This window comes from Perca fluviatilis, chromosome 7, assembly GCF_010015445.1.
Source record: "Perca fluviatilis chromosome 7, GENO_Pfluv_1.0, whole genome shotgun sequence".
Lineage (NCBI taxonomy): Eukaryota > Metazoa > Chordata > Actinopteri > Perciformes > Percidae > Perca > Perca fluviatilis.
Genome location: NC_053118.1, coordinates 26,602,945 through 26,707,104, shown reverse-complemented (window position 1 = coordinate 26,707,104; position 104,160 = coordinate 26,602,945). Strand labels below are relative to the sequence as shown.

The 104,160-nt window shown below is 40.8% G+C and overlaps 6 protein-coding genes across 9 annotated transcripts; all 6 read right to left on the bottom strand.

Annotated features, from left to right (window-relative positions):
• Positions 1-31,612: 31,612 nt before the first annotated feature.
• stk40 (serine/threonine kinase 40) lies at positions 31,613-50,152 on the bottom strand. The gene is made up of 12 exons (XM_039805976.1): positions 49,923-50,152; positions 46,348-46,474; positions 45,775-45,860; positions 44,633-44,776; positions 42,960-43,184; positions 42,587-42,639; positions 38,654-38,765; positions 37,750-37,753; positions 36,657-36,801; positions 36,261-36,380; positions 35,901-35,985; positions 31,613-35,686 (listed from the first exon to the last, which is right to left on the bottom strand). Exons 2-12 carry the CDS (start codon positions 46,463-46,465, stop codon positions 35,468-35,470), a joined length of 1,311 nt encoding a protein of 436 aa, XP_039661910.1. The 5' UTR covers positions 46,466-46,474; positions 49,923-50,152; the 3' UTR covers positions 31,613-35,467.
• Positions 50,153-52,005: 1,853 nt separating this feature from the next.
• Positions 52,006-58,893, bottom strand: oscp1b (organic solute carrier partner 1b). 3 transcript variants are annotated; one of them, XM_039806861.1, is made up of 11 exons: positions 58,647-58,893; positions 57,549-57,578; positions 57,058-57,212; positions 56,440-56,607; positions 55,988-56,068; positions 55,761-55,864; positions 55,114-55,242; positions 54,686-54,755; positions 54,264-54,403; positions 54,111-54,133; positions 52,006-53,143 (listed from the first exon to the last, which is right to left on the bottom strand). In XM_039806861.1, exons 1-11 carry the CDS (start codon positions 58,756-58,758, stop codon positions 53,061-53,063), a joined length of 1,095 nt encoding a protein of 364 aa, XP_039662795.1. In that variant the 5' UTR covers positions 58,759-58,893; the 3' UTR covers positions 52,006-53,060. The 3 variants fall into 3 exon arrangements, with proteins under 3 accessions (XP_039662795.1, XP_039662793.1, XP_039662794.1); XM_039806859.1 differs by having other exon boundaries at positions 54,070-54,133; positions 58,647-58,892; XM_039806860.1 differs by lacking the exon at positions 57,549-57,578 and having other exon boundaries at positions 54,070-54,133; positions 58,647-58,891.
• Positions 58,894-59,489: 596 nt separating this feature from the next.
• LOC120562432 (cornifelin-like) lies at positions 59,490-60,838 on the bottom strand. Its single transcript, XM_039806146.1, has 4 exons — positions 60,825-60,838; positions 60,586-60,734; positions 60,329-60,465; positions 59,490-60,075 (listed from the first exon to the last, which is right to left on the bottom strand). The coding sequence occupies exons 1-4, from the start codon at positions 60,836-60,838 to the stop codon at positions 59,971-59,973; spliced, it is 405 nt and encodes a 134-aa protein (XP_039662080.1). The 3' UTR covers positions 59,490-59,970.
• A 2,039-nt stretch (positions 60,839-62,877) lies between these two features.
• Positions 62,878-71,428, bottom strand: mrps15 (mitochondrial ribosomal protein S15). The gene is made up of 8 exons (XM_039807000.1): positions 71,164-71,428; positions 65,971-66,039; positions 65,818-65,893; positions 65,632-65,680; positions 65,388-65,472; positions 64,126-64,184; positions 63,468-63,659; positions 62,878-63,195 (listed from the first exon to the last, which is right to left on the bottom strand). Exons 1-8 carry the CDS (start codon positions 71,300-71,302, stop codon positions 63,094-63,096), a joined length of 771 nt encoding a protein of 256 aa, XP_039662934.1. The 5' UTR covers positions 71,303-71,428; the 3' UTR covers positions 62,878-63,093.
• Positions 71,429-72,804: 1,376 nt separating this feature from the next.
• csf3r (colony stimulating factor 3 receptor (granulocyte)) lies at positions 72,805-84,758 on the bottom strand. 2 transcript variants are annotated; one of them, XM_039806905.1, is made up of 17 exons: positions 84,622-84,757; positions 82,189-82,291; positions 80,269-80,343; positions 79,780-80,076; positions 78,716-78,848; positions 78,386-78,552; positions 77,296-77,465; positions 76,986-77,136; positions 76,610-76,692; positions 76,271-76,478; positions 75,971-76,159; positions 75,638-75,739; positions 75,200-75,346; positions 74,978-75,118; positions 74,773-74,869; positions 74,615-74,693; positions 72,805-73,571 (listed from the first exon to the last, which is right to left on the bottom strand). In XM_039806905.1, exons 3-17 carry the CDS (start codon positions 80,330-80,332, stop codon positions 73,089-73,091), a joined length of 2,511 nt encoding a protein of 836 aa, XP_039662839.1. In that variant the 5' UTR covers positions 80,333-80,343; positions 82,189-82,291; positions 84,622-84,757; the 3' UTR covers positions 72,805-73,088. The 2 variants fall into 2 exon arrangements, with proteins under 2 accessions (XP_039662839.1, XP_039662840.1); XM_039806906.1 differs by lacking the exon at positions 75,638-75,739 and having other exon boundaries at positions 84,622-84,758.
• An 8,964-nt stretch (positions 84,759-93,722) lies between these two features.
• LOC120562650 lies at positions 93,723-95,119 on the bottom strand. The gene is made up of 3 exons (XM_039806477.1): positions 94,988-95,119; positions 94,848-94,906; positions 93,723-94,708 (listed from the first exon to the last, which is right to left on the bottom strand). Exons 1-3 carry the CDS (start codon positions 95,026-95,028, stop codon positions 94,086-94,088), a joined length of 723 nt encoding a protein of 240 aa, XP_039662411.1. The 5' UTR covers positions 95,029-95,119; the 3' UTR covers positions 93,723-94,085.
• Between the last annotated feature and the right edge of the window lie 9,041 nt (positions 95,120-104,160).

Here is a 104,160-nt window from a genome sequence, read left to right as displayed (position 1 = left end):
GAAACATGTCAAGAAAAAGGGTGTAATACCTCACTTCCGGCACACCCATGCAGTGTGCTGAATAGAAAGGAGAGTGAGGGAGAGGTCTGTTTGGTATTAGGCGGGAAGCCTGGGACAGGAAATGGTCGAAGGTTTCACAGAGGCGGCCCATCCACAGAGCAGGCAGTGGTCACACCCCCATGATGGCCAGGATAAGGCGCTAGTGTTCACCCTCGCCCCCACCCCGCTCTCTGTCACTCGACACAGAGGTTGACAGAGATTAAATGAGTGGAGGAGGAACGGAGGGAATTCAAAAGTTGAGAAGTTAAGGGGTGAGATTATATAAACATCTCGACACCTTGGCAACTCTTCGTGGCTATCCCTGCCTCCTCAGTTAAATAGTTTCTTTTCCTGCCTACCTCCTCTCCAACTCTTTCGCCTCAGTGCGTGACGGTGAGTTGCCAAAAGCCATGAGGATCCAAGCACTTAGGCTGAATCTCTCACATTCCTCGTGCTCAACTTATCATGATGATGATCCTGGTGTCAGGTTAGATGCTATTAAATCAAATCAAAATAGTAAGATTTCATGTATTTGAAATGGTGAGCATTCCTTGCATAATGGGAGACCGTGCCAGGCTTTTATTGTCATCAGAGAGTGTTGCAGTGCATATGAAGATGAATCATTTCTAAACGTCTGCAGTCTTGTGCTCATATGCTCCACTATTATTTGCTTGTGGCTTTCATAATGTTTTAATGTAAGGTTTTTATATTTCACATGCCACGCTAGCGGTGTGGCTAAAGAGATAGGAATGTTGGTTTGCTCGGGCAAACACTTTGGTCCAGGCTGAAATATTTGAACAACTATTAGAGGGATTGTCATGACATTTTGTACACACATTTAAGGTCCCTAGAGGATGACTCCTACTGACTTTAGTGGACACGCCCCCACCAACACTGCCCCTTGCATTATTTTAACACAGGACTGTCTTTGGTCTGAATCCCTGATCTGTCTTGTTTAATGTATTGAAACATAAACGCAACTTAAAAACATTACATATGTAAATATGTTGATTGAAAAGAGAACTGGCATTCCACTTCAACAATGTTTCTATTGCTGAAGCTGTGCACACTTGAACAACATCACAAAGCCTGTGCAGATGGGCCACAACTGAAATGGCTCTTTTACAAACCCTTCCCCCTTTGAATATTTAAGAATAGCTCTTTATGTGCATGCAAGTGTGTATTACGTGGAAACTATGTGACTGACCAGCTTCCTCGGGCAGCCTTGAAGTGCTGGATATAGAGGATATAGTGGTAAAGCCCTGCATTGGATTCCTCTAAAAGCTCGGATTAGGTCTCGAACAACAGGTTTATTAACAGCCAGTCACATTAATTCACTGTCAGCCTGCCTAGAGCGCAGAGGGAGAGAGTCACATCCAGCAGAAAGAAAAATGGTCAGCTGCAGTCCGAGATAATGAATAATTATTTCCACCTCTGGCCACTTCTGCCAGCAGCACCACTCCTAGCAACACCAAAAAACCCATCTGTTTACACATTAAGCATAATGACGGGCTTTCTTTTACAGGAAACTGTGAGTGAAATGCTAAGTATATACCCCAAAATAAGCATGAACAATGTTGCACTGTGTTTATGCCTTCCTTGATAAATTTGCTTCAACTTGATTGGTGACGTTCGGTTACTGAAACAATAGTTTCCACTTTGAAATGGAGAACAAAAACAGTGGAGCTGATCAAATTACATTAGTAATACTTTTATAGTCATAAATAAAACAATAATAAAACATTTTACACACATTATAAAAATGGACAATTATGTCAAAAAGAGATGAAAGAGTTATGTGTTCTAGTTCTAGTTCTCATCCTGGCTGATGTACAACATGTCCTCTTTATCAAGGCTTAGAAAATAAGGTAATAATATAAAACACTTGAACTAAAAATTATTCAGAACTTCCTTTTCTTTTTTTACCTTTCATATGACACATGAAATGATACCTGTCAGTAGCTCTATTGGATGCCACTGAAATCAAACGTTTAGCTGCCATGGCAGAAAAATTGCAGCCAGTATGTTTCCAAGATTACAGCTGTTTTTACGGAACAGAAGAGAATATTATGGGGCATAACCACAGCCACTAACACTTACACAGTATCAGATTTGAGGCTGACGCTAAAAACAGCAAGAGTAGTGATTATGGTTTGATAAAGGCATCAGTTCCACAGCAAGCTGGAGCCAGTTTTTTTTGGCCAGATAATTTTTTTGGGCTTTTCCGCCCCCAGTTTTTGACAGGGCAGCTAGGCCAGAAAGGGGAGAGAGAGAGGGGAAGACATGCAGGAAATTGTCACAGGTCGGATTCGAACCCTGGACTTCTGCATCGAAGCACCAAACTCTCAGCACATGTGCACCCGTTCCACCACTGAACCAACCCGGGCACAAGCTGGAGCCAGTTTTTCTTGTCTCTCCTGCACACACACACACACACACACACACGGACACACACGCGCACATATCTATCTATCTATCTATCTATCTATCTATCTATCTTGTATATATATATATATATATATATATATATATATATATATATATATATATATATATATATATATATATATATATATATGTACGCTCTTGAAAAGTATTCGGCCTTGAACTTTTCGAACTTTTGCCACATTTCAGGCCTCAAACATAAAGATATAAAACTGTAATTTTTGTGAAGAATCAACAACAAGTGGGTCCCAATTATGAAGTGGAACGAAATTCATTGGCTATTTCAAACTTTTTAACAAATAAAAAACTGAAAAAGTGGGCGTGCAAAATTATTCAGCCCCTTTACTTTCAGTGCAGCAAACTCTCTCCAGAGAAGTTCAGTGAGGATCTCTGAATGATCCAATGTTGACCTAAATGACTAATGATGATAAATAGAATCCAGCTGTGTGTAATCAAGTCTCCGTATAAATGCACCTGCTCTGTGATGATTCTCAGAGGTCCGTGTAAAGCGCAGAGAGCATCATGAAGAACAAGGAACACACCAGGCAGGTCCGAGATACTGTTGTGGAGAAGTTTAAAGCCGGTTTGGATACAAAAAGATTTCCCAAGCTTTAAACATCCCAAGGAGCACTGTGCAAGCGATAATATTGAAATGGAAGGAGTATCAGACCACTACAAATCTACGAAGACCCGGCCGTCCCTCTAAACTTTCAGCTCATACAATGAGAAGACTGATCAGAGATGCAGCCAAGAGGCCCATGATCACTCTGGATGAACTGCAGAGATCTACAGCTGAGGTGGGAGACTATGTCCATAGGACAACAATCAGTCGTATACTGCACAAATCTGGCCTTTATGGAAGAGTGGCAAGAAGAAAGCCATTTCTTAAAGATATCCATAAAAGTGTCGTTTTAAAGTTTGCCGCAAAGCCACCTGGGAGACACACCAAACATGTGGAAGAAGGTGCTGTGGTCAGATGAAACCAACAAATCTAACTTTTGGCAACAATGCAAAACGTTATGTTTGGCGTAAAAGCAACACAGCTCATCACCCTGAACACACCATCCCCACTGTCAAACATGGTGGTGGCAGCATCATGGTTTGGGCCTGCTTTTCTTCAGCAGGGACAGGGAAGATGGTTAAAATTGATGGGAAGATGGATGGAGCCAAATACAGGACCATTCTGGAAGAAAACCTGATGGAGTCTGCAAAAGACCTGAGACTGGGACGGAGATTTGTCTTCCAACAAGACAATGATCCAAAACATAAAGCAAAATTTACAATGGAATGGTTCACAAATAAACATATCCAGGTGTTAGAATGGCCAAGTCAAAGTCCAGACCTGAATCCAATCTAGAATCTGTGGAAAGAACTGAAAACTGCTGTTCACAAACGCTCTCCATCCAACCTCACTGAGCTCGAGCTGTTTTGCAAGGAGGAATGGGCAAAAATGTCAGTCTCGATGTGCAAAACTGATAGAGACATACCCCAAAGCGACTTACAGCTGTAATCGCAGCAAAAGTGGCGCTACAAAGTATTAACTTAAAAGGGGCTGAATAATTTTGCCGCCCCAATATTTCAGTTTTTTTTGTTTTGTTATAAAGGTTTGAAATATCCACAAATTGCGTTCCACTTCATGATTGTGTCCCACTTGTTGTTGATTCTTCACAAAAAATTACAGTTTTATATCTTTATGTTTGAGGCCTGAAATGTGGCAAAAGGTCGAAAAGTTCAAGGGGGCCGAATACTTTCGCAAGGCACTGTATATATATATATATATATATATATATATAGATAGATAGATAGATAGATAGATAGATAGATAGATAGATAGATAGAGAAACAAAGACAGATAGAAAGACAGAGGCAAAGAGGCAGCAGCTGTTAACAGTCAAAATAACAATGTTGTTGTTTGGACACCACTTTGAGAGTATTCAGCTTCTTTGGCCCCAGCCTATCATTCGTAAGCCTGCCTCCACCCTTGACCTGGCTTCCAATCCTGCATCGCCTCCCTCTTAGCTCCAGCATTACAAAACAGACACTTTCCAAACACTTTGACAGATGGATTCTTAAGAAAAATAGAAACACAATGACAAATCTCTCAGTGTAACAACTAGCCAAGCAAGAAAAAACAACAGGGACAAAAAGAAAAATGGACATGGAACTTCTCTGCTGGCTTTGGACATTCTTGTGTCTTAATTTAATTAACTTTATGTAACATTAGATCACACTTGCTTATCACACAAGTATAACATCAACAATATGTCAACATTGACTGAATTCTTAAGTTAAAAGATGAAAATGACCCCAACTCCTCTACATGGAAATACATTGCATCTCCACTTTCTACAAGCCCTCACCCTCTAGTTCCCACTGATGTCCAGGCACCAGAACACTGCTGAGCACCACACATTGCGAGTGGAAGTTCCAAACTGCAGTGTATAGGTGCCGCAGGGCTTTTCAGAGGTACCAATTAAGTTTACACATAAACAATTTGGGCCAGCTTACAAGACTGCAATTGCAGCCTGTTTCAAATACTTGACTGTTTCTGGTCCAAAATGGACAAGAAGACTGGTAACACTTTTAAAAAAGAAGAAAAAGAAAAGAAAGAACTCAGAACTGTTTAGATTCTAAACTTAGAAACTGGAAACTTAGAAGCCTCTCATGTCTTTATGACTATGAAAATGATTTGTTGATGTTACCAAATAATACTTAAATGCTTCAAAAATCATTTATGAATGTTAAACTATTGCATTGAGCTGCCTGCACATGTTTAACCAATTTATTGTAAATGAGGTGTTAACACATTTGTTACACATCTGGTAAACATTTGTCCGAATAAAGCAGCTAATCTAAATGTTGCAACTCGATGTTGCACCAATATGAGGTGTTTCTTATCCATTTTATACCTTTTTTCTTTCTGATATTTTTAAAGGATTGTTGTACATTTTGCAACTCAACCCCATACTGTGAACATGTCTAAATCAACTTAAATTCAAACTTATTGACAGCATTATCTACCTGTTGTTTTAGTGTTTTAGTCTTTATAGATCAGTACGTCTTTGACAGTAGATGAAACAATACTTCTTGTTAAATTCCAATCAATTAGACCCAGCCAATTTGCAGTAAATATTTATAACATAAAGTCATTCACTGCTACACTACAGTATCATGTTGTGTTATAGTAGGACATAATATCATAACGTATTAAGCTCCTGTTTTTTTTTTTTTAAACCTTTTAGTTTAATTTAATAGGCTTTTGTTCACTCATTTTAAATGATGGTATGGTTACTAAACAGGAACCAATCATCCTGCATCATGTGAGTATTATTTTCTTTAACTCATAATTATGTCAATGCCTTAGGAGTAAAACATACAAAAACAAAGTATTTTACCCTGTGTGCCATTTGCCTATGCATTGGTAATCCATGTCAGATCTTGTGCTGTCATCCAAACTTCGCCTGTCCTACATTATCCAACGTTATCATCAAAGGATTTTTTATTTTACGAGTCACATTGGAAGAGCAGTGCCTCCCAGTTAAGTTAAGTTCTCTGAAAATAACAAACTTGTTTGGCTTCGCAATTAAAGAGTCACTTGTTTGAGTCCAACAGCCCTCCTTCAGTCTCTGGCCTTAAAGCATGTAGGCGTGTCATCAATTCATTCTGGCAGAAGTCTTTTTAGCTGTGAAGGGTCTTATGATGACAAAGAGCTAATGGTACAAACAGACATCTAATAACTGATTCTGTTTTTCTTGCAGAAAGAGAGGGACATTGATTTTCTTTCTGTAACATGTGCACAAGGAGGTCAATCGGTTTGAAGTAAGCTACCACAGAAGGAAAAGTGATGGCAGTGAGGTTTTAAAATGTCTGAAACAAAAACAGACAATATCTGTACCCTCATTCACCCTGCCAGTCTCTCTCTCTCTCTCTGGCCAATAGTCACCCTCCTGGGATTCAACCTGCCAATCAGTTGCCAAATATATCCACACAGCCCCTTCCCCTGTGCCTCCATGATATACATCCTGGAACCACAAGTTTCCCAAAGGATGCCCAGCCTCACAGTCATCCCCTTTATAAAAACAGCCACTTCTATCCTTACATGCACTGTATACACATGCACAATGATAGATAGACCTTTTTAGAATTGAGCTTGAACTATCCCACAGGCATGAACTAAAAATACAAGCCCTCTACTAGTATTTATGACTGCTGTGAACAAGTTGAAGTGAAACATCAAGCAGAAATGTGGGGCAGATTGGCCTTTTTTGTTGCTATGAACCACAAGCAGTATACAGCTTGATAGCACAACCCTCTCAAAAGCCTGGGCATAATGACATAGAAACCGGCATTGATAATATGTCAACAAACAATCAAGTTTTTATTTATGCATTTGCCACAGTGAAGGGTCTGACAATAACTGGGGCTGCTATGATTTTAAAGTGGCCATATTATGCTCATTTTCAGGTCCATAATTGTATTTTGAGGTTGTACCAGAATAGGTTTACATGGTTTAATTTTCAAAAAACACCATATTTTTTGTTGTACTGCACATTGCTGCAGCTCCTCTTTTCACCCTGTGTGTTCAGGTCTCTGTTTTAGCTACAGAGTGAGACCTCTCACTGCTGTAACATCTTTGTTGGCAGTCGAACATGCGCAGTAGCTAGGTAAGGATCACATCATCCAGCTGTTTGTTTCTACAACTTCAGTTAGTACACGGCAGGATTAGCCGGGAGACTTCCTCTAAACGAGGGCGCACTTCCAACTTTGCGTGGAATACCTGCAGAACAGGGACATGTCAGTAGTTCTTTTGTAGATTATGGTGAACTAGTGTGTGTTGTAGCAGTGTTTTGCCATTCAGAACGAGCTAGCATGCTAGCGCTAGCATGCTACGGTTAGCCACCTCGTGTCGGCTAGTGACGTAAAAAGCCGTGCCGATTTTGAACAGCTATCCCGGAGACTGAAGGCAGGATACATTCAGAAACCCGTATCTCACTCAAAACAGCATGGATGTTTTTTTTCCCAAGTTTGTATGCGTGTGGAAGCACCAGAGACACAAAATAACACCCCAAATCCCCCAAAAAGTGATTTTTTCATTATATGGGCACTTTAAAGATTTCACACGCACCGGGCTGTACGGTACACACATGCCTTTCAAAATAAGGATGGGTCGAAAAAATGCCCTTAGGACACATGTTTGTGTGTCTGAATTTGTGTGTGGAGAGTTTTTCAGACGTGTCAACACTCGGCGTGGCCATATACATCTCAGTTTATGCACATGTGTAAGTATATACCATGTATATATAACCAAGTGCAAATGTGTGTATGCACAGTATGTGTGTCCAGTGATGTAGGCCAGAGCCATTAGATGCTGTCTTTTTTCTTTGCCTCCCTCTCATTAAGGGTGGAGCCCGGAGGAGTGTGCTGGAGGAGTGTTATCGAGATAATAACACGGTTGCAAAGACAGCTGCTGATGGGGACCGCGGAGCTGAGCCAGGTTGGAAGTCAACACTGCTGATAGTCTGAGTGCAGGTTTATTTGACTGCACATTCTGAGGACAGGACACAACAGGCCAGGAGGCAGGAGAGAGAGAGAGAGAGAGAGAGAGAGAGAGAGAGAGAGAGAGAGAGAGAGAGAGAGAGAGAGAGAGCAGATGTGAAAGGTGGATGAAGTGGTGCACATATAAAGTACTTTCATACTTAATGCCTGTTAGGCTTCACATCGGTTCGGACAAGTTTGTAGCTTATTTTTTCAGCAGCTGTAGTAGGCTTGGATTCAAAGCAGTAACAACGAATCACGATACGGACACAGAAGCACAGCAAAAGCACGTTATAACTTCCATTGAAACTTCTCAAGCCATTCCTGCAGCATAGTCCTCTTCTCCACTAATTATCCATATCCACAGTATGTCCTGCAACATAGTTTCTCCAAAACATAGCAGAATACTCTACTAAGTGTCACGGTATTGTCTCTCCATAGCTTCGAAGTTTTGCCAGAAGTCGCCTACTGCAACGTCTTATCTGGAACATAATGAACATTTTGGTCAACAGCTGACAAGTGGATTATGATGCAGGGTGTGTTTAAAAAGTTTCTATCAACATAAAATGATGATTATCAGACCACCGTTACATCTTTAGTTAGCTGAATAGTTTGTTCAGTTTCTTCAATATATCATTTCTAAATAGCAAGCTATAAACTTCAAGCCTGCAGGCTGCACTCTAAAGGTACTCTAAAGATAGATTTTTAGTGAAATATTCCTTCCTGTGTGCACAATTACTCATGAACACTAACAATCTTGCGCACACACACACAAACACCCACCAATACTACAATAATTACAGCTGTCCACACCGACATCAGTTGGACACTTTTTTTGCTTCTGAATCACTCAGGCATCCGCTTCCTGTTTGCCCCCACACCAGGAGCGTAAGCCCCATGTAATCGTTCAACACTGTTGCACTTCCTTTCCTCTGTCCCTCCCTACTGCCGTCCCCCTCCGCTGGGAACTGTTGACTCATGGTTGGCTAAATCAACAGTTTCGGGTTAGAGGCATCCATCTGGAACGTGGTCACCGCTGTGGCCTGCTGGTCATTTACCTCTTCAGCGGAACAAACCCCTGCAGCTATAGTCAACACACTGACACTTGTGATAACAAGCTGAGCTCCTTTTCAGTGGAAAACAACCACTTTGACACCACCGCACAGTTGGTGGAGCAAAAATGGTGTCAAAAAGCGAATGAACTGCTTGTAAATGTGCCAGAACAAGTTTGTCGCAAGTTCTTGTTTTCATGACCCGAGGGTTTTAGGGAGGCAGGTGTCCTTCCATGCTCTATTCGCGGATAACTTTTTCAGCCTGCAGATAAGTGCGACTTTTCTTTCTTCGAACGGAAATATAAGAACAGCAGGAAATTTGTTTGGTTGCAAGCCAATGGCTGCATGGAGCTCAACAAAGATTTTAATCTGTCAGCATCTACACTCGATCTTCAGTGAATGCATGCACAGGTTTCCAGATAGCAGCGAAAACACTTAATGACTTACTCCTCCCTATGAGGAGCTAGAGCAAGAGGTGACATGTACAAGACAAATCTCATCTTTTTTGTGCACAGTCAACCCATATCAAAGCACCCTCTTACTGTAATATATTGCTTCCTTTAGGCACAGCCAAGAATATATTACCTTCATTCTAAATCTATAGAGTTCATGAACCATTTGTTCTTAGCATGATAGCATGTCTGTCGCACGGACAGGTCAGAGTAAGATGATATATTTATAGAGAATGTGGTGACTCATCTTCAAGGCAGAAATTTGAACCTTGGTGATTTATGAAAAGTACAATTTGCTCAGAGCGAAGCAATGGGGGATTCAAATCTCTGCATGATCAGTCCAAAAAATCCACCTCGACAATTTCTGCATTTCACAGCCATTGTGTTTTGACAGATGGTCCCTTCAAGCACACTGACATCAACACCTGAGTTCAGGGAGCGTAGTAAGTGATCCCTGCCTGTTAGGAAGTGTGTGCCCGCGAATGCTTATTTCCTTATGAATGCACTACGTCTGCATGCGTGCGTATGTGTGTGCTGCGTTGCATTTTTCAGCTCTCCCATGACAGGGGAATGCAAAAACATGACTCCCTTGGAGTGGAAACCATCTGCCTCACTTGTAATCAGCCTGTGCAGTGTCAGGGTGTTTACACTGAGGCTGCATGCTTGGAAGAAAACAAACGGGCAAGACTTCATAAATCAGTTTTCTGTTCAAATCCCAAGCGTTTATGCTACCACTGCACTGCATAGTGCGATGCTTATCACTGAGTGACCTGCAATCTGGGAGACAGCCAAAATAATTTGCCCACATGCAAAGGTTGCTCCATTTTACTGGTTCTTTTAAGCGCTGCTGTGTCTTCCGGATGTTTGTAGATAGAAATAAGATGTCGAGTCTTGACATGTTCTGTCTATTTGTCAGTGTGTTTAATCATTGACCTTTTTAATTGGACTGATTGTCATAGATTTGTGAAGAATGCATGCAATTATACCTTTTTATACACCAATCATCACCCCATCCACACTCACTCCAAGGTGGTTTGCTTCATTGGTTGAAATCCAATAAACATCTCCTGAGAGAATGAAATTCCAGCACTGCAGCTGTGGCGTCTGACTACAAAGCAAGCAGGGCAGGACTGCGTGGTCCCCCCCCCCCAGGCGGTTCACCTCTCTCACAGCACGTAGTCTACTCCACTTGCTTTTAGACCGCACACTTCTCCTGGATCAAGTCTGACGAGCAGCAGCATTAGCTGTAACACGAGGAGGAAGCCAGTGTATCAACGGGAAATTAAATGGAGTGAAATGTGCCTTCCAATGTCCAAGAATAATGACTATACCTTGAACATTCCTCTGTGTGGATTCCAAACCCAACAGTTTCCTCTGATTAGGTTTCATTGAATGTTAATTAGATTTTAAAAAATACCTTTCATTTAATACAGCATGTGTACTTGCAGGTGTCTTTTCAGCTTCCAAAATGCTCTTCTTATGGGCTCAAAAATACTTCTTACACAAACTTAAAATCAAAGGAGTGCTCTTGGTCAACACCGATGTGTATTTTCAGCATTCTTAGCTCAGGTTGACTTATCACCGCGTCATTTTCAGCATCCAGAAATAGAATCAATGACTGTTTGGTTGGACAGTACTGTATAGAGGGTAATGTTTAGCCTCAGCCAGGCCAGATGTGCAATCTGGAGAGATCGACTGCTGAGTTCACCCCAGGCCATGTAAGAATGATGATGAGGTGAAATTAAACCATTACAGGTTCACTAAGTATTTACTGGAAGCAATGGGGCAGGTTGTGTGTGGTTGTGTGTGTATGTGTGTGTGTGTGTGTGAGGATGAGAGAGATGATGCATGCAAGTTTGTAGTGGGAACAATAAACACAGCTTGAAGCCTTGAACTACAACCCAAAGGCTGTTATGCCAGTTTTAATACATAATGGAGCGTAAACACAGCTGACACCTTGTCAAAGTTGAAAAAAAAAAGTCTACTAATTTGCCAGCACACCATTTGCCCTTTGAATAGAAACATAGTGATTAGAGGGAGGTGCCAGTTAAGGACATAAAAATACATTATTATTGTGCAAATATTTACGCCTAAATGTGTACACCAGCACAGAAACCACTCATCTGATCTTCAGAGAGAAGTTTGAAATGTAAGAACAGCTCGGACTATTGAAACATTCAAGTCCTTGCTTAAGACCCATTACTATGCATTGGCTTTCAATTCAAGTTGAGCTTTGATATCTTGACCTTTTTCTACTGTTGGTTATTTTGTATTGTATATTGTGTATTGTTTGTGTATATTATCTCTTTGATTTTGGACCTTGTTAAGCACTTTGGTCAACTATGGTTGTTTTTAAATGTGCTATATAAATAAAACTTAACTGAGCTGAACTGAAATGTTGCCTTTAGAGTTATTCCTTTTCTCCTTTCCTCCTGATGCTCCTCCTGATGCTCCACGTGTTTGGAATGAAGGCCTCTTAACCTGCTGCTGAGGTGGTGAGTGTGTAGATGATAGAAGAGTGGGATCAGCGGGAGCCTATAATAAATAACCGTCAGGCCCTCTAAAAGCTTATTATACAGTACTGGGGATTATTTACAACAAGAACACTGCAGCAAAAATGTGCTCTGGGTTTTGGTGCAAAGCATTTCCACAGATGGAGGAGACGATACTGTTGTAGTCAAAATGAGAGTCCAAGTTTCATTATGACTGTGTGGAGAGACTTCAGACATTTCAGTTTCTGTTTCAATGCGGCCTTGTAATTCTTTACCAATCAGGAAAGGCAAGTGTATTTGTATAGCACTTTTTAACAACAAGGAATTCAAAGTGCTTTACATAAGACATAAAAATGCATTATGCCAAGATATAAAAGAAAAAAGTAAATAAGCTAAAGTGGAATAAGACAGGTAACATAACGAAAATAGAAATCACAGTTCAAAAAGACAAATTTTTAAGAACTGAGAGTTTGAACTGAGAGTTTGAGCAGACTTCAAGTTTTCGGGCCGATTCGAGCCACATATGTGGTGTAAAGAAACCGAATGCTTCTCTATGCTAGGACTGGGGAGAGAGGTCACAACAGTTCATAATGCAGGAGCAGATCAGAAATATATTTTGGCCCTAAAGTCTTTAGTGCTTTATGACAACAGTACTATTTTAAATGCACACAGCAAGCCAGTGTAAAAATCTGACAACTGGACTGATGCGATCCACTTTCTTCTAGCAGCAGCTGTGTGATCAGGATTTTAGAGAAACCAGTAAAGACAGTAGGCGAGCCTATACTGCTGAGACAGAAGTCCTTTCTTAAGATGAGAGTTGGCCAATTTTGTAATTGTTTTAATGTGGTTATTTAGGTCGGACTCCATGACTACACCAGGATTTCTAGCTTGGAAGCAAAGTGAAGTGGACTAAATTACTTGACTCCACAAACAATTATTTCTGTTTTATCTGTTTGAACTCAGCCCCGCTGTCAGGGTGGGTCAAAAGTTCAGGGGGTGTCGGCTGCATGTCAAGGTCTATGGTTGACAATTTACTGACTGACTTATATCACTGACAATACAACTTTTAAGTATTTACATGATTTATTGTTATCATTAAATAATAACAGCGGGGGTCAGATGTGCAGTAATGTATGGAAAGATGTAAAGCGAACTGCAGCCTGACTAGTCAAAATGCCTCACCAAAAATCAGGGGCTCAAAAAAAAAAGAAAGAGAGAGAGGGAACAAGAAAATGAAAGGAGCAGAGAGACCATGCCCAAACCTCTGGTCTAGAAAAAGTGTAAAGAAGCATGCAAAGCTATAGGTACACAGAAAATAAGCAAAGAAAGCCCGCTGTAGCTGGCTCAGTTTTGAATCTAGAGTGAAGATACTGGTATCATATGGAAACTAGACAACCTAAGGCATTCACTGGTACTATTTTGTCTTGAAGGGGCTAAATAACGCTCCAGTGTGAGGCTAAATTTTGGCGAGGGAAAAAAGGGCATGCCATTTCTCAAAATGGTGTATTTCATTATTTCTGCATAGTGGGGTCCCTAAAAAAGTGTCTTGGAATTGCATAAATTGAGTTTGACTGGAAAGCTGAGACTCTCACTGAGACTGGATTCAATGAGTCCAATTGTATTCATCTGTGATGATGTAAGTCCCCATTTCATTGTAGTGGGACCATTTTCTGAAACTTGACCTCATTTTATAAAAAATACCTATTGTGACCTCTAGGATGATCACAGCCTCAAGAAACTTTACAAACACAAACTAGAGACCTAGGGAATTCAGAGGATGTTTGGTTTTCTTAGGTATATTTACAATATGGGGGTTTCTATATGTATGGAAAACCAAGCATGGCCTGGATGGGTCTATGACACTGGGTTTGAAAATGGTTGTTAGAGACTATGGGCCCTATTTTAACGATCTGAAATGCAAGTATGAAACGCCAAACGCAAGTAGCTTTGTGGGCGCTGTTGCTATTATGCCGGCGGGATAAATGAGTCTTGCGCCCGACGCAAATCTAAAATGGGTTGGTCTGAAGTAGCTAGGTGTGGTTTGGGCGTAACGTGAAAATAACCAATCAGAGCGTCATCTCTCATTCCCTTTAAGAGCAGGTGCGCTTGTTCCATGGCGGACTGCTATTATGACGGAGGATTTGCCTGGCGCCGGGATGCGGCAAAGTAATAAATGCCCGTCTTGTCCGGGTGGCTGCAGCCATGGAGCATTGGCCTCCAAACGCACCACCTGCACCCGTTGTGCCCCTTCCTCCTCCCCCCACTCCATCTCCGTCCACCCGCTCCACCAGGAGCATTACTCCCGGACCAGATCCCGCCGGACTGCCCAATCCCACCGTAGTTCAACATCACGTCTCCTTAAGTCCTCTAATATTTCCTCATTTATGTCATCAACACATCCATGATTCATGGAAATGTGTAAAACACAACAAGCCACAAAGAATGCTGCGACTTTTTGAGGACTGTACTGTAAAATGCCTGCTGACCTATCCAAACACATGAAGCGCATTTTCAGTAATATTTTTCTTTGTAATTATGTATGGTTTTCAAAAATGGGAACTGCTGTAGATGAGAGAAGTGTATGCGCTGGCGCGTACACGCTACACATTATGGCCAAGCATTCGTCCCTAAAATAGCATCTGAATAACGCGCCACTGACTTTAGACTAGCGCACTGACTTTAGACCAGGTTTTTCCTGGTCAGTGGCAGAATTGTTTTCTGAAACTGCAAAATAGGACCACGTAACGTTTGCGCCTGAACACGCCTCCTCTTTTCGCTGAACCGCCCCCTGGAGCGCAAATACATTCCCTAATTTACCGACGTGCGTCTGTGGAGGGAAAAGTCCGCTGTGCGTCGGGTGCAAAATAGGAATGATACATGCGTCGGTGTACAAAGGCAATTGCGAAGAGTGCAATCTAGGGCCCTATATCTCTGTCACTACAGGACTAATGACCAAGAGCTTATTTGAAATATGTGTTGGTATTAGAGCTTACGATGGGTGGTGGTGCTGGAGTGGGTGTGGTTGAGGATGATGGGCCAATTTGGAAAGTTTTGGCCCACCTGTCCATATTTTCTCATATGTTTTGTGCATATTCATAATGGCTGGTTTTGGACGTCCAATCACTGATTTGTTCATTGCATATATTCAGTAATTGTATGAGACTAGTCACTTGGTGACATCAAAGTAATAATTGCAACATAAAAGTGTTTGCGTCCAAATTAAACACACAAAAATGGGCACTGCAGAGTTGAAATCTCTCTGTTGGTAAAAGATGTTATCTGTGTAATATTCAGGCTTCTGAAACGGTGCTTTTATCCATGTTATTTCAGTGTACTTCACACAGAACACTGTGCGTCACTTTCAGAAATGATATAGCTTTGCGGCGACATTTTAAATGCATTCATTTTCTCAGGGGAAATGATAGCCTGTCAGGAAATTCAGCCGCTGCTGCCTTTAAAAAGAGGCAGAGCCCATTCTTTAGAAGACATGAAAAGAACAGGTCTTAATTTTCCAAATCTAAACAGAGCCAAAGTACACACCCTGTGTGTGCTGTACTTCAGGCTGTTGTCTATTTCTGTCAAACTTGTTAAATGATTTTCAAACGTTGTGTGGTTCTTATGAATAATACATGTAACACAGCTTGATGCATGTTAGGGAAGTGTTAACATAACTGTGATGGTGGCAAAGTTTGACAGGAAAGATTAGGTTTTTATTACATCTTCAGATTAAGCAGCAGCAGAACACAAACAAGCTTCTTGGAGACTCAATGACCTGTCATGATAGAGTCCAGACTGATCCCTAACTAACCAAACCTCCAGAATGACTGACAGCAACCGCATGAAAAAACCCAAACAGTCTGCTGAGTAAGAACAACCAGGTAGCAGACACAGTGCACCTCCAAACATGGACATAATCTGCGCAGACGACAGACATCTGGAGACTTCAGTCCTGTTTCCTACATCCATCCTACCGCTATTACAGCTCCGCACAAAACTATGGAACTGGAAAGCAAACCAGCAGCCAGGATTTGGACAGATCCCAAACCAAACCCCTGAGGAATTCACATTTAGGCCAGCATGTAGCCAGAGTACGGTCCAGACTTGTTTCTTCTCCATGGGTGCCTGGCACCACTTGGGAAATCCTGGTTTGGTTTTAGTAAGTGGCACTCCTCCCACGCCTCATTGGGGTTGAAGACACGACCGCAAGAATTACACCCTATACGAATGTTTGTCACCCAGTGTCTACGATAAGAACCACTGTGCACCCACTTCACCCTGACTGAGCAAGAATAGACCTGAGCAATCACTCAAGCATTACCCTGGGAGGCCTATAATGACTACCTCCGGCTTAATTCTGGCTTTCAGTGGGAAGATGACTCAGAGAGAAACAGAAAAAAATACTGTTGTAGGTGGGTTTTTGTTTTCTGCTCTTGAATTTCACTTGTTTTTTTTCTCATGCAACAAAGTCAAAGAATGTGCGGTGCGGCTGTCAGTAAGTACGGTCAAAATGCGCTACTTTGTAATCCAACAACTGAAAATAAAGTACACATACCAAACAAAGGATCAAATTATTGCCTAAATCAAAAATTGACACACTTGCAAGGCTTGAATAACAGGACCGAAAGTTTTATCTTGGTATACTTTCAATTACTGCTGGCCATTTTTCAAATGTATGCTTTTTTGTGGCGCTCAACCCCAAGCCCATTCATTCCTACTGAATATGAAAATCTTAACACATATATAGTTTATAGTAATACTACAGTGCCCACATTCATCACAATGAAGAATAATGTCAGCCAGTGCAATGGTGAGGCTCACTGATGATTCTTTTTTATTTATTTGGCACAAAGGAGCTAAGCTAAGCTAAATCAGGTTTTGGACACACACAGTGTCACTGTTTAAGACTTCAAAAGGAGGCTGAATTAAAAAACAATTTAAAAACAAGAACACTAGAAACACTTAACATTAGAAGATACACTAAGAGCCAGGAACACACGCAGACAAGAGAACAACTATAGACATTTTTCACGGCAGACATGTTGTCATGTCATAGTAGGAAAAGCACAGGTGTATTCAAAACCATTGATGCTGGCTGCATTCCACTTAGGAGAGGCCCTGGTATTGTGCATGCTGACTCACTGAAATATCTTACTGGGACACTTGATGGAATTGAGCCATCGTTAAGGTTATCAATTTCAGCTGTGCTTTTCCTACTATGACAAGTCAAATTAGGCTCGTTCGAGATGAGCCTGATCTGCGCAGAATTGATCACCGGCGATCGCCGCCGAATGCGTGCTGGTTAGATTTGTGTCCGACTTGATCCCGACTAGCTCTGACGTCATGCAAACCTGGGCAACGATAATCTCACGAGATCGAGGCGACCGCAGTTCTGAGACGCAGGCAGCGCAGTTGCTTTTCACCAGAGCCTGTCTATGAAGAGCCTGTTCACTCCCTATCTCACTCCCTATTAAGCCCCATTGTACCAACCCGGAATTTTCCCGAGAGTGGAAGTTCTCCCCTTATTAGACATTCTCTGTTTTCACCAACTGCAAGACCCAGGCGGACCCAGAGCATGCTGGGAGACGCCGGCCTCTCAGCTGATCTAACAGCTGATTGGTTCAGAATCGACTCAACATGACGTTTTATATAAACTTTTTTTGATTTTGATTTGGAGGGAGTTTAACTGCTATTTGTCTGATTTAAAGGCTTATTCTGTACAGAACACATGTTGTGAGGCTGATAGTTATGTTTAGAAGTCAGAGAGACTAAATCCGTTCAGATTACAGATCATCTACAGTATAAATCAGCAACAGATCGCATGTAGAGCATTTTGACAGCTACTCTGTCATAATAAAAACAACTGGAGACTGTGTACAAGCTGATATATGGTTCTTATAACATTGTATTAAATTGGAATCGGACGACAGTGTTTCTGTCACTTCCTCTTCAGCCTGAAGACTGCTGGAAAGGGCTGGAAACTGTCCGACTTGACAGCGGATTTTTGTCTAAATTTGCCTAATGTCTGCTGTGAAAAAGGTCCATAGCACGAAAAGGAGGGTGATAACGAGGGGCAAAATTACGAATCCCACTATGGCCACGCCAAGACCCGCCCTACGAAGCAGCTTGATTGGTTGGGGTTAGGCATTTGACCTCGAGTGGTTAAGGTTAGGGTTAGGGGATTGGTCAGGGGATAGGACCTGTACGTGTAAGCATGGACGCCTGGCCAATTGTAGTGTGTGAATGCTATTGAAGGGCGGGTCTTGGCGTGGCCATAGTGGGATTCGTAATATCGCGAACGAGGGACAGGTGACATGAGGGCCGATGAGGAACAGGGGAAACACATCAGGGCGGAGCAGCCAATCACAAAGATGGGAAAACACACACGGCAGGAAGTAAAACAAGACATTACACATGAGAAGAGCCTACTAAATGAAACAGGAAATAAAAGAAAACCCAGGATCATGACACATAGTACTTGTTATCAGGATCATAACTTGATTGTTATGGGTTTTTATTTCCTGAGACTTGTTAATATATAAAAAATATTGTTGCAGTTGTGATTTGCAACTTAGTTAAATCCAGAACATGTATGTACTTTGAAGTAAATATTGGGCTAAAAAAATATCTTGCAGGCTCTGTTAACTTTTGCTGAACAGAGGCCACTGTGGGCCCAACTGGTAATTACAGGATAATGACACATTACATCGCTTCATTTCCTAAGACTCTGAGCCAGTTGCTTTAAAGGAACACGCCGACTTACCATACCCTTCTCATCTCCGTGCGTGCTGTAAAGCTGTCTGACGGCTCCAGCATTAGTTTAGCCCAGCACAGATCCTGCAGGTAACTGGTTCCAGTAATCCTACTGCTCCCAATTGTGACAAAAGTGACAAAATAACGCCAACATGTTCCTATTTACATGTTGTGATTTGTAGAGTCACAGCGTGTACAAAAAACAACGTAACATGAGACACAGCCGTCTTCTAACAGTAAACAAACCGGGAACTATATTCTCAGACAGGCTTGCTGCGAGCATATCACTCCACCCAAGTACTATATTCTTCCGCCTGAGAATATAGTTCCCGGTTTGTTTACGGTTAGAAGATGGCTGTGTCTCATGTTACGTTGTTTTTTGTACACGCTGGGACTCTACAAATCACAACGTGTAAATAGGAACATGTTGGCGTTATTTTGTCACTTATTTGGAGCAGTAGGATTACTGGAACCATTCACCTGCCTGTTCTGTTATGGGCTGATGCCGCTGGAGCCGTCAGACAGCGTTACAGCATGTAGGCAGATGAGAAGGGTATGTATCGACTTGTCTAACTCTGGGGGTTACGGTGAATAAGATAAATTCCCAATAAGTCAGCGTGTTCCTTTAAAGACAACCATTAGGCGACCTGACGACCTGCTAAAAGTAATGGTGTAGTGGTGCTTATGAATTTAGCTTTTTCATTTGTACGAGCAACAAACTGCGTTATTTCATCTTTCAAAAGTCACCGTCTCACTTTGAGGCACTGCAGACAAATGTCATGCAATATGATGTAATCCATATTTGTTTATCTGTGAATTGCAGAAATTAAATGATAAACTTCTTACTACAAACACTACCCTAAGTGGAAGAGACGTGCTCTCTCTCTCTCTCTCTCTCTCTCTCTCTTTCACTAAACTCATCTGCTTCATCCTGTTCTTTGATGTGTGTCTCAGAGATTAGACCGAGCTCTGAAGTTTGACTCTTTCATTGGAGAAAATATTTACAGCACGCACAAAGAGAAAGAGACATGTCTCAACCGCCCACGCCAAAGCTCGCTTTTCAAGGGGCAAAGAGAGGAAATCCAAGGGATGTTTGCCACAAACAGATACAGGATGAAGGAGTGGGAGGCACTCGAGAGGAAGAGGAGGAGGATGTGAGAGTCAGAATTTATTCAGCGTTTTGGTAAATCTGGTATCTTTACTGGCATAATGATGAGCATGAAGTCTTGTGGCTTTTCAGCACAGGGCTTTATTTTCCTCCACATTCACACGTCAAGTAAAATCACTCGATTTCTGTAAATGATTCAGCTGTTGAACGCCCACACGACTGACGCCAAAACTCATTGCCTCTTCAATATGTTCAGCTGACTACACTTTGTGATGTTAAAGTGAAAAAAGCTGTTCCACACTGCTGAAAACTGTGGACAAAAGTTAAATTACAAGTTAAATTACTAAGGCAGAAGAATCTTATTTTAGTTTTTTTTTTTTACAGAATGAAAGCTCCTCTGTGCTTTGGTCAACAGCTGTCTGTGTCTCTATCTGCCACAAATGTTCACAAAAACCTCTAGAGATGTTTTTCAAGAAGGTTCTGACATGACATTTCACAATTTATATTGCAGATGGTGCATGACAGTTATTTGCAACAAAATGAAGAACATATATAAAAAAACTATTAAAAAATGATTGTGGCACGAAATCATAGATATACCAGGACTAAGGCACAGAGGTGCTTTACGATGACAATGCAAACATTATGACGATTTACCAGGTACAATGTTTAGCATGTTTATCACATTAGATTAGTTAGCATACCAACAACCTCCAACAAGTTAGTCCTCCAAACCATACTGTGGTATAGGTTGTAAATTCCTACCCTCTAATACAATACAACCCATTGGAGCGTTTCATAAATTAGCGCCACTATAAATGTAAATATGCATCATAACAACTTATGGTGATGTTTTTCAGGGAAGGACAGTCTCTAGCATCCATTCGCTAGTTAGCACGAAACACACAGTACAGCTGAGGCTGCTGGGAATGCTTAGATTAGTTTTGCAGGTATTTGTGAAACCAAATATTGGACATGACCTGAGGATGGCGCTAGACGAAAAGTCCAGGGTTCACCAAAGTAACTACAATTCATCCTGAGGGGAACATGGATGTCAGTACCAAATTGCACGGCAATCCATCCAATAGTTGTTGAGATATATATCAGCGTGGACCAAAGTGGTGGACAGATCGAGATCGCCGTTGCTAGTCACCACAAAAATATACATTACAGGGAAGAGAAACTTGAATAATACAAATGAGGTTATGCATTTTATGTGTAACTGTAAATGCATCCAGTCAAGTGGAACCTTTATTTTCCCAATATAGTCATCACTGTCAAACTTCTCCGCACTTGAGCTGCCATTAGGAAAGTACAGTATCTGATTTAATAATGTGTCACTACCGTTTATGTCTCTGTGTCTGAGAAAGAATGTGGTGTGAGTCCAAACATCATTAAAAACAGAGAGGTGCAGACAGACAGCTATGTTTTCCTGAGTTTTTGCACAGACTACATTAGCAGAGCTCGGCTGACTGTGCTGACTGGGGACAGCTGTGATAGTTGTAATCACCCTCGATGGATAGCAGCTCTTTTCCTAAGCTAACACTCCCTCTACCAACAACTGGTCAGTGTGGGATTGGCTTGAGTGTGAGTGTTTTGGGGATTGTGCACATTCACAGTAACATTTTCCTTCACAAAAGTGTCCCAGAGGCTGGGACCTGATTCTGTCATATTTCAACATTTGAAATTTGAATACAGCTTTTTCATTAAGTCCACGTAAGACTGGATCTGTTATCCTCTCTTGATTTAACATTGATTGAGTCTTGTTTTTTTAATGATAAAGAACACATTATCTCATCAGCCTAGTTCGCGAAGGAGTGTCCCGTTTCACATAATGGTGACCCTCAAATATTTTCTTTACAATCTCCATGTCTAACAACCACACAGAAGAAGAAGAAGAAGAAATTGAGGTGTTCAAATAAACATTTGACTTCTATTTGGGACAGTCAAAATCCAAAGTATATACAATGAAAATGTGAAAGAATGAATCCTATAGGCACCTGAAAGCTCTGGAAAAATTATTTAAGTACACAGAGTTTTCAGGCCATGGTCTTGTTCAGCATGGTTGATGTCAGACACTAATTCACATGAAGGAGGAGTGTGCTGACACTACTTCACCAGCTGTGCTCAAGTAACAAAGGACCAAATGACAAACTGGAAGAATCTTCTTTAGTTCACTATATCCTTGACGTTCCACTTCCGGGATTGCTCCGGTGCCACAGGAAATTTCGCCGGATGCATGTATTTTCACCGATATCCGTTACCTTCTGCTTTCTTTGTGTTTGGAATTTTAAACTCCGGTGGAGTCATGAGGACTATGGTTAACTGCTCCTCACATCTCTGCAGGGTAAATCCAGACAGCTAGCTAGACTATCTGTCCAATCGGAGTTTTCTCTCGCACGACTATTTTACAGCGGCTCCGTGCTGAGCTTAGCGCCGCCCATGACAATTGTGATTGGTTTAAAGAAATGCCAATAACCAGAGCACGTTTTTCTCCCATCCTGGAATGCTATGTGGACTAGCCAGACCCTCCTCCGCTCCGCAGCGTGTGGATGGTCTGGCAAAGTGAGACTATTATTTCATAACACGTCTCAGAACCTTAATCAGGGTGTTTTAAAGTGGCCGTATTACGCTCATTTTCAGGTTCATAATTGTATTTTGTACCAGAATAGGTTTACATGGTTTAATTTTCAAAAAACACCATATTTTTTGTTGTACTGCACATTGCTGCAGCTCCTCTTTTCACTCTGTGTGTTCAGGTCTCTGTTTTAGCTACAGAGTGAGACCTCTCACTGCTGTAACATCTTTGTTGGCAGTCGAACATGCGCAGTAGCTAGGTAAGGATCACATCATCCAGCTGTTTGTTTCTACAACTTCAGTTAGTACACGGCAGGATTAGCCGGGAGACTTCCTCTAAACGAGGGCGCACTTCCAACTTTGCGTGGAATACCTGCAGAACAGGGACATGTCAGTAGTTCTTTTGTAGATTATGGTGAACTAGTGTGTGTTGTAGCAGTGTTTTGCCATTCAGAATGAGCTAGCTTCCTCAGTTAGCCACCTCGTTTCGGCTAGTGACGTAGAAAGCCGTGCCGATTTTGAACAGCTCACCCAGAGACTGCAGGAAGGATACATTCAGAAACCCGTATCTCACTCGCAACAGCATGGATGTTTTTTTTCTTCCAAGTTTGTATGCGTGTGGAAGCACCAGAGACACAACATAACACCCCAAATCCCAGAAAGTGATTTTTTTCATAATATAGGCACTTTAAAGTGACTATATGTAACTTTCAGTTTGTGTTGATTCTAGCGGCCCCTTTGGACAAAAGCGGTAGTGTTTTTACCACACCTGTCGTAAAGGTCTTTTCTACATGGTGCTGTATTACTCACTGTAGATTACTGAGTTAGCGTTACCGGGAGGTCATTAGTTAGTTAGTAGTCGTTGAACTCATTCAGAAAGTGTTGTCGACTAATTTATTGTCACAGACACCAGTTCACACATTAATTAGTCGCGATTTAATTAGTCAACAGCAGGCATCTGGTGCAATTACCCACGTCAATATCAGGAGTACATTTTAACAAAGGAGCATGTTTGTGTCCCAACATAAAGGAAAACCACCTTACAAATCAGAAACCAAATCACATGTAATTCTACTCAATCCTGTTTATAATAGTAAAATTAAAAGAGCATTAAAGACAAAATGTGCTTTTTGTAAAGAAAATTTAATTGCTGGAGGTTGCATTAAGATATCAAGGTTATTGGGGTACACGATGAAACAAGTTCTACCAATTAAACACTTATTTATGTATTCATTATTGTTATTGTTTTGTTGTGCAGAGGCTGTTGCAGTTTTTATTTCAAGAGGAGGGTTAAAAACATTAATAACCCTGAGGAGGCCATGCTTTTTTACAAAATTAAATATACAGTTCAGCTTCCCTTCACCACCCCAATAATTTTATTTCAGTCCCTTAACACTATCATACCTAACGCTTGAACAGATGGCTTTTTGATTGTTTTTTTTTTTCTCTCATGAATGTTTCCAGTAATATTTTCCATTATACTCATTGATATGATCAATTGTGAAATCTTTCTTGATCTTGGTTTTGGTTATTGCGCCAGATGTGCCTTGATGATTCATTAATTCAATGTCTTTTTATTGCTGACACCTGTGTGTGGTCTGACCCAAGGGCTTGGCCAGAGACTTCATTAAATCATGTTAGTCTTTTCAGTTGCCTTTGTCTGTTTTGAAGCCCTAGCACCTCTGTGTTACCCTTTAAAAGCAGGGATGAGAGCATTGTTTTCATTGTAGTCTCATGAATGTAATCCAACTGATAAACAGAAGTTTTTTCTTTTTTTTACAATAAGGTGGATCTTGTCAAGCTGAAAGAACACCTGATACACACATTGAGCCACTTATTTTGGGGGCAGATTGAAGAAAAATTCAAATTACAGTAGCTCCTTCCACAAATGTGTGAGTCTTAACGATGCCTGTTAAACATCATTCCAGTATAGACAGCGTCAGTCCATAAACACACGTTGAAAAACACACACATGCCTCCTTGTTCACCTTGTGGCGGGCTGTTCTCATGGCGCTGACAGGGGGGGGACAAGGGCTCCCATTGACAGGGTCCCCCTCCTCCCTGTAGGACCAGATGTTCAGAGTTAGTGGGCAGTTTGAAAATGACACACTCATTCTTGCGCCATTTTGGATTTCCCACTTCTGCTCATGATGGACGACTTAAGGAGGTGAAGAAAGATAGAAGGAAGATGTAAGTTTGCACAATACGTAAAGGAAGAAAAAAAACTGAAAAGACAAAAAGTCTGTTAGCAAACTTCCATTTCTTACCCCACCATCAGCTGGCCCCCGATCTTCTCAGCATCTTCCTCTTGAGACCCATGAAAGTTATTTCTTTGCACAGAATAAAGCCATGTCTAGGCAAAATATGCAAGGACTGGACGGACCATCACAACCCTTCTGCATCACATCAAATGCAAACACTCCGAAGACTGATTTATACGTAATGTAGGCTATGAATGTTCCAGGATGTCATCCTAAAAGCGACACGAAACAGAGGTGTTTCATTCCCTCACAGAAACAGGACAAGGTCACAAGGAGAAGCAGAGCAGCTGTAAACAATCTTCTGCTAGACGCTGATGTCTTTCAGATGATTAGGAGTTAGAGGGGTTATTCCCTGGGTCTGCATGATGCTTTAGTTATAATACCTTTTGGTAAGAGTCATATACCCACATTATATATCAGACTGTTGATGATTAAAAATACAATAATCTTCAGTCTACACTATGAAAAAAAAAATATATATATAATAATAAAAAAAGGTATGAAACAACGTGGGAAATCTGCTTATTTGCTCTCTTTTCCAGGAGTTAGATGCAAAGATCGATATCACTCTGGTGCTGGTGCCAGGAGGCGATTAGCTTAGCTTAGACAACTTTCACGTCATATTGCTTATATCATAACACTAACATAACATTACATCAGCCTCCTAGTTGTAATTCCAAGTCTGAAATATCAGGAATTTCTGGCAGCTATCTCTCACTTGTTGAAAAGAACTACAGAAGTGTCAACAAACTGGTGGCAAAATGGAAAAATAGATGACAAGATTGGTAGTTGTATTGGACATTTGTATGATAAATGTGAAGCTACCAGGAGCAGGTGGTTATCTTAGCTTAGCACAAAGACTCAAAACAGGGGGAACTGCTAGCTTGGCTCTGTCCAAAGGTGACACCTCCAGCTGCTGGCTAATTTAGGCTATTTATGATGTGATTACAAGACTAGCAGTGGGGGTATCCATCGTGGAATAATGCATGAACTCAGCAGACTGAAAGCAGGGAAACCAGCTAGCATGTCTTTCTCCAGAATTAAAGAAATACTCCTACCCAAAGGTGGAAAGTAACAAAATACATTTACTCATGTTACTGTATTGAGTAGTTTTGTTGTGTATTTTGTATTTTTCAAGTAGTTTTTAAAATCGGTATTTTAAAATGTACTTGATTATGTTTTGAGTGAAGTATTGTATTTCGCTTATTACAAATCCCATCCGTTACTGAGTAAAAAAAAAACTTTGACTAACGAAAACCGAAAGGAAGGAAAAAAAATCAGAACAACTACACCAGACCTGGGTGTGAATTTTTTTTTGCAGAATGGTAGGGGAAGACTCCTGAATATTCATTAAGGCCGGGACACACAGGGCCGAAAATCGGCCGTTGGACAGTCTGGCGAGGTCAGTGACTCGAATCTGTTCGGTGTGTCCCGTGCCGTCGTCAGTCTGGGGGGCTGTCAGCGTTCATTTTGGCCGACCTGACATGTTCAGTCGGCGGCAGGGCAGTCGGGACTCACCCGGAAATGGCGAGCAGAATGAGCGTGACTAGAGTCTCTCAAAATCTGACGAAAATCTTTTAAACTGATCTTTGTTGAGCTGAAATGAAGACAGATTCAGCAACTGCATGGCCTATTTCTCGCTTAAAATGTTTTCAGTAACATGTTTCAGTGAACTATTTTAGTACAATATGAGATCGTATTCTGAACGGCCGCCATGACAGTCTGGCTTTGAATTTCAGGAGAAAACAAACCCATTTGACGCATTCGTCCAATCAGCTGCCGGTTTTCATTTCTTGGGCAACAATACAAAGTAGCGCCACCTGCTGCTATGGAGATGTATTACGTTCCTCAAGTCGGTGTCGCCTCAGTATGTTCCGAGGCAGTTTTTTGGACCTTGGGGACCCGATCATTTCGACTGGCTTTTCTGCCGAGGGTCAGCCGTCTGGTTGGTGTGTACCGGCTATGAGGGAACTCATCCCTGAATGGCTAGTACTCGTTGCCTGCTCTGTTTGGGTTGGTTAGGGTTTAGGCAGGAGGAGGGTTAGCTTTAGGCAAGAGGAGTGGGATTGGTTATGGTTTTTTTTTGTGCGAACATATGTAGCTTCTTCTTCTCTGGTTGCAAGTCGCAATTAAAAAGAAGTAGAAGAAGAACTGCAATGTGTCGGACCCTTTGACATATATATAATGGAGCAATAGACCCCGTTGCTCTGGACAGAGACCAGTGAAGGCTATTAGAAACACTTTTCCGGTGATGGCCAGCTTTACTGCGCAGCCTCCAACTGAGAGAGACAACGTAAATGTGACGTGAGCAACGTGTCTGAAAGTTGTAATTCTTCTGGTAGCTGTGCCAAGAGAAATCTCAATCATTCCCAATCTTACAGAGACGGAGAGTGTAGGTATGTGTAAGGACATAACATGAGCACAGGCTAATTATTGCTAACTAATATGCTAGTTAACATTAGTAATTAAACCTAAACAGCTAACGTAAGTCCAAACTGCCTGCGGTAATTCCTCTACTGTGCAACAGTAAGTCTCGTGGTTATGACACAATCGTTAGCCTATTTTTATAAAAACGTCTGCTACGGAGCCATAACGTGAGGTACAAGGTAATGGAGCCTTTTATACATTGTCGTGTTTCTTTAGAAATAAACATTGGACAAATAGAGTCTTTAAATGCTTCAGATGTAAAGTTATTCGCAGTCAAGTGACGTAAAAAAAAAATGGCGGTCAGCGGAATGCTAACAGGAGGTGATGGCCAGGTAGCAACAAAATGGCGCCATAGATGGCTCGAGTTCTGAAGCGAAGCTTACCCCCTTGGTCGGACCCATGGATGTGTCGGCGAGCCGCGAACTGAGCGGGAGATGTTAGCACAGACCTGAATGAGCTGTTATCCCTCAAAAATGTCAGCTCATGGGAAAGGAAGAAAGGACGATACAGAGTGCCGAGTTTTTAACCAAACATGGACTTCTAAGTATTTATTTACTGAAGTCAAAGGTAAAGCCGTGTGCTTAGTTTGCGGAGAACAGATCGCTGTGTTAAAGGATAATAATTTGAATCGCCACTACAATACTAAACATGCAGAGAAATACAACAACTGGACTGATGCAGAGCAGGCACGGACATCTGACGCTTTGCTAGTTAAGCTGAAACGCAACAAGGCTTTTTTACCAAGCGTCAAGACCAGCTTTGTGATATCTGGCTCCTAAATGGTGGAATGAGCTCCCTATTGACATCAGGATGGCCAGAAATCTACACATATTCCGCCGAAGGCTAAAACAAATCTCTTCCTACTACACCTCGGATAAAGGAGAAAAAAATAAATAAAAAATACAACATATATTTTTTGAAGCTGCACTTTTATATGTCTCTTTGTAGTATTACTTATTTAAAGCTAATGTACTTGCACTTACTACTTGTCTGGAGTTTACAACTTCAAGGTTGAACGCACTTAACTGTAATTCGCTTTGGATAAAAGCTTCAGCTAAATGACGCTTTGTCGATTTGTATAGAATTTTCTTTAATTAAAAACAAAATAGTTTTGGATTTATGACCCCATGTCCTATTTTCAATACAAGGGAGAGATCCCCCCCCCGCCCCGTTTTACAGTTGTTTTTTTTATGTAACTAAGTAACTTTTACTTAAAGTACATTTTAAATTAACTACTTATTACTTTTACTTGAGTAATTTTTCAGATAGGTAATTTCACTTGTACTTGAGTAATATTTCATCAAAGTATTGATACTTTTTAGCCTAGAAATCTAGACGCTTGATGTGGGTCTGGCTTGTCAGGCTAGGTACTTTTACTTGAGTACAATATTTGAGTACTTTTTCCACCTCTGCTCCTACCAACACTTTCACAGCTCAGTAATTAACACACTGTATCTTGCTTTTTATACGGATTAAACAAACGAGACAGCAACATGTTAATTAGCTTAGGAGGTGTTGGTGTTGAGCTCTTTAGGCTAGCAGTTTCCCCCGTGTGCAGTCTTTAAACTAGCTAAGCTAACTGTCTTTTGGTTCCAGCTCTGTACAAACATGACAACGGCGTGGATCAAATCATCTAACTCTCGGAAAGAAAGGAATTTAGCATATTTCCCAAAATGTTGAACTAATAAAGTCATTTAATTAAGTCAAACTTTGCGATTACAGTGAGGTCTATGAAATGCTATTCACTCAAACATTTGTCACATCATATTTTTGCTTTTTTTTTTAAAGGAAAAAGAGCTAAGTGCTGAGAGAAATAGCCAGTTCATCACAGGAAAACAAGTAGGATCTGTATTAGATGTGGACAGTTCTCTGATCACATTACTGTAGGGAACACCATGTGTAAAGTGCCACAACAAAGTCTTTGCTTCTGCTGGCACCAGTTGTACAACCACATCTGAAGTCACTGTCTGTTACGGACTGTTCTCTTTAATGTGGGAGGAATATGAGGACTAAGGGTTTTATTACCTTGTTTAATTTCTTGTCTACGTATCACGTTAAGAGACCTTCACTGGTATAACAGAACATGAGCACCGATTTTAAAGTCACACAGTATTAGCTCAAGAGAACATGGCAGCATATCACTGTAATCAAGTGCGAAAACTGCGAAGTAAATAAAAACAAGGATAAAACCAGGCTATCTGGACACTTGATATGTATGTTTTTGTGATTACCACGAACCGGTTAAGGCTACTGTAATGGAATTTTTCATTTTCAGATCTTCTGTTTTATCATCTGTTTGGACAACCCTCAAATATGAGAAGCAAGACTAAAGACAGAGTAACTTAAAATAAGCAGATGTTTTCCCTCTTTCCTGCTCATATGGGGAGCGTATGCAGACTTTGTTTTGAGGCCTGTTTTTGGCCATGACGGCTTGCCAACAAAAATGAACTAAGTTCAGCATGTCTGTAAGTACAAATCATAATGCTGCTAATCTCATCTTCTCTTCTGCTTTATGAGTCTTAAAAGGTGGAAACAAATGGAAATGCTTCTACAGTGTTCTGCCTCTTTAAATAGGATAAACTATACATGACAGGCCTATGACTTTTATAAACCCAGCAGTATTGGGAGCTAAGGATAATTATTGGGTGGTTGTTTGATCAATCTGTCCAACCCTCCAGACAACCATTGGCTATATTGACACTTCATATTAATTGTCCCCACAGGATAAATATCAAAATCTAAAAGGATAGCTATTTTCTGTGTAGATGCATGCTCCTCTGAGGTTGAACCTTTTCTACTTTGGAAAACCAGTTTCTCTCCAGCACTATATTCTCAGGCCAAAATGTCAACTTTGCATATACAATACCTCATATTCTAACAGGGATGCTGTCATGAGATCTCCTTAGTGTATTCATGCTCTCTATGGGACAAACTCTTTTGACTTTAATGATTCAAATGAATGAATGAATGAAATATTCACTGCACTCTTGGCAAGGATCTAACAATTGCCAAATTATCACTAGTTTGTCACATCCAGCACTTTCATTTTTGCTGAGTTTGATGTTCATTGCAACCCCGAAGGGCCTTCACAAATTAATTTGGTTTTGTCATTGGGAGCATTCGTTCAATGATCACATTATTCTATATTCTGTTCATTCTCTTGCCTTTGCTTATTTTTTGATTAAGACAGTAAAGAGTATACAGGGCAGAGATTTGATAGGCTAGACACTGTATGATGATGAACTTCCACCAGCCACAGCAAGACATCATATGTTTAACCCTTTGAGGTGTAAATCATCTGATTTCATGCGGCCTTTTCTTAGGCAGTCGTTTAGTTGTGTGTTTGCTGGAATGTCTTGTCAGGGGGGGGAAATAAAGCCTCGGCCTGCTGGACACAGCTGGAGACACATTCACACGCTCTGACAGACATCGACACAGAGCAATAACTACAAAGCAAATGCAGCTGTGCACTTTCTAATACATTTTACAGTTAAATACACTGCTACCTGTAAACAAACAAACACACACACATCCCTGTTTATCCTTTGTCATACATGTCCAAGTGGATAAAGCCAGCTCTTTCCTAGAGAAATTGAATACGTAATGCTCTCTAAGGTAATTAAGCAAGAGCATTGCAAATGTCTGACGTAGTCTTTAATGAACAACCATTTGTTTGAGACACACATGAATTCAGGTTGGACCTCCTCAAGGCCAGCTGGTTGTAGTTTATGGGGGACAAAGCATCTGTGCAACTTTGACCCTTGAGACTTTTCCTCCCAGCTTGACATGTTGGGATAGGGCTGTAATAATCCAGAGGAGAGACCCGCTTGAGAGAAACTCAAGTTGTGAGGATCTCAGAAGGGTGGGAAAGGTTACTCAGAACTCTGTTATTCATCTGCTTAGTGAGTCAGAGAGCTCAGCATTTTTGCCTTTGGTAACTACTTATTGACTGAAACTGATCTATAAGGAGTAGGCCAAAGGTCTGATCTGCTAATTTGTCCTTCAATGCCACAGTGATTGTGGGGTTAAGATGTAATTCCCTTCGGTGGGAGCCACTTTTTTGCTCCAGAAAAGGTAGAAAAAAGGACCAAAACAGTGTTGCATAGTAACTGTTCATGAAACATTTGCACATGCCCTGATCACAAATGTTATCCAATAGGTCTGTCAGGCCTGCATATGATGAGATTTACATGTGTATCTGTGTGTATTTTTTGGCAAGCATGACATGATTTCTAATGGAATTAATGCTCCGTTCAAGAGGGGGTGTGTGCATTCAAAAGGCCTGAGGGGAGGTGGGGGAACTGGCAGAGCAGCCCCGCAAGGTCCCGTGGTACTGTCAAGAGTCCACAGGAGGTTTCCTGTTTGAGCACCTCTACCTCTGTTTTGTTCCAAAAACCCGACTCACCGCAAGACTGAGGTGGTATAGACGCACAGAGACTCAATTATTCTATATTCTGTTCAGCCTGAGACCACATCATGTAAAAGCACATTCAGAAGGCTGGCGCTGTGCAACTGGACATTTTCTGTAGATCGCATTGTCCACATATGGTAGAGAACTATGTGGAAGCCAACAAAGAAGAACATTCAGTACGATGTCCTACAAGTGCCCTCTGCTGGGTTTGGGTTTATTTTTTAAGAAAGTGCTCCACCTACTGGCAGTAACAGGAAGCATCAGAATTCATAGACTGGAGGGGTGTGGGGGGGGAAAGATGCATGTTTCCATATCAAAGTTTATTGCTGACATGCATGTAGAGATCTGATGAAGTAGAAAAATATGTTATTTATACAAACTTGTTTTTCATCTGTACAATTACGCAGTTTTTCTGTATCTAGTTGCCCATGTCTGACCAAGCAGCTTACAACACATTATCCCATTGGGTTTAAAGTTAACTACACCACATGTCATATCCTACACCATGTTTCCAGTTGAAACAGTCAACAATATACTGGTTATATACTGAAGACCTTGGACTTTAGAAGCAGGGTGAAAATCATCATAAAAACAAAATTTTTTAAAATGAATAAGATTGTACTACTCATCCAATTAAAGTGTATATCTATTTTTGCTTTGTAGATTCCCGTATGAACCAAAAGGAGTAAATTATCTTCAAATTCTCCATCAGTTGCTCTAGCACACCTTGCAAGTTTAAAATCATGCAACAGTCACATGTTTTACACAGAGTTACACCTCACACTATGGCCATGCTTTTCAGTCCACATTGCAGTCTACCAATACAACTCTGTTAAACAAACATTGAATGTGGTACAATCCACTAGCTAGGAAGTGAAACACTTTTTGAGTTGGGGGGGAGGGGGGGGGGAAGAGACACAAAATAACATCTACATGAAGGCTCCATTGAACCTGTAGTTACTAATCTGTAATTGGGCATCATGGAAGATGGCGTAAGACACTTTCCACAGACAGATCACTTAATGTCAGTATTCATCAATGGCTATGGTGTTCATGAAACACCCTTTTCTGATGAACAACCTAGACTACTACAATACTGCTGTATACCCATGTAATTCACATTGAGGTGGGAGAACGCCAACTGCTCTCTTGCCATATCATTTTAGCCTCTGGATGTGGTGGTTGATGGCCAACGTGGCCTATAATGCACGTCAACCGACATGTGTTGAGAGTTGGTATCTCACTGGGTGGAACTAAATACAAGATGACTGCCACAGTCATGATGGTACATATTTACATACTGACCAGAGAGTGCAGCCTTGTGTGGGGTAAATGACAGGAAAAAAAAAAAAAAAAAAAAAAAAAAAAAACACAACACTACAAAAAAAAAAACTGTCCCGTAAATCAAGATAATGTGCGAGTATCATTTTGTTTTCTGTAAAAAATATAACTATGCAACGTCAGTCTCGTTATTAGTGTAGCTTAAGTTGACCACAGACTTTGTGGTAAAATGGCAAGAAAATTATTTAGGAATCCAAAAAGTCAAACACAAAAACAGATGCTACTCTTTCGTAAATGTGGCTGAAAAGGATCAAAATGAGACCCACTGTTGGAGTGAACACCTTTTCTTAAAGCTGAGAAAGCAAAGAGTTTAAGGGCCGGTTTCACTAGCATAAGCTGTGCCTAGTCTGTGACACAAGCCCCAGTGGTTTTGGGGGGGGGGGGTCTACACAAGTGAATAAATAAATCAACATGAAATTACAAGAAAAAAATAAAAAATAAAGTAAAGACATTTGAAAATATTCCAGAGCCTATGTTCATGCAATCAGTTTGATATAAATAGGAAGAAGACTAGATAGCATAAAGCAGGTACCAATATGCAAAGGCAAGTTGCAGTGTACAGATGCCTAACAGTCACTGGTTAGTAGCTTTGCCATGGTTTAAAAAAAAAAAAAAAAATGAATCAATAGCCAAGAAGACCCAGCAACTAAACATAAAATCTATGAGTCCGTTCTCATTTCTCTATGAAATATTACAAGTATCGATTACCGGCCACCAGCTAGTCTCTCTGTATAGAGAGCTACATGGTGAGATAATACAAGCCTGTACAAGTTGAGCTGGAGAGAGGGCTTGAGAATGGCAATAGTAATAATAATGTGATATTTTTCAATCTTAAGAAAGCATTCCTGACAATCGTGACAAATCGCTAAAACATTCAGTCAAGCCCCGTCCCAGCAAAGCCTGCTCTGGTTTTCACAGTGTCTGCCACTGAGGCAGGCCAGATAACAGAACACAAATGATTGGAGGATAGCTTAAAGGGTCTGTGGCTGTCAGAGGTGAACAGCTCGACAGCTCCGATTTTGCCTGGCCCGACACACACACACACACACACACACACACACACACACACACAACACACAACACACACACACACACACACACACACACACACACACACAAACACACACACACACACACACACACACACACACACACACACACACACACACACACACACACACACACACACACACACACACACACACACACACACACACACACACAGAGAGAGTGTGTGTAGAATGACTGACTGTTCACATTCATACTGAAAAACACTTGCCCCATGATCTGTCTGATAAAGAGAAACAGGGAAGTCGGAATACCTGGAAGCCATTTGATTCTGAGTGAGGCTGTGTGTACCAGTTTCCTTGGCTAAAAGTAAGTATAAGACGTGATTTTTGGCAATAGAAACATGACAGTGCCCGATCTCCACTACAATGGCACTGTGGAAGCGTTACCATCAATATGCCTTGGCAGGGAGTATCCAACAGTGTTTCCCATTCAGTTCTTGGCATTGTGACTTCCAGGTACCTCACACTAGCTGCCTAGATGCTAAAAATAGATTTCCACAGGGCTGAGCAAAAGCAGGAGACAATGCAATCTGCAAATATCAAAAGGATGAATGTACACATACTTTGATATTAAGTATCTTCAAAAAAGGTAGGGATGAAATGCTACTTATTAAGGTAAATATGATTAAAAAAAACAAAAAAAGCTTATTCAGAGTTTTTTTTTGAAACCACTGAGGAGGTTTCAAAAAAGCATTATCACTGACAGAAAACATTAATGCTTTATGTCACTGGTGGCATCAAGACTCCATTGTTACAATCCCTTGTCTCAGAACAGTGAGCATGGTTTACCAACAGAGAAGAGAGACAGAGAGGTAGATTGATTTGAAGTCAGAGTTACAGACGGGACCTGGTCTGGATCATTTTTTCGGTGCGGGAGAACAGTAGAGAGGAAGAGGAAGGAGTGAGGAGTAGGAGGGTGGAATGGAGGTATAGAGAAGTGACATCTGTGATCAGGGCTTCTGACTCGAGGCAATAGCATTTACCACTTGGACTAGAAGGGGGTTGCTACATGATTCTGGTCCTGTATTGCTCAGGGGGTCCAGAGTTGACGGGGGAAGGGTTACGGTAGGGAGATCTCAAAAGGACGAGGAGGAATATGGGGTTAATGGTCTCTTAAACACTCCTGACCGAGCCCTGTGTGAGCCCCATGTGTGAATGTGCCATCAGGTTGGTTGCACAGTGAGATCTGACTGTGGGTGACCTGAGGGCAAGGAACCTTTGGTTCATATCTTCCTTTCGGGGCTTTTCCATGTTTCACTGGAGGATCCAGACACGAGGAGGGACGCTTTTTAAATTGACAGTTTGTTCCGGTGCCCTCCTCACACCTGCTCCACCTAGCTTGCCCAAAGCCCACCTACGCATGGGGCTGTCTGCACCCTGGATCAGGCTGGGCCTGCTGTATGCCAGTTCAGTTTCGGGGCTTATCCTCCTCGGTCCTCTCTGAACTCCACAGGTCTCTGTACTCCCTGGGGAGGTGGTCAGGGAGGCCGCCGTGGGTCGTTGGGGACTACTTCCGGAGGAAACGCTGTGCCAGGATGGCAGCATCTAGCGGGCTGACAGGCTGGGCGTCATGGCCCAGACGCCTTACAGGTGGGATGCTGCCAAACTGGCGCTTGGTGAGAAAGCTCTTGGTCTCATGGATAGTGTTCTTCTCTTCAGCCAACAGCAGCTGCTGGCGCATGTAGTTCTCAAACTCGTACTGTGAAGACTCTTCTATCACCTTGGCCTGAGGGAAGAAAATGTAGTCTGTTCAATGTGCTGCAACATCTGAGCTGTTTGAAGTAAACCAGTTCTCAAAGTGTATCAAACAAGCAATGTAAAAAGGCAGAACCACAGAAATACATAATTGCATCTATGTAATGCTATATCCTAAAGTAGCCGTATTTTAGCTTCAGGCTCCATATTCAGATCTGTGATGTCATGCTTCTCCAATAACTTACCTCTTGCAGATGTTCTGAGTGATTGACCTGATCGTCAATATCTGGCACCACCTGCAGAGGGCCACTCAACGAGGAAACAGACTGCCTGTGATGAGGAGAACACAACAAAGACGATGTTTAACATCAGTGAGCTTGTCAATTTGAAAGGACCCATGTTGAATCACTATGGCTCTAAGTGCCTACGTAATCTAATCATAAATGTGAAGGCAACCAGTGGAAAGCTTTAAAGACGGCAGCTAGTAGTAGACATTTTACACAAAATTCATTACAATTATTTCTCAGTTCAAACAATTAATCATGACTTGACAATCCACACACTTGATGGCATTTTTTCAAACATCCAGCAGGGGGAGCAATTACCATGATGCAATGATGCCACTGAGAGACTCCAGCACTTCTCCTGCAGTAAGCCTCTGCTGAGGGTCCAACACCAGCAGCTTTCGGATCAGGCACACAGTGTTCTCAGACACACGACCGTCCCTATGAGGGGGTGAAGGAGAACAGGAACGGACAGTTTATATTTGATTCAAATGTGACTGTAAGTCACAAAGCCACTAATGCAAGATTACACTGCCATTTCTTCAGGTCCAAACTGAATATGAAAATGTAGCAAATTCTCAGCAAATGTTCTGCATTTCAAAAAAAAAAAAAACCTTAAATCAAGGATGATTTGGTAAAAACACATTATTCATGTTATGAATATGCTGTGACTGTTTGATTCCATTGCTTTGATTGAAGCTCCACTCTCTTACTCACTCTGGGATGGAGTACTCTGCAGCCTTGATCTTGCGGAAGAGCTCCTGAGGTATGCTGTCATAAAAGGGGAACTGGCCATAGAGCATGGTGAACAGAACCACACCAAGAGCCCACATGTCACTGGGTTTACCCCGGTACGGCCGACCTGGAGACAGGAAGGAGATGGGATCTGGATCAGCGTTTGATGAACATGATGTGGCATTTGAAATGGAGACCAGAAGTGCTTTGCTATACTCCAAAATCTGATTATATAATCAACATTAGTTTGTGGACATCTTTGCCCTGTGTGACTCAGAGGTGATCAACCCTTTAACAAGTGCAATTTGTGTCAGGTCACCAGGTCTAATGATAAACGAGATGAGCAAACACAAGCGATGACTCAACATCCATTATATTTCCTAGAAATTTCCAGCACACTGCTGACTTTTAAAATGGGAGCTGGGAACTGTTTTTATAATCAACCCTGAACCATTAAAAAAAAAAAAAAATGATAATAAGCCATACATTGGCAATGAACAAACTGGAGCTGTGGCTCATCATGGCTTTGCATGACCATAGGCAATGCTGTTACAGCCAGGCAGGCGGCAGCAACAACAGGCAATTAACACACACACACACACACACACACACACACACACACACACACACACACACACACACACACACACACACACACACACACACACACACACACACACACACACACACACACACACACACACACACACACACACACACACACACACACACACACACACACACACACACACACACACACACACACACACACACACACACACACACACACACACACACACACACACACACACACACACACACACACACAGGAGTAGTTTCCCTCCGGTGAGTCATCAGTGCGTGAGTCACTGAAGCTCTGTTTAATTGTGTGCCTGTCACGTTATGCTGATATACACGCCCGGGTTTTATCTACAGTGTTTGAGTGGTTGGAGCTGAACGATTTCGGTTTGAAATTCTTCTCAATCTTGTACACTGTCCAGGACAGTGTTCTGGAAGTCAGTGTTTAAATGGATAGCATTGGAGTCACCATGGAAGTGCATGCTCAAGCATCAGCCTGACTGGTGTCCTCTGCTGGTGCGCTCAGGTCTGTACACTGACTGTGACAAATGAGCATTGTGAATCTAAACAATAAAAATGAATTTCTGCTTTTTTTTCGCCGACAAAGAAATTGTTTCACAAAAAGAGTAAAGTAGCTTCCTCTGCAAACACGCACCATGAGAAAAAAATGCAAAATCACCGTGATTACACAAACAAAGACAAAAAAAAGAAGCTATTCCTAGCTTTTGCCAGTCCGAGATTGCAACATAACCCTTTTCTTGTTTCCTAATAACCGGAAAATCAAACACAAGACTGACTGCTTAACATTACACAACGCTATTTAAAAGAATCTCAGGATCCCATCTGGACACAGATCAACAAGGGGCAGTCTTGTGTAGGGCTGGAAGATAGGGAGAAAAATCAGATATCACGATATTCTTGACCAAATACCTCGATATCGATATTGCAGCGATGTTCTAGGGTTGACAATTGGTGCTTTAACAAAATATCTTCACACTTAGATTTTAGATAAATAATCATCAGTAATGTAGACATAATGTCTAAGTGGGGAAAAGGCAAATAATAGAACAGCTAAAACAGTCTGGTAAGTTCAAAAAAGTACATCACTTTACTGTAATGCAGCCTTTAAAACCATGAAAAGATATATTTCCCAGCTCTAGTCTTGTGGCATTTTGTATAGGTAAATACATTAGGTAATTGTTTTTCACTTGCCAGTAATACATTTCACAACCCTATTTCACATCACAAGTGGACAGTGGCAAAACGTAGTGAGGAAGGTTTTCACACCTGTGCACAGTCACATCAGTTGCTGCAAAAGCAGGTGTGACTGTTGGGTTATACGTTTTTCAAAGTGACAAAAACAGGCTGATGCTGACAACCCCCCCCCCACTCCACTCTACTAAAACATCAGGGCTGATGTAGGCTGGACTTCCTCTCTGGTCTTTCAGCAGGTCGTCCTCGCTCACCAGGTGCTTTCCCAGGCAGAAGTTGGTGATGGTGATTCGATGAGTCCTGGAAGCGCACACAAACATGCAAACACGTCCGATAAATAAACTTTTATACCTGAAATATACTTACTTTTGAATCAAATGGTGACCCAACTATCCTCACTGCTAAGAAACACACCCAGTATTCTCCTCTTTAACTTGATCAAAGCATGGCAAAACTGTTTCTCATAACAAATTTAAGTTTAGAATGTGAAACACTGCACACTCATAGCTCAAAGCATGAAGTAAACACAGGCTGACAGAGACAGGGAGAACTTGCTAGCATGCCTTGTTGTTTTAATAATCTCATGGCTCACTGGGCCTTAAAAATACATCAGTATCTCATGACTGCCAGATGCAAAACAGTATGCACACCCAGTCTTATTCTCCCTATGTTGTACCAGAAGTTAGGATATAGGTTCTTGTTCGTAAAAGCATTCAACCCAAGATTCTTAATCTCGCATTCTGACAAGCATCTTAAAACTGTCAGGAGATCTCCGTGTCTACACAATATCCCCACAATTTCCTCTGCAGCTGTTACAATCTCCATTTTAAGGTGTGCATGTTTATTTTCAGAAAAATAAAAATAAAAAACCTTGATCTTGATCGTCAGTGGTTAACAACTAAAAGTACTAAAAGCTCAGGATTAAGAAAAGTACACACCGATCTAAAACACCATTTACATCTATGAAAGTACAAAATGTTCTCTTACGGTTAAGCTTTATGTAAACTCTAAAGCTCTACATAAATTTAGTATTATCCACATCACGGTTTTAGCTGATGGCCATCATCCTACACCAGGCCCGAGACATATCAAGAACCAGACCACACCAACCACACTGGCACTCCAAAGTCTGAGCAGACCCACTGAGGTTACCAGCGATGTTTGATTCATTTGGTGTCTGTGGAAACAATGTGGCACTAGAAGATTTTTTTTCTGAGTCTTTAAGGTAAATTCAGTTTTGCTTGTGGCCGAGTGAAACCTGACAGTATTAAAGCCGAGGGACTACGGACTGTTCCATATCGTTGGGTTCTTTCAGCAGAGAAAGAGAAAATAAAAAGCTGCACTTTGACAAAACATATGAGTCAACTTGTGGCTTGGGATAATTGTCTCGATGACTAAGCCTGCATGGTGATGGGTTGGCAAACGAGTATATAGCGCGCACGAAGATTTAAAGTATGTACACAAACGCACAACTCCAAGTGCACCCACACAATCACTCCCATGGTGAACACGCACACACGAAAATGCACTCAAAAAGCAAATGAGCGCACACAAAAGCAGCCACAGTCTAGAGCCTGGGACCTCTCTGGATCACGCTCCTCACCCACATCCGCTTTCTAAAAAGCCTGAGGTCAACAGCTTCCCCTATTCTCTCTCACTTTCACACCCTGCTCCAACACACACACACACACACACACACACACACACGAGCCAATTCCTGTCGAACGCTCCGTTTTCAACCAAATGCTCCAATCTCAATCTTCACTTAGAACATAGTACTTATGTGACCCAACCCTTATACAGCTTTCGTGATCCAAGTCTCTTCAATCGTGCAGGGGCCTTGTGATCTGCACAAGGATGGGCCAGAAAAGAGTGCAATGCTTCAAGGACCCTCGACATAAAAGCTTCCTTTATGAAAAGGAGTCTGTTCCTTTGTCTGTGTGCATCACGACCCAGGCTTCTATTCTTACACCGGAGATTGGGAAAATTAAATTGAATGTTTGCCTCGTGAGGCAAGGGTCCCTGAGGACTGAAGGGAGACCACATCATCTCTGCTTCCTGGTCATGTGACCCCGCATAAGTCCGGAAATCAGAAACCCAAACAGCCCTCATGATTTCTCCTCCCTTACCGCAACGTTTTGCTGAAAATTCACCAGCTGACGAGAAGAGAGGTTAAACGCAGGGCAACTTCTTCAGATAATTTTCTCAGAATGGTCATGTGGAGGGTTATACTGTTACCCAAACTTTACAGTAGCAATTCTTTTATTCTAATTTCTAAGGTTGGCGTGACTGAATTATGGCTACTGCTTAATATCATTGCATATTTCAAAAATAGAAATGTAATATGATAATATTGATATAAATACCATAAATGACAATTACCGAAATACAGAATGCATTTTTTTTGTGCCAGACAGCGTACACACAAACGTCTAAGGCAGAAGGGTAAATCCATCATACAGCAAATATGGTGATGCAAACAGGAGCTCTATGGAACAAATAAAAACAAAAACAGAAAGAACACCTTGCTACAGCGTGTCTCCATGAATTAACGTCCCCTTAGCAGTGCAACCAAAATTTAGGAAGTCAATTGGCTCTGACAGACAACAAACCTGCAGATTGATTTAGGACATCCTGCTTTTATAACAGCTGGCTCTGCAAGAGGAAATCACATCATTCGTGCATAAACTGCTGAGCTTGTTGATGGCATTGGTGCATTTCCGAGAGTGACGACAATCAGCAGGGGCGGAGAGGGGATTTTGGGATCGGTCTGCATCTAAAATTGTCCGCGTCCTTCCCATACAGACTTTGGACTTCATGCACATCCAGGGTGGAGTGACAGAGGAAACATGCAAGCAAGCAAAGTATGATGCATACAGGAGACAGGAAAAGTGAAAAGAAAAAAGGGGATATGACAAAGGGCATAAAACAGAAAGAAAACAAAAGCAGGAAAATGATTGGGGTGTAAAAGAAAATGGAGAAAAAGCAGAGTAGAGGGTAAATAAATGACACGTGTATGTGTGACGTGCATTGCAGTGTGAGTCAGCTAGGAGCTATGGGGCCTTTGGCAGGCTTCCCCTTTGTCTACAGCTGGGACGGAGTGTTCCGCTCGTCTGCTCCTCCCCCCCCACCCTCCTCTGCTGGCCAAAACACTCAGTTTCATCACCACCACCACCATTACTACAGCTGCTGCTGCTGCTGGTGGTGGGGGAGAAACAGGCTCTGATGTCTGATATGTGTGTATGTGGTAAAAAGTTAAGCCAAAGAAAGTGACATCTCACTGCACGTACTTATACTTGCTTGTGAGGCAACTCCATGATTATGCTCACTCGTGCGAGATGCCGAGTATGCTCGATGTTTGGATTCAAAGGTGTGTGTAGCAAGCGCAGGATCAGAGAGCGTGTATGTGTGTGTATGTGTATCATGTCCAAATGAAAAGGCCGGCTTTGTGGGATGATTGTAAGAGTCTCGAAGAATGTGCGTGCAGACCTCTGCTGTTTAGAGGCAACCTTCCATAGGTCCAATGCAAAATCTAGCTGAATCATCTAGGCTTGGACAAATTCAGTCAAAATACACACCCAATCTCTCATACACTCTGTACACATGGTGTTGAAGAGTGTTTCACAGATGAGTAGTCTTCCATTCCGCAGGGCCAATCTGAACTGCGGCACTATGTGACCTGAGGGTACATTCACCGAGTCCCGTGTGCCATACAACATTGCTCACTCTCCAACCGAGAACAAAGCAGTAGCATATTCTTTGCTCTGTTTGCACCAGAGTCCAGTTTACCTTCCCCTTCCAAAAATCCAGCAATGGGGAATGACTCATCAGCCTTTACTCAACACACAGACATGTACCCAGTCTCAGGCACAAGAGAGCAAGGCTTTAGGTTCCTACAACTGATCTCACTCTTACTCTGAGAATGTGACCCCGACTTGGGTCTAAAGCCAAATGCACACTGGATACAGGCTGCTGGGGCCGGCTGAGACCTCTCATACGCACGTGAGCGGAGACAGGATGACTTACTGGCAGACTAAAATGACTGACCAGGTATAATGGGAGAGGTTATTGGCCAGCCAAATGATTGGCAAGGCCAAATGAGAGAATGAGTTTCATTTTACCGTTTGTTCAGCACCATGTTTCCCAGCTTGAGGTCTCTGTGCACAATGTTTTTCTGCATGCAGGAAAGAAAGAGAAGAGAGGACAAATGTTTGGTCAGATTGCGTTTAGTGAATCATGGGGTATCAAAACAATCCGTTTGTTTTCTTTAAACTGGCCCACGAGCATGGGAGATGAGTAATCAGAAAGGATGTGCAACTAACAATAAAGCAATTTCTCCGACAACTGACGAAAACATTGTAGTATTCAAGCTCTCTTAAAATCGGGAAAATAGAAAACGTGGATATTTTTTAAAAATTTTATTTAATTTTTATTATTTTAGAAAGAGAGCACTTTTTCTTCAGAGTAGTCCACCAAATTCCATCCCTGACTCACCTTATGAAGGGCTTCCACCACACGCACCACATCGTAGAAGATGACAATGGCCTCGCGTTCGCTCAGTCGTTTCTCCTTTATAACGTAATGCTGGAGGTTGATTAGATCTGCCGTCTTGTCGCTGAAGTCATGAGCGCACAGGCAGTCAAGCACGAGGCAGATCCGCTTCTTCATCTTGCGCACTTTGTTGGCCTCCATGTCCTCCACTATTTCATAGGCTCGATCCTTGGGAACAACAACAAAGAGAAGTGGGTGAGCAGCTACCTTTAGGAAGGCACTTACTTTGTAAGTGGACAGAGTTGCTGATGCATTTTAGAGGCACTTTCCAACAGTGTCTAATCAATATAAGTTGAGGCATCCCTCAAACTGAATGGAGTCCAGTACTATGCCGGCTGATCAAGCGGATTCATTCAGCTTAGACTGCATGCAACCGATGAATAAAACACATTCACTCCATCCACACCGGGTGGTGGGGGACGAATAACAAAAGGTCATTCCTCTTCTTCCAACTACAGTCTTAGCAGAGTCACCACTTCTTATTGATTTCTGTAACAGGTTGTCAGATGCAGTCAGCACCTCTGAAAGCGTACATTATTAACTGGTTCTCTCACAGTGGAGATGCACTATAATAATCCAATCAATATTGCAGACCTAGATGAATCAGAGTGCATAGCTCGATGTTGCTATTCTGAGAACACCGGCTGAGTGGCACAGACAGGATATGAAAGAGAGACAACGAAGAACAACATAGATAGAGTGAGAGAGAAGGCAGATTGAATAATAAAGTTAGAGGAGGAGGCAGACAGGAAGACAGGTAAGGGAGGGGGGGTTCATTGTGAATGGATAGGAATGACTGCAGAGAAATGGCTTTTAAATGATATCCCACTTCTCTCTTGAATGGGGCTGGGTACTGAATTCAATACTTTTTAGGCACCGACCAAATTGCCTCCTTTGTATCAAGTATTGAAAAATGCCTTGTCATTTTGTACCAAATTTCAATACCTACTCCAATGAAAAGGAATAAATCTCATCAGCGTCAGTGGGCCAATAAGCATGCAGCGTGTTTCTACCAATATCTAATAATGCTGGTGATTGGCTGTCTAACGTAACACGTCGTAGAGGCATGCAGGAAAAACGCGCAGAGACGGGGCTCATCGTAGGAGGAGCTGAAAGATAAATAAAGAGTTTGTGTGGTAACAATGTTATTTATTTTTGTTAAAATGGATTTTATAAAATTGGTATCGAAAAAAGTATTGTTCAGGAATCGGTTTCGAAGTCACTTTGTTGGTACCGGTATCAAACATTTTTGAATGATAACCAGCCATACTACTAAAACAACCCTAATGAAGAAAATACAGCTGGCTGGACTAATGACAAGCTTACCTCTGCTATTACTGGGCTGATAAGAGCATGATGTTACTTCTACTTACATAGTGATGCCATATTCTGAACTGAATAGAAAGTTACAGACACTTCTCCATGGTAACGTTGGTGTATTTATCATGTTGCAATTATACAGGATACTCACCCACACAGTGCTGACTAATACCACCATACCAGACCATTCACTAAAAGGCACACTTCTTTTTTTTGTTGGTCCATGATATTATCTATTTGACTGATGATATACTTATGCACATGTCAACAGACATGTAACTTAATTGCCGGCCTACCTGGAAGAGGCCGTGGTGGTGGACCACCCCATCCTGGTTGTGCAGCAGAGAAAGGAGGGAGTACTCTGTGTGCAGCAGCATCTTCCCCTGCCTCTCCTCCTGAGTCTCCCCTGCAGAGTCCACTCGCTCCTCCAGCGTAAGGATCTATCGGAACCACACACAAGAACAGAGCAAACAGGGGTCACAAGACAAGAGATGATACAGGATCAGTCACATAAAATATGTAAAAACCCAATGAACTATACATCCATGCTCAACGCGCCCTGGGTGCACACCTTTACAATGCTAACCAAATGTGCAAATGAGAATCTACACACTATTTATTACATTCATGCTGTTATATCATTATTTCAGCTTGTCCGTTCCATGTTTTTAGCATATGTAGTAGCAAAGTAACTCATTTCATGTTTTATTTGCAATTTGGTCTGTAGATGTGAGGCTATGCGATAGCGGCTTCAACAGAAAGTTCCATATCAGCTGATGCCATCTTGGTTGGTTTCGATAATGCCTCAACGGCGCTCATCTTTACAGTCATCACCTCCAAACACGGCCCATATTAGATAAACGCTTTTGATTGGCACGTCAGTTCTTGAGTTGCTGGAAATCTGTCCAAAGCGGAGGGGGACCAGATGTATCTGCCAGAGCAAATAAAACATGGGCTCGCACATTCGTCCGGTTCCCAGGCAAGGTATAAGAGGTCTGCCGCTTTAAAACAGTGGCTAATATACCAATGTTAAGCAAACAAGCTGTGCAGCAGACATTGAGGCGCTGTAGCCACGGTATGAAGGGAGGGTCACGCACTGACTCACTACATGGTGGTGCGGGTTAAATGTCGACATTCCAGGTGGGGCACTACCTTCCTTTCCCCCCGGTCCTATAGCCCCCTCCCATTTGTAACAGACATTGGATAGCCCCAATAAACAGATTGCACAGATGAGGTTTTGTTGTTTGCACCAGACTGAAATAGGGGCCATAAAATGAACACCAACAAAAGGAAGGTCAAAGGTTCATGTGTCTGCTGGCACATTATAGGTTTGTTTTGAATATTGATGCTCAAATTGTTATTGAACCATGTGCTTAATTCATTGCTTTTGTGAGAAAGAAATAAACCCCCAAAAATGTGTCAACTCCAACAGACTTACTTTGAGCTGATAGAAGTCATCAGTGCCGTCCTTTCTGGCCAGACACTGCACTATGCTGGGCACTGGTGAGTTGCCCAGGCGAGGCCCTGCAAGGATAAGAAAAGGAACAGCTGCATGACCAAAAGGCAGGCTACATGCCAGAGTGTGTGCTCTCACCGAAACTCATTAAAAGGCCGGATGTGCGCGTACCCATTAACACCCCTAGTGTAATGCTTTCCTTGGCACTCTGCATTGCAAATAGTGGAAGAGTTGTGTCGTAGAAAACACACAAGTTTGAGAGTATGCGAGAGACACATTTTCAAGAGGGAGGAAATAACCTTGCTGCAACCCAGACTTAGACCTTTCTAGTCGATGTCAGGGGGATCAGCTAAATTCTTCACATTCTTCTCTCAGGCGTGCATACACACAGAGACACCCCACGACTCACATTCTCACACACCACACAAATACCTTTCCCTGATTTCCTGCACACCCAAGTTACACATGCTTACAAAATTGCGCACGAGGGGCAATCTCAGCCACACACACACACACACACACACACACATTTTTGACTACCATTTCCATCCTTACCAAGGATGAAGGGTCCGGCTCTCTTGGCGTTATTGCCGGATATCCCAGGACATTGCAGCTTGCTGGCCCTGCCTGATGTTTCTCCAGCCCCCCTTTCCGATGAGCGCCGCTTGGACATACTGGAGCTCTACAGGGGAATAAATCAGATTAGTACACTGGATGAAGACAGTCAAGTTAAAAAGGATAAATGCACACATGTGACTGCAAGGACACAAACGCTCAACCCATGACAAAAAAAAAAAAATACCATCAGGAAGCTGAAACCAAACAATGGTTTCATAAATAGTCGGTTTAAAAATAAAGACTATACCCAGAACTTTTTGCAGTAGTACTACAGGCTGGAGAAGAGTGCACTGATTAGTAAACAGAAGAGAAAGGGGGTAAACTTCAGGGCAGCTCCTCCCAGCCTATTTTAAATATCCCTCCCACACATTTACCAACACCTCAGTGTGAATGTGAGGCCATTACGGCTCCATTCAGAATGATGGCTGCTGGCGTTAAGGTTGACACCTCAGATTCATCTCCCCAACAGGCAATGCTAATGTGCCACAATCTGCAATTTAAATGGAAACGCTGTCATGTAAACGCAATGCACTAGCACAGAATTCTTTAAACAAAAGCGGTTTTATTTTTGAGTCTCAGCTATGAACCACAGCTCCAGCTTTTCGTGATGCAGTGGACATGGGTTTAGAAAAATCCTTCCGCTCTTAATCTGTGCGTTTTATCTCAAAATCTGTACAGCCGGCTTATCTGCGCAGACCTTCCTCTGAAAAGGACATGCGTGTTCTAACAAGGCTTGAACAAAAAAATGCCAAGCCCTTACACTATGATAAGGAACTAGATTCCCATGCCAGAAGAACCAGTGACACAGTGTGACACATCATCATTACACATACTAACTGCCACAGCAGATCTACCTCCCAGAATTGAGAGCAAGAGGTATGCTTTGTTTACTGAAACTGAGTTCCTCTGTGATGAAACCCCATCCGTTTCCCGTAACAGGGAAGTAGTGCCTTGAACCGAGAGGAATGATTCACCCAGCTGTCGTCCAGAGTTTTCATTGGACAGAAATGCTTAAATGCCCAGGTGATGATACCAATACGAGTGAGAGTAGTGTGCCACCAAGCCTCTGACATGTGCACCGCCACATCAACTAAAAGGAAAAAACACCTTGCAGAGGTTACGTCCACAAGTAATGTCTGAAGTAAGAATGTCCCTGACTGATAGCGGCGGCGTGCATATTTTAGCAAACTTCACAAGAGAGGTTGATTCAGACTATTAAAATACAAAGCAACTGAAAAACTGCAAACTACACATCGAGTGGAGAGCTGACGAACCCCAAATACACTTTACAATATGAAACCAGTTTTGCAAGTCTAACAAACTAGAGAAATTTTGAATGAAGTAGGCCATCTTCCTGTTCCAAAACTAATCGTGCGCCACTCGCCAGTTGGCGTTTTTGGGCAGAGAGGAGGCAGGACAGTTGGCAGTCAGTACGGGCTGATATGAATTCGCACTTCCATGAGGCTTTTTGTGATCCCAGACAGCAGACAGTGTCATCATCATGTCTCTCGCCCATCTGTCTCCATCTCCACTAGTCATCACCCACTGAGTCTGATGAGCTGAGGTTTTCTGACAGCATTTATGGCACAAGCAAGAGTGACACCAAGTCACGCTGCCAATAGTAAGAGAGCATCTTACTCTAGAGCATGCAAGGCAAGCAATGGATAATCAGCTACTGCAGATCATGAGGCTCCTGGAAAGGATATTTTTTACCTTTTTCATCCAGGGGCCAAAGTAGTTGGCAGAATCGACAATGAACATGCTGCTTCCAGTGCTGCCAGATTAAAATATTTTAAATAGTTGGTTGAGTGCTAGAAAGACTGCTAGATTGCGTAAAATAAGCAAACAAAGCCAAAACTAAACTAGGCATATCATTGGTTGCCATGATCTGTGATTGTACCTTGTATGCATTTCCTTTCTCTACAGTTACACAGAGTAAAAAGAAAAACACATTAATCTGTGCACCTTGGACTTATGACACTAGACTGACCCAACACAACGCACAGCAAATGGACCCAAGGCCATCCATCTACCTACTAAACACCAGCCGTAGTGCTGTGGAGCCAACCCCTGACACATCTAAAAAGCAAAGGTCAATGCAACCAACTAATGCACACTGACCTAAATGACATCAGCGCAATGACAGCACACAGCTATCCTTTTCTGACACTGCTGTGCCTCTCTGCACAGCCAGTGATCTGGCAAGCACGACTGCCTCTGCCTCTGACTGTACCAGAGGGAGGACAAGAACAGATACAGCCTCTGAATCATATCACACAAAAGGAGGAGAGACACGCTGCCAGTGCCCACGAGAAATGTGGGCTCCTTAAATAGTATCTGAACAAAACAACCACGTAGGTGTCTCCAGATCCACCCACCCAGACTCCACGCCACTTGTCTGGCTCTGCAAGAACAGCTTTCATGCAAAATCAAGGTAGTATCAGGATGGACAAAACAAGCATAGGGACACTTTTGGATAACAAATCTGCAGCGATTATAAAGCCAGAGAGAGATAGTATGATCCAAATCAATGAGTCCATAAATAGATCAAACACAAAAGTCAGGACAGGTAAAGCAACTCGAAGGTCATAGAGGCTTTAAACCTGCTGCTTGAATCAAGTGCCAATCATTCATCGGAGCTCCGCTATCCAGCCTACCCTCTTACTGCAGTTGTTGAATACATTATTGCAATAACAATGTCCTGGACCGCACAGCAAGTCCGTGTACACAAGGTCACGTTAGAAATCACAAGACGAAAATAATTACAAGCGCACACAGACTGTCACACAGCGATTGGTGCCATTTTGCGACCACAAGGTCTAGACATCGTTCAGTTCTGGCAGCGAGCAGTATAAACGAGACGAGTCGGAGAGTAAAACTATGACGTTATGCCTCACAACTTGTGCAAAACCACTCCACAGACAGCTTAATTTGAGTAACGTTAGCCAGGTGCTAATGTGTTTTGCCCACAACAATTACTAGTTGACCACCTAGCTAGGGATGTTTAAAACCACGCACACTAAACTGTATTACACGGCGTGCGTTAATGTAACGTTAACTGTTAGGCAACGTCTGACTGAAGTGGTTATTTAAATAAACACACACATTATTTTACGATACGTAGCTAGGTTAGCATAAAACCAAGCTTGAGGGCACATACAAACTTAGTACGAAAACAAAGCGGTCTGAATTGTTCGGCTAAAGACGTTGCCACAGCTTCAGGCACGCCGGTTACTACACAAAGGGGCACACAACACAACAAGGAGTTGAGCTTTCGGTGCAAACTACACAGAGCAGCCTTAAGCTTAGTTACGGCTACTTTAGCATGTAACGTTTTACTTATGTGACAAATATTTTTCCAATACAATAGTTGGCGAGCGACGTTAGCTAACGTCAAGCCGGATTCTAAAGAGCAGCCGGGAGGCCATTTAAACAAAGTAACGCTATGTAATATTACAGCTGGCTAGCTTTGCCAGAAAGCTAGATAGCAGTGTAGTCACCACCTCGCTTACCTCGAGCCAAAACCGCCGGGTAAAGTCTGCGTTGTCTGCTTACAACATGGATATTTCTTGGATAATCGCTGTGGTGGATGTGCGGAGCTTCTCGCTTGAACAGGAGAGACCACAGAGGGTTGGTTTCGGGTTGTTTAGCCTCTGTTACCGAAATGAGCAATTAAGGAAAAGCCTCCGCGCTTCGCTGATCGCATCTTTCCACAGCGACAGCGCCACCTGACAACGGAAATGACGCACACACTTATTTGATTGACAGCTGCGATCGACCAATGCCAACATTTGTCTGTTTTTTCCAAGGAAATGGTTTCGTACTGATGATGAAATTCTTCGCATAATAGAAGTTTATAAAGAAACGCATTACATCATTGTCTGCACAGGGACATTTTACATAAAACGACACCAATTGTAAATGTCAGTGTGGACATACAATACTAGAGTTATTTATTGTGTCAAGCAAATAAATGCACAGCCCACAAGGACTTAAAATGCCACCATAACATACCATTGTAGTGGTGAAACATTTATCAGAACATAACTTCTTACGTTGAACATTACATTGCAATCTAACACTTAGAAAAGATCTACGAATAAAATCTGCGGGGAACAAAAGCTTTTAAAGCATAATTGAAAAAAATAAACAATCGCAGAAGAAGTCATCAGAAATGATGGAACATTTAATAAGAACGTGTAGTCCCTATTATAATATAACGAGCAATATGACATAAAATAGACTTCATATTCAGTCCCACCTAAATCACATAAACATCCTTTCCCCTCTCACATGCAGCATTTTATTTTCAGGTAAATCGTTAAACTTATCTCTATTGCAAAAAGCAATTTACCTAGATGTAACTGTACACATATGGATCATTAACTGTTTGCTTCATAGATGGCTCTTCACTGTAGTTGCTTTTTAAAGAGACACATATCACTTTAATCACCATATGACTCAGTGAAACTATGTATCACTGAGTTGAATTAGTATTTCATCTGATAAAAGCATTGCATTTTCAATATTTGAGACTCATACAATTTCTGGACCAATGCTACAATGCTAAATTTTGTATTCATTTACTCAGCAAGCATTGAATGACAATGACAGTTAGTAAAGCCCACCTATGTTCCTAATTTAGATTCCCCGATTACACCCCCCTTAACCCCACCCACAGCTACCAGTTTCAAACCAGTGGGCAGGTGTGATAGAAAGAGAGGGCAACCTAAATGGCAGAAGCTTTTTTTGTTTGGCGCTAGTCTTCCTACATTGACTCAGCAGAGCATATGCCCCCGGCCACATGAAACACTTGTCAGCCTGTGGCTTCACAGTGGCCTGCCCACAGTCTTTCAAGAGGAAACTGAATCATAACTCAAAATGCAAGGTGTGTGAGAGAAATATGTTTTAGTGGCTCTCTTGGCACTAAGGCTGCCTGGACTTTAAATAATTTTCCTGTTTGTACATTTTTTTTGTCTCTAATGGGACACACAGTTGACTGTAATGTTGTTTTTGAATATGGCACTAAAATAGAATTATCCTGGTAATTAAATATATTAGCAATCTTGCACATCTTTATTGTGAAATGTTGTTTTCTAGTGAGTTTGGATGACTCAAGTGAACAGTCTTGCAGGATGACTGGCATGAGCTCTATGATTTCTGTTTGTTTTGCAGGGTTGTTTCCTCAGGGCTTGTAGTGTTTCTTGCCTCTCCTTTGCCAAGATAATTTGGAAGACCTCACCAGAATCCTCCACCCCCAGATCAATTCAGAGAAATGTCTCAGCATGTTTTGCCTGCATGGTATGCACCATGTTCGTTTGTGTGCGTCTGAGTGTGGTTGGCTGGGGGAGTGCAGACTATCACAGTCTCACTTTGGCCCGTCTGCAGGCAGACTGCACACAGCTATCTCGCGTACAGATACTGTTGCTATAGCAATTCTTATTGTAGGCCTGTGCTGGAGGACAGGAGTCTAATTGGGGATTACATTCAAGCATATTGCTTTTAAGGTTCTGGTGTGGTAGTTAAATATGTAAATAAAGATAACCAATCACACATTTGTTGTTTTACATTTAAGTGAACCCTAAGGCAAGTGAATTAATGAAGAAAAAAAACACTTTTATCACATTTTTCTTTTTAAAGACAGCGTGACTGCATACTAAAATGCACTGTAGCAACATGTGGTAATCAGTTTGGACACACCACGTACAGTACATGTTAAAAAAAGATCAGACACCTCCCCCTACTGTACATCTTTGAAACTACAACAAGCTTTTACAAGGTTCATACCATTATTAATACTCTATTGCATCAGTAACAAAGCCAATGATACATTTTTTTCCATCTATTTATTAAAAATCCTAAATCGCATTCAACAATTTAACGACTGTAGCAATATGCACCTTCCTATACACAGATAATTATACATTTAAATAAATAAAGTATGCAATGAACATATTTACATATTAGACATTACTTCTATTGCATTGCTCTATACATAATAATAACATACTCATAAATGAGCACATTTCTGGGCCATAGCTTAACACTAGAGACATCACAGGGTAGTGAAAAATGTCTTACAAGTTGCTCTCATACTGTTTAAAAGGTAGTACAGTGTGATGCAAGATAAATATATTTCTTACCAAAATAAAGATTTGAGGGAATTTGAATCACATTAGAAAGAGCACTTGGGTTTCCTGCAATTCCCCCACGATATCACAATTTGTTCATCAAAATAGAGCACTGTGGAACATGGAATTATGGACTATAAACAATCAAATCAACTACAACAGAGATGTATTAACATTTAAGATAAATGACATTGTGTAAAATTAAAGGAATGCGTATTTTCTGTACAGCAGCGAAGTCTGACAGATTTAAAAAAAATGCATCATGACATTGTACACAGATGTTTTGCTATTACCACATACACTAATATACAGTATGCCCACTGTATATTTTGATGCACTGAAACTTTGCAGTTGGTCATTTGACAACCAATTGAAACACCTGCTCACATCTCCATTTTAAAAGCACCCAAAAGAAGGTTTTCTGACTGCATGTCAGGTTGCTGCAGTGTATATGCAGCTACAGACAGAAGACTGGTCTACATGAAAATCCCGTCCATCATGGCCAGAAGGTCGTCTCCTTTACTGCTGGAGCTGGGAGATTGTTCTCCAGACTCTGAGAACTCCCCCATGATCTTCGCCAGCTCTGCATTGACTTGCTGGTCCTGAAAGACAATGTTATCCACCAATCACAGTGCCAGAGTGGTCATCACAAAGACTTACGCCCCATTACAGTAAATCCTGTTAGACTGGCAAAGCCTCACATCTCTGATCATTGACTGTAAAAGCCTATCATTGAGATAAGTAGCATTTGGCCCCAAGTTCATAATAAAAGATAGCATACTTGTTGTAAGCTGACAGATTGGGCCCATACAGACTACAAGATTTTTCCTCCATTTGCCTGTCCTAGACAAACGTCCTAGATTTGAGATAAAAGCCCTTGAGTCGGGCGGTTCTGTGATAGTTCCTGCCGACGTCGTGAGCTGTGCCAGACGATATGTCAGTTTTTGAACAAGTTTTGATTTCATTACAGCCAAAAACAAATGCACTTGTAGTTGGGGCACCTTCAAGATGAGTCTGAGATGGGAGGAGAGCAGTGTCCTATCAGAGGGAAGCAGACAGTCCAAAGCAAAACCAAAATCATAGCTACAAAGAAGGGTGAATCTGGGGACTGGCGTTCGGCAGATTGAGTGGACACAAGAGATGGAGCTTAATGAGCTGGCCCCATCAAGCTCCATTACTAGCCGGATATAAAACGAACATAATTTCCGGTGAGTGACTTTTTGTGCGCGTTTGGCGACTACCACGTTATCCGCTCCTGTCACAGATCTCTTAAAATGGAGTAATCTTGAAATCAATGCACCTTGTCTGAGATCACTTGTGTAGTTTTTGCACTCTCACGTCTACATGAGTACACTCAGGGACAATAAAGGTCTTGTGTTTTGAGAAGCACAGCAACTCTGAGATTTTCAGTCTTGTACTCTGCACTTGCCCGTAGATGACAGATAGCTGACAGTATGATCAGACTTTTTGTCACTGAATGTGCCTTAAAGTTTACATTTCCATTAAACAAATACTGGACTGGCTTTACCTTTGTTGCTTGGATGTTTATAACTTCATATGAAAGGTCACCTGGTCTTGATATTAATGCCTCTCTGTAATAAAAGTCACAATGTTAGTTTTGAGCGATTAAAACAAGTTAAATAGTTTATTTTAAGTAGAGGTTTCATTTGATCAAGTGCCATACTACACATTGCCAGTAGACACACAAAAAGGGGGACTCACTCTTCCTCCTCATCGGTATTGAAGAGGTTGACTCGGAAGCCGTTGTCTGCATTTCCTGATTTCGGAACTTCTAACCCTCCCATTAACTTGGACAACATATTTAGCTCCTCTTTGGCCAGAGGGTTGGGAGCAGTGTTGACCTGTTGACACAAAATGGCTTGTTTACATCAGTATATTCGTGCTGAACCGGTTGTTCGCAAGATCCTGCTACTGATGATTATGCACTCGGAAGTAGAGTATGGTTCTGGACCAGGGTCACTTCACCAAATTCCTGCTCATGTCATGTACTGCGAACACCGTAAAGAGTTACAATATGTCAGAACCAGTCTTAAAAATGTAACTTGTGAGCATGAAATTCATAAACACTGTATGCATTAATAAAACCATTCATGTTTCCAGTGCTGACGGTTAAGCGATTTCACCTTAGTGTGCTGAGCAGAATTTTTAGACGTTCCTGACATGTGTGTTTCCACTGGGCGGCTTACACTGTACCTGGATGAAAAAGAGAGAATGAGCACTTCAATGCAACATAGTGCGGAGGATGATGTGTCTACTCATCCAATAGGCTTCATACTTTTTACTGACTGTGGGCAGTCCCAGGCATTTAATCCTCTTTAGGTTGTTTACACAGTAATGTGATGAAATTATGTGACATCAAACCACATAAGTTGAAACACCAGGGACTCTGAAGCGTCGTCAAGACTTCACCATAAAGTTCAGTTACCTTTGACTTAGTACTTCTAAATATCTCATGACCTGGATAACAGAAAATCATCATCAATCCACTGCCATTGCATAAATACAGTACCACCAAGTCATGTTATATCTTTTGTACTTTGCAGTGTCTTACATGTTTGTGCCTAGTTTGGTGACCCTGTCTCTAAATAACTCAAAAGATCCCTCCCGGAGAGCCGCGGTATAGTTTCCTCCATTATTGAACTGCAGCCTGGTCACCTCTTCACCAGTACAGCTAAACATCCTGAAATAACCAGATACAAAAACACAACATATTATGGACAAACATGCTTTCAATAATTTATTGTATGCACAGCAATTTCTTTTTGAATTTCTTTCCTGTGATGAAAGAAGTTCCCTTAAGTGGAACCCTTAAGACCTCTGTTGCTTTGAATACTTTAACACCGTTGAAGCTCAGATGTTCTACATGTGAGCTTGTTTCCTCAATGTATTAAATGTTTCACTGTGCACATACAATCCTTGAGTAATTTGATCCAAGCTCAACATACAAAGCATCTAAAATTAGAATGTAAATGCTTCAACAAAACCTCTGTAATGCTATTAGCTACAGATAGGCCTACTTAACTTAAGATTACAGTGTCTGCGTAAGATCAGCAAGCGTATGAAAGGCAAACATTAAAAGATCATTGAAAGGACCAAAAGGTATGTTTTAATATCCAAGCCACTTTTTTAGTGGAAGCCATCCTTCTTTAAAGTGAATATTGTCTGGGTCTGAGTGAAAACAGCTGTATACAGTGGTACCTTATCAAGCCAGGGACTTGTGTTCCATAAGGCACAGGACCACTGGTGGGAAGCACAAAGCGCCCATTGGAGTTCTGCACTTTATCCTTGAGGAAAATAGACACCTGGCATAGAGGAAAACATAGCAAAAGGCTTGTGAGGAAAATAAAACACAAAACAAAAGATAACATAATATTATTGAGTGTATTCTCTCTCCATGATTTAATTTGCCAACATAATGCACTTACTCTTATATGCATGTCTTGGAAGAAGATAAGGAGAGTTTGTCTGATCAGCTGGAATTCCCCACTAGACAAGGTTGTATACATCTAAAAATAAAAATGTAAAATTACTTGAAAAAAAACTATGAAAAACGTAACTACACACGGAATGTATATACATTTTTCCTTTATTAATGTTAAACATTATCCCATTTAACCTAACCATACAAAAACAAGCAATGTTAAACAACTGTTGCTGCTGACACTTGACAGAATGTGTGCCGTCATATTGTAGCTCAATGAATGTGATGATAATCCAAATGGTTTGTAATTATCACAGCATAGTGTGCTACCATCACTGACCACTTTGAATCAGGAAAGTAGATAAAATAAATGTTAATGTATACAACAAGCCATGTGTAATGTCGCTATTCCATAACAAATGTGAGGAGAGTAGAGAGTAGTCACACATGCCATACCTCTATGAGCTGTTGGTACGTTTCATTAACTTGGCTGAGAATGCTGGGAGTGTCTTTCACAAAGTCTTTGATTGCATCCATGTGGTTAAAGGAGATGAGGAGGATGTCCTTAGGTCGAGGACAGAGAAGCACCTGGTACTTGAAAGCCATGGTCATCAAGTCATAGAGCTGTGAAGAGGGACACACATGCAAAGCAAAATAAAATCAACTGCTATTGTTGTATAATAAACAGCAGAGGGAGACACATACAGCAACATACCGTGTTTGAGATATGAATCACTCTATACTTGAGAATTACTGATGCAAGTCAACTAAATGAGCCAATATGTACACACTTGTTATACAGCTACAATGCATTGATTGATGTGTAGATGTATCTAATGTGGCTCTGAAGCAGGCTTGACTAATCTAGTAGTCTGTATACTGAGGAAGCTGTAACCCAAACTGGCATCACTGGGCAGTTGATGAGAGAATGTGATTAATGTATGGAAAAGCCTTGTGTGCTGAAGTGAAAATTCTAAATAGATGAGAAAAGCAACAGAATAATTCAACATGTGCATTATACAACACAGTATACAGCTGTACAGGAGGGCTACATCTGTATACATGAAGACTTACCTTGTCCATGCTAGCTTGATTGAGTCTCATTATTGAGGCGTGGGCCAGCCTGTCGAACACAGTCCGCAGGGCCTTTTTGGAGTAAAGCTCCTGTGGCTTGAAAAGCTCTTCTAGGAACTTTTTGTTGAACATGGTGGTGATGATGTCATTCATAACTAGTCAAGCAAACAGTACAACAGAAAAGTCCCCAAATAGTTATAAGAGGCTAGACAAATATACTTTCCACACTGTAGGCTCAGAAGCAGGCAGCAGTCTATACTATATGTTGGCCAAAACCATTTCATCCTATATCCAAACGGCACTAATCAAGCAGCAGCGTGGAAAGCCATCAGCATATGTCTTACTTGGTAGCAGGGCAATTGCCAGGTAGGACATTTTTCATTTGCTGTGATTACTTCCATCAATTACTGTTGCAATTGGCAGAAGTGATCACAATCACTATAATATATATAAATATATATATATATAATGCTGAAGCTCTGTAATAATACCTCTCCTTCTGTCATCCTCTATCCAGCCAGCTATTGTGGAAACGTTATGATTTAAAAGGAGATAAATGAAATTATGTTCTGAAAACCAGATTGTTGAATGGCAAATGACTCAAAGCTTGACCAATGTTGTTGTATACATACAGTACAGGCCAAAATTTTGGACACACCTTCTCATTCAATGTGTTTCTTTATTTTCCTGACTATTTACATTGTAGATTCTCACTGAAGGCATCAAAACTATGAATGAACACATATGGAATTATGTACTTAACAAAAAAGTGTGAAATAACTGAAAACATGTCTTATATTTTAGATTCCTCAAAGTAGCCACACTTTGCTTTTTTGATAGCGCTGCAAACCCTTGGTGTTCTCTCAATGAGCTTCATGAGGTAGTCACCTGAAATGGTTTTCACTTCACAGGTGTGCTTTGTCAGGGTTAATTAGTGGAATTTTTTCCCCTTATTAATAAAAAAGCAAAGGGTGGCTACTTTGAGGAATCTAAAATATAAGACATGTTTTCAGTTATTTCACACTTTTTTGTTAAGTACATAATTCCATATGTGTTCATTCATAGTTTTGATGCCTTCAGTGAGAATCTACAATGTAAATAGTCATGAAAACAAATAAAAAAACGCATTGAATGAGAAGGTGTGTCCAAACGTTTGGCCTGTACTGTAGATATAAAACAACAACAGATGTTTTATATCTATGGTTGAATACTAACGTTCCATTTGAATGATACAATTCTATATAGTTGAACAGATAGAGCGGTTTCTCATTATTTACAGACAATGGGGCATTGGGAATTAACTAAAAATTGAGATTTGCTCTGGGCTTCTAATTAGTGTCCCATGCAACATCAACTCCATTATGATTTTAATAAAATATGCGAGTTTACAAAAGACAACCAGTTGAGTCATTAATGTTAACTCTTAACTTGGCTTTGTAGTGACATTCTATGAATCGCCGAAACATATTCTAAATTCACCAACTAGTAAACGGACAAACCGACTGAAAGTCATCTGCAGTTATCGCAGTTACTGCTGGGTGACATTTGTGTTGTCATCTGGATAGCTGCTAAACTAGCTAGCTAGCTACCTTTCTTGGCTTTGTCAGCAGGGATATTCTGAGCTCGAAGCCGCTGGTCCAGGATGTACAGCATTTCTCCGCCGAGGTTGATGAATAGCAGAGGCAGAGTTCTTGAAGACATGATGGTATTTGGACGGTTGAATGTCTCCAGAAAACGTAGGCAGCTAGCTAGCGATTGTAGCTAGCTCGAATGCTTGCTCGTTGGTGGGGGGTCTGTCTGTTTGGTAAAGCCTCTTCTTGTTGCCAGGCCACGAAGCAAACAGCCAATCAGCGCGTTGTGCGTTATGACGTACAAGACAGGGGAGAAGTCAGGCGCGAACGAAACTTTCATTTCAGCCTGCCCCAGTGCACATGCAATTAAATCCCACTGTTCCAAATTAGACTTTAATATTAAAACATAAAGGTACAAACTCAATTAATTTACCCATTGTGTTTACATCATGTCCAAATAAACCCTGCACCAGTATTATTAGTGTAAGTTGCTCCAACCCAGAGGTCAGACACTCTTCTGTTAAACACAATAATTAATATATTTTCTTCTGACTTTGCTTGATAGGTCTGGCAATGTTAGATCAATGTTAGACTAGCTTATAAAGTAATTAAAGTAAAGACAAATAAGGAAATGACTCTGTGGTTGAAATGCACACAACTGATGTCCACACTAAGACTTGTGATAGAGTGTCTCAAGTAAAGACATTATATTAAAGGAGTCATGGTTACAAGCCACAGGGAACCACTGGTTTAAGAAAGGGTTTATATCACCAAAATAACCCACACAAGACACGTTTTGTCAGAGCACCATGTGGATCATCACATCATAAGTTCCTACATTAAAAGGTATATGAAATACCATTAAACAATCTATTTTTTTATTGACAATGTTGTACAAAATGGTTCATGCTTAAATGTAATTAATCATGTTGTGAGTGTGAAAAATGCAGTTTATTTACAGTAATGCAGATAGTACTAACACTGTCAAACAGACTGGTACATATAAGGTTACTGGTAAAATATAACATTTAATACACTGAATTGCATAATTAATAAGCTGCTCATTCTTAAATGTAATTAATCATGTTGTGAGTGTGAAAAATGCAGTTTATTTACAGTAATGCAGATAGTACTAACACTGTCAAACAGTTAGACTGGTACATACAAGGTTACAGGTAAAATATAACATGTAATACACTGAATTGCATAATTAATAAGCTGCTCATTCTTTGTTGCATGCACGAAAGCTAGGCCTGCTACAAGAATTAACAAATTCCTTCCACAATAGCTGGACATCATCAACAAACAGAAAATACTGTGGACCAGAATCCTTTATGCCTTCTTAAGATGAAATGTCTCCATTTCTGATGCGTATTTCTCGCGCCATCCTGCACATCTCACACAATCCGCAGAAAAAGGTCATCAAGGCATCATTTGTTATGGTTCCCTGTGGTTAAAAAGATTGCAACAAAATCACAACAGGGAACACCAACCCTCTATGAGGGAATGTACCGCAGTTCAGGTTTCTCAATTGCAGGGAACACCCAAGATTTCATGTTTGTGAAATCGTTCTTTCATAAGAGCCAGGTTGTTAAAAAGCGGTCAATCTCTGCCTGTGTAAGATTTACGGAACCACCTAAAACACCAGCATGGGTCTTTCAGCGAATCTGGAATATACAATAATTATATTTGTAACTTACCTGAATACCATAAGTCAGTCTCATGTGAGTCCTAATAGCTGTTGAACCTCCTGGCACACAACCCAAACAGCAGTTTTCTCCATACTTATTTGCTGTGTAGCAGCTCAATGCAAGTGGACAGCAGCAACCAAGAGCACCTGCACAATAGAAGTGTATTTCATTGTCAATATTTGTAAGATAAAAAGCATGAAAATGTGCCTCTACGGACAAAATTATATATTGAATTATAAAATCGAAGCATCTTGAATGGTACTCACAGACAAACAAGTCACTGCAGCAGGAGCACAGGCCCGTGCTCCACTCTCCTGTTTGGACATTTGTCCCATAGCCGCCTGCACCTGGTTGATGGGTGACCACTGGGTTTTTTTGGTTTGGGGGTTTTTTTTTTTTTTTTTGATTTAGCTGCCTAGTTAAGAACACATTCAGCTGTTAGCACTGGAATGGAGCAAATGTGCAGTTTGTTGCAGGTGGAAAAGCTGTAGGAGAAATGACCTACATCAATCTTTCCATGTGCCACAATTGTTTTCACATTTGTACATATGTACTAACATGTGATGCAATTCAAAGAGTATAAAATGTCATAGTTTGACTTTTCATAGAATAATTTAGAGGTCTAGGTAAATGTATTCAAGTGCTTTCCATTAGAGAATAACTCTAAGACAGAATTCATGTGTTATTCATACTCTACAGCTCATCACCATTCATGTAATGTTAACGTTTCACAGATTTCTTCCTTAACACAGAACAAGACACTTAGCTTTTGTGATTTTGTGCAAAGCTTTCGTGAAATACACTTAAAAATATTTATAAAAAAATCCTTAACTTAGTCAGTTTGTAAAAAAAAACTCAGCTATGTTGTTCAGAAAATATTTTTGTTTTAGAGTTTCAAATTTATAAGACTTGACTTGAAAAATTGCTAAAATATGCTGTAACTCAACCTGAAGTATAAACGAACATGTCAAAAAGAGTAAGTAAAGAACAACATATGATATAAAATAAATAAAATATAAAAATAAAATATAAAGTTAATCTACTGTGAGAGGAAAAGAAGATTTCACTTACCAGAAGAGTCTGTTAAGCGTGCACTCCTCCTGATCAAACTGAGAAACTGTGCACCACACAGGAAGCTGTGACGAGCTTGAGTTGTGAAATGCTAGTTGGCCAACAAACTGCTGTTTCTGAAAATGACAAAGATCTGTGGTTATTGACTGACAAAATCAGACTATTAATGAGAACTGCTGCTTTGCTTTGAGGCTGATATCGGGTATAATCACAAAGAGCTACAGATCACTGGAACACGTATGTTAGGAAGTGAAGCCTTCAAATTAAATGGTCTCCAATCTCACATTAGATCTAAGTATAGAGAATGCACGCAGTTGTCGGAACTGTTTAGAACATGCTTTCATCTAACACCCACAAATGCATCATGTCCCTGTTAACTTGAGGTTTTAACCAACCAACATATACTATGTCACCACTGCAGTTTGCAAAAAGAAGGCATGGTTTTTTTCAAGATTTGAACCAGTACAATGTTACACGCAGCTGCAAAAACTTGCTTTCTTATTGACTAAAACCCCTGAGGGAATCAAAATGTTCATATGGATGTCACTGGTATATGCACACAGGGATGCATTTGTTAGAATTTCACAACTAAGGAGTGAAATAACTTGATATACACTATTCATGGAAACATTTGATATACTTACAAAGCAGTCATAAAGTAATGATGCTGATGTCTCTGAAATTCATTTTTTTGTTATCAGTATATTGTGAACCATGACTAAGTGTTTAATTCCTTGGGGCATTGTTTGATGATTGTATTGGATCACATTACAGTAAGATCATTTGGGTATTTGGACAAAATATGAGACATGCTGCCAAATAAAGTAGCATCTTGACCTATACAGCCCCCAAATATTACCAGTTTAATCAACACCTCTTTGGCAGTAAACAAAAAATGTGACATTTTCAGCTTCTCAAATGTCTTATTTATTGCAGAAATTTTGTAGTGGCTTTATCATATTGTACAGGTGGTCATGTTATTTTTCTTAGCTCATGTATTAAGACTACTTTTTCTCAGCAAACACCTGACCTAAAGCCCATCAGTGTAAGGTGAATCATATTGTAATGTCACCAGATGCTCTTAAAGACACTAAAGGTGTTGGCATAACGTGAAGTCAAATATTCTGCACAAATCCTGCTGAAAAATGTCAAACAAGTACTGAAACTGTTAAGAGTACTGATATTGTGATTGCTTATTATTTTACCATTACGCATCATTTGTTGTAGTCACTTGTGGAAAAATGTTAGTTCTGAAGTGCATGGCCAGAGGTGCAACAAAGTAGACATGTTCAACCCATAGAGAGCAACGCAGCAGTAGTTTTCTGTGACCTGCAGGCTATAGTGGAAAATACAGGAAAATAGAATTTTTCCGGTTTCATATCAGTGGTCGCCTAACTTGTTTTGTGCAGATAAATCTAGTATGAAAAATACATCTAATTGAGAGTCATATATTTCAGTACAAATACATTTCCATTATAGAAGACGTATACATTTGAAGACACCTTTTTGGGACATTTTATTTCCATTAACTTCGACATCACCATAAAGGCAAAAGCAAATAACATTGTATAATGGTAACACATGAAAAGTGGAGCTATTTAACCAAATGCCACGTTTTTGAAGGTGAAAAATGAAAGATGTTGGTTAAGACAAGCATTTAGAATCAATTGTTGTAATATACAGAATATTGTCTTTTATTGGGTCTAAACAGCTCTTGTCTTGGCTGCCTCTGTGTCTGTAGAGGCTAAACTTGGCTTCATCTTCAGCCTCTGCTCTGCTCTCTGCTTCTGGACTTCCTTGAAGACCTGCGAAGAGACACACATGCCCAAGTGTCAGTGGGGGTACAAAATAACACCTTCAACATGTCAGTCAGTTAGATGGGTGTACACATCACACCTACAGAAAGCTTGAGTGACACTCTCAGACACAATATGCACTTTGGTTTCACTTGTGTGGAATTAAAGTTAAGGGTGTAAGGTCTAGATATTAATCTCCATTTGATACCATTATTATACACTGCAAATGAAAAAAACAAAACACAGATATTAACAGAATAATGAGGTCAATTGTTTGCTACCTTAATGCAGAAGGCCTTCTTGGCCAGCCAGCGGCGAGTGGCCCGTCTGTAGTACTCTGGAGGGAAGGTGTACGTGATGCCTAGCTGCTCGCACACTTTCTCAAAGGTATCGTAGCTAACCAACCTCAGGTTTTTCAAAAGCTTTTTCCTTCGGTCGATGGCCATGAGCATCCGCCTCTTGTTAGCTTTGTCCTGGAATGAAATAACACAAAAGAATGGGGTTGGAGTAGATGGGATTCAAAAAGGGGACAACAACTGAAGCTCAGTTTATACACTCATCAGCTTATGGGGAGATACTTAATTACAAATGCAACTGAGAAGCAGTTCAATGGTTACAACCTCTATTCCCATCTTGTGTCAATTTCAACGGCAAAGTTTAAAGTAAGATGTAACGTGGAAATTTCCAACCATGACCGTGCTAGGTATGTTATTTATATATTTAATGTGGGGGAGTACACAGGATATCCTGTAGCACACGCATGTCACACACCAGAGGAAGGCAGAGAGGAAATGTGGAGAGACGTATTAATACAAAAAGTTCTAGTGGTGCAAGTCAAGTGACCTATGATGATGACGTCATCTAAGACAAGCCTTCCTGTTTAGCTTGCGAGAGAGAAAAAGGATGCTAAAATGATGCTGATTCTACTCATTCACTCACCTTGTGATGTTTTTGCAAGTGCTCCTGATAGTTTCGGATTCTTGCAGTCAAAATAGCCACTGAGGAAAAAGACATTAAAAAGGGGGACTGAAATCAGCGTACAGTTAAAATACGCAATATACTAAAGCCGCTTTCCGACCGGAGGGTTTTTTGCAGTTCCTAGAACATAAAATTCGTAGAATGCTTTTTTCCTCCTGCTCCAACTGGACCAATATGGGGATTTTTAAGTTCCTCTGGCCTCTGGTTCCTGTAACTCTTTGAGCTCCTACTTCAGGGCAGTGCCTTTTCTCTGTTCCCTTTTCAGCATAGGAACCTAGGTCAACAAGGGTCGGGTTTCCGGTACAGACGGACCAACAACGGACAATTTAAAAAAAATTTGCCATCTTATTCATCACTAAAGTCACTTCTGACAACGTTTTAGGCGAGAAATGAGCCGTTTAGATTTTGAATATAGGCCTTCTTGCGAAAAGTTATGCCGAATTGACAATTTGCTTCAAAGTTTTTGGAGTTGAGAAGCACAATGAAGTGAGGCGACAGCCAGCAGGCGCCTGCCCCGGCCGCTAGCTCGTCGCTCGGACATTCACGCTCAGAGACCCCGCTAAGCTGGAGGTCTTGCCGACCGGTCTCGTAAATATGAGGCTTTTATTTCGCCGTCGATGGTTCGTTTGTTTAAATATCACAACACATGTCCATCATAAGATTAACGGGAAACTGTGGTTAACTGTCTTTTCGGAGTTAAACTCCACAAGCGTGCGCACGCGTGCGCACACACACACACACACACACACACACACACACACACACACACACACACACACACACACACACACACACACACACACACACACACACACACACACACACACACACACACACACACACACACACACACACACACACACACACACGGCAGAGAGAGAGATACCCGTTTCTCTTCGGGAGACTTGTTTAAATTATGACAAATATGCTATATACATTACATTTAGTCCATACTTTTTTTGGTGTATTTGTTTTCTGATTTTAACGCTATAAAGACCGTTGCCGTGCTTGCATCACTCCATTACCCCTCCTTTAGTCCCTATGGCCACTTGGCCAGTGCGAATGCAAATGGAAAAAACGGTTTTGGGGGAGAGTAGTTAGTAGATCTGCTTAGAAGTGGACTTTTCCTATAACTACGTTCCTGTAACTACTTGGTCGGAAAGCGGCTTATGTTAGCCTTTCAGTGAAAATGCTATGTACAACATTGAAGAGACACGACTCACCCTGGACTCCCACTGAGCTGCGGTCATTCTCATCCTTCTGGACCTTAGCAATCAGCTGTTCTTTTTTCAGCTGTAGCTTTTCCCTCTGAAGACATGAACACAGATTATTAAACTACCCGTTTATGACTCTACTTTCTGAAAGTGGCATGTCGGTGTACTTTTCAAGAAACATAATCATTATCATCAAACAAGAAAGCAGAGTAAAACATGACGAGGCGATCTGTCGGGAGACATGAGCACTCACATGACTGGCCAACTCCAATGACAGAAGTCTTTTGACAAGATCATCAGTCCTATTGACAGAAAATTAACTAGTGTTAGAAGAAATATAACCATAATAAATATATGAATGCAGATTTATAATGAACTGTGAATATAAATTTTATTTGTACTAATTTTAATGCAAGTTACGGTATAAATGTATGTTCACGTTTGAGCGAGGGGCACAGCAGTGTAGTCCATCTTCAGCATTGTTGGAGGAAGATCACTGAGCTGGCTCTCAGGGCCTGGAAGAAGAAAAGTGTTTGGATGAAAAGCGAGCATTTCAAAATGTTAAAGCCTCATAAATGTTAAAGCTTCATACCGGTCTTTTTTTTCTTTGCAGCCCGGGCATAATGTCTCACTGGTGGTGGGACAGCAAAGCTACCTGCAACTGAGAGAGAGAGAGAGAGAGAGAGAGAGAGAGAGAGAGAGAGAGAGAGAGAATAATGAAAACACCAAAAGTAAACAACCTAGACAAATGGATAGCTAATTTGAGCTCAGAAGCAGTCTAACAGGTGAATCACTAACAAAACTTGTGGTCCAATGATGCAAGACAAAAGGAAAACATGACGTATGCCAGACACACAACAAACTCAAAAGGCTCAGAAAAGAATCAGTGGTTGCCAGTCAATGCTGACTGGAAACTTCACAGAATACTAAAGTTACTACAGAAGTGAATCACGACTGTGACAGTTTTAACAAGAACGCATGTTGTGACCTTCACAAAGCAGGTTTGTATGTCAAGAATTCTACAAAGAAATCTCGTATGCACATAGACACGTAATATAGAGCACAAAAGCTGGAAGCTGATCATCTCAAAACAGTAACATGGTCTGATCATAGGCTTTAACCATTTTACAACAAGCTTTATATTTATATACAACCAAAGATAGCATCAATGCTCAATTTCTTTTACATGTTGTTAAAGTGCTCATTATGCTCATTTTCAGGTTCATAATTGTATTTAGAGGTTATATCAGAATAGGTTTACATGGTTTAATTTTCAAAAAACACCATATTTTTGTTGAACTGCACATTGCTACGGCTCCTCTTTTCACCCTGTGTGTTGAGCTCTCCGTTTTAGCTACAGAGTGAGGCATCGCACTTCTGTTCCATCTTTGTTGGGAGTCACACAGGCACAGTAGCTAGGTAAGGACAACAAGCCAGTCAGAAGCAGAGATTGAGGGCGTGCCACGCTAGCAGCTAGGCGAGCATTCTAACGTGTGTTACAAAGTGACGCACGTTCGTCACGGAAGTAAAGGCTGGACTACAATAGAGCTGTTTGGAGCAGTTTGTGAACAGTGTTTTCTGTTGGAGATGGGGTGCACTTTGGGCTTTTTCACTTTGTAAACCTATAACATGCACAACAAAGATATATAACAATAAAGGAAAGGGGAAAAGCCAAAAAGCATAATATGAGCATTTAAAAAAAAGTGGTGACTCTGTAATGATGCTGACTGACATCTTTTTATTAGGTCCGATGAGTCTGTTGATATACAGTATAATAGCCAAGAAATATAGGCAAATACATAGGTCATTTACTGGACCTAGACCACAGAGGCCTATATTCCAAGCTATAACTGGCCTTTTGTAGATTGTCCACCTACCACACCTTCATATTTTTTTTTTATTTTTTTTTTTTTATTTGCAGCATGCCACTTAACATGAAAAGGGATTCTGTCTCCATTGCTGCATGTAAAGCATTTCTATTCCGTTTGTGTTCTGTGAGAGTAAAGTTGCAGGGTTGATGACACAACTGATCCACAAGTTAAAGATGCATGATTTGAAGAGCGCAACCGAGATAATTGGTGCAACATGACAAGATAAAACACAACTATGCACATATCAGATGGTAAGAGGAAAGCGGTTTTCCATATCAGTTTCATTAAAACACCAAATTATGTCATTTCCTAAAACACCAGTGCTTCATCCCTACAGAAATCCAGCCACATGTACAACTAACATGAATGTGCACTGCAGTGCTCTTAGCACATTAGAACAATTTACAACAAGTTTTCTTGGCGGTAAACATTTAAAGTTGCAAGGAAAATGATTCGCTACTTTTCTTTCAAGCTACTTTTTATTTAGTATGACACTGTCAGTGATTTCATTTCTGTCAGACAGTACTGCTAATGTTTTTTCTTAGACTAGCAATCGTATACCCAACCAAATGAATTATGATGTTGGATTAAAAACTATGTCATCAAGTTGAAGATGCCAACTTGTTGCTCGGCGGGCCCGTTAATCAAGGTGTGGTACGTCTGTGACTGTCAGCGAGCCGAAATTAGGATGCAACAGTGTGAAAACGAGCTATCACATTCTAATAAGAATAAAGGGGAAATGAAAATAGAGCTGGTCGATATGATCATGATGAAGCAAGATGGCGCATCAGATTAAACAGACATCCATACACATAAACACTATTGGGTTAAGATTATTTGTCGACCTATTTAAAACCGCATATGTCCTTACATATTTAAACACTTTTGTTAGTTATTGCTGCTGTAGCGCCACCATCAGAACTATAAACCCACAAAGCCAGTTGAGGATGTTAACCATAGCACTGGACCTATGTGCAAAGTTTGGTGAATATCCATGCATTGGAAGGCAGATTTCATGGTAGGAAGAAGAATAAAAAGAAGAAGAATATCTGCAAATCTAAGCGGGACAAATCTAGGTGCCCGGCCCCTAAATGTCAAACAATAATTTGGTGGCCCCCCCTGCAGTAACTCTGAGGACCCCCTGATCTCAGAACTAACTCATTTGAAAGCTAGTTATTCTGACAGTTAGCTTTAGTGAATCCACTTCCCTTGTTACTGATCTAATTCCTCTAGAATATCTTTATTTTGCATTGTGTAAAGCACTTTGAATTGCCTTGTTGATGAAATTTGCTATACAAAAGAAGCTGCCTTGCCTTTGCATGCTGCGTAGAGGTATTTCTAATACTTCTACCGTCTACCTACCCTCACCGATATAAATTAAAGTAGACTATAAGTACTCCAATCATGTATTAGCCACGGCGTTCCACAAGGCTCAGTGCTTGGACCAATTCTATTCACCTTGTATATGCTTCCCCTAGGCAATATTATTAGGAAACATTCAATTAACTTTCATTGTTATGCGGATGACACCCAATTATACCTATCAAAGAAACCAGTCAGTTAACTAAACTCCAAGCATGCATCAAAGATATAAAAGCATGGATGAACTACAGTTTTCTGATGTTAAACTCAGACAAAACTGAACTGATTGTGCTGGGCACTAAACACCTCCGAACCTCATTATCTAAAGACATAGCTACTCTGGATGGTATTACCCTGGCCTCCAGCACTACAGTCAGAAATCAGTCAGAAACTACAGTCAGAAAGAGTTATTTTTGATCAGGATATATCCTTTAACGCCCACTTAATACAAACCTCAAGAACAACCTTTTTTCACCTTCGTAACATTGCCAAAATTTGGAGCATCCTATCTCAAAATGATGCTGAAAAACTAGTCCATGCATTCGTTACTTCCAGGCTGGACTATTGTAATTCCTTACTATCAGGATGTTCAAATAAAACCCTTAAGACTGTCCGGCTGATCCAGAATGCTGCAGCTCTTGTTCTGACAAGAACTAAGAAAAAAGATCACATTTCTCCTGTATTAGCTGCTCTGCATTGGCTTCTTGTAAAATCCAGGATTGAATTTAAAATCCTTCTCCTGACCTACAAAGCGCTAAATGGTCAAGCACCATCATATCTTGAAGAGCTCTTAGCACCTTATTGCCCCACTAGAGCACTGCGCTCCCAGAATGCAGAGTTACTTGTGGTTCCTAGAGTCTCTAAAAGTAGAATTGGAGCCAGAGCCTTTAGCTATGAGGCTGCTCTCCTGTGGAACCAGCTCCCAGTCTGGGTCCAGGGGGCAGACACCGTCACCACATTTATGAGTAAACTTAAAACTCTCCTCTTCGATAAAGCTTATAGTTAGGGAGTGAGGAGTTGCAGCGTTCGCCTAGGCCAGCGGGGGAGGGTGTATAGCTTCAGACAAGGCACCCCTTCTCTTCTCTGCTTCTCTTCAGAGTCGTCATATACCATATAATCAATGATATAATCAAAGTAAAGGGAGGCAGGCCAGTACAGCCCAAACTGGCAGGGGAGAGTTCTAGGCCGACCAGGCTCCTCTCCTTACCCTGTCTCTCTTAATTAGTTATTGTTTTAGACTGCCGGGGGACTTCCTTTGACACACTGAGCTTCTCTCTCCTCTCTCTTTCCATCCGTGTGCTTCCATGTTCCAGAAATGCTTGTTACTAACCTAGCTCTGGGGAGCTTATTCCCCGGAGTCCATATGTTTCCTTGGATTAGGGTGGCCCCTAAATCATGGTTGCAGCCTGTCGCCGTGGTCTTGCTGCACGCCCTGCTATACCTGCTACGCTCTACAGTGCCCTGCTACCTCCTGCTGCATCCAACTACGCCCTGCAGTGCTCTGCTACATCCTGTGACGCCCTGCTTTACCTTGCTACGTCCTGTGACGCCGTGCAGTGCCCTGCTATGCCATGAACTACTACAACTACTATTTCTAGTCACTGATCCATTATCTTTATCGTGACTATTATTGCCACTGTTGATCTCACCCCCAACCGGCACCGTCAGACACCGCCTACCAAGAGCCTGGGTCTATCCGCAGTTTCTTCCTGAGAGGGAGTTTTTCCTCGCCACTGTCTCACTGAATACTTGCTCTTGGGGGAATTACTGGAATTGTTGGGTCTTTGTAAATTATAGAGTGTGGTCTAGACCTACTCTATCTAGAAAGTGTCTTGAGATAACTCTTGTTATGAATTGATACTATAAATAAATTGAATTGAATTAAGCTAGCGTGTAAAACACTAATGGACTTTAATTATTCTGATCTGTTGTGTTAAAAGCATTGGCTGTTTGTTGTTGTTGTCTAACGTTACAAGTACATAGGTAAAGACTAACAATTGACATTCTGGGATAGAAATCCACATATCCACAATAATTAATGTTCCCAAATGAAATTCATTATTAAACGTTTTCCACAACTGCAGATTTTTGTCAGTTGTTCCCACTAGTGCTGCAAGACATGAGGAAAATATCTAACTGCGATTATTTGGTTGATATTGCGATGTGATTCACGATAATGGAGGGAATGATCATTTTTGTATCATTATTCTCATTTTCACTGAAAAACATTCAAATTAGAAAACGTGTAATTTTTGCGACAGATCTTAGTTTTTTGATACATATTTCGCCTTTGACAAATATTGCGCCACACCTGCGATTTGGACATTGCACTAGTCCATACTTGGATTTCGATTAAATTAATTGTGCAGCCCTAGTGCCCACTTCTGTTGGTGTTAGCATGCTAACGTTACTAACTCACGATGCTCTAGTTAGGTAACTGTTTTTAATAGACGGGCAGTGTAAACAGCCAAGTTTAATTAAATGCATTAGCCAGCGATCTTCTAAACACATCTAGTCAGCTCCTTTAGGTTTTTCCTGTCGTTTACACTTACCACAGCTGACTCTCGGTGCTAGTAAAGCCGAGCTGCATGTCCAGGGTTTCACTGACAGAGCAGAGCACAGAGTTCCGCTTTCTCGCAAAACACCAACTGACGTTTTCAGAACAGCTCGCAGAGCTATGTTTGTGAACATGTTTGTCAGGATAGCTCACAAGGTAGATAATAAACTCCCCAGAAATGATGAAAATGTGACTGGTAATCACACTCGACCCCTATGTGAGGCTCGCCATTTTGACTAGACCAAACTAGCCGAGTGATGATGGGAGTTCTTTTTTTCTAGGCTATGCTAACAATGTTAGAACACATCGATGGGACAACATGTGTTTCTCTCATGAAAAACAAACACATGAAATACAAAAAGTGAACCGAGCTTGGGAGACTTTTCGTTCATGAGTATTTTACAGGGTGAGGCCATAATAAGACAGAGCTCCTCTCAGATGAGTCTGCTGCCTGCCAGGAGTGACATGTTGCTACACTAGAAGAGTCAGAGGATGTGGGAGATGTGAACAATTAGCTGTGTGGAAGAGTGTAAAGAAAAGAAGAGCAAGCAAAGTGCTACACTGTTAGGGAAACCACTATGTAGGGTCAGCACAGTGTCCAAAGAATATAAAGGAAATGAAAGTGAATAAGGTCAGAAAAGTAAAGGGATGGTCATATGCTAGCACTCTGTGGCTATAGCATATGATAACTTTTCTGACCTTATTCTTTTTCATTTCCTTTGGACGCTGTGTTGACCTTGCATGGTAATTTCCCATGGACATATAGTGATTTCCCTCACAGAAAAATAAGGAAATGGTGCAGAGCAGGAAAGAGATGGAGCTGATCAGAAAATCTGCATGGACAGAAAAAAGGGGTTGAGGTATTAATTTCCATTGTTTAAATTGTCCTGTCTAGATACAGGGAAAATCAGAAAGAAACAAGATGGTGCTGGACGCTGCCAGGAGATTTCCTAACATTGTGGACATATCTGGTGAAGACCAGATACTACACCAATGGGGGGATTTAGACAATTAGGTCTGGCTAATAGTATGGGCAGTGTCATGAATGGGATCACCAATTAGGTGGACATTGTAAACAAAACTCACAAGAAAAACATGGTACGGTAAATGACCAGTTTCATAAAGTGGCAGCAAAGCACTTTACGGATGCTAGCTGCTGTAAAACTCCATAGATCTGTAACTTCTGCTTTGTTTATTGTAAGTTCCCTACTGGGGGGATTTTTTTTTTAAAATTAGTATTAAAGCTAGTTTGCAAAATAACTAAATCATTTTATTGACTGTATTTGAGAAGGTTTTTTGTGAAGAGCGGCTTAAGTTGTGAGGGACAATGGGGTTTAAGGATGAGTAAGAGGTGTTTAAAAAGCAACTCATCGCAATAAGGGAAATCATCAAAATATTATATAATATACCGGTATAATATATAATAATGATTTTACAGTTATTGACTTGATTAAATATATAAATATGGGCAAATTCTATACCAAATTGCAGTGGTAGCTTATGTTTTACATTACTGATCCTAAAAAAAATGGCAAATTACAGAGAGGAAGAGGAGAGAAAGCCAAATGGGATCAAAAAACAATATAATTAAAAAGCAATGGTATGAAGGATGTTGAAAGATGTTATACTGTATGTATAGGGTTTAATTATTTTATTCAAAGATACATTCCACATATAAGCCACAACATCATCATCTCAACAATATTGATTTTTTTCTTTGAAAATGAATTTTCTATAGAGGTGATGTATCTACAAAGTCAAATCATTAGATATCAAAGTGATTTTAGCATTAAATCTTGCATGTATTTACAGCTGTGTGCTCTGCTCAATCAACTTAACACAATCAGCTCCTTACAAACTCAGACCTACATGAAAATGTTTGCAAAGCGGCTACTCTTATAATCAAAGTCAGTGATTTTTTTAGTCATTTTGAGTATCATTCAAGGCTAATGCGCGTAGAAAAGGAAAGTCATCCCACAGAATGCCTGGGTCTGCCCCTTTTTCAGGTACACAATCATGGCTTGGCCCGAAAAAGCATTGATCACTTGGCATCCTATCACTCGCCACATTGTGGTAGCACTTTGGACTGAAGGATTCTTCAGTCTCCAAGAGGGGCTGCGTGGACTCAGACCGCAGGTAGACATGAGCCTCTTTAGGCGTAGGGCTGTTGCATGGACCAGAAAAGATCACAGTGGCGTAGGGAACAGAGTCGCTGTTTGAACCAGAGTAGCCACGGATGAATGGTGAATCACAAATGGACTCTCCTAGGTCACTGGTGTCCTCTGCATTGCTTAACCATGGGTCATCATCCTCTTTACTTAGTTTTACAGGGAGATCCAGAAAGCTCAGGTGGGACAGGTACATTGGATCAGGCTCCTCATTGTCCCAGGAAAGATGGGAATCCTGCAAAAGGAAAATAAATGAATGTCTTTAAATAGTATTTTTGGCCTGTATTTGGTCATGTATATCACTTGGCCTTTTGCATGAATATATGTTGATCAAAGCAGCCTTAAAGTGCCCATATTATGAATAAATCACTTTTTCTGGGATTTGGGGTGTTATTTTGTGTCTCTGGTGCTTCCACACGCATACAAACTTTGAAAAAAATCCATCCATGCTGTTTTGAGTGAGATATGGTTTCTGAATGTGTCCTGCCTTCAGTCTCCGGGTGAGCTGGTCAAAATCAGCACGGTTTTCTACGTCACTAGCCGAAACGAGCTGGCTAACCGCAACCGTTAGCATGCTCGCGCTAGCATGCTAATGCAAGCATGCTAATGCAAGCATGCTACCCCGTTCTCAATGGCAAAGCACTGCTACAACACACACATGTTCACCATAATCTACCAAAGAACTACTTACATGTGCACCCTCTTTTAGAAGGCTCCCAGCTAATGCTTCCTTGTAACTGACTAACTAAAAGTTGGAGAAACAGCCTTTCTTTTACTGTCTATGGAATTAGCTGACATGATCTACGATCTGAGCTAATGCGCATGTGCGAGTGCAATCAAAGATAGTACAGAAGAAAAGAGGTCTCACTCTGTAGCTAAAACAGAGACAAGGTGAAAAGAGGATCTGCAGCAGTGAGAGAGAGCTGTGCAGTACAACAAAAATATGGTGTTTTTTGAAAATTAAACCATGTAAACCTATTCTGGTACAACCTTAAAATACAATTAAGAACCTGAAAATGAGCATAATATGGGCACTTTAAACACTTTTTTTGCCCACTTTGGGGCTGTGGAACAAGCTGTAGACACTACACTGAAATCCAAAGTTATGGCAAATGTGTTAGCAAGCAGTTGCTTGTTTACACATTCTGCAGACATGGAGCAACATTATCATCAGCATTATCATCCTCTGCTAATATAAAACATTGATTATTGCAACTTAAACCTAAAGGGGGTTATTGCATAAAAGTATTATATGCTTCACAGGTTTATTTGCAGCACCTGTGTTGATTCTGATGTCCATCTCCTGATGCTGCTATTAGCTGGATCAGGAACAGCTGGCCAAAACTGCCCCTTCAGCCTGCAAAAGAAAGAATAATATCATCAGAATAAATAACATTACAGCTTCATAGCTTAAGACAGCGTGGGAATGATCTCACCTTTGTTGGTTGCGGAAATAAGTCAGGACTATGAAGACAATCAAAAATGACAGTCCAACACCAGACAAAGTTACAATCATCACAACAGCAACCGCATCTGAGGAGAGGAATACACATTCTGAGTGAAATATCTGCTTTGGGCAAACACACTCTCTTGATCTCTTGTCACGTTTCTAGAAAGCCACTGCCACATGATAATACGAACCCAAGGCCTCAATTTCGAAATGAATTGTTGACCCGTTGAGGCTCCCACCGAACGTGCTAACCATCATGAAAGCTTTATAGGGAGACACATTGTTGAGGTCTTTGAGGACCACTCTCCTCTCTTCCGGGTCAGCATTCACAACTGAAAAAAGAGTCAGACATCAAAATGCTCAAGTACAAAAGAAAATGTTTTAGAAGAGTAAAATTAAGGTATTTCACCTACCCTTAATGGGTCCCTTCTTATCCCAGTAGAAGATTTTGTAGTTCTGGATAATTCCGTTCCTTTGGTCTAGTGGCATTTCTTCCCAGGTAAGCTCAATCTGTGACTGCCAGATCTTATTAATTTGTATTTCTGGAACCATGGATGGAGCTTTGAAAACAAATATGGTTTTGAGTGGTTATCACAACTTTAATGAGCTATTATGCTCATGATTTGAAACCTTCAGGCCAGCAAAAAATAATTATTCATTTCTATCCACAAGAGGGCATTATTCCATCATGTATCAGCTGTGTCTGATTGATTGCACCATTCTTTTTTTTTTCTTTTTTTTTTTACCCATGTGGCAAACTCTTTTCTCACTTCTTCAAAGTTGAGGCTGCCCCCACTCTCACACCCCTGCCTGCTCTTTGTGTGATCCTCTCTGTGTCTTTGGTGACTTACCCTTTTGTCTTGAGTAGGCATTAACAGTCTGAGGAAGGCCTATCCCATCCTTAAACCTAGGATACACAGAGATCCCATAGGGCTTGTAGGGCTCAAAGCTGCCTATTGATGAGAGTGAAGAGGTTAGACTGTATCAGTGCCCATAAGCTCCTAACAGTGTGTACAGGCAGGTTGTGCCCAGGGAAAAGAACGCTGTGTATAAGAGTGAATCATCTAGGTAAAGGATGAAGACTAGATTTGGAAAACCCAAATAAAAGTTGAAGTAAGAAGATGTACAATAAAAAGCAAGCACATGGATCTTAAAGCCTGCAATACAAATACTATAAAACATACCTGTTGTAAGAAATTGTGTCTGGTTTCTGTCAGTTATTTCAAACTGGGTGAGAGAGAGGTCTGTTTCTAACAAAGGTCTCCATTCCACCACAAAACCAGTGAGACTGGAAGAAACCAGGCTTCTCCACTGGACCAGTAGGGATCTGTCATCATGAGGAAGGACTGTGACGTCTGATATCACTGAAGGAGCTACAGACACAAAACACATCATGTACATTGTGGGGGAAAATGTATTAAATGTTATCATATTTGAGCTATTTTCTAAACCAGTTCAACCAGGTTTAAGTTTGTCAATTTTACCTTTAGGTAGGTAAATCCGAACTTCAGTGGGAAGGGATTTCCCTGCTGCATTTATAGCACTCAGATACACTTTCTTTGCTTTCTCGGGAAGCTTGAAAGTACAATAATTCCCCTTTGTAGAGCACAACTTTCCCTTTTCACCTGGCACCCTTTTCACTGAGACAATATATGACACATTTTGGGCATTGGCACGGAATTGTTTTGATGGCTATAACAGAAAAAAAAAAAGAGAGAGGGCATTTTAAAGGCAGACCGCACACACTAACACACACAACCAGAGCTACAACAGAAAATATAATCATCCTGTGACAGGTGTCAAGCATCATGTGATGTGTGTACCTTCCAAAACAAGTGTATGTTGAGTTGTTTGTGCATGTGATCCCCCGATGCCTTCATCCACGAGTCTAGGCGTCCAGTGGGAGCTGAAAAGAAAGAGACGGCTGTCGAGCTTAGCGGCTCGTCAAAATCCTGCACTTCTCTTCTCACCCTTTAAAAAACGAAAACTTTCCTATACAAGACAGGTCTATGGATTCACTGCCAGAGTGTGCGGCTGAACTCAATACATCAATTCAGCCTGTGCTATAGAGCAAAGCAATGAGAGATGTAGAACATGGCATTAGCATATGTTGAAAAGACCAGGAAATGGAAGAAAAGGCGATAGATTGGAAAATGTTAGATTGACTGATTGTGTCACTCTGAGTTGATGAAGCCTTACCACTCTCCAAGGTGACTCCAGCCCGGCTGCTGCTCCATTCACTCCAGGGGCCCTGCTGGTATCTGACTCTAATCTGGACGAGATACTGAGTCCCATGGAGAAGACGGCACTGATCCACAGATCTGGTTGGTCTAACACGGCTCACCAGGATCTAACATTTGTCCCAGAGCACGTACAAATAAGACTCCAGGCACGCACATTATGAACTTCAAGCAGTTTACAGTGTGCTACTTTATGGGTGCTTGTAGCTACTCTATCAGCAGTTATTAGGTTTTTTAGTTTATATTGACACAACATGAATTTTCCTCACTGGTTGTTCACTCCGTTGGCTGTTGTCAGCAGTCTTAAGTTGGACTTCCAGGTTGAAGCGGTAGTCGCGCATCCAGGCCTGCTGCTGAGATAAGCTCCAGCTCAGCTTCAGGCAGCCGAACTTTTTAGGCACCACTTGAACCTTCACAATCGTTGGTGGATCAAACTTAGCTGAAATAAAAGCAAACAAGGAAAAAGGTTCTGATGTAAAATGTCTTTTTTTTTCCTCTCAAGTCTTTTAGGTTTTCTAATCTGTGCGGAAAAAGTTCACATTCAATTTATTCATTAGTCACAGAGCTAAGCATCAGCTTTTCCAAAAATAAATACACAGGGGACCTTTAAAAGATCCAGAAGGTCAACACTCAGCGCTGGTCTGAAGGTATTTCCACAATCCTCAGAGACTCTTCTAACCATCTCAATAAAAAATATTCCATCTGGTGAAAAATAGAAAAATATATATATATATATATATATATATATATATATATATATATATATATATTTTAAAGATTTCTTTTTTTGTCATTTTTAGGCCTTTATTTGACAGGACAGCTTAGACTGAAAGGGGAGAGAGAGGGGGAATGACATGCAGCAAAGGGTTGCAGGCCAGAATTGAACCCATGACCGCTGTGGCAAGGACCGAGCCTCTGTACATGGGGCGCACGCGCTACCAGGTGAGCTACCCAAGCACCCCAGAAAAATATTTTTAACCCATTTCTCAAGTTATAAATCAGAAGTTGTAAATATATATATAGTTTCGAACGAGGTCAGTAAGATCACTTCTTTCTAACTACACACCCCTGGACTTTTTACATTTTTTGTCTTCAGCCTCAATCAGCGCCGACTCATGTGACATCACTTGAGGTAATGTATCAGATTTTACACGCCACCTTCATAAGCCAGAAGGGGCTTTATACAACTTTTATTTACATGCAGTAGTACTCCCCAACACCTGTGAAGATACTTTGATGTGTAAAAATCAGATTGTTCAGGGCAATATAATAAATGTATTCATACTGGATAATGGCCAAAAAATGACATGAAATGTATGGAGTCAATCAAAGAAAACATGCACCAGATGCATTTCTCACCTGCACTGACGGGTTCCAGAACGATAGGTGCTGAGGCTGCTTCTCCAAGTTCATTTACCGCCTTCACGTATATTTCCATATCTGAGAAGAGAACAAAACCAGAGCGAGGGATGGTGTAACGGTGGACTCCTGGCAGTAGTTCGTAAGTGTGGTTCTCGTTTGAATCCCTGAAATGAGGAAATTGTAACGTGGGAAACGCAGTTGTGCAAACTCACAGACATATTTTGTAAATGACACATTACACATTGTTGACACCTAAGTGATGTTTGCTTTCTGGTAACTGATTCACTGTGTTACAGGAAGATAGAATTTACAGGCAGTATATATTACCATATCTTGATGTGGAGGGTGTACTTTGTGCGCAGGTGGGTCTCCTGTTGCCCAGGGTCCCAGCTACAGGTCAGGGTTTCAGGGGTGGTGAGGTTTGTCTGACAGCTGAGGTTTTGGGGTGCTTCTGGTGGATCTATAGAATAAATAAACAAAGAGGGTTTTTTATGGAGTTGTTAGAGGAGGTCCTATGGGACTAGGATCTCTGCATCACATGGGAATCAAGTGTGAATGAGTATCTATTGCAGTATCTATATATATATTTTTTAAAGATTATTTTTTTGCATTTTAGGCCTTTATTAGATAGGACAACTGAAGACAAGAAAGGGGGAGAGAGGGGGAATGACATGCAGTAAAAGGCAGGATGTTGGAATCGAATCCGCAGACTGAGCCTCTGTACATGGGGCGCACGCTCAACCAGGTGAGCTACCCAGGCTCCCGGGATATATGCAGTTTTTATTGCATTTTAAACTTTTTGTATTTGTATTATTAGTAAAGTGTGTGTACTGCAGATGGAAATAAGCATATAGCTAAATCTTTTACAAAGCATCTTTTCTTTTTGTATAAGATTAATCTTGTTGTACATGGTCGCTGACCTTAAATGTAATGAAACTAAACATCGGCTGAGTTTCTGCACTTTTTGTTATGTTTTCGAATCAAATGTGTTTTTGGGCAAAGGAAGTTAAGAAGTAGTCGAAATTAAAAAGTACTGATGTGATGCATCAATCTTCTGAGAGAATACAATGATACTTTGCTGTTTTTGCTGTGAACTTCTAAAACGTGTATCCATCAATACATCCATTAAAATGTGCCAGCTATCTTAGGGTGGACAAAAAAAAAAAATATACTTTTAAGTTAATTAAAGTGTTCAACATTAAGGTTTTACTTTCTATTGTTTAATGTTGAGCTGAACCAAACAAAGGAAAAGTTACCCTTGCTTAAATAAACTTAATTTACCAAGCTTTCACAGGTTTTTGTATTCCTGGTTTTCACTGATGGAACAGGAACAAGCAAGATATTTGATTATAAATGAACAAACATGCACAAGAAGTTTAAATCTTCCTTACATCCGGCTCTGATCTCCACTCCTCCTACTACTTGAACAGGAGAGGCCCTGACACAGCAGGTGAGGAACTCCCTGGTGTGATTGAAGCTCGGTATAACAACCTCCGAAAACCTGCCGCTCTCATTGGCCACCTGGCTGCCGGGGAGAGAGCGATCCCCAAGGCGCCACTCTATATGAACAGCTTGTCCAATGACCAGATGACAGCCGTCTCTGATGACACAGGTGGCTGTGACAGGTGACCCCAAAGGCACCACTGAGCTTGACGTCTGGACCTCTGCACACGGCTGTATGTCATCCTCTAACAATGAGAAAAGTAATTTAGATGTGCCATGTTGAAGGGAATCCTACTAGTAAATGCCCAGCTTTATATTTAGTTTTGGCAAAAGTCTCTGAGGCAGAGGAAGGAAAGGCGTAATAGCAATTGTCAATGTAACTGCTGGTTAGGTATTTCCATTTAGATTTGCTATTTCATTCTGAGAACAACACTCACCATTTCTCGCTCCATTCACGAATGCCACCAGCATGACAATCACTGACACCCATGTGGATATCATGATGCTAAAACCTGTTAGGCAGCCAAAATGAAATACATTATTCTTAAATTACAAACATTCATGCCCTATCAAAACGATATTTGAATTCCGTTCCTGAGGGAGGTATTGTGAGTGATCACGTCTGTCGCTTCAAAAGACATCGTCAACGGCGTGCTTCAAGTGTTTGGTATGGCAGGGTGATGTGAGCAAGGACGTGATCTCCATAATGCATAATACTTAATATATAAACAGACAGCTAGAGAACGCATCCGCTGTGTCCCAACACAATAGTAGAGAGAAACCTGCAGTGCTGCCTGCATAAGGTGTTTGCACAACAACCCATGCACTGACACATGACACACTCGTGAATATTAAAATCAACATTCACGACAGCTTGGGTCCACATTTATGTAAAATGATCACACAAAGGATGGGACATTCAAGCAGTTAGAAAATGAAATTGAAATTATGTGTACACTGTAAGAAATTATTCTGTGGTCATGTAGATTTGAATTAATGTATTAGGTAAAATATATTCAATATGATTGTGTTTTTGATTTTGAGGCAAATATTTAATTAAATTTCAAATAAAAATGTTTGGAATAAAATCCACCCATTGTAGTTAAATAAAACATAAGCATTATATTTATCTAATCCCAAATAGAGAGAATATTGAGTTAATTCAAATCAATGTTATCAGGCAAATTTTAATTGAAAAGCACTTCCTGTCAACCTAGCTAGCTAGCAGCTATAATGTTACCCAGCATGCCGTTCGGCTGTGTAAATTTGTAGGCTAAATGTAAAATTATTAGTGTTAGAAATTGTTAAAGTCACAAATAGTTGTGTGCTATGGTGTTTTATCCTGTTAATGAGAGTTAGTTGTGGGTTATTAATTGTCGTTATAAATTTACAACCATGAGTGAGAAGGGTTTGAAGTTAACAGGAATCCCGTTCTGAAGTCACTTGCAGATCAATTCGGCCGTATCCTTCTCTGCGGCATTGCACCGGTATTACGGTATATGAAAAATTCATATCATATGGGAAATTAATATCGGTATACTGCCCAGCACTACTACAATGAGTCGAAAGCATAAAAGGGAATTGTGAATAATTTTATTTGAGTATTTGTTAAGTTCTGTACTTTCTGGGCCATAGACTAGTTATTCCTAAGAAAGAATATTTATATTTAATTCATTGCATTGATTCAATTCAAATCGATGTGCAGATTAATGTAGATGATTATTACTCAATTATATCATTGATATGTAGAATTAAATTAATTTTGATTAATACTATTTACACATTAGGGAGTTTATCTTTTTCAAATCAACTCAATATTTTTGTTTAGGTTATAATTAATTCTGTCTTGTTTTCTATTTGAATATACTCATATTAAATGGATAACTATTAAGTGTCTCATTTAATTAATATTTACTCAATACCAAACCATGTGAAATTTAATTAATAATATTGCTTGTAATCTGCTGCCTCATTTTTATTGAGTAGATATGGTGTATCTTTTCTTACAGTGTAGACAGAATAAATAAGGTATGCTAAATCTCTCCTCGTATACCATTCTATAAGAAGGATAAAACTCCTCAGAGCAGACAGGGAGATTGTAATAGCCGGTTGTTAGAAGGTAACAGAAGGCCTTGTTGGGCATGCGCTCCGTAGCTGATTGGTCACGTATAATGAACAGAAGATAGGAGCTTGTAAGCTAAGCAGATGGGAGCAATTATCCAGCATATTGTACTGATATTAATTCAACAACCTGCTTCTTAAATTTGAGAGTCAGTTGGGACCTCACATTTACTGTACAAGCACAGGTGTTGTGAAGTTGAAAGTCATTTTGAGGACTGTGTTTTTGAAATACTCACCATAACATAACCATGAAACGTTAAAATTCAACTGAACTCGGTTGCCGGCTCACAAAGCAACACCCGCGAGGCCCAGACATACCTTCACAGCATTTCTGTGTGTCTGTGTGGGAGGAAAGACAAAGCAGTTACTAATGTGGAATAATGCTGAAACAATTTGTTTAATTGAGTGTATAAATGTGTTGGCTGATTGACAGAAAGCTGACAAATTGTTTTTTGTAATATATATATTCACATAGGCACATGTGGTTTATCATGTGTGAAACAGCTGTTCGTGTGATAAACCAAATGTGGTTTTTAGACATTTCACAACTTATTTCACAATATATTTCAAGTATGAAAACATGATTTTTTCCCCCTGTAAGGTAAACAAATTGTTTCAGTGATTTATCAAGCACAAAACCACTACATTGTTGCTGATTCCTGCCTCTCAAATGTGAGGATTTATTTAAAGATGCCACTTATGGCTCTAAGAAATTGTGATTTCTGAAATGTTCTGACATTTTTATGGACAAAATGGTTAAAAAAATAATCATCACATTACTCAAATATGAAAATAATCTTGAGTTGCAGCTGATTAACAGGATAGCTGGTAAATGTGTCACAGCCAACATTTCAAATGCTACTTCATGTATAGAATCAGGGACATTGAAATACATCTTTTAACTTATAATTTTAAACTTCCTCTTATAGTGTAGTGAATCAAACTTGCGATTCATTATTTAGTGGTTCCAATAATTCTTACTGATAACAGTACTCGTATGTTACCAGGAGCTCAGCAGGGAGGAAAGCTCTCATGTGTTATCTGACAGTGGGGCAGATGCCCCTTATTGATTTCGCCACCACAGATGAATTTCACACACGCACACGCAAACGCACACACGCCAAACGCATGCATGCAGGCAGGCACGCATGCAGGCATGCACAGGAACACACAAAGACACATACACACACACTAAGTGAGACAACAGCATTGAGAAACTTCCTGTGGTCGTGTAACACTGTGTCTTGGTCTCTCTGACGGATTCTGAAGTCCATTGTTCCTCAGGCCAATACATGTTTATTGTCAACATACTTTCGAGTATACTGTATCTAGTACAACTCTATACCTCAGAAATGTTATGTCTAGACTGTCAAATTAGACAAGGATGTATTACTTTAATAATTTGGAACTATCACTCAAACTCAAAGTCAGATCACTGCTCTTAGCCCACAATAACATGCTACTTGGTGAAATCTGCGTTAAAGCGGTGTGAGAGAATTGGAATTTCTCCCTGTTTCTTATCAGCCATGTGCATAAAGGCCTCCATTTGTCCTTGCTTCCCTTTTTGGAATTCCTGCTTACTACTAATAGGTACTTGCCTGTGGCTCTGACAAAAGGCAATCAAGATGGAGAGGGAGGGAGAGAGAGGGAAAGAGGAGAGATGCTATTACATTTGGAGTGTATTTTGTCAACAAGCACAATTTCATACAAGACAGTGTAAAATACAACCGGCTATTTTTAAGGTGTGTTGGCCAATTTTGTTCCCTAATGTATCGCTGAAAATATGTTATCTGGATTCATTTTTGTTTCTCAGTGAGTCATATCACTATGTGTAAAGGTACATTTCGCTATAGCCACCATATGTTTCCTTTCCCGTTGCTGTTGGGGGTTACTTTCAGGATTTGGCAATATCCTTGACTCAGAGTGCAATAACAAATTTGCCACAATTTCCCCTTTTTTCTCACACTAAGTATTGTACTCTAAATAAGGAATGTAATGTGTTAAAGTAATCTTTTGTGTATTTTGTAAATAGAACATCTCCTTTAAGCTCAAACATAGTGAACATTTTGTGTCTGCAGTTGTAAAAGTCCAAAAAGATAAAAAGGAGGAAAGCAATCTGTTTCGCATCCTCTTTCTTTAATGGATGACCAGAACATAAATATGTTTACCAAAGCTTAAAATGTTACTTCCATAGCGACACTGTTGCCATTTTGACAAAACAGCTACGATCCTATCTTAAAACTCTTTTATAAGTTTTAAACGTTTCAAACATTAAACTTCAAGTATATTTACTTTAAAGGCATTATCTTATCTTAGAATTCCTCTTTAAATCCTAAACATTTGAAGATCAGCTATCTGTAGTATTTCATGTTTGTTAAAAATGAACTGGCATTATTAGACAGGAAACTACAAAGGATAATAAATGGCACAAGTAGAATACAGAGCGACCAAAATAAATCAATCAGATGAAGCAAGAGTTTTCAATGAAATTAAGTTGAGCGGTCTGTAAATTGGATCAGGATGCAACTCTCCAGCCTGAACCCGTGTCATTCAGAAACAAGTTTTGGGAAGTTTCCCTTTTCAATCTGGCACAAGTATCAAAATGAAAGGAGCAACAAATCGCTTGATGTGAAGATAAAGGAGAGCCATCAGAGAGGCTTGCCACTTACCACACAGCAGCTGCAGCAGACCCAGAAAGACGAAAGGCTCTCATCAGCCCTGATAGCACCAGATGAAACAGTGTGGCTCAAAGCAGCTCAGACTAGAGGACATATGTGTGTGTTAGCCAAGCAGCAGCAGCAGCAACATCCTTGTTTTGAATTTTGTGAAACTTCACTGTTTTCCAGGAAGAAACACATGACTGATGGGGCCCAGTTGTGGGAAGAAAAAGTGGCCTGTTTAGTCAGGGCTTTCTTCTTTCTTTTCAACGAAAATTGTTGAATAGTTCAACTAAAATTAATCAAATCTGGAACAAATTCAATAATTCTTTACAGGGGATATTGCACGTTTATATTCATTATGTCGTTGCTATAAGTCAACTTTTACGTCTGTCTGTGGGTTTTACAAATATTTAAACAGTGACAAGGCGATTCCGTCTGGGGGAAATAGCTCAACAAAATGTTTCCAAATTGGCCTTTTTTTTCATTTCCTGAAAAACAACGGTTTCGGACATACAAGGTTTTCACCCAACAGCAACGATATTGTCTTTGTGATTGCGGATGCACTAATAAGAACAAGTCATTACACTTCAATTTGAAACAATTAAAGGTCAATCTCTTTTAAAGGTCCCATGGCATGAACATTTCAATTTATTAGTTTTTTTTAACATTAATATGTGTTCCCCCAGCCTGCCTATAGTCCCCCAGTGGCTAGAAATGGCGATAGGTGTAAACCGAGCCCTGGGTATCCTGCTCTGCCTTTGAGAAAATGAAAGCTCAGATGGGCCTATCTGGAATCTTCTCCTTATGAGGTCATAAGGAGCAAGGTTACCTCCCCTTTCTCTGCTTTGCCCGCCCAGAGAATTTGGCCCACCCATGAGAAAGAGAGAGACATCATGGCTTTCAAACGAGCAAAGTGGCAGTTGGTCAAGGCTACACCCCCACCCTCCACCTTGTCCCCCCTCTCTCCTCCTCAATAGCATTTAAAGCTACAGACACAGAAATTGCACATTCTAAGGAAAGCTCATTTTAGAAGTGGTTCTAGTGGCTGTAATTCTGCACCAAGGCTGAATTTCGGGAAAGAGACTTAAGATATAGTATTAGGGGACCACTAAGGCCTATATAAAAGCATCCAAAAAGCAGCATGTCATGGGACCTTTAACTTTACTTGATGGTGTTAATATAGCGGCTGTCAAAGGCCCTTCAATAAGACCCCAAGGAGCCGTGTTGAAGAATGCAATAAGTCTAGTTAGTAAGTCTAAGAAGTAGCAGATCTGCTGTATCACCGAGGCTGCCTCAAAACGCAGTCCTCTCCCTCTGTGAGCCTGTCCATTTGTCCTTTGTCAGCATGGTAATAGAACAAGCTCTTAAATAGGATTGTAAACTGTGCCTTGACCCTCCCCCCCCCTCGCCCCCCCCCCCAAGGGCACATGAAACTACTTGCCATATCACGTTTATTAGCTTATTAAATTGTAAAATGATTCTCTGGCGGAGGCCTCATTTCAAATGATGCGCGAGGCGCGGCAGTGAGCTCACCCACTCAACTTTTAATCTAGCAGCTGCATCCCTGCTCGGTCACTTCGGCGCTCTCAAAAAACAGAATGGTAGCTAACTGTTCATCAAGGGGCCGCTGGAGGAGGAATTAAATGCACACAGCGGTAGGTTTGTGAATAGGAATCAACAGTGGAAAAGAAAAGCAGGCACTAATTAACAATACATTAACTGGTTATCACGCGTTGACATAATTTGCTTGGTCTTTTTTCCTAATCAGCAGTAATGAACAAAGTGCTCTCCATCCACTGGGTATAACATGATCCGTTTCAGTGAGCAGTAAAATTAGCTGAGGGCCCCGAAGCTTAGTTGAACTGATGAAGCTTTGCTAGGTTTGATTACAGTTCTTGTACTCTACTTAATAGAATGCTGTCTCCTCTTTAGATTCTTATTCACATTAGAATGTGACTAACCCCAAATTAGTCACTGCTGGGAATATCCTCTCATATCTATCTACTATTATACAGAGAATTACAGTTGTTAACTGCAATCACAACTGCTGTAATCATGGCTCCTGCTAATCATGGATGCTTGTATTCAAATGTAAAAATATTTAAAGCCTTCTTTTGAAACAATGCCAACCTACTACTCCACTCAACCCCATACATCAAAATCTATATACTGTACCCAAGGTTTAATAGTAAAGAGAATTACAGATTATTTTTCTAACAAGTCCTGAAAGTCAGATCAGCCCTATAACCTCAGATGTATTTATGTGCCGTTAGATACTCTGCCTCACAGCTGAAATGTTTGACACCAGACCTGCTAGAACTGCAAAGTGTTTAATTTTGAGTACTTTAGTGTGTTATAAGGTAATGACCCTTGTTGCAAATATTGGGCCACATAGATCAACACATTTTAAACTTAGAAAAATATAAATTGCACAATGGCAAGTTTAGATTAGGTTGTTCGTAAATGTGTCTCACTCATGTTTAAAAAGGGTAAACTTATAACAAGTGTGTGCAAGTGCTAACCTGCTAGCTACAAAGAAAGGGGGGGAATTAAAAATATGCACATGAAATATCAACTATTATATTTTCTTGGTAATTATATTTACACTATGAACATGTTTTCATTTATTTTATCACCCTGTAACGAAATTATCCGATGAATGAACTAAAGCTATATGCTAACATCAACATGCTAACAATGACAATGACATGCTGATGTTAAGCATAGTTTTTGCCATGCTCACCATCTTTGTTGCATGCTAACATTTACCGACTAGCGCTAAACACAAACAACAGCTGAGGCTGATGGGAAGATCATTCGTTTTGCAGGTATTTCATCATAAACCAAAGTAATATAACCAAATTAAAACCTACCTGATGGTGGTGAGGAAACTTTGAAGATCCTTTCCATTCATGGGACAAACAGGTGTTTTTCATTTAATCAACCTGACTGGGCCTCATTTTAGAATTGTTTGGGTGTGTACAGAACATAGAAATGAAATGAATAGAAAGGACGTTTGCTGAGTGAGGCGTAGGGACAGTTAGACCCAGCCTGCTTTTCGGCTAATTTTCTGTAACCAACACAGCATAAAAAAGCCCAGCGAAACCAGCAAGACAGCCAGCTAACCAGCAACTGGCTAGTTAGCTAGCTTGCCAACTCTGCCATGCCCCATGCCACATGGGTCACAGAAACGAGACGAACAAAGTTGTCACTCATCGGGCGATAGCAACGTGCTTTGTGTGGATGAAGCATTACGTTGTTAAATTTGACTAATTTAGCGGCTGTCTCTCTGCCTCGTAATGTTAATACTCCACTGCTCATTTAACCGTTACTACAAAACCTTGCCTCCATTAATACGGAATAAAAATGGCTGCCGCTCTGACCATTCTGCTACAATGATTTGAATGGGAATTGCCTTTCTATCCATTTCATTTCTATAGTATGGACTGCACTTAATTCACAGACTTTCTTGTTAACGTAGTTTAGAGCAGGACAGGGCGTGTGGGTATGCAGCGCCTTAAAGGCATGACAAAAGTTATTATTTATTATTATAAAGTTATTATAATTATTTTTTTCTGAGACATGAATATCTCCATGTCCATCTGCTGGTGGCAACAGAGGAAAAGCCGTGGGATTACCAGGGAAATTCGTTGGAGTTCATTCTCTGGCTTCTGGAAGCCATGGACATCTAGACCAAAATTCATGGAAATCCATCCAATAGTCGTGATATTTAGCTGAAAACCAAAAATTTCAACCTCATTGTGACCGACTGACATAATGTATACACTTTTGAAACTGAAACTGTATTCTGCAGCGAAGGCTCAGATATGTTCTGTACTAGCTGCCCACATTATCAAAACTCCCAGATGGAGCGACCATATGTCCTGAAAAAGCGAGCGTGTGCAAGGTGCATGTTCCTATCATCACTGCTATAATCACGTGTGTATGGATGCTGTTTGTATATGTGCTGAACAAAGTGTCCTTCCTAATGCATTTAATTCACAAAAAAGAAACATACTTATCGTAATGTGTGTGTGTCAATTAAACAGGTTAGATACATGGATAGATCATGGGGCTGGACAATATATCGATATTGTGATATGAGACTGGATGTTGTCATAGATTTTGGATATCGTAATATCGTGATATCGTGATGGCTGGATTACAGTAAAGTGAAAGTAATTTTTTGAACTTATCAGACTTTTTTATTATTGCAAGGTGGAGGGTGGGGGTGTGGCCTTGACCAACTGCCACTTTGCTTGTTTGCAAGCCATGATGTCTCTCTCTTTCTCATGGGTGGGTCAAATTCTCTGGGCGGGCAAAGCGGGCAAAGAAAGGGGAGGTAACCTTGCTCCTTATGACCTCATAAGGAGCAGATTCAAGATCGGCCCATCTGAGCTTTCCTTTTTCTCAAAGGCAGAGCAGGATACCCAGAGCTTAGTTTACATCTATCGCCATTTCTAGCCACTGGGGGACCATAGGCAGGCTGTGGGAACTCATATTAATGTTAAAAAACCTCATAAAGTGAAATTTCCGTGCCATGGGACCTTTAATGATTATTTATCAAAAATGTCATCGTGTAAATATTTTTTTGTAAGCACCAATTGTCAACCGTACAATATCACCGCAATATCGATATTGAGGTATTTGGTCAACAATATCGTGATATTAGATTTTTTCCATATTGCTTAGCTCTAATAGATCATGGTACATAGCATACACGATTGATTTACTTTATTCTTTATTTCAGACCCAGGGGGATCCATATCACAATAAAAAACACACAGCGGAAAATATAAATAGAAAAAATAAAATAAAATATAAAAATACAAAGCCTTCCACAATGTTCAGTGTCTAACATACAGACATGTTTGCCAATGGTTCCACAGTCTGGAAGAAAATTTGACAGAACTGTAATTTCATAATAACCACAATTATTTGTCATATTCAACATTAACACGAGATTGTCCTTAATGTGTCTACTACATACCCCTGAATTGTTGTACTTGGTCGAGCGAGAGAGTGTGAGACACTGAAAGAAAGAGCGGGTAAGGGAGGGGGTCAGTCAAGCGCTGACTCACGCTCCTGCTCCTTACATGCACCTAATCCACTCCTATCTAGTACCTGTCACATGCTGGCTGCAAAATGGAATTGACTATTGATTTCCCCCTTACCACAGGTCAGTTGTGCTGGCAGGCTATAGTGGGCTCACAGAGAGCCTTGTGTGGGACAACAAGAGGAGAGGAACACCAGGAGGAAACACACACACACACACACACACACACACACACACACACACACACACACACACACACACACACACACACACACACATAACAAAACTCACACAAACACATGAGCACAAATACACGTTATTAGCCACCACTCTCTGGGATTGCATAGAGGAAGAGGCAGCAAAGGTTGCTTTAAAAGAGGTGTGTGTTACGACACGTGTAGCGTAACACACTCAGGACATGGCAGAACTTTGATTAAACTGTGGTGAGATTTGTTTTGTGAGGCCAAAAAAATTGGAATTTGAAAAATAAAAGCAACGTGTACTTTTACCCACCCTTCATCACATGTTATTGTGATTTTGGACATATGGGCAGAATAAGAGAACAGCTATTTTAATCATTTATTGACCCTTCGCCCTTTTATCTCTGGACCCCTTTCCCTTCCCAACCCCCAGGCTGGGAACCATTGAAATAGAAGACTATTAAAAACGTTGTGTAAGGATTGCACGGAAAAGCTCGTTAAAACAGCACATCCCTCTGCTTCTAAACAAAACAAAAAGTACACTGTATTGATCTGGAGATAATTAATATGACATAAAAGGTATATGTTGATGTCGTATACGACCCCAGAGTTAAAGGATTGTTTTTATTAAGCCTCTACTTTGGTAGTTAACTGTGGTGGTCGACATTTAGTCAGTTTTTGAGAAAACGCTTGTTAAACTTTGCAGCCTAAATGTGCATGAAATGTAAATGCTCCACTGACTACTAAGTTGAGTGGCACGACTTCCTCTCTAGGATCTATAAACTTTTACTGTGTGTTGGTCTGTGGACAATGATCCGGCTGACATTAAAACTAAACTGGTCTGTGGATCGTTTTGTTGAATTCTGATGGGGATGCCAGCACACAGGGAGTACCAGCATGTGAAGATTACTTAAAACTTAATTCAACGATAAACTGAAACAACAAACAGGAACCAGAGGGCTGTGAGTGTGGGCAGTATTTGTTATCTGCAGTGTTATATTATTAACTGCTGCTCATTTTTAGATGTGCCCAGTATATCTGCTAACAATAACTATTTTGGGGCTTAAATTGTTCCAATTACCCTTTTTTTAACTGCACAAAAGTAGCCATTGCTCAGGGTTGTGAAGGAATAAGCAATGCCTCAACGTTAGCTCATTTTCTAGGTAAGCATGTATTTTCTGTAGGCAGACATGATAAAGATCATAAACATACAGCCAAAATAGTATACACACTCTCACTTCCCATCTAGCCTAGTCTGGTTCACAGAAGAAAAAAACCTCATAAAAATTGATAGTGGTAGGCCGTAAGGAACAGACGTTGTGAGCATATTAATTTTTTAATAGTGCACATAATTACAGAGTGTGTACAGTAGAAAATGTGTGAAATATAAAGCCCTGCAATAAATAAAACCTTTTCAATATTTATTGATGTCTTAGGGCCTTACCACCTCACAATATAATACCAAATAGGTATTATTAGGTGGTGGTAATTTACTAGAATAAGTAACAGAATAGCAGTGCAACACCACAAAATACAGCCTAAAAAATGACAGAGTAATATTAAAACCACTGCAGGTCCTCCTAAACATCATAGTAAAACTGTTGTGTGGTTTGAGTTTCGAATTGCATTACATTCTATAGATATACATGTTACTCTGTCCACCCTGTGCACATTAATTCATCTGTTTTTCTCCAATTAAACTGACACTAACATGGACAAACTGCCAATCCCTTTGTTCATGTATCTATTTTCTAGGCCAATCTGCTCTCCATTTCAGATTTGTTGTCGACCATCTTATCTTTGTAGGCCAAGTTGAGTTAAACTGTATTGCAAGGGAGAGGTTCTGATATAAAGAGATGTCAGACTTATTAATAAGTCACTTTCTGTTAATAAACCTCTCCTAGGTCCTCCCGATGATGTGACATTAGCTGCTAGTCTAGGTTTAGGTCTAGGTTCATCTTAGGTTGCTACATCCCACATGTTTATACAGGAGTTGATTCTCTTACCTGCTGATTCTACAAGGGGTCATTAAGTCATTGATTGAGGGTAAGGAGGCGAAAAACTGCGGGGTGTCTTAGGAAGTGTATGTGTGTAGAAAACCTGGGCTTGAAGGGTAGCCATTTTTCCCCATTCACTTTGTGGTTCATGTGATACTCTAAGATCCAAATAATTCATGGAAGATGCTTCTTGGTTTTGAATTTAGCCTGCCATCACCAAATGTGTGGTGTCCAGGTGGGCTTCAAACTAGCTGCCTGTAGCTGCTGCTGAACTGTCTTTTTTTTTCTGCCAAACCTGACATTCTGTATGATGTGTAGCCACTCTTCACTGCCTTCCTTCCTGCTCCCCATAAACAGTTGATTGCTTTACTTTGTTCTGTCACTCATTTCCTAATACATGTTCCAAATGAGTGCTCATAACCCGACTCTTTCTGGCTCCTGATTGATTGATTTATGGGTCAATCAATGAATAACCTAACCTGCCTACCATTCCACACACTCAACATGTCTTTCAGTGAGGAATAAAAGCAAGGGGTTGATATATGAAGCTTTTCTTCAATTAGTCTTGTCTAGAAAATCCAACTGTACAAGGATGAATATATACATGGTAGTTCTTTATAGGCGGCTATAGTGTTCATAAAAATCACGTGATGAAAATCACAATGAAACTATGTCTAAACTGCATTATATGCTTATTGCCCTAAGATTATGTTAAAAACATTTTATAACTCTGGGGTTGCATCTGCAATCTTTTATGCAGGAGTCTGCTGGGGAGCTGGGAGCACAGAGAGAGAGACAGAAAAAGGCTAAACAGACTGGCGAAGAGGGCTAGCTCTGTTCTGCCCTCTGGACACCATGGGGGAAAGAGGATGTTAGCCAGGCTGGCATCAATCATGGGCAACACCTCTCACTTCCTGCATGAGACTGAGTTCTCGGAGCAGTTCCTTCAGCAGCAGCCTGCTGCACCCTCAGTGCAAGAAGGAGCGCTACCGCAGGTCCTTCATTCCAGCAGCAGTCAGACTCTTTAATGCAACATCATAATGTAGCACTGCTAGCCATTTCTGCAATATGAGCCATCACTGAACAATATCCTGCACTATGCACATGTATTTATCACTCTTTGTTACCTCCAATTGTGCAAGACGTCATTTCTATTCATCTGTAGATATATACACACCGTTTCTATAAGTTTTTTTTTTATGTAAATAGTTTTATTACTATTACAACTATTTCTACCATTTATATTTCCTCTACTTTATGTATATTTTTTCTCCAATGTCTACTTAATGTGTATTTGTGTTATTCTGATGCGTGTACATTTTTTCCTTTTAAGCTGCTGTAGCACAGGAATTTCCCCAGTGTGGGATTAATGAAGTCTCTTATCATAATTTTAACTATATTAGCCTTCATATTATTACCATTAGCATCATGTGTAGCTTATTTTTTGTTTTTGTAATTACATATTATACTTAGTATAATAACGTGTACAGCTTATCCTTGCATTTTTTGTCCCCCAGTGACCAATGGTGTTTCAAATTGAAATATTCAATATTTGCTGACAGTTACCCAAATTCCAAATTGAGGCTGCATTTTGCGTGCCATCATGAAACACCAAAGTTATTTGAATACATTAGCATAACCACTAGTACTTGCAAACAACAGATTGTAAACCAATTAAGGGATTTGTCAAAAAAACTGACCTTCTGCTAAGCAGCACCAATGCTCAACAATGTGAGCCAAAAGGATATATACCCATTAGAACCAACAGATGGCACTCTGGTAACATCCAGACCTCAGTGAGACATGAGGAGGGGAAAAAAAAAGAATAAAAAAAAAAAAAAGCAGAGAGGCACTGAGAAATATAACAATTAGCAATTTTATATTCAAGAGACAATGGACACGTTTCAGAGCTACAGGTGAGGAAGCAACAATACAGGAGCTTGTACGCCAATAAGATGGACATTGCTTCTTTCAGTAAAAGGTTAAGAAAAAATGCTTGCCTGTTAACTTTCAGAACGCTTCACAGGGACACTATTCGACGACACAGCCAAGCTATACGTCAGAATCTTTCGCTCACTGACTTCTAACTAAACCTGATATAGCTTTCCGTCACAAATCTTGGAACAGGGTTACCTTGAAAAGATGGTTTGACACCGAGGGGTCTGTGCAGGGGCTAAGGGAACCTAATACTTTTCGGTCTACCGACAGGATTTTGGCTTCTCATCGCTCGGACGTGGCCTTCATTGGTGATGCCAGATGAACCCAGGGCAGGAACTTCTCTGCAGGCCATATCCAGTTAGACCCCTCCGGTAAGCGATCATGACCCCTGCTTTGGGGTAGCCCACTCAGAAATATGCCACGTCCATTTGGGACCGACTCATCAACACCAAAGTCATGCTCATTGTGGACAAATGAGAACGGGTTTCTCCGACCTTTAGGAGGCCAATTCACAAGCTCAGGCTGGCCTGGGGCTTCAGCCTGAGTTGGAGGGGCAACATGCTTGACCTCCTCAAAATTGGGCTTGCGGTTAATAACTGACCATCCTCTGATAAGGCTAAGCACTTGGTTGGTGGTATATTCACTTTGAACCGGATTGGAAGTGCGATGCCAACTCCTGGGGTGAGCTCGTGTATGTGTTCGGTCATAGAGGGATCTTACTTCTGGTTGACTTTGTCTGTAGGAGGCCATGTTTGATTCAGTCTCATCCAATTGTGGATAATTGTTGTTGTAAGGTTGAGGTCTGAACGGCAACCTGCTGGGGGGCATCCCATAGTGAGCTGGTCCATAGAGACCCGGGGCTCCATGGACTCCAGGATAATCCAAACCCAGGGCAGCTACTCGGGCTACAGCAGAACAACACGCAGGAGTGTTAAACTGTATTTATTATCTGTGTGCCGTTTAATTGTTGTTTCAAATGTCAAATACACCCGCTAATGGGTAATTATAAGAATGTAGTAACATCATTCAAAGCACACTACATACCTCTGGCTGTTTTAGCACAATACACACCTCCAGCTGACACAGGGTGAAGCACAATGGCGCTGCAAAAGACAACTAACACTGTAAGACAAGCAGCTATGACTTTTGTTTTTAACCACAGGAAACATTCAGTTTTAAAATACCTGAGAAAAACCACCACTGGCACACACATCCCTGCAGTCATGTCAGCACAAACTTCCTGGCAATGCAATTACTGAACACACTTGCCACTCTTGAATCCTCTTGCAGCCACTCTGACAGCCCAAAACCTCACCCTGGCTTGATTTACTAATTGCAGACAGCTGGTTGTCATAGAGACCAAAACTCAACCACTGAATCCAGTCAGCCACTGGCAAATTGCTTCATTACAGGCAATTATTTAAAATGCTTGCTCGCAGCCGAATTGGACAAAAGAAGACATTTGTTGCAATTTTTTTCATTTTTAGTGAAACACACATTTAAAACATGGCAGTGTGAGCCAAGCAAACATGTATGCTTCAGTGCAGTTTATAATCTCTTATTAATTCCCAACAGCAAAGGAAAAGTAAAAAACAAAAGTGTAAATTAGTGCTAGAAGAATCTTTAAATGTAATTTGAATCTGATCTGTTTCCCTAGCATAATTAACAACATCACCTCAGAACTTTAAATTACCTGAACAGGTAGCTAATTACAATTTCTAATTCACTAGACCTAAAACCCTGATAATGATAAACAATTTCCGCATGATTGCCATAACCACCACAGATTTAAAATTATCTCATTAATCTTGACCTCTTTTATTAAACGGTTCAAGGAATACAGAAAGCATTGGGAAGCATAGACACGGCAGTAACAGTATGTGTTTATTAATTTGTTAATCATAAACATGTACAATTCAAGAATAATTGTTAAAAAAAAGTACAAATAATCATTTTACTTTAAAAAAAGAGAGGGACAGAGCTTGGATTCTTGCAGCTGTGTATGCCTGAGCCGACAATGAAGCAGCTGAGAGCAGTGGAAGCATTTAATAATTCACTCAAATTATTTCTGTCAGGACTGACAAGCTAAACGGGGGCTTGATTTAATTCTGTAATTGCACATTCACCTTTACCCTGAACCCACACTTTGGTAATTAATAGGCCCGAGCTTTATTTGAAGTGTGGCACGGCAAGTAATGGAATTTAAATTGCAGGTGATGTGAAACCAAAGATGTGAATGCCCGCTTGGCCAAGGAGCTCATGTTATTTTTCCACCACAGTGTCACCCTGCCAAAAAGTGGCACCAACCCTAAATCAACCTGCAGATCCAACTCCGAAGAACATATGACATATGTCTGTTGATTTAGGCTACATATACATCGCTACGTTTTGGTTTTGAGGGGGGTTTTGAGCCAAAAGCGATCTCCGTGCACAAGTGTTTTTAGCTCCAGTAGAAGAACTAATCTCCGTGTCGCCAAGGGTCTCCGTTTGCGGCCTTTGGGACTGCAACACAACCACGCAGATTCCAAACCAAAATGGGTCAGAACTTTTTTCAAATGTCTCTGGTTTAGGGCCTCTGAAATGCCAGAGCAGTAGGAATGCGAGGTGTAAACTTAGTGTAGGAACTACTCGCACATCCAAACAAATTCTACTGTGCAGGTGCGTTGGACAATAACATCAACTACGAAACAGAGGAAAGAATCCTGCACTCTGCTCTTGCTATAGCGTCACCTTTTCTTTAGAAAAACTAACGTTTCGGTCCCTCCGGACCTTCAAACTAACGTTTTGGTCCCTCTGGATCTTGCTAAACGTTAGTTTTTCTAAATAAAAGGTGATGCTATTAGCAAGAGCAGAGCGCGTTTTTTTTTTCCTTTGTTTTGTAGTTGAGGTGTAAACATAAGAAAAGATATAAATGTAAATGTAAAAATGTAAAACTGTGGTGGTGGTGGCAGTTGCGGTGGTGGCTTGTCCATCAGCAAAGTGTACTGTACTTTTTGCCTTGTGTTGGTTGACATTTCTAGGGACACTAAAGCAGACCGATATCCCATGTGGATGAGGTTGAATCGCTTGACACACAACCTTCGGAGGCAGGTGATGGTATATGAGGTCAGCAACAGAGGATCGGCGCTCCACCTCTCAACCTCAGGGTGACGACGAGCCCACTCGTTCAGCTTCCATCATCCCCTCTGGGCCTCATTTGTGATGAGCGGGAGGTGCACGGTGTCATTTCCACAAGATGTTGAGAAAAGACAGAGCTGCCACCCCGGACTGCCAAATGACCAGTGAACTCTGACAATGCAACGACACAATGTTCCGGTAATGACTGTTTCAATCAAAAGAAGGCATGTAGTGCACCGCCATTAGAATCATGATGAAACCAGTCACAATTTTTCGCACTTGTGTAAATATGTATCAAAACCAATTAGGCCTAATAATATACAGTCCTTAGAGGATTCCCATCACAGCACATAAGCACACAATCCAATTAAAAGTGTTTACTGTTTAGATTGAAATGCTCAGCGTTCCGCTCTTAAACCCAATCCGCATATCAGTAAACAGTATTTGCCAGAGTGTCTTTTCCAGTGGTTGTGTGTGGGCGTATGTGTGTGTGTGTGTGTACAAGTCGAGAGATAAAGAGTGAGAGTATATGTTTTTGTGCATTTGTTTTACGTGTTATTTCCAGGATTCCATCCTGAGGTTGCAGATGACAAGAGAACTGGTAGTCTGGAATTGCAGACATTTTATTTGCCATTTTAGGGTGCTTAACAGTGCTACAGAGAATTTTCTTGTAGACAAAAACATCTAAAAGGCAAAGTGCATGCATTTCCACAAAGCATTGTTTTTGTTTTCTCTTTGTTTTCTCTCAGGAGCACATATCCAAGACAATTTGGCCTCCGTAAATCTACATCCACATACATTTGTTATTTAAATTCATTATAACGTGCAAAATGATTGCAGGTGGGTACTCAGCTGTACATTGGTCCCGTCTACCATTAGGGTCCCTCAAACTGTTTAGGATCAAAAACCTGAATAACAGAGACATCATAGTTTTGAAAAACATTATTACCAGGTCAGTTTTGTTTCCCTCGTTACCTCTAGCAATCTCATGTGTCAGATGGATAAGAACACAGGTTTCTGGCAACCTTTGGTCCCATGGAAATTATCAATAATCAGATAAACACACTACATATGTATGTATATATATTTTCTTTTTTTTGTATTGCTGCTTCCACATTCTCCCTCTCAACACTGTGGACAAAAGATACTGAACTATTTGAGCTCTAGGGGCTCAGGCTGCCTCCAAAGCTCGAATATCAATCAGCAGAGGGAGCAAGGGAAAGGATATGGGCACTCACATGCATGCATGCATGCACGCACACACACACACACACACACACACACACACACACACACACACACACACACACACACACACACACACACACACACACACACACACACACACAAAGCAACAGTTTTTGTGAGAAAGAAATGGTCAAAATATACACTGAGTGAGAGTTCTACAAAGAAAATGATTGTGTACAGGAGGAAGCAAGCCATTTGTTTCCGCATTACTAAATTTGAAAGCCCTCCAATTCATCTCCTGTTCATACAACTTTCATTATAGAGGCTGCTCTGCACCAGTCATGCTGAGCCTGCGATTTCAGACTACAATTAATTTAGGCTTTTGGAGCCTGCCCTCCTCATCTTTTAACTATGCGCACAGACTGTTGCTTGCAATCTGTCCCTCTCTCCAGGCTTTCCATAACAAGAAGAAAAGAGACAACAAGATGCTGTAAGGCCTAAAGCATAATTGACAATGACGCCACTAGGATGGCTACTTTAAATTCCATACCAATTAGGAAAAAGAGCAATCAGCACATTTTGCTTGTGATATCTTAAACAAATGCCCCTCGTGGCTGGTTCCAGCATGCATGCAGTGGGGACTCACACTCACCTGTCAGGCCTCATTTGGATGTGGCGGATTCCACTTTGTACAGTGCTGTCCCAAACCATCTCCCCACGCTCGGCTCAGTGTCATGGATTAATTAGCTATGTCTGGTTCTAGGCCTAGAAGCCCAAGCAAGCTAGTCAAGAGAAAGAGGGAGTAATGATGAATAAACAGTGGTGTCTTCCTCACAGTGTTTTTGTCATCCAAGCAAAGGCAACCCTAATTCCCATGATTCCCAGCAGCAAATTCTGACAAGCTGAACTGTAGCAGCAAATCGTGTGTGCCAAATCCACATGCAACTCTCCTCTACGGTTTAGGTCTGTTGAGTTAATTATATGCAAGTCAATTTATAGTTTAAGCTGTATACTTTCTTCCATTGAAATTATAGGTGTATTTTACCAAGCCTTATTACCTGGACATTCTGCATGTTTCCCAAATACAAATACTGTATGTATTCAAGGTTTACTGTCTACATCCCTAGTTACTTTTCATGAGTCTGAGCCTCGTACTGCTTCAGAACTATAATGGCTCCCTCATTATTTTCACAACCACATTAATGAAAATAACAATAATAGCAAATAAGGCAGTGGTCATGGCAGCAGCGAGGTCATTTCAGTGCCCCTTCCTCAAATTAGTTTTACTTTCTCATTTCAGGATTTCAATTTATTTTCTTTTTCACTCTGTAGTTTTCTGAGCTACTGTATATTGCAGTATCTAATTTGAGCATCTGTCTTTACAGTGCTTTTAAATACATCTTTATCTAAGCAGTTGCTGTGGATTTTGAGATTTGTTTCAGTTTCAAAGACCCTGAGACCCAGAGTTTGTTTTATAGTCAAAATTGCCAGCTAAAATGAGGCATTTCCATCTGCAAATGACAATACATAACCAAACATAAAAACGTTACGTTTCTTATTCAATGCCAGCTACACTGATTGGTAGTGTAGTCGTGATTGAAATGGAGGATGTGTTTGGGAACCCGGGGCTACATGGTCCAGTACTTTAAACTGTTTCCATGTTCTCCATGTACCCATCCTAAGCTATTTGATCAGTGTGTTTGTGTGGGATGACAGATGGTGACGGGGTGTTTCTCCTCCACAAAACACATCAGTGATTAATACTGTAAGTGGTCATAGTGGTGTCATGTCTTGGCACTGAATTCATCAACTGCCATCCAAAAAACAATGTCATGATTATATCATGTGCCATCTGTGAAACTGAAATTAGGGTTCAGGCTAGGTTTAGGGATGTTTTGCAGGAGAGGCGATGAACTCCTGCAAGCGAATCAGCAGGGTGGACGTTACTTGGACCTTGATATAGCTTTGAATGCCCCACAACTGGAAAGCCAGGCGAGTCAATTGCTGGCTGTGACACCCTGTGAACCATCTAAATGTCTGTGGGTGGGTGTAGGGCCTGCTGGTAACGCCACTCTGATCCACTGCACATCTGGACATGCCCTGCAGTCATAGCCATGGTGTGTTACGGTGGTAACGTTTTACAGGCTTTTACAATACAGCTGCACCAAGTGAGGGAAGAGGGCAAGGGGGGGGGGGTAAAGAGAAAACTGACATAGACAGAGAGGTCTTGGGCTGTAATGGCTGATGCCGGAGATTACTGCCATGCCTTTATTCCTCCATCATCTCTATCTCACTGAAAACCTGACAAATATTTCTTTCACCGGCAAACAAAGACTGGAAAGTTGTTGTTTTTTGCTGTTGTTGAGATCTGCCTTGACGAAAGTGATCTGGTGGAAAAGTCAAGGTCAAGCACTGCTTCCATTGTCTCCTTTCTGGCCTACACACAAGGGGGGTGCCTTTAATGAAGGCGTGGAAGTTGGTCTTGGTGGTAATTAGCCTCTGCCTCGTTATTGAGAGAATGAGAGGTGGGCAGCAGTTGTAGAGGGCAACACATCGATTGAATTGATCGTATCAAGAGTGACGTGTGTAACAAGTAACAGCACTCTGAAATGTACCTCTGTCTTCACAATCATTTTTCAGGTATCACAGGCTTTGATACTGCAGGGGAAAACAAGCTTCACTGATTCACTTATTATACGGAATTAGATGTTTTCAACAGAGGGATTGCTATTTAGCATGTCTTCTGACTGAGAATGCTTAACATGGTTGCCATTGTTACAAAAATAGATATTCAAATTCTCCACTTGCTATCACAGCTTCAGTGCTTGTTTTCACAGAGCTGCTGTGTGGCAGGAAAAGAGGATGAGACGGTGGAGGGTGGAGAAGGGTGGAGGGATTTTTCAGCTGTACTCCATATGTTGTGTAATTTGGGGGCTTGCTGGTGTCTGTGTATGCTTGGCAGGTCTTGGTTCCTTTCCTCTGTTCATGGTGTCTGTGCAGCCGTCTCTGTCAGCAGCACCCACCTGCCCTTCTGCCTCTAGACCTGGCACGCTCGCCGTTTTGCTGCTTAACACCATGACAGGGAAATTAACTTGAAAACAGTTAATGAAATTATAGATGCCTTATTTCAGAAAATAATCTGTATGATAGTGAATCACGAGAGACAAATAATTATTTATTATTTGATTGTTTGAATTGAGCCATGAAGGGCACATATGATGTTTTTCAATTTCAAAGATCATTTTTGTAAGTCAAGAAAGTCTCAATTTGACTTAAAACTGTGGAAGTACAAGACTGTGAAAATACGTACTATGTTGTGGAACATAGCTAAGCTAGTGTGCAAGCAAGCTGAGTGGCAAGCAAGGTGACATATATTGTGCAAAACAAAATGTGTAGGTCACTGAGCGGTTTCACACAAATCTGAGCGGTACAATGACAAAAGACAAACTGTGACTTTCTTCAGTTGCAAAACTATCTTGTAAATTGACAAACATAATTTTTGTAATTCATGGCTCAATTCAAAAAGTATCAAATTGTCTCTCCCCATTCACTCCCGCACATATTTCTTTTATGAAATAAGGTCCCATGGGGTCCACCAGAAGAGGAGGGACTTCCTCTCTCCATGGTATTGTCGGATCCATGCTTGTCAGGTGGAGAAAAAAAAAGTACCAAAATCGATGCACGAGAACCAGCAATATCGTCTTTTCTATTCCACACATTCCTCTTTTTTGTTAAAATTAGCCATCTACGTTAACCATAATGCAACTAAAACTTCAACAATTCGGTCAGAGATTTGGGTGTGTTATAATTGTAGCAGCTAATGTTGCCTCAAGCTGCTGAGGAGTGGGTTACTCACGTCTTCTTTCCAACTCCACACCCACAGATTTTTATCATTTTTAAACTTATTGTTTTCAGCCCCAAACGATGCTGCCACAAGTGACATCACTTGAGGCACACAAGGCTTTGTACAACTTTTTCACACATTCAGTAATACTCCTCTGGATCAGTCGACTTTGATGTGCAAAATCAATTCCCCTTTAATTCTTCAACAAGAGAAATGTAAGGTAATCAAACATTTCTAAAACATTAACCACATATTAATCATGTATTGTAAAGAATAAGATCTAGTCAAGTTTTCCTTAAAAAATAGATGCATGGTAAGTGTCATATGCGACTAGTTTATTTTTATTACAAAAGTAGTCACATCCTCCCCAATGGTGCATTAAACAGATCTGTCGACCATCTGGAAGCTACCCCCTGAACTTTTCAGAGGAAGTTCAGTCCTCCGCACTGTAGGCTTCTGCACAGCAGTCAACAGTCATTTGGTTTTGCTGAATAAAACAGATTTTCAGTTTTTAATTGGCCAGCATCCTTGTGGTGAAAGGAGACAGTACTGCAAATACAGCGGAAATCTACTCCAGCAACAACCCCAGCTTCGTTGAGCAATGTCTTATTTGTGCTGACAGGAAATGTCAATGCTGTTGAAAGACTTGCACTAAAAGTTGCTCGGATGGACTGATATTCTTAAAAACAACAACAATAACATAACTAAGCATAAGCATAGACCAAATGTACGTATATCTGCTTATAGTGATAAGGATATATGTTTGACTTTTTGCCACCTCTGGCATGCAGCATAGCAGAGTTCAGCTCCACCCTAATCTATATTCGAAAGCGTTTCTCTTCCGAGATTGTTCAGGTGTCGCTGGAAATTCTGCCGGATGTCCCTCATTTTCGGCCGGATGGATGTCCGTTACCTTCCGCTTCCTTTGTGTTGGCATTCTAGAATCCGGTGGATTTCTGAGGACTATGGTTAACTGCTCCTCAGATCTCTGCAGGGTAAATCCAGACAGCTAGCTAGACTATGTGTCCAACCTGACTTTTCTGTTGCACGACTAAAACAACTTTTGAATGTACACGTTCCACCAAAACAAGTTCCTTCTCGAGGCTATTTTGCAGAGGCGCTGTCATTGAGTCCGGCAAGACGATTGAGCCAATATATGCCAATAATTCAGAGCACGTGTTCCTCCCATCCCGGAATGTTCAGTGTGTGGACTACCCAGACCTTCCTTTGCAGCGCTGTGGAGGAAGGTCTGGCAATGCAAACTAGCTCCACCCCCACCCTGGTATAATGTCTGCTGGCTGGGGAGATTCCCTCCAGGTGAGGCGGCAGGTGTAAGGCGTGCTCAGGAATGCTGGCCATCACTATGAGGTCATCTAAATGGAGAAAGACCCAATTCCATGATTCTTTAGAGACTCAAGGGCCTTCTACAATGATAAAACCCTTTCAGACCCTCTTTAACTTTATCTTCCTGCAGCTCCTAAAATGACTCATTTTATGAATGTTGGGTGATAGTGCTGATACCATAGGAGGAGCCGAGCAAATTTCAATATGCTGCTGTTAGAGTGGGCAAGCCTATGCAGCCTGTTCTAGACTGTGCTCATGGCGGTGTGCTTACAATGCATAACCTTTGGCTTCCTTTCAACATCATACTTGTTTACTGAAGCGTTTAATTGACTTGGTTTGAAATTCCATAAGCAAGACAAAGAAATATGATCTGTGAGACGGAAATTACACTTATACAATACATTATAGATGTAAAAAATAGAAAATAACAGATGTAAAACGTGCATGGCCACAGTCCCCCAATCAGACAACTGTGGAAAACAATAATGACATTAATTAAAGTCTAAATAGCCGAGTTATTAACAAGTTACTGTACTAAAATCCTCCCACATGGCACTGTCATTCGTTATCAGGTGTTTGTTGTGGTAAATTGCTTCAGCCTTAAAAAAAAAAAAAAGCACAAAACCACCTGACAGAAAAAAAGATTTCAAATCAGCACTTCAATATGACAACTTCTTCACCACAAGCTTGCTTTTGTATAAGCAAACAAAAGAGACTAGCTAGGGGTAAAAACAAAACAAAAGAAAGAACACCAAAGACAGAGAGCAGATCTTGATTGCTGAGCGAACACCTTATGTATGATGCCCTAAAGTGGAGGCTAGTCACAGCACCCACTTTGGCAGCCACTGTATGATAGAGGATTTC

Coding starts and splice junctions, on each gene's coding strand:
- csf3r (XM_039806905.1), bottom strand. CDS start 80,332: ATGATATCCACATGGGTGTCAGTGATTGTCATGCTGGTGGCATTCGTG. Junction 77,466..78,385: donor TCTGGAACCCGTCAGTGCAG/GTGAGAAATGCA, acceptor CTTTTATTTCAG/CTAAGTTTGATCCACCAACG. Junction 75,119..75,199: donor TAAGAAGGGACCCATTAAGG/GTAGGTGAAATA, acceptor CTCTTTTTTCAG/TTGTGAATGCTGACCCGGAA.
- LOC120562432 (XM_039806146.1), bottom strand. Junction 60,466..60,585: donor CTGCAGTGACTTGTTTGTCT/GTGAGTACCATT, acceptor TCTATTGTGCAG/GTGCTCTTGGTTGCTGCTGT. Junction 60,076..60,328: donor GACTGACTTATGGTATTCAG/GTAAGTTACAAA, acceptor TTTTAACCACAG/GGAACCATAACAAATGATGC.
- oscp1b (XM_039806859.1), bottom strand. CDS start 58,758: ATGTCTTCAAGAACTCTGCCTCTGCTATTCATCAACCTCGGCGGAGAA. Junction 57,579..58,646: donor TGCTGACAAAGCCAAGAAAG/GTAGCTAGCTAG, acceptor TTTCCACAATAG/CTGGCTGGATAGAGGATGAC. Junction 57,213..57,548: donor AGAGGATGACAGAAGGAGAG/GTATTATTACAG, acceptor TTGCTTGACTAG/TTATGAATGACATCATCACC.
- stk40 (XM_039805976.1), bottom strand. CDS start 46,465: ATGTCCAAGCGGCGCTCATCGGAAAGGGGGGCTGGAGAAACATCAGGC. Junction 42,640..42,959: donor TGGTGGAAGCCCTTCATAAG/GTGAGTCAGGGA, acceptor TCCTGCATGCAG/AAAAACATTGTGCACAGAGA. Junction 38,766..42,586: donor AACATGGTGCTGAACAAACG/GTAAAATGAAAC, acceptor GTGCGCTTCCAG/GACTCATCGAATCACCATCA.
- mrps15 (XM_039807000.1), bottom strand. CDS start 71,302: ATGTTCACAAACATAGCTCTGCGAGCTGTTCTGAAAACGTCAGTTGGT. Junction 65,681..65,817: donor GCTGTGCCCCTCGCTCAAAC/GTGAACATACAT, acceptor TTCTGTCAATAG/GACTGATGATCTTGTCAAAA. Junction 65,473..65,631: donor CATTGGAGTTGGCCAGTCAT/GTGAGTGCTCAT, acceptor TCATGTCTTCAG/AGGGAAAAGCTACAGCTGAA.
- LOC120562650 (XM_039806477.1), bottom strand. CDS start 95,028: ATGACTGCAGGGATGTGTGTGCCAGTGGTGGTTTTTCTCAG. Junction 94,907..94,987: donor CCAGTGGTGGTTTTTCTCAG/GTATTTTAAAAC, acceptor TGTCTTTTGCAG/CGCCATTGTGCTTCACCCTG. Junction 94,709..94,847: donor TTGTGCTAAAACAGCCAGAG/GTATGTAGTGTG, acceptor GTTCTGCTGTAG/CCCGAGTAGCTGCCCTGGGT.